Source organism: Furipterus horrens, unplaced genomic scaffold (genome assembly GCF_987537825.1).
Source record: "Furipterus horrens unplaced genomic scaffold, mFurHor1.1.pri manual_scaffold_8, whole genome shotgun sequence".
Lineage (NCBI taxonomy): Eukaryota > Metazoa > Chordata > Mammalia > Chiroptera > Furipteridae > Furipterus > Furipterus horrens.
In genome coordinates, this window is record NW_028327178.1 from 100917686 (window position 1) to 101037978 (window position 120293).

A 120293-nucleotide genomic window follows, 5' to 3' on the forward strand; every position below is an offset into this window, starting at 1 on the left:
ATCAAGAACACTAACAATCCTCGGCTTAATTGTTAAATGGGTACGTTTTAGCTCATTTGCTAAAGTGATGTAGCCAAACATCAGCGATACAAGCACAGTTCCCACTTAGTACTCTTCACTGCTGTAAGTTATGTGGTTCCTTACCATTTTTGGAAATGTTGGTAAACTTGTAGTGTTCTGAAAATTTGCACCTAATACTAACAGTATACGTGATCCTAGACAATCATTTCCTCTTTCTACCCTAATTTTATTGCTGTTTTAAGCAAGGAGTAGGACTTAGGTAACTTGCAAAGTTCTCTCCGGTACTACCTTTCAGTTCTTCCGTATGTAAGAGAAAGACTTTTCTTTACCTTGGCCAGAATGGAGGGAAAAATATCACTTCACCTCTATGAGCCTTCCTAGAGTTATTTATTAAAATAAGGATTTAAGCCCTAACCTTATGACTTGTGAAAGTTGAGATATCTAAGCAAAGAGGTTTGTAATAACAATGCTAATACTGATTGGCTGTCCATGTACCTTTTATACACTAGGAGATTTGCACAGAAGTACCTGGGGACCTTGTTAAAATGCAATGGGGGTGGGGCCAAGACTCTGCATTTCTAGCAATCTCTGGTGTTGCCCATGCCACTGGTCCCCCACCACATTCTGAGTAGCAAGGTTCTAAACTTTTCCTTCTTACCGTTTAATCCTCATAATGACGCCTTCATTGTTTGAGAGAGTAAAACAAGAATTACACAGATTAAATACCTGCAAGGTGAGATCGCATCTCTGTGGCAGATGTGGGACTTGGAGCCAAGCAAGTTTGTTTCCATAAACCACACGTGATCATCATTATCCTGGTCTTATCAGGAAAACTCAAAAAAAGTAAAGAAAGAAAGAATATTAATAGAGATAGAAGTTATGAAAACTGAAAATTCTGGAGTTGGAAAGTACCTTAACTGAAGTGCATATTTCACTAGAAGGGCTCAAGAGCAGATCTGAGCAGGCAGAATTTGGCAGAAAGCAAGTGTGAAGGTATATTAGTAGAAATGACCTAATTTGAAGGACAGAAAGAAAAGAGTGAAGAAAAATGAACAGAGCATCAAAAACCTGTGGAATACCATCAAGCACACTAATATAGGCATAATAGAAGTCTTAGAAGGAGAGGAGAGAAGGAAAAGAAAAATATTTGAAGGCATAATGGCCAGAAATATCACAAATGTGGTGAAAAACAATAACTGCATATACTAGAAGCTGAACAAACTCCACATTACAAAAAAATACAGAGAAGTCCACAAAAATATATATCATGATCAAAATGTTGAAAGCCAGAGAGAATCTTAAAATCAGCAAGAGAAAAATGACCTATCTCATAGAAAAACAACAATATAATTTGCAGCTGACTTTTCAAAAACAATGGAGTCCAGAAGCAATAAAATGATACTTAAAAAGTGCTGAAAGAAAAAAAAATCTGTCCACCAAGACTCATATGTTATTTCTGGGAAGTATTCAGGCATTCTAGATCATTTTACCCCCTGCATTTATTTTTTTTCTTTTATTCTGAGGTTTAGCAGTACTTTTACATTTGTCTTAATCTTAATATTCTTTTAAATCCAATCTGGATTTTTCAAAATTATTCACAGACTTCCCATTTTACTATTTGTCTTTGCCTGTATTATTCTTCTATTTATACCCTCTATTGTATTTATATTCAGTAGACCTATTTTATTTTTAAAGTTAGCTCCTGATCATGTTTTGTGTTAGCAATTTCTTATCCATCAGTTTGAGACTAGAGTGCACTGTCCGTGCATGGTTAGGATGCTGGCCAAGTAATAGGATACTATGCTAATTACGTTTTTTGGTAGTGGTGGAGAGTCTTACATTTACTTTTAATTTTTTTTGTAATTTGTTTTGTTTTATTTCATGAAGCAAAAACCAAACATATTTTTTAGCAACTAAGTAAATCTAAATAGAAAGACAAATGATACCAAACCGTGGCTATTGTAAATAATGCTACAATAAACAGAGGGATACATATATTCTCTCTCATTAGTATTTCGGGTTTCTCTGGATGTATTCCCAGAAGTGGAGTCAGAGGGGAAGGGGGTTGGGGGCTGGGTGGAAAAGGTGGAGGGATTAAACAAGGAAAAAGGAAAAGCTCAGAGACACAGACAACAGTGTGGTGATTACCAGAGGGCAAGGGGGTGGAGGAGGTAGGAGAGGGTAAAGGGAGGATAAGTGGTGATGGAAGGAGACTTGACTTGGGGTGGTGAGCACACAATACAACACACAGATGATGTATTATAGAATCGTACACCTGAAACCTATATAATTTTATTAATCAGTGTCACCCCAATAAATTCAACTTTAAAAAGTCTTTTGGGGGAAAAAAGATCAATGATAAAACTTAGTATCAAATTAACAAAAATATGAAATATCAGTAGAACCCAGGGGTTGTGGAAATTGTGATAGCAATGATATACCCATGTGCATATGAGAGTTTAGAATACAAATTGATAAAAAATTACTTGAGTTTTGTGCTTTAAAATGTGGCAAACATATAATTTGATACCTCTTTGAAAAAGCCTTATTCTAGGACTTTAAATATATTATATTGATTGTTAAATTCACAAAAATCTATACACAAGTTAGTGAATCACTCTTTCTATTAACAAATGGATGCAATTCTAATTTTATGTAATAAATCAATGGGTAAGTCTAGTATGGCACTCTAATTATTAATATTCAAGTAGCATTAAAGTCAATGTACTATATTTATATGTAACCACATATTAACTCATTAAAATCTGTGGCTAAAAGCAAAACTTGAAAGTAAACACCAATCAACACTTTATTGAGTGTAACATTGTTTTGAGTGGAAAGTTTTTAATAGATCATTCTTAGAGAAAATATTATTTTCAGTTCAGAGAAAAAATATGTCAGTGCCTTCTTATTATTTACAAAAACACTGATGTTGCTTTTAAATACCTTCAAAATGCCTATGCATTTAGCAGCCGCACCACACCCTCTCCTCCCCTATATACTGCCACTTTTCAATGACATACTGTCACTTCCTCAAACCTACAGCCACTGTATCCTTGTATCATCCATGTACACAAACAGTAAGTCATTGTGATTTATATTGTGGTGTGATAGTCTAGTTTTATTTTACTCTCTTACTGTCTCCCCATTAACATGCCAACCAACTTTGGATTTTTTCTTCCGAATTTTTAATGATTTTGTGAATGCCTTCAGACAGAGCTCACACTTGGAAGTACCGCAAAGATTTCACACTGTAACGCAATGCCATGTGATGGCTGTAGGATGGCAGTCAGTCCCATCTCACACTTTACTTGATGTGAGAAAATGCATGCAGCAGAGAAACCATACAGATATGATGAGTATGCAAAGGCCTGTAAGCATCCTTCATCATTCACTGCTCATCAAAACATTCATGCATTAGAACAACTCTTTGGCTGTAATGATGGTAGAAATACTTTTACCAGAGCTTCTAAGTTTATGCATCATCTGAAAAGCATACAGGACCAAAACTGCACAAATGTGATGCATGTGACAAGGCCTTTAAATTTCACTAATTCCTTATTGGACATCAGAGAGTTCACCTGCAGAGAAACCTTTTCAGTGAGATGAAGGTGGAAAGGCCTTTAGCCAACAGGCAACCCTGAAATGACATAATAGGATTCATACTCCAGGGAAATGGTACCTTTGATGATGTTTTGAAGCTTTTTGAACCCTGGAACACTCATACTGACCCAACATCACACATGTGTGATAAATGTGAAAAATGCTTTAAACTGTACTCACCATTTAGTGACCTTCAGAGAACTCATACTGAAGAGAAGTCCTTCAAATGTGATTCATGTGGAAAGAGGCCTTTTGCCCAGAAGTCCTGAAACAGCATTAGAAGTTAACACGGGAGACAAAGGTTTTCATTGTCACACGTGTGGACATGATTTTAGCAGCAACTATGATCTTATCCAGCATGGAAGAACTCCTTGGGGAGAAAAGCCATATGGATATAGCCAGTGTGACAAGACCTTCAGAAATGCACCTTATTTAGCTGTCGAAAAAGGACATAATCAGAAGCGAAACCCTTCATTTGTAATCAGTGTAAAACAGCTTTTAAAAGAAGGTCATATCTTGTTCAACAACAGAAAACTCAAAGAAATAGAATTTCTTTTTTAAAAAAATAATTAATTAATTTACTTGTTGTTTTGTTTATTTATTTATTTTTAGAGAGAGAGGAAAGGAGAAAGGGAGAGAAACATCACTGTGTGGTTGCCTCTCATTTGCACCCCCAACTGGGGACCTGACGTGCAACCTAGTCATGTGCCCTGCCTGGGAATTGAACCAGTGACACTTGGCTTGCAGGCCGACGCTAAATCCACTGAGCCACAGCAGCCAGGGCTTAAAATAGAATTTCTAAAGCTATGATAAATAGGTCTCTAGGAACCACATCTTCTTTACTGAACACCAAATAATTCATCCAGAGAGACCCTAACTATAGCTAAATATCTACCCATACTGATTATAGTATTCAATTGTTCTTCATGAAAATTCATGCTATATGAAAATTTAAAAATACAACCAGTGTATAAAATTTAAGAAATATGATTACAGGTGTACATTCTACCTTACTTTGTGTGTGCCTATGATTCTTGGAATGGTCCACCAGAAAAATGACTGAGAATATTCAGCCTAGAATCTGAAATAAGCCAAAGTATTGCCTTTATCATATTTCCTATACTGAGAGAAGAAAGCTAAGAAGAAGACTGAAATAAAAATACTTAACTTTATTTATTAAGATAATAAATTCAATCATGAATAAATTTCTTAAAAACAAAGGCAATATGTTAAATGATAAAAAGATTTTGTGTGGAAAACTGTATACCCAATACAAGCAGACATAAATAAGTGATGTGAACTCTATATTTCTGGGATTAAAATTATTGAAGAGGCCCTGGCCAGGTAGCTGAGTTGGTCAGAGCATCATCCCAACATGCCAAGGTTGCAGGTTTGATCCCCAGTCAGGGCACATACAAGAATCAACTAATAAATGCATAAAGAAGTGAAACAACAAATTGATGTACCCCCCCTTCCTTTCTCTGAAATTAATAAATAAAAAAAAATTTTATACTACTGAAGAAAATTTCTATATATGAGTACAGAGGTAAAAAAGGTAATTGATTTGCTCCTTAATTTTGAAACCAAAGCTTAAAGAGTGATTGGTGTAATACAAATGTAATACAAATGAAAATGTTGGGGGTGCTGAAATGCTTCTGCTTTTTTTCTGAATGGCTGTAACATCTGTGACATCTGGCCTCATGGAATTATTATTAATCTTCTTAGATATATTTAGGTATAGTTTCCCTGTCCAGTCTAAGGCAGAGAGTATAATTTAACAAGTCTCTTGGGCCTGATCCCGATGCATAGACAATTTTGGGACTGTGATTCTCAATTACTCTCTCTTGTCTGTCACTCTTCTCTCAAATGTTGCTAAGGCTTCTACAAAGAAAATTTGGTTTTGTATTTCCAGACAAGGCTCACATATGTAATCCACTAATATCCTAAAGAGTACATATATACTTCTCCAAGTTAAAGTTCATACAGATATTCAATACTACACCCATTCTACTTGGATTGAATTCAAGTTGGAGAGACTGAAACTATAACTGCACTTGGCTGAAAAATAACTGAAATACATTTGAGAAATAGCTGAGAAAATAGAAATGAGAGTATAAACACACTCATGAAAATAGAGACATTCCTGGCCTGTGGTAGCTCATACATTCCTAAGTTAATGAGACAAAGGAAAGACTTAAGACTCACTTGCATCAAGCCCCCTTCGCCATCTTACTTTGGTTCCTAAAACCCAGGGCTAAAGCAAATTAAATGTCATATATGTAATCATGGTCCAAGATGTCTCCCATCAGTCCATCATTTCAATATTCGAATCCAAATGACAGGAAAGAAAGTGGGGAAAAAACTGAATATAAGACTAAAGAAACTTGTTCTGAAAAGTTGGCATTCCAACAGGCCATCACTAGACTTGTTAGAGTAATAAGCCCCTTGTTTAAAAAAAAAAAAATCCCAAACTAATATTCTTCTCCTATCCCTACATATTTCCATGTTTACTTGAGGCTTTCACTAACTGTAAGCCAATTACAGCCTCTGAATTAACTTTTTCTCTTCACTGTTTCAGAAGAAACAAAAAGGCATCTATTATAAATTTTTGATCATTCAAAATATCTTGATCACAGAAGTCCAGGTAGAATCATTTTGTGTTGAATTTTTCCAATATATTATTTATAATATATTCCTTTATAAATAATTTGCTACATCTAATAGGACAGTGTTTTCAACACAATAAAAATGATAGTCATGAATGATTTGTTAATATTTATTTGGAACTTCTGAATATTACAGTATTAAACACGTGTTCAGTTTTCTTTCAATTTTCTTTCAACTTTTGTCATTAAATTCTTTATATAGATATCCACGGTCACCTTTTTGAGGAGCTATTAAGCTATTATCCAATAAAATTGCTCTAGTGGAAAAAATTGGTCCGAGATTTTGGAAGGATGGATTTCAGATTCTAGTTTCATTACAAAGCATTGGGGAGCTATACCACGTCACCTAACTGGTATGTTCCAACATTTCATCAAAAAGTACTATCACGGGACTTGCGGTCAAGATGGAGGCATAGACAGACACTCTGCATCTCCCTCCACAATTAAGAAGGAATACAACTACCTCAAAACTAGAAACAACCAGAAGTTTCAGAAAATCAAACTGCGTGGAAGTCCAGGAAACAAAGATATAAAGAAGAAACACTCATCCAGACAGGCAGGAGGGGCAGAGCCTGGGTGGAGAGGACGCGGTGCGGTGGCAGCAGCAGCAGTCCAGCAGAAAGCACAGTCACACATTTTAAAAAGTCAGAAGGGACACCTGGGGAGTGTCCCCAGCTCCTCTGGACCTCGCAGCTCATAGTCCCAGCACCGGGGAAAATCAAGCCTCATTGCTTCTGACTGTGCATTACTGGTGGGGGTTGTGGTGGGGGGAGAAACTGCCGGTCTCTCAGCAGAGTCTGCTTGTTTAAAGGGCCCCTACGGTCCTAGAATGTCCGCAGACCCACCCACTCTGGGAACGACGGCCAGGGCAGCAGCTAGAGGGGCGCCAGTCCGGTGCGGAAGTGGGAACGTACCTGGAAAAGGGGCGAGTGCTGGGCAGGCAGCATTGTTCCCTCTCAGGCCCCTCCCCCTGCATACAGCGCCATAACGTGGTGAAACAGGTCGCCCTGTACTGATGAATCCCTAAGGCTCTGCCCCTTACAACGTAACAGGAACGACAGCTCTACCTGGGACACGGAGGCAAACAAACACAGGAGCCTGTCAGAATGAGGAGACAGAGAAGTATGGCCCAAAAGGGGGAATGGATCAAGGTTCCAGTGGGACAACTAAGCGATGAGGAGATAGCCAACCTAACAGATGAAGAGATAGACAGCGTAACAGACACAGAATTCAAAACACTGGTGATAAAGATGCCCACAGGCTTGACAGATATGCTTGAGTATGTCAAACACATAAGAGAAGAAGTGAAGGCTATGCTTAGTGAAATGAAGGAAAATCTACACAAAACCAATGGTGAAGGGAAGGAAACCGGGGTTCAAATCAATGATTTGGAATGTAAGGAAGAGAAAAACAGTCAACCAGTACAGAATGAGGAAGCAAGAATTGAAAAAAATGAGGAAAACTTCCCAAATTTTGCGAAGGAGATGGACATACAGGTCCAGGAAGCACGGGGGGTCCTGGGTGAGCTGGACCCAGAGGGGGACCACACCAGGACGCATCATGATTGAGATGCCAAAAGTGAAAAATAGAGTCCTGGGGGCAGCAAGAGAGAGGCGGAGAGTTGCCTACAGGGGGGTGCCTATAAGACTATCAGCTGATTTCTCAGAGGACACTTTGCAGGCAGGAAGGGACTGGCAAGCAGTATTCAATGTGATGAAAAGCAACCTATAACCAGGATTACTCTATCCAGCAAAGCTATCATTTGGAATGGAAGGGCAGATGAAGTGCTTCCCAGACAAGGTGAAGCTAAAGGAGTTCATCATCACCAAGCCATTATTATATGAAATGTCAAAGGGACCTACCTAAGAAAACAAAAATCCAAACTATGAACACTAAAACGACAACAAACTCACAACTATCAACAACTGAATCTAAAAAATAAAAACAAAATCCAACTAAGCAAACCAGAACAGGAACAGAATCATAAGTATGGGGATCATTTGGAACAATTCCAGCCTCACTGAGAAAACCAGACTGCGCATCTACCAAGCCTGCGTACTCAGCACTCTCCTCTATGGCAGCGAGACGTGGACCACCTACGCAAGGCACGAAAGGAAACTCAACAGCTTCCACATGAGGTGCCTGCGACGCGTCCTGCATGTCGCCTGGCAGGATAAGGTCCCCAACACCGAGGTGCTGAAGCGAGCCAATATGAGCAGTTTGCATGCAGTTCTTAGCGAGAGACGCCTCAGGTGGCTCGGCCATGTCAAAAGAATGGATGCAGGCCGTATCCCCAAAGACCTCCTCTACGGCGAGCTAGCAGAAGGCAAGAGGATGACAGGGCGCCCAAAACTGCGGTTCAAAGACATCTGCAAAAAGGACATGACACAATGCTCCATCAATCTCAACACATGGGAAGTTCAAGCAGACGACCGCCTAGCCTGGAGGCTCGCGGTCAGGCAAGGTACGTCACGCGCGGAGGCTGCGCGCAACGAGGAGGCGGTCCAGAAAAGATCGAGGCGGAAGCAGCGTCAACAGCAGCAACAACGGCCATCTGCCTTCACCTGTACCAAGTGCGACAGGGATTGTCACTCTCGAATCGGACTGCACAGCCATTCTCGGCGGTGCAGATAGACTCTCAGGAAGCTACGCCATCGAGACGGACGGCTGCCGACGATGACGACGACATTTGGAGGGTTATCAGCTGGGAAGGGGGAGGGGGAGAAATGGGGAAATGGTGCAGGGATTAAGAAGCATAATTGGTTGGTACAAAATAGACAGGGGGGAGTTAAGAATAATATAGGAAAGGGTGAAGCCAAAGAACATATATGCACGACCCATGGACATGAACTAAGGGGGGTGAGACTGCTGGAGGGAAGGGGATACTGGGCAGAGGGGAGCAAAGGGAAAAAAATTGGGACTATTATAATTACATAATCAATAAAATATACTTTAAAAAAATTTTACAAAAAGAAAGTAGTATCACATAGTATTATCGTTCTTCCTTCCAAGCAATAGGACCAAGAGCATATATATTAGAAGACTGGGAAAACCTCAGGTTGGTGGACAGAATTCTGAGAATCAACCTCAGCTGTTCAGTGTTCTCTGTCTCCAGCGTCTGGTCCGTCACTGTAACTTTTTAAGGCAGAGTTTACAATATTTGTCTGATTATCTCCATTCCTGCTGCCCCTGTCCCAATGCCTGACCCCATCATCTATGGCTTGGACATTTGTAAGAATCACAGACTTCAAACTTTAATCAGTAGTTCCTTTATTTCATTCTCTCTAGTTCCCTTTTCCATTCTCTTTAGGAACTATGACCACATTTACCATATTTCACCCACTGCCTTCACCTGTGATGTTTGCTTTCACAGAAATTCAGATCGTAAACTCAGGCAGCCCCTCACGGTCAGACCTTCGATCCTCCATCTTCCACCTCATCTCCACCTTCAATGTCTCTTTATCTTTAACTTTTCCATCAGAGAAACAATTTTCCTCTTGTTTTCTATTGGAGTATGTAAAAATTCATACTGATAAATACAGAGACGAAGAACGTGGATTTATTTCCGGTAAATTTCTGATACAAGCTGTCGTGTTGCCTATGGTAATAAAATGCAATTTGATCACTTCCAGGACAATTCCATCCAATTCAGTAAATGCTTGTTGGAAACAGACTCCTGAAGGTGTCAGTTGGTGGAGAAATTAAATTCCCTGGTTTCAAATCCCACATGCGCTCTCAGGCACATTCTCTCCTCTCAAATGCTCTCTCCCTTTCCTCTTATTCTGCCTCGGAATTACGTGTTCCCTCCCAGAAGGCTAAAAAAGAAGTGAAAGAACAGGAGTAGGACTTGGCCTGGGTGCTGTCCCCTGGGTGCGGCTGGCCTCTGCGTGGGCCCCCTGCTTGGCTTTTTCCTGCTACAGCGTCTGGTCTCCCTGGCCAGCCCTGGCGCACAGCAAGCATCCGGACCTGCCGTCTCTCCTTCACGGCCTCTGGTCCAGACATCCACGCCCTGTCCGCCTCATCCGAGCCCAGCCCATTCTCAGTCCTCATGTTACAGAAGGGGGGGGGGGTCCAAAAACCCCCAGAGCCTGCAGGTTGGGGGATGGGGAAAAGGAAGCAGCTTTCAGAATGCCTTCACATGCCTGAGGCTAGTGGCTAGTGTCTTTGTTACACAAATAGCTTGAATGCTTCCAAGGCCTCAAGGAGATGGGAGGGGTCTTGGACCGTGGGATGGTATGGAAAGAGCTCGCAGAGCCTGCCTGAGGTTCTGTGAATGGTCAGAACTGGGTGCCATGCCCACTGTGTCACAGGATGCAGTCAGGGATTTAAAAATAAGCGGCAGACATTTTAACCACACACACCATGCTGCTTTGAAAAGAAGGGTTCTCCATGCGGTTTGGAGAGGGGAACGCCATGCGTCTTTGGGTTCTCCATATGGATTAGAAACAGGGAACGCCATGCCGCTTTGAGAACACCTTGCGGCTTGGAGAAGGGGGAATACCTTTGTGGTTTTGGAAAGGCAAGGCTGGGAACTCCACATGGTTCTGGATTGAAAGCTGGCGGGCACCATAACAGAGACAAAGCCTCCCCAATCAGAATCGAATGATTGGCAGCTACTGGTAAAGTTGAACTGTGTCTAGGAAGTAGGGAAACGGTATCTCTTAACTTTTCTAAAACTAGCCTGGTTTGGTAGGGGGAGGCAGAACTATGCGTTTGTGGGTGTTTTAAAGAAAATAAGACTTAACGGCAGAAATCTGCAAATAATCTAAACCTATATAACTATTAAGTAATCAATTCTTTTTCTTTTCACTAAACTCTGCTATTGGGAGTTATAATTCTGGCGGCGGGCAATCGGGCCCCTAACTAAACAGCCCGTGGGTTCTGTTTCAATCGGAGCAGCCCAGGGGTGCTGTGACACTCACGGCTGCCGTAACACAGTCCTGCAAGTGGGGTGGCTTCAAACAACACCGATTCATTCCTTATCTGACAGTTCTGGAGGTCGGAATTCAGAAATGGGTTTTATGGGACTAAAATCAATGGCAGGACCGTGTGCCTTCTGCAGGTTCTAGGGAGAACTGGTTTCCTTGCCTTCCTAAGCTTCCGTTCCTTGACTTGTGGCCCCTTTTCATCACCTGAAGTCCTTGCCTCTCACAGAAGGGCCCCCCCCTTTTGATGATATCAGGCCCACCCCAACCGATCCTTAATTTACACCTGCAAAGGGCCTTTTGTCATGTAAACATTAACAGGTTCTGGGAATTAGAAGACCTCTTTGAGGGGCCATTATTCTACCTACCACACACTTCTGCGCCTCATTTCAAAGACTTAAGTGCGAAGTATGCCAGAAGCCCCTCTGCAGTGTGTTTATGTGACCTCATGATTGGGGTATACAGTGGGCATGAATAAAGAGCACCAGGGCACTTTCAGCCTAATCCCTTTGACCAGATGACCCTGCATTCCCTGATCCTTCCTCTTCCCACCACGCTCCAGGGCTGAGTGCCTGCAGGCAGTGGCCGGCCCGGAAACGAGAAGATCCTGTTTGTGAGACGGTCTGGGCTCCACATAAGCAGGCTCAGCTGCTGCCAGGCTTGGCGGCGGTGTTGGGGCCGGCCTCATGGCAGGCTGAGCTCGCGCTCTGTTCCTCTGGGTAGCGGAGGGAAGGTTTTTCGGGGCAGATCTGGGAAGTAGAGTTGTACCCCTTGCCGTGTGGGGAGACGTCCCATCGACCTTAAACCCCAGCTTCTGCAACAGCATCACCTGTGGGCTCCTTGCGGGGCGAAGGAGAAGAAGGAGACCTGAACGCCAAAGGGGGGGGAGGCTGTTGCGTCTTCTTGGTTTCGCGCACGCACGCGTCGGCGTGTCTGTGTGCGTGCGCGCATGCGTGCGCGTGCTCGAGCTGCGATGCGATTTGGGGTGGGGGTGAGAGGTGGGGACGGTCGGTCTCACATACTTCTCTCCTGGATTTTAAGGTGCGATTTCTCGGAAGTCCGCTTTCTTCTGAGGACAGAAGCAGGAGGAGGAGAAAATGGCTTTTTCATTTCTAAGCGTAATATCGCAGGTGATTTGCTTACTTAAGATTTTCTTCCTAAAATTCCAATCTACGGGGTCTAAAAACGTTTCTCTCTTTTGGGCTGAAAGGGAGGGTTGGATCCCGGCCTCTACGCCAGCTTCCGGTGGTTGTCTGGCACTCTTTGGCGGTCCTTGGCTTGCGGGCGCATCACCCTCACCTCCACTTCATCTTCACATGGCTTCGCCCTCTGTCTCTTCACGGAGTTGTTCCTCTGCGCCTCTCTGTCTCTGTGTCCAGATTTCCCCTTCGTAAGTCATATGATTAGGGCCCACCCTAAAAATCTCACTTGAACTTGGTTACTTCTGTAACAAACAAACAAACAAAAACCCTTCCCCCTATTTTCAAGTAGGGTCATTTCTGAGATACTGGGGACTAGGACTTCAATGTACTTTTTTTGGGGGGGGGGGCTGTTATGAATCCATACAGACCGATCCAAATTTATCAAAACTTGTTATTTCTTCTGGAAGGGAGAAGCCACTCAGTTTTTTCCAAGTCTGAACTGATGTGTCTCTCTGCCTTTGTTTTTTGTTTTTTTTTTGTTTTCTTTTTTTCTGCTGCCTTTGTTTTTAAAGGATGTCTGTACTGGGTAGAACTCACCCCGTTCTCCCCTCTGGCTAGGCTGGAGTCCTGCTTTCTTACCAGCACTGTGTGCCCTCCAGAAACTTCTGTTTGACTCAGGATCCCAATAGCTGTCCTCCCAGGTAGGGCCCTGTGCAGACACAGTTCCAATGTCAGTCAAGGACCCACAGGAAATCTTCATGTGGGTGTTTAGGGCTCCTTCCTAGCACCCTGCCCTCCAAATCCCAGCTGTGTTGGAAGGAGGCTCCAAACTCTGATATCCTCTCCCTCCGTCCGGCAAGACCACTGCTCTCTGCCTGGGCTCCATGTCCCTGCTCTGTGTCCCTAGGAATGCCATGGAGGAGAATTCCAGGGTAATTTGTGCTTTATATGTTTGTGAGTGGTCACAGCCCTGGGCAGGTTGCTTTCCAGTGCATACAAACAGTGGTTCGTATGTTTATCTGGCCTTTTTAGCTTTTTCACTGTGAGAGGGTAACTCAGGACAGCTACTCCATTCTCACGGGAACCCGAAGTGGTACAGTTCAAGTTTACTTCATTTTTGAAGGCCTCTCTTGATGCCTCAGCCTATAGTCTTTATCAGTCTGCGCTGTATCGAAGTTAATAAGTGATTGCATTAATTGGGGTTCTCCGGAGAAACAACACCGACAGCATACATGCACGTGCGCGCACGCACACACATGATTTAGTGTAAGAAATGGACTCACATCATTATAGAGGCTGAGCAACCCCATGGCGGGTCTGAAGTCAACAAGCAGGAGACCCAGGCGAGACCGTGGTATAGCTCTAGGCCAAGTCTGAATGCCTGAGAGCCAACGGTGTGGGTTCCAGTCAAGTCCTGCAGGCTTGAGACTCGAGGGGAGAGATGTTTCATTTTAAGCAGCCAGGCTGGAGAAGGACCCTTAGTGTTCCTCCTGGGTGGGATTCCAACTTAGAGGCCTTCAGTCATACCCCAGAGATGGCAGCTTCACCCCATTAACTCCTCCGCTGACCAGATACCCCAAACGTGTGTTTCTTTACCTGTTAACTTTTCTTTTCTAAAAATGAGGACAGGAAATTTTGCCTTCCCAGACTTGACAAAAATAAAGTATAGTTTTTACAGTTTCCATTTACCATGAGAGCTTTTGGACACACGTTCTAACATATCCTTATACTCTGTTTTCCTCCCAATTCTGCCCAACTTGAAAGATACCTCCCGAGGCCCCCCGGAAGCAGGTGCCCGTGTACAGTATCAATTGTTGTTTCAGGAGGCAGTGAAATTGAGAGATGTGGCTGTGGTCTTTCCTCCAGACCAGTGGGCTCATCTGAGCCCCGAAGAGAGACAACTGTATGAGGACGTGATGCTGGATAACTGCGACTACCTCGTGTCTCTGGGTAAGGAGACCTTCCCTTGTTAGTTTAAAACGACCCACGGTGGGATTTTTCCTGCCATGTGAATAATCTGCAGAGTCCTTGCAAGTGCCTGGCTGAATTCCAACTCAATGCTCCTCAGGAAAGTCTTGGAGCTGTGTGACGCTGGCACAGGGTATTTTAATCTTGTGATGTCTCAAGTTTTATACTCTCCACTGTCTTCCAGCCCATGACACCCTCCTTCGAAACTGTACTTGTCAGGCCACTGTGTGCCCAGGAGACAGCTGCAGAGCTGTTCAAATGTGGAGCGTCTTTTTTAATTTCTTTTAAACAAAAACAGTGTTACAGGGGTTCCTGAGAGATTTTTGACGTGAGATTCATTATCATCAAAAGTGTGGGTCTAAGGTCTGTAATAACCACAGCATGGTCAAGATCACTTATTTTTCTTAGGGCACTGGACTTACAAGGCAGAAGTGGTATCCTCTTTGAAGCAAGGGAAGTCACCCAGCTTGCTGGAGAAGGAGGTGACAAGTCCTCCATGCCCAGGTAACTGACAAGCAACAAGCAGGTGGAAGCCATCACAGTTCACAGCCCCCGCTGGTCAGAGGAACCCGACCCCTGAGGTGACAGGAGAGGAGCTCCCCACCCCCATAGGCCTCCAAAGAAATGTTATTTTTACCCCTCATGCATCACTCTCCCTGTACCCTTTTGTTATACCTCCAGTCTTAGGACACTTAATAATTTTTGAAACTTATATTAGCACATGAAAGGACAGAAGTATGAACAGCTGAACCAGTCAAATAATTTATCAGTGATTAGATAAATGAGTGGGTTAGCTCAGAAAAGGGCACGGAGAGCCTTTAAAAAAAAACCACAAAGAGTTATGGAGAGGGATTTTTTTTCCTCTAGATTAGATAATAGATTAATTATACATAAAATAACAAACCAGAAAAGCAATAAAATTTACTAGCTAATTGGAGAGAGATGATATGCCCATCATTAACAAAGTAAAAAATTGCAATGATCGTGTAGGAATTTCATCACAGCGTGTTTACATTTCAGTGCACCATCCAGAAGGCAGCTCATTAAGACTCCTGAAGGTCAAGGGAGGAAAAGATAATGATTTTCGTTTAGGACATCATTAGATCCGAAGAGCAGAATAAAATGTAGGCGTTTTGGAAAGTGGTCCCGGAATCCAGGAAGAAATGCAAAGGTTTTATAAGAATTGTTCACAAGAACTCCAAGTCAATCCAAGTCTTCTTAATTCTTTAAAAACTTAATAACCCCCCACACTCCTCTTCCAGCCTGAAGCCAGTTCATCTATACAGATGAGTCATCTTTTGAACTTTCTTTGATTCCATTAATGTATTTGTCTCTCTTCCTTAGCCTTTCAATTCTTGGGGCACTTCTGCACGTTCTTCTATTAAGTTGTAATTACTTTTGTATTCACTACAGCATTTTCCTACTCTTTCCACTGCCTTGTGGTACTGTTAAAAATATTTTTTAAATTTAGTTTTAGAGAGAGGGGAAGGGAGGAGGAAAGAGAGGGAGAGAAACATCAATGTGTGGTTGCCTCTCCCACACCCCCAACTGGGGAACTGGCCTACAACCCAGGCATGTGCCCTGACTGGGAATCGAACAGGTGACCCTTTGGTTTGCAGGCCAGCACTCAATCCACTGAGCCACACCAGCCAGGACTGCATTTTAATTTAAATGGCACGCCATAAAAATCTCATTTCTTATCTTCCCATTTATCTCTAGTTCTGCGATCTTTTCATATTATGACATATGAACAGGTCTTACTTTTTAGTGCAATATAGTATTCTGTAGTATGTGTCCACCACATTTAACTTTGAAAACTTTTCCCTGAACAATGACTAAGTCTCCACAACTCTTTCTCACCAAATTCTCACCTGTTCCCTTGAGAATGTGTGTAATGATTTCTCTGGGTCACAGGACATATTATAAATTGTTTCACAAAACATTCCCATTGCCTTTGTACCTTTGTAAAAAAAAATCAGGCATCTCTATGTGTTCGTAACATTCCCTTACTATTTTCATGGCTATAGAATCTGTAATTACATAACCTGTTTCATTCCTAACATTGATAATTTGTGTCTTCTCTTTTTCCCCCCATCAGTCTGGCAAAGCTTATCAATTTTATGGATCTTTGTAAAGAACCAGCTTTTTTTTTTTCTGTATTGATTTGTTTTCTATTTTATTAATTTCTGCTTTGATATTTATTATTTCCTTTCTTTTGCTTACTTTGATTTAATTTGTTCTTCTCTTTACATCTTAAGGTAAGGTAGAAGCTGAGATCATTGATTTGAGACCTTCAGGCTTTTGAGTCCTAATATAGGCCTTTAGTGCTCTGAATTTCACCCAAGTACATCCCACAAGTTCTTATGTATTTTCATTTTCTTTCAGTTCAAGTACTTCCTGATTTCTCTCTTGATTTCTTGTTCAGTATGGTTAGTTAAAAGTATGTTATTTTCTAAAAGTATTTGGTGAGAGAATATACTCTATGTGAGTTGAATTCTTTTAACTTTGTTGTTTTATGGCAAGAATGGAGTTCATCTTGGAAAATGTCCCTTGTGCACTTGAGAAGAATGTGTATTCTGTTGTTGAGTGGAGCATTCTATAAATAGTAATTAGATCTACTTGGTTGATAGTGCTGTTCAAGCCTATCATATATTTGCTGATATTCTGCCTACTACTTTCATTGATTACTGAGGAACATTAAAATTTCCAACTATAATTGTGAATTTATCTATTTTCTTTCATATTTTTGTGCCCTGTTTTTTTTTTTTTTTTTATATTGTCACCTAAGGATATGTTTATTGATTTAGAAAGAGGGAGCGGGAGAGAGAGATCGATGTTAGAGAGAAACAAGTATCAGTTGCCTCCCAGACATGTCCTGATAAGGAATAGAAACCCACAACACAGGCATGTGCCCTGACTGGGAATCAAACCCACAACTTTTTGGTGCATGGAACAGCAGCTAGGGCTTGTGTCATGTATTTTGAAGCTCTCCAAACATTGATGGCTGCTATCCTCTTATCAACTGACCTCTTTATTATTATGAAATGAACTTCTTTATCCCTAGAAGTATGTATTGCTTTGAGATCTATTTTTGTCAGATATTAGCATGGCCATTCTCGCTTTCTTTTGGCTTGTGGCATGGTGTACATATTTTGCATCCTCTTACTTTTAACCTAGTTGTGCCTTTACATTTAAAGTGAGTTCCTTGAAGAGAATATACAATTTGGTTTTGCTTTCTTATCCAATCTTGATAACCTCTACCTTTTAATTGGGGTATTTATACTGGTGGTTCTTAATGGGTGGAGGGAAAGATTTTGTCCCCTTCTGGCAATGACTGGTGACATTTTTGGTGGTCACAGCTGGGAATGGGAATGTGCTACTGGCATCTAGAGGGTAGAGGCCAGGGATGCTATTAAACATCCTACATATACTAGGTCACCCCCACAACCAGGAAATTATCCAATACAAAATGTCAAGAAAGCCCCGATTGAGAAACCCTAGCTTATATCATTTACATTTAATGTGATTATTCACATGGTTAGATTTAAATCTTATCTTATTTCATCTGTCATATCTGTTCTTTGTTCTCTTTTTCCTCCCTTTACAGTCCTCTTTTCGACTAAGTGTATTTTTTTTTAGGATTCCATTTTGTGTCCTTTGGCCTATGAGCCACAGTCCCGTTATTTTGGTGGTTGCACTAAGGTTTGAGTTTACAGCATGCCTCTTTAATACTGTAGTTCTTACACTGTTCTTGCGTTTCTCTTCGCCCAGCCTTCGTGCTGTTGCCGTCGGGCATGTTACACGTTTTAAGCCCCACAATACATTGTTATTGCTTGTGTTTCATCATCCAATACTTTTGAAGAGAAAATACTTTTTAAAAACCTTTCACATTTACCGAGCAGTTACAACATCAGACGTTCCTTCTTACTTTGTGTAGCTCCAGATGTCATCCGGTACCCTTTACCTTCTGCCTCAGGGCACGTCTTTTAAAATTACTTGTAGTGCAAGTCTGCTGGTAATGAATTCTTTCAGCTTTTCTATGTCTAAAACTGTCTTCCTCTTCCCTTCATTTTTCAGAGGTTTTTGCTGTGTATAGAATTCTGGTTGATAGGTTTTTGTTGTTGCTGTTTTTTTTGTTTTTTGTTTTTTAGCACACTAAAGTTTTTGCTCTCTTTTTTTTTTTATTGCTTGCAGTGTTAAGTGAGGAATCTGATGTCACACTTGCTGTGTTCCACACATACAATGTCTTTTCTTCCTCTGGTTGATTTTAGTTTTCTCTTCATCACTGATTACAAGCAATTTGATTATGATGTGTCTCGGTGTAATTCTCTTTATGTTACTTATACTTGGGGTTCGTTGGGCTTCTGAATCTGTGAGTTTATAGTTTTCATTGTGTTGGGAAATTTTTGCGCTGTTATTTCTTTGAATGTTTTTTTTCTGGTCCTTCCTTCGCCCTTTTTCTCTCTTTCAGCAATCCCAGTTGCCCATAGCCATCTGAAGTTGGTAAATCTTCTTTTTTTTTCTTTATGGGACTTTTATTTAGCAGATGCTGATATTTTTAATCCTCTGACTGTTCTAACTTTTGAGTTATACATTTCATTTCTCTAGTCCCTTCCTCTTTGAGTTCTCCAAGTAGGTTTTCCATGTTATTGTTTTATCTTAGACTGTATACTTTTGCTATAAATGTGAACTCTTTAAGTTCGTTTAAACATATCTTCAAACCTGTTGTTTTCTCTTTGCTCTTGTTAAAAATTACCATTTGATTCTGTCTGATGCTGCAGTGCCCTATTTATCTTTTAGAAAATATTCATGTATATTTTAAACTATTTCTCTGTATTCATACATTTTTCAGTCATTTCAGTATCATTCCATGGTCTAGAATGATGAAACAGAAACCTATACTAGTTCTCTATCTTATCAATGATAGGTTAACACATACAAAAAACTATAATATTTTATAAGTTCTATATAAATGCTCAAAATTAATTTTTCCTAGCAGTTAACCAATTTTTATTTAGATTTTTTTTTTATTACCAAAAAATAAAAACTTACTTTTTGGTCAAGCTATAAGGTCATAAGTTTGATAGAGTCTGGCGTTATCAAGATATGCAATATAAGAACTTATCCATGTCTGCTGTGTGTATGTGAGTGTGTGTGTGTATGCTGGGACTCCCTTTCATTTCTAAGAATCTATGACTAGAATATATCTCCACAAATTAGCAAAGCTATGTATGATTATTCTTAGTGTTCTCAGCAATAACAAAACAAATATAATTCAAATATCCAAATATATCACTGGCCCAATCAATAATGACACTGTCAGTCATTGAAATATTAAATATCAGTGAAATTCCTAAATCAGATTTATATTTACTAATATAAATTTTCCTAATTTTGCTGTTTAAAGGAATATAGTTAAAGTATAATGACTTAAATTGTTATATCTACACAGAACTTTAAAAAAAATATTTATTTATTTAAATATTTTATTTATTTATTATTAGAGGGAAAGGGAGAGAAAAAGAGAGGGAGAGAAACACCAATGTGTGGTTGCCTCTCACATGCCCCCTAATGGGGACCTGGCCCGCAACCCAGGCATGGGCCCTGACTGGGAATCTAACGGGTGACCCCTTGATTCACAGGCCGGCACCCAATCCACTGAGTCACACTGGCCAGGGCTACACAGAGATATTTCAAAGGAACTTAATAAAAATAAAACTTTAATCCATGCTGGGGACTTGTATGTGATTCTTTTTAGATTCTTTACGCTTTTCTGTTTTGGTAATTAAAATTTCAATGAGTCAGATTTTTTATAGTTACAAATATAAGTATTTCAAATGTAAAGAAAAATTTTCATTGGCTACATGTTGATCACTTAAATTATCCTTGTACACTATTTGGAGAACACGCCTCTCTCATTCCTCACCCCTACAAACTCCTACTTCTCATATTACCCTTCTAAAGTCCCCAGTCCCTGACCCCTTCTCTCCCCTCACTCCACTTACTAATTATCTTGATGTTCGCTGTGACGTCCAGATTTAATTTTTTTCTCCTATTGTTTTCTTAATAGCATGTCAACCAGCATTGGTGAACTATCATGCCGCTAATGAAACTGTGAATACCTTCAAACCAAGCCCTCACCACACCAAGGATCAAAAACCTCATACTTCTGTCCAGCGTTATGAATGTGATGCCTGCGGCATAGTTTTCAGTCACATCTCACAACTTACTGGACATCAGAGAATTCACAAGGTAGCGAAAGCTCACAGGTACGGTGAAAATGCAGAGGCCTTTAGGCATCGCCCAGCATTCACACCGCTCCAAAGAATATATGGTCTAGATCAACACTTTGAATGTAGCCAGTGTGGCAAAACCTTTGACAGAGCTTCAAAGTTTATTCAACACCAGAACGTGCATGATGAACTGAAACCATACAAATGTGATGGATGTCAGAAAGCCTTTTGGTTTCTCTCGTCCTTCAAAACACATCAGAAGTTTCATGTTGGCAAGAAACCCAACCTGATGTGGCATCAAAAAGTTCATACTCAGAAGAGAGTCTTTGCCTGTAAATTTTGTGCTAGGGCCTTTCCAAGTTTCTCAGAAAGAAATCAACACGAAAAAACTCATGCTGGGAAGAAATACTACACATGTAATTACTGCAAAAAGAACTTCAATCCCTATACGAAATTCATCATACATCAAAGGGTTCATACTGAAGAGAGACCCTACAAATGTAACGGTTGTGAAAAATCCTTTAAAAGCACCTCAAATCTTAATAAACATCAAAAAATTCATACAGGCGAGAAGTCCTATTCATGTAATGAGTGTAAAAAAACCTTTCAGCAGCTCGCAGATCTGAATCTGCATCAACAACTTCACACTGGAGAGAAACTTTATATATGTACTAGTTGTAAAAAAACCTTTGTCCGCTTCTCAGATCTAACTCGACACCAAAGAACTCATACTGGAGAAAGACCCTACCAATGTAATGTTTGCGAAAAAGCCTTTAGACATCATTCCAACCTTATCAAACATCGAAAACTTCATTCTGAAGAGAAACCCTTTAAATGTAATGAATGTGAAAAGACCTTTCGCTCTTGTTCAGAGCTTAATCGGCATAAAAGAATTCATACTAATGAGAGACCATATAAATGTAATGAGTGTCAAAAGTGTTTTAAGAGTCATTCAAATCTTACTAGACACAAGAAAATCCACACTGGAGAGAAATCCTGTGTATGTAAGCAATGTGGAAAAGCTTTTAGTGCAAACTCAAAACTTGCTCGACATCAGAAAACTCATGATAAAAAGAAACCCTAAAAATACATAGGAGACATTAAGTCATCTATAGACCACTGCCTTTTTACTAGAAATTGGAAATTAAACGAAAGAGATCAATGTGGAAAGGTTTTTAGCCAAAGCCCAATTCTTCTACATGAATTCATCCTGTATGGGATATTTTAAGTACAGATATGTTGAAGAAACATGGATATGTGATCAGAAATGTACTTTCTTCATCGCATTGACTTGATTCTTTGAGCAAAAATGGCTCACCACATTCAACCAAAAATTGAAATAGGGTAGAGTAAGGCAGTTTTCTATCGTGAGAAGCTGGTTAATAGGGAGCAGTAAGGGTCTAGTGAAAAGAATATATTCATTTTACTGTCTGTTCATATTTTCGCTGGATGAATAAAATCATATTTTTAATGGAGGTAGCGCTCTAAACCTGCAAGCATTTGTAGGGGGATAATGCAGCCCTGCTCTAAGCATAGGTCAGGGAAACAAAAGCTATCTCTTTGGAATTAGGAATTGGAACTATTAGGGAAAAAGAATCTTTGCCAATGAATAATGATAATCGTGGCTGCAGAAAACTCAAGAATAAAGAATTAAGAGGGCAGACACGAGAAATCCAAGGTCACGGGCTGGTGAATGATCAGATGGTTCCTGCTGCCTTGTTTCAATGGGTATGATTCCGAGACGCCCTGCCTGCCCAAGCAGGTAGCACCATTCTGAGATGTACCTAGAAAAGCAAGAGATGGAGAAACGACAACAGTTCTAGGACTTAGATTCAGGGCATGGAGACTCTGTCACTTGGATTGTGGCCTTATTTGTGATAAGCTGGTTTCCTGTTTTAATAAGTGCTAAGTTTCGTAGTACATGATAACTGTGGTGTGTAACGTTGACTATGTTGAGGCCTTGTGTCAGGAATCTAATGACACTTTCCTGAATCTTTTCCCATCATCATTGGTGGCAACTTAGCCCTGTTCAGCCAGGTAGGATAGGTATGGTCTTACACATTTCTTTAGGACTGGCCTCAGTTCATAGAGGATGACAGAAGACAATATTCAGTTTCTTCTCTAAGGGTCATCCTTGCATCTTTCTGCTTTCACTGCTTTCCCAGATATTAATAGTGGCTACCACAGAGCTAAATTGTGTAAATCCCCAGATGTGGCCCCTCTTGTCTGCTTTCATCTTTAAAAATAGGTGTGTATTTGACTCACTTTTTATAAGTAACAGACACATTAGAGATTTCAATTCATATATAAGTTGAAATTGCAACTGATGTTTTAAAATGAGTACAAGAATTCGTTATCAGTACAACCAGGGGAATTGAAATTGTTATTGGGATAAAGAAAAAAATTGTGCACTAGACTTCTTATTTGTAATTTTGGTCCTTAAAATACTGGTTAGGAGAAAATTTAAAAGGAACTATTTTATGCTTTTCAAGTGTACTAAGACTTTCCACCATGGCTCCTATCAGGATCAAGCTGCTAATTCTAAAGTCTATATTATAAGAAAAAGAGAAAAGAAGGAAGCTTAATAGGACAGACTAGAATAGCTTGTTTTGAGCAATCTAGTATTCCAAAGTTGCCACCAGCAGATTCAATAGAACACTACATCCCAGTAAAAGATCCCTGACATATATTCTTTCTGTATCTGTTGCCTTTTTTCCTACGGGCTATCACTAGTTCTAAGCCGTAAGTCTCTAATTATATAAAAAAGAAAGGATAAAAGGATAGCCATTATGCAAAAGTTAGGCTATTCAGAACATTCTCACTGAAAAGTTTAGGCAGAAATGTTTAATATTAAAACCATGTAATGATTTGGTTGAAGTACAACTTTAAAAATTGGAACAATAAGTTGGGACAAGGTTTAAGAAAACACTTAAGATAATATTGTTTAAGAAAAAATTATATATATATGTGTGTGATTATTATTGGCTGAGCTATGTTCTCTTCTGTTTTTCCTTCACTTCCATTTTTTCAGTGAGGGTAAATCACAAAGGACACTATTGTGTGAAACATGGAGGGTAGAGGTACAAAAGCAGTTGTTCTAGTCCATTTGGGCTGCTATCATAAAATACCACAGGTTAGGTAGCTTATAAAACTGTATGTTTATTTCTAGCAGTTCTGGAGACTGGGAAGTCCAAGGTCAAGGCACTAACACAGAAACTGAGATAATAAATGTTTACTTAAGTCTTTTAAGTTGCTCGGTTTGGGAATGATTTGTTACACAGCAATAGATAATCAATACATTACTCTGTGTTATGTATTGACTTGTGTCTCCTCCAAAATTGATGTTAAAGTCCCAACCCCCAGTACCTCAGGATGGGACCTTACTTGGAAATAGGTTATTGCCAATGTCATTCGTTAAGATGAGGTCATATTGGAGTAGAATGGCCCCCCAATCCAATATGACTAGAATCCTTATAAAAAGAGGAAATTGGGAAAGACTTGCACACAATGAGAGTGCCACGCGAAGATCGGAGTTATGCTTCCACAAGCCACAAGAAGGCAAGAGACAGGACTGGAACAGGTTCCTCAGACTATCAGGAGGAAGCACAGCTCTGCCAACACCTTGTTCTCAGACGTCCAGCCTTTACAACCATGGTGTAATAGACGTCTGTTCTAAACTGCCCAGTTTGTGGTGCTCTGTAATGACAGCACTAGAAAACTAATACACTCCATATGTACTGTCATTTTTCTTTGGCAACTTTTAAGGTTTTCTCTTATTGAATTAGTTTTGATTTTAATGTATCTTGCAACTTGATTTTGATGTGCCTTGTGGTTTTTGTTTCTATCCTGCTTGGGGTTTATTGAACTTTTTGGATTTGTGGGGTCACATCTGGGGGGGGTGTGAGTAAAAATATTACCTATTCTTTGTTTTATATAATTGTAATAAAAATAAACATTAGATAAGACAATTATTAAATTTTTATAAACATAGATAAAAATGCCTTCAAAATTTTATGTGAGAAACTTGAGTTTGCTTCTATAAACATAACCTTTTTATATTAGGTTTTATGTTAGAAATGACTATATTTATTTTCCATCAGATTTCAAAAAACATTCTTCCGAACACATAGCTTTTCCATCTGTATAATATTAAAGAAAAATAATACAGTAATAAGCAGAATCCTGTTTTGCCGCATAACCGAAAGCAAGTAGGCAAACAGAAGACACAATTGAACAGATAGCCAGTATACAGGCCTTTAATGCACAAAAATATCAGAAAAATACAGAGCATTTTTATTAAAAAAATGAAGTTTACAAGAACAAGCAAAAATATTAAAACAGATAAATGTAGACAAATTTGGTACAAAAATTTTTTTAATTTCATCAATAGAGAACATAGTTATAAAGTGAAAAATAAAATTCCATTCACAATAGCAACCAAACCTTTGAAATACGTAACTATGAATAAGTTTTAAAGAGAAAAAGACTGGTATACACACATAACCACATACACATGTATACATACATGCGATACATGCACACACGTACACGTTTATATATGTAATACATGCACGCACATGTACACATATATGTACTAATATATACATAAATATTCATACATATGACAATTTTACCAATTAGATAAACCCACTTCACCCTCCCTTGGGAAGAATGCATAATGTGGCAGAAAGGCCAGGAATGGGTTTGTGGGAATTTCCACTCTTGGAACTCAAGATTTTAAGGGAAAACATTTCCTACTAACTTAATGGCAATCCTGCTTAACTACACATTTACATATAATATAATTCTAATTGGCATTAGAGGCCTTTTTCCTTAGAATTTGGTAAGTGAATTCTAAAGAACACTTCTGTGAACATGTTTATTAGAAAATCCAAAAAAATTTTTGAAAACCTATTGACACAATCAAACCACTGAGAATGTATTTGAGTGCTTTAAGCTATGTATTGGTGTCAATAAAGCTTAACTATTTTCTTATTCTTTTAGCCAAAGTGCCAGTGTGAATAGAAGCCCAGCACTCCCCTTGGGTGCTCCTTATCCCCCACTTTGGAGGCCAATGTTGTGAATAATGGAAACCCATAAAGAGATATCTGAAAGCAAAGACTGGAGTTTTGTGATCAAATGTGTATTCCAGTAGCGACACCGTAGAGCCTAAGGGCTGGCAAATGACAGCTGTGGGCTGAACCCAGCCGCTGACAGATACGTGTGGCCAGGTCCATTTACTGACACATTCTCCACAACTGCTTTCATGCTCTAATAGCTGTGTTGCGTAGATTTGAGACCACATGACCAGCAAAGCCAAAGACGTTATTATCTGGTCCTTAAAGTAAATGTTTGCTGTCTCCTACTTTAGAAAAATGGGAAACGGCTTCAAGGTCAAACAAAAGGGGAAGAAAACTAGGACACCATGGTGAGACATGGCTACAAGGGAGTTCTGGTGGTGTGGGAAGGAGGAAGTCAATCCTACATGACAAGAAGCAAGAAGAGTTGACCATAATAGGTTGTGCAGTGGGAGATGTAATACCCAGTCTATTTTGCAAGATTGGCTGTGGAGATGCTAACGTCATGCTGAGATTAAGGGAAAAAAAGGCTTGAGCACAGGAGGCCAATGCACTGCTGTTCAGGATGCTGTGCTTGAAGTGCCTGGGAGCACACAATTAAATGCAGTAGAGTGGGCAGCTGGGTATTTTGTTCTGGAGCTCAGAGGACAGGGACAAGAAAGTGGTGATCAAAAGCAATATCTGAAGGCATGAAAAATGAGAAAGACCTCTATGAACTGACAAAGCAGTTACAAATAAGGAAAAGGCTAGAATGAGCCCTAGAAAATAAGTGACTAGTAGTGTCAAGGTCATGAGAGACAAAGACTGTCCAATATTGCAGGAGGCTAAGGAGATAAGACCAAATGCAATGTGGGATCCTAGGTTGGATTCCCGCACAGAAGGACATTAGTGGGACAAGTGGCAAAATGTGAGTAAGACAGATAACAGTATCGTATTCATGTTAATTTCCCTGTTTTGATCACTGTACTGCTTTACCTACGTGTAAAAGTCACAGAAAACCCACTGCTTTTCTTTCACAGCTCGTTTTGGCAAGACTGGCCACTGTGTCACTTATTCAGAAGTCATCTGATAGTCACATATGAATGACAGAAAAACCATTCTAAGAGCCAGTTTAAGACCTAACTCATATTGTCTGGGCCTTTCTGGCACAACTTGAATAAATCTATAGAAACATTTCTGTATATTCATGTCAGCTTTTCCAGGGTTGATCTGATACTCTTTTCTCTAATGCTGAATTTTACATACTTCTATTTTATCTGAATGTACAAAATACTATAAGCCTCTTTGAAATCTGTAGAATGGGAGAAGTAAATTCCTAAACTCACCTAGGATTTGTTCATTTTCAGATACTCTTGAGAAAAGGGCCAAGAGCGGAGATACCAGAGCTGAGTAAGGAAGGATGGGAGATGAAATCATGAGATATCTAAGATAGCAACTCTTAGAATTACCTACCAAGAAAATGTCTCTTTGACCACCCTGACACTGGAACATGCAGGAAACAACATATGGAGGCAATAGCCATTTGTCCATTTATAATTCTGAAATGATCCCACAGAACTTTCCATCCTGAGTGTAAACAATTGTTTTCTACAAAATTACTGTCCATGTATGCCTTTAAAAAAGTTAAAAATAACCTAAGTCCAATAATAGGAGATTAGGTAAACAAAACTTAGTGTTATATACAAACACTATTCCATCATTAACATTAATTGTAGGATTAAAATATTTATTGGCACAGGACAATGTCAATGTCAATTTACCCATTTTCTGGTGTTTTTAGCCACTTGCAATCGGAGAATCCAGAAGCTCAGAAAACAAGGAATGCAAGGGCTTCAGGAGGTTTATCTTTTTGTTTGGTCTCCCTTAGGTGCAAGTTCCTCAAGAGGATCTTTTGCTAAGAAATGTGTTTAACTTCAATGTTGGTAGAGGACAGAGTCCTGGCACGGGAATCAAGAGACCTGAATCCAATTCCTGGCTTTCTCACTAGCAAACTGCATGATTAGATAAGCTATTTATCTTCTAAGTCCTAAGCTCAAAATAAGGCAAAAGTGATATATCTAAAAACCTTCTCTGTATCGCCACAGTGTGATTCTATAAGGGGGCAATTCAGTGAACCCCAGGTGTGACAATGAACAGGACTTGAGCACCTAAGAATAAAGAGAAAGACAGAGTGGAGCTTGTAGGGAATGACATGTTTAGAAAGTGGTGAGAGAAAATTCACTTAGTTACGGGTGGTACCCGTTCCCTACAGCACACCTCACAAATCCTCCAATGAAGCGTCTTTTCCTACCAGATCTGCACCCTCCCCACTTCCTTCAATTGAAGCTCATCTTCCGTCTGAAAGGTGAACTGCCGCTCCGCAGCGCCACAATCATCAATGATGTCTGAATATGGTGTCATCACCCAGACTTTGCTCACACTGGAGAAAATTCTGGCCCAGTTCACTCTTCAATATGTTCCTTCCAGGTTCCTTCTGCTTCCACGCTGAAATTCCAGGGCAAGGTTTCAGTTCTGAAATATGGCCTCTACGTGTGATTCCTGTTCTGGGGGCCTTCCACTTTTTACTTCTCAGGAGGTTTTGTTTCAGCCTGGGCCCGGGAGCCATGTTTCCATGAGCTGGAACCCACATCTGGAGTCCCAAGTTTCAAGCGCCTGGTGAGCTGGACTTTTTCTAAAGTCTAATCAGGGTCGCTTTGGAGTGAGACCACACGGCAGGAGTCAGGAAGAAATCAGAAGTCTCGATTATGCCTTGTGACCAAGGAAAATAGGCCAAATTGTTTTATTATCAAAATATACAACTACTTGCTTCCTAGGACACATGTAGGACAAGTCCTTGTGCCAGAGAAAAACCAACGGGTGTAGGTAGAGGAGAATGTGTCTTATAAAGATCATGAGACATAAAATAGACCCTGTTTTGAAACTCAACTTGTGCACCAGAGAGTAAATAACTTTAGCTCTCTGCAAGTGAGGTTTTTAAATGTGCTCCCAGGGTTGGGGGGGGGGGGGGGATGGTAACGCCAACCTCACTGCTGAGTTGGGAGAATGAGCGAGATATCTAAAAACATTAGTAACATTGACAGCAGGTGATACTAAACCAGGGCATATTACATTCTGGGCTTGAACACACATCTAATTTCTTCGTTTGTGACCACACAGAGAAAACTCTACTTTTAAAGGACTAATGTGATTAGGTCAGACCCACCTGGATAATCCCCCTAGCTTAAAGGTCACCTCTTTTGGGGCCTTAATTACACCTGCAGAATTCCTTCACAGCAGTACCTCGATTAGTGTTTGATTTCATAAGTGGAATCAGGTGTGGGTAACAAGGGCTGGGGCTCTTGAGGGGCTACCTGAGCAGTCTGCCTCCCACAGTGTTTCATTTCAGTGCTCATCCCAAAACATCAACCGCATGGGCAAAATTATTACTTTATGGATGTCTTTGTCCGCATCCAGTGCTTGTACAATAAACTCCTTCATGAAGTAGCCATTGTGACCGGGATAGAGGTTATGCATGAGCCTGAAGCCCAGTGTTGCCTCTTGTCAAGGCTGATTGATCTAGGTGCTGCTGCTGCTGCTGCTGCTGCTGCTACTGAATGCCTGAGTTGTCATCCCAGATATCAACAATGAGCCCTGGATAAGGGACCGTTCGTTGAGAAGAACAGCCAGATTCTTGGTGGAAAGTCAACTACTGCAGGCACCTTTAGCTCTGCTTGTAGCAGTGATTCACGCTTGCCAAAACTGACATGGACTTCGGATGTGGTTTTGCTTTCTTGACCACGATGTATCTATGTCACTGTTTGAGGACTTACAGAACACCTGATGTTCTGACATTGGACTCTGCATAATATTACCTCAGACAAGGAACCCATTTTACAATGCAGGAGGTGGGATAATGGGCACATGACCATGTGACCCATTCCCCTACCCTATACGACATCGGCCTGAACCAGCCAGCCTGAGAGAACCATGGATTATTAAAGGCTCGGGTAAGGCAGAACTTTTGGAAAAATTCCCTGAGAGTTTTGGGTGCCCTCCACCAGGATGTGGCTTATGCCTTGACCCGGTTGCTGATGTGTGATGTATACCCAGTATCGAGCTAATGAAGAGATGACAGCAGCATTGCCCTCTGTCACTGTCACTCCCATTTACAGAACTTGTGCTTTATTGTTCCACAACCTTAGACTCCGTTGAGATAGATCGTCGATTCAACACGGGAGGAGACAGATACCGTGTCACTCCCGAGTCGGACTGCACAACCATTCTCGGCGGTGCAGATAGACTCTTAAGAAGCTACACCATCGTCTCTCGAGACGGACGGCTGCCGACGACGGTGGACAGACAGTTCCACCAGGAAACAGTGATAAACAAATGTACTAGCCTCCAGCCCTTCAGAAGAACTATTCTGGGAACATTCCATATGCTTTTCACAGGTCCTGGCACAATCAGATCCCTGTCATTTATATCAGTGATGTTAATGACACTCCCTTAGGCTAACTTTCCTCCTTTATCTTATTCTTTCCACTTCTTCATTCCTACTTCCTGAAATCTCCTCCCAAATAAATTACCTGCACCCAAAACCTTGTTCCAGCTCTGCTCTTAGGCAAGATGTTTATATACATGCATGTGCATAGCACAAATATTCTATTACCCAGGAACTTAATGCATTTTTACATAACGTGATAGGATGACATTGTATATTGTGTCCTTCCCGCTCTTCCTGGCATTTCCTTTTCAGTCAGAAAGGGAAGAGAATGAAGACCTGAAGAGAAGATTATAGCACTGACATTATCATCATTCATTCACTTTGATTGAAGAGTATAGAGTTAAAATCAAGGTCTTTGAATTCTAATTACAAGTAGATTGTAGTAATTGATTGTTGTTCTGCCTATCACCTGAGAGTATTTTCCTTTTAAAAACTGTGGATTCTGCTGAGATTTTTATTTGGTGAAAGCTTCCTTTGAAAGAAATTTAAAGAGTAGTGGAAGACTACATTAAAAAAAATTATTTCTCAAGATGTGCTTTTCAGCATACCAGTTACATTTACATAGATACTTTTTATAAGGATGTTCATTAAAGCAGTTTATAATAGAAAAAAAGAAACCGCCTAAATGTACATTGGTCAGGAATAACTAGATAAATTATGGTGCGTGCACACAATGGGATGCCATGCTAGTACTAAGAATGAATAAGGTTATTTATATGCTGTAATAAAAAATACCCATGATATGATCCTAAGTGAAATAAAATGAAAGGCAAACAGCTATATAAAGCATAATTCTATCTTTTACATATACATGATTAGATAAAGATTGCACATTTAAATACATGTGAGTATATAAACTTAGATAAAATTTAGAAGCGTGTGCTACTAAATTATTTAGAAGGAAGAGAGGCTTCCACTTGTGCATCTAAATGATTTTTTTTTCTATAAAGAAGGAAAATGTACGGTTTTTCAATTTTGTGTAGGAAAGATATACAAAATGAAAGAGGGTTATAAAGGCATTCTACGTCCATTAATTGAATTTGAATTTCAAATGTGTGCCTGTAAAGACAGATTAGAATACACACACATAGGTCCTCAAGACAAATGAAAATATTAAATATTTATCACTTATAGGTAAGTTTTCTAGGTAAATTTTATTTTATTTCATTTTTTCCCCTCACCTGAGAACATGCTTACTGATTTTAGAGAGAGAGGAAGGGAGGGAGAGAGAGGGGGGCAAACATCGATTTGAGAGAGAAACATCAACTGGTCGCCTGTCGCATGCATCCCAACTTAGACTGAACCCGCAACCCAGGCATGTGCCCTAACCGGGGATTGAACAGGCAACCTTTGTGTTTATGGGATGATGCTCCAACCAACTGAGCCACACAGGCCAGGCCAGTGCATTCTATTTTTGATATTCTGTATATTCCTTTTAAAACATTTTCTTAGTGTTTGAATCATTTCTGTCCTCAAATCATTCCTTCTGCCATCTTGCCACCTGCATCCGTTCACTAGCGCTGCAGTAAAGCGGTACCACACTGAGTGGCCTAAACAACAGAAATGTAGGGTCTCACCGCTTTGGAGGCTAGAAGTCTGCAATCAAGGTGTCTGCGAGGCTGGTTCTTTCTGAGGGTTATTAAGGAAGTCTATTCCAAGTTTCTCTTCTAACTTCTTGGAGACTGAGGAGTTCCTTGGCTTGTAGATGGCTTTCTTCCTGTGTCTTCACAATGTCCTCCTTCTGTATGCGTCTGTCTCTGTGTCCAGATCCTTCCACCTCCTTTGCTTGTAAGGACACAGCTCTATTAGATTAAGGCCCACCCACATGACCTCATCTTAACACGGTCACCTGCAAAGACCCTAATTTCAAATAAGGTCACATTAAAACTTCAACATCTTATAGGAGGACATAACGCCATCCAACAATTTTCCTGATGGCTGTATTAGAATAAAATTAATTATAACCTCCTATTTACTTTGATATGTTTATGGACACCTCTCTTCAGAGTTATTTGGGAACATGGCATAAGTGGCATCTTGGAAGAGTAGAAATCCATGCACTGAGTCTGTGACAGAGTTAGTGATCTCAGGCTGATTCCAGCATATAGGTGGCGCTCCAATAAACAGTTGTTGAAAGGTAGTTTCTAAGCCCTGGTCGGTGTGGCTCTGTTGGTTGGAACATTGTCCTGTAAACCGAAAGGTCACGGGTTCAATTCATAGTCAGGGCACATACCTAGGTTGCGGGTTCAGTCCCAGTTGGGGCATGAATGAGGGGCGACAGATTGATATTTCTCTCTCACACTGTTGTTTCTCTCCTCTCTCCCTCCCTTCCCCTGTCTCTACAATCAATAAGCACGTTCTCAGGTGAGGAGTAAAATAAAGAAAAGAAGAGAGAGGAGGGAATACTGCAAGAATGAGGAGGAAAACAGAAAAAGTGACATAAAAGGATGTGGGGTCTGAGTTCTATAGCTTTCCAGGTCCCCACTTCCAGGGCTCAATACTGGCCAGCACAGAGCTCTGGGACTGCTCCCCAGATATGAAGAATTAGGATAGTCTAGGAGAGGCAGAGGGGGAAAGGCAGAGGAAAAGGGGAGGGGAGAAGAGAGGAGAAAATGTGGGATAGAGGAAGGTAGGCTCGGGAAGAGCAAAGCAGATATTGGATAATGTGTTTTCCTCTGTGGCCAATAGGTGGCAGTATTAGCAGCCTGGGGGATGCACTTAGTTTCCCGGGATGAACTCTGCTGTCCAGAGGGAAGGCGCCCGTTGCAGTTGACCTGGGTCAGCTCATCCGTGGTGGACCTCTGTGGTTGCTTTTGTTTTGTTGTGGTCCTCCTGACATCCAGAGTGTCTTCTTCTGATAACAAGGGCTCCAGTTTTCCTTTCGGGAACTACCCCACTCCCAGTAAGGTCTGCCATATATATTATACTTGCCTAGGCTGTGCCCTGCGCAATTGCAGAGTACCCACCCATTTAGAATGCCGAATGGTGCCCGGTGCACTGAGAAGTGCCCAGCCTGTACAACTGTCAGTGTCAGGATAATGGTCCAGTAAGTTGCCCATCCTACTCCTGGCCCAGGTGCCGCAGATTGTTCCTGATGTGGGTGCCGTGAAGCAACAGCCCATTCATTCCTGCTAATGGAACGTGACCTTTGCCCGATAACAGCCCAGAGGAACAAATATCCTGACCCCTTTCTCCTTTCCCACTTCGGACAGTCTTGTTAGTGCCTCCCATTGACTGGGTCCAGCCAGCAGTCAGAGGGCAAAGGAGCCAGGGTGTTCTACTCATAGACTCACAGAGGTCAGACCTCTGTGTAAGAGAGCAGGGGAAAAAAATGGCAGAGAATAATCTGGAGACAAAAACAGGAGGTACCAAACCCACAGTGGGGAATTGTGACTTATTATAACTTTGATGGGCATAGAATTGCCAGTTAAAGTACAGGTTAACCAGTACAATTTGAATTTCAGGTCAACAAGTTATATGGGCGTAGTCTGTTTAGTGTAAGGACAGTATGTCCCAAAGACACTAAACCCATATTTCTTGTTTATCTAAAATTCAAATTGAATCTGGTGGCTTGTATTTTCATGGGCTAAACCTGATATGGAAGCTCCTAGAGGAATTTGAAGCAAAGGAGCAACCCGGTTCTAATTTAGGATTTAATAAATATATTTATTTATAAAATCAAGACCATTTTAGATTACCATCAGTAAGTTCAAAGGATTCAGGGGCATACAAATAAGTTCCGGGACTGTTTAGACACATTCATGAGGCAAAGTCTCCACTGACCAGGTAAGGCAGTTGGTTCAGGTGAGAGCCTTGACTGACCCCTGCCTGGCCTGGGGGTTGGCGCTGAGCCATCTCTGCACTTCCTTGCCTTCCCTTTGGCATAGTCCTTTTCTGTTTATGGAGGCATTTGATGCCTCAAATTTCATTCTGTCCTTACCACATTCCCACGTGGAAAGTAGTTCACATCATTGTCATTATGCAGCTGCAGAGACTGAGGCTCAGAGAGATGCAGCAATGTACCCACCGTCACACAGGGAGGCAGCGGAAGGGCCAAGGTTACAGCTTAGGTTTGTGCGACTCCAAAGATCTTTCCTGGCACCTCCAGGCCTGTCTGTTCTTCCAAGTGTCCAGTATGCAGTAGGCCTGTAATAGGCTGAGTGCTCCCTGGCAGGTCCGGGTAGGGGATCATGATGGAGTCTGCAGCACCACCTGCTGGCCGCAGTTCCTGTCGTATCTCCGCTGGAGCCGGGCGTGAAGGTGGTGGACCCTCCGTGCCCCCTGGGCCTTGAAGAAGGATGCTGCAATGGTGTGCCGCAATCTACGGGCATAGGTCTCCAGGAGGACCGTGGAACAAGCCATGAGCTGCAGGACCCCCGCGGCCAGTGGGGCGGCCATGTGGGGGCGCTGGGCGGGCAGCAGAGGGCAGCCAGGGGAGGTGAAGCGGAGCTCCCACTGGAAGGAGTTGTGGGCCGAGAGGAAGGGGCTCTCCTGAGGCGGCTGGTTGAAAAGGAAGGGGATGAAGCCCAGGACAGTGTATGCAGCCTTTATAAAGGACAAAAAGGACAAGTCAACTGACACACTCCAGCCATTCCCTGTCCCCCCGACTTGCAGCTTGCAAGGCTGGGTCAACTTTCCCTGCCCTCGTCTGCAACATGGGTGCAGACGTAATCCTTGCCGTCTGGGGTTTGAGGAGGGCCATATGAGATCAGGAGTCTGAAACAGGCTTTTTGCCAAATAAAAAACACCATGCAAATGCTATTTTTATTATTACTCTCTTTGAAGAGTAATAGTTAATATTTGTCATCAAATAATTCACTCTTCAAAGAATAATTTTTATTATTACTCTCATTTAGGAAAAGAAAATGAATGTGTATAGGGCATTAACTCTTTGTTGAGTCCTTAGTGAATGAATACTTTAGATGTCTGTTCCATCAAACAAGCACGAGTCTATGAGGTCTGGCCCAGCATGAGCCTCATTTAAAAGATGGGGATCCTAAGCTCTAGCAGTGGGCTCGTGTCCCAGGGGACAGTGCCAGCCAGGGTGGGTCCTAATATCCTTATGCATAAGCATTAGGTTCTACAATTTCCATGAGTTATAATGGAGCAAAGAAGAATGGTGCCGACAGAGGCGGGGGGTCAGAGGTTAACCATTTGAACTTGGGAATCAAACTCCTTGGGTTGGATCCTGGCTTTGCCCAGAGCCAATTCCCCCATTTGGCACAGTGCTGGGTCCACAATACTTTTAGGGGGCCTATGAAAATGATTCACTTTCTTTTGAAATCAGAATTTAAAAGTAACTTTTAAGTTGAAGCATATGTTTCACTATCGTCGTCGGCAGCTGTCCGTCTCGAGAGACGATGGTGTAGCTTCTTAAGAGTCTATCTGCACTGCCGAGAATGGTTGTGCAGTCCGACTCAGAAGTGACACGGTATCTATCTCCTCCCGTGTTGAATCGACATCTTGCGATGACGCTGGAGTGTCCTCTCCAGTGGAGCTGAAGCTACAGAGCCTGGGCAGGGTGATATGGAGGGTCTGCTGTTGCCCATGCAGCAGACCCCCCCTCTCTTTGCAGCTGAAGGGTCCAAGGGAAAGACGGAGTCAATACAGCTTGGCTTCAGGTGCGCCGCAGGAGTTGCCGGTGTTGACTACAACGTCGAACCGCCTTAGGGACTCCGGCTCCGGATTTTCTGTCGGGGTTTACTCCCTTAGCCTTTCCCCTGAAGAGGTATGCCGCAAGCAGCGGAGGTTTTTTGGAATCAGAGTTTTCCTTCTCTGTGTTTCACTATATGCTGTTAATATATTTGTATTTACCTCAACGATGTCATTAATATTTTAAATGGGGGAAGGAGTTCCTGAAAGGGGAAGTGCTTAGGGCACAGAAGTCACAGCGCAACCCTGGTTCTGCCCCTCACGGGCTGGGTGAATTGGGGCGAGATTCCTAACTTCCCTGAGCCTCAGTGTCTTCAGCAGTAAAATGACGATGATAGTAATTCCTATCTGACAGGGCCACGGTGACCATTAAATGAGCTATCTTATTTAGTCAGTTCTGGGTTCATATTTTTTCCCACATTTGTACATCTTTGAGATGAAGAGGTGTCTTCCAATCAATAGGATTCAACTGCTTCCAGCAGCCATGCCGGCCCCTGCTGTCTAAGAGGATTGGGGGTGCCAGCATCAAAACTGCAGAGTGGGTGTCTGCAGCTGGGACCAAATGCTGGAAACAATGGCAGAGCCTCACCAATGCTTGCAGGGGCACGGAGAATGATGAAGTGGGGGATACTGATGACTCAGCCAGAGTCCCTCAGAAAAATCAGGCTTCAATGGGAGGATGTTTCAGGAAAACATAACCAAAATTACTTCACTGTTTTCCTTGCTTTCTATACAGAAAATGGTATGATAACTTAAATCTATGTTAAAAATAAGTGAACGATTTTATATGAATACAATTAAAATTCTAAATGGTAAGGAGGCATTGGGTCATGGCTCAATTGGAAGCATTTTCTTTTATGATGGTACCTGAAATGGTAGTGTGACTTGTAATCAATGGCCTCTTAGATACGATGAAATACAGTAAATCAGATAACATGCTTAGGACATTGCCTGACATTTCCTTATTGTGACCCACAGCATTTTATAGTACCTTCCAAGCATAAATTGTATTGTAGTTGAAGAAAAATTTCATAGAACAGTACATAACTTTATTACCTATAATAAACCCTAATACATTTTTAGTCTATTCTATTTCATTTAAAAAAGGTGACCATGACCCCCTAAATTGATTAAATTCATTTCATGCAGTTCGAAAAACACTTTCTTACATTAAATAAGTACTCAATAAATGTTAGCTATTAAGATTACTAGCTCAGGGTCTGAAACTTTGGGTGTTTCATGCAATGGACTTCTGTGTGCAATATCAGCATAAAAATAAAAAATAAAGATTTTATGGAGGAAGGAGTTAGTGACCGTGACCTTGCCGAGGGCCCACAAGTGTCGCAGTGTGGCCTTGGGCTGCCACACAGGTTGGATGAATTTGGGCAAGTTCCCTAACTTCTCTGAGCTTCGGTGTCTTCATCAGTAAAATGGTCAAAGAAAAGACTGAAAAACCACAAATCTTGATGAGATAGTAAATAAGAGTAAATAGATAGTAAATATTTTATATGTAACTATTAAAATAGTAAGTAATTTTGGCTTTGCAGGCCATGCAGTGTCTGTTGTCACTACTCAAATTTTCCTTTGGAGAGTTGTGTTCCAATAAAACTTAATTGACAAAAACAGGAAGCTGGCAAGATTTGGCCAGTGGGCCATAGTTGGTGGGCTCCTGATCTGGACCCTTCCTGAGCCCTCCTCCAGTCTGATATATACAGGTGTGAGCTATTAATAATGGCCAGTATGTATTAAACATCTCCTGTGGGTCATGGTGCTTACCAGGTGCTTCTAGAGATTATCACATTTTAAAGCTCACAGTAACTTTGTAGGGAAAGGGGAACTGACTAAATTTCTGCAAGTGAGGAAAAAGGGGGCTAGGACATGCTGCTACCTATGAAAAACAATGGTCTTGAGGGGAAAATTATTTTAATGTGTCTTGGGTATCAGTATTTTCACCTGAAGTAGGGGATCAAAACAGAACCCACTGTATTGGATTGTAGTGGGAATTAAGTAAGTTCTCCTGCGGGTGCCCCAGGGTCTCATAGCCCATCCCAGGGCTATGGCTTGAAGGTAAGTAAACTCTCATCGCAAGCCAAGGATTTAACCAATTTTACCCCTTCCCTCAAGGAAATGACTTGCTACCTGTCTTCCCATCACCACACTTACATCGTACTTGACCGTGAGCGTGATGGGCACAGCAGGCAGCTTCTGAGCCCAGTCTACGGCTGCGTGTGCCAGGAGGAAGGCCACGTGGTCTGTGGCCACTGCCACAGCAGTGGCCATCAGGAGCAGGGTGAGTGGCCCCAGCCTTAGCAGGCAGCTCAGCAGCTCCCCCGGGGACAGCCTCGGCCGGGCCGCCCGGAGCAGCCAGGCTGGTGGGGACGCCAGCAGGTGTGTGGCCTGGGCCTCCTGCAACTGCTGAGCCAGCTGCCGTGTAGCATAGATATTATCGAACCGCAGGTCAGTCAGGTAGCGATGGAGATAGTAAGCTGAGTCCACTAGGAGGCCGAGCATGAAGATCCCTGTGATCACCCACTGGGTCCCCAGTGCTGCTGCCCGGGCCAGGGACTCCAGGCCAGAGAAGTCCTCCAGGACCTGCTGAGTGACCTTGAGCATGTGAAGCCGGAAGATAGAGCCATTGCCCTGGGTCTGGAGTGTCAGGCCTCGGCCAGTGGGCCCCAGAGCCCTGGACGCTGTGTGTAGTTGGTGCGTGGTGTTGAGCAGACTCTCCAGGGAGCCCTCAGTGACACACCTCAGCACTTGTCCAGCTGCGCCCACATTGGCCAAGACGTTGGGCACCACAGTGGCAGCCAGGGTGGCAGTGCTCCAGGACAGGAGCAGGCGACGGCCCTGCTCTGTGCCCAGGGTAGGCAGACTGAGTGCGAAGAGGCAGCGAGCCGGAGGCACCAAGCCCAGGCCCAGGAAGACCAGGAGACCACAGACAGTGGCCACCATGGCTGAGGGCCCCAGAGGTGAAAACAGCGAGGACACCAGCCATTGGTGGGCCAGACCTGCAGCAGCGACAGCCAGGGAACCACACAGGAGGAGCTGGGTCAACAGCTGGCCACAGCTGGTTGGGACAGGCTGAGAGAAGGCAACCCACGCAGCCTGCAGGGGGGTGAGGGCCTTGTAGAGCCCCAAGTGCCAGAATCTGCACCTGCGCATAAGAAAATTAGGGAACCTCTATCAGGTGGGTGGGGAGTTTGGTGTCTGCTCAATGTCCCTGCCCCACAAACCCTTCATCTGCTAGCCGCTCCCTCCCCATTAGCCACAGGAGTGGTCAATCTTCCCAGGTGGGCCAATCAGAGTAACCCACCCCAAACCCACGTGACCCAAGCTGAACCAATCAGAGCCTTCCCTAGGATTATTCTCACTGGAATCGTCAGGGAAGATCCCAGGTTCCATGCAGTTCCCGGAGATGTGAGGATGAATGTCTGAGCTGCTTGTGTCCATAATTCCAATTTTGTGAGGGCAATTGGCTCAAGGGAATGAAAGCGTCGTGAAGACAGAAGCACAGATGAAAGAGAGAGAATGAGAGAGAGACGTAAAGACACCGGTTCACCGCTGACTCACTGTGTGGCACTGAGTGTTGCTCCTTTTGTGTGGACTTTAATGCCTCCTCTACAATGTGGGGGCAAAGGGAAGGGAAGAGTGGATCAGTGTACCTCTGAGAAACTTTTCTATTTTATTTTCCTTATATTTATTTATTCAACAAATATTTATTAAGCAACATTTATGTGCCAGCCATTGGAGAAACCGGAGTGAATGAGTAGACAAGAATCCTTGTCCTTCTAGAATTTACACTGAAGCATGACAGCAAAGGAATTATAAGAAGAGGCTGGCTTCTGGATATAGGTTGCTGGAAGAGCCAAAAGATTGACAGACTGATTGGCTGTGGGTGTGAGAGAAAGATGACCGGGAAGGTTTGTTGGCCTGAGCAATGGCAAGCATCGGAGTGTCATTTCCTGAGACAGAAAAATCTGTGGTTAAAGCAGGTTTGGGTGGAGTGGGGAGAGGAGGAATTCAGCTGCAAGTCTTAAATTTGAGTCGCCAGTTTAGCCATTGATCAGAGCTGTTGAGTATGTGGTTGGAAACACGAATCGGGAATTCAGAGGAGAGATCAGGCTAGAGATATAATGTTGGGTGGTGTTGATTTATTGATGGTATTTAAAGTTGTGGGGCAGGATGAGATTCCTCAAGACGTGTGTTGATGAGGAGGAGAGAGATCCAAGGCCTGAGCCCTCACATTCCTGGGTTAACAGTTTGAGAGATGAGAAGAAACCAGTCAAGGAGATCAAGAAACCAGGCCATGTGGTGTTTGAACAGCCACGTGCATAAAATGTTTCAAGAAGAAGGAAGTGATCCACTACATCAAATGCTGAGGATGGGTCAGGAAAGAGGCAGTAGCTGATGTGTGAAATGGGACCAAGAAGGCTCATTTAAGATGGAAGAAACTCTGGCAGGTTTGTAGATGGGAGATCCAGTCAAGAGGGGGCGTCTATGAAGCAATACCCCTGCCGTGACCTCCGTTATGGCTGGCAGAGGTGAGACCAAGAGCTAAAAAGGTGGGACTGGTCTTAGAGAGCAGCAGGGGCCGTTCATTCTTAGTAGCAGGTGGGAAGGCAGAGGAAATGGGTACAGATGATGGTGAATGGACAGGCAAAGTGTGGGCAATTACAGGTCAGTATCATCTGATACACACCGAACACAGCAATGCTTAAAGGCATGGCTCCAGAAGGCCTGGGTTCAAATCCCCACTTGACCACTCACCATCTGGGTGATCTTGGCCAGGTTTCGTAACCTCTCTCTGCCTCAGTTTTCTCATCTGTAAAATGGTGCAATGAAAGTAGTTTCTCCTCGGATCATTTTGTGTCTGGAAAATTGCATCATGTCACCTATTGTCTATTACTAAAGCATCCACCAGGCAGGGACTTGGTCTCTTTTGAGCACTGATATGTCCCAAGTGCCTAGAATAGTGTCTGGCATGTAGCGGGTGCTCCATACATATTTGTTGACTGTGGTGTGTTAGCTTCTGTCTGCTCAGGGTAGCAGGAAGTGAGGTCAGCACCGATGGTGAGGATGCTGGAAGAGGGATGAAAGCCTGAAGATAAAGGAGGAGATAAAATGTAGTTGTCCAGGGAAGTGGAAAAGGAAATGGATTAGGGAAATGTTTTACATGCCCCCGCAACGTGGAAGACCCACTTGAGGTTAAAGATCATGAATTAGGGCCTTCCCAGCCCCTGAAGTCATTTTCATTCGAGACTAGACCCCCTCCTACTGTGTAATTAGGGTTGGAACCCTGGCAACTGTGTAAACACCAGCCACGATAAACATACTGGAGAGGAGGACCGTGCTAAGCCGCATCAGGTGCCAAGGCCTGTGTCAGTGCCGGCAACAGGCTTTTAGCTGCTGTTTACTGAACCTTCGCCCCGAGCCAAGCACCGCAGGAAACCCTTCGTGTGCATATTCTCCTGCAATTCTCACAACAGTCTTATAGGTATTGCTATCACTCTCATGTCCCAGATGGGGAAACCGGGGCTCACAGAGGTGAGGGTTTGCCCAAACTCATGCTGCCAGCGAATGGCCGAGCTGAGATCAAGACTCATTCCCAGATGCCTGACTGCTAACTGTTCTCTTGTCTGTGGCCCCCATGTCCAAGGTCTGCAGACCTACCCGGTCCTGACGAGGTGCTCAGCTGTCCCCCAGAGGGTCCTCATGCCTCCTGAATAGCAGCGGAGCCAGCCAGGCAGCCTTAGGAAGCGAGGGCAGGTGGAGAGGAAGTGGAAGAAATCGTCCTCTAGCACTGGGGAAACCCTGTCACTTCTGCTTTTCTGTCCTAAATGAAGTCCTCCTTGTCCAGCCCGGCCGGGCCCACCTCCCCGGGGGTTGGGCAAGCCGCCTCATCGTCTTCGGTCAGGCAGGGGAGGGCAGACAGTGTGGGAGGAAAGAGAGAGCCTTTTCCAAGCTACATCTCTGGTCCTGATAACAGGAAGGTGGAATTGGTCCCATTTCACAGAGGAGGAGATTAAGGCTTGGGGAAGCCGTTCCGCTCATCAGTGGTAGTGCCAGGCCTAGCCCTCTGCTCAGTTTCCTCTTTCCTTCCCCATCCACAGTTAGGTGCCCCAACTCTTAGGGCGTGGGGACCTGCAGGAGAGCCCTGGACTTCTGCTAAGGCTCTTCTCCAACCATCAGTGGTTCTGGTCTTTCTCTCCAGCCCCTTTCCTGTCTTTAGCCCGATGGGGACCTGGCTTCAAAACACAGCTCTGTCCCTCTCTTGCTGTCTGACCTTGAGCAGGGCCTTATCTCTCTCAGTCTCACTTTCCTTCTCTTTAAAGAGACTAATGATGATAAACAGTTAACTTCTATTGAGCACTTGGTTTGCAGCAGACACACCCCTAAGCAGTTCCTATTCAAATTCACTGAATCCTTACATCCGGCAACCCTTTGTGGATTTATTATTTCCATTCTTCATTTCAGAAAACTGAGACCCAGAGAGTTAGGTCCCTTAACTAAGCCACTCAGCTAATGAGAGGTAGGACCATGATTTACATGCTACAGTCCTGCTCCAAAGTCAGCCGGTCAGCCACTGTGCACACAGGACTCATGAGGACCTTGTGGTGCTCCTGGCACTGCAAACAGTAGGCGCTCAATAAATGTGCATTCCCTGTATGCACTTGGCTACAGTTGTTACCTTGCAGGTACCCTTTCAGCTGTTCTCTCCCAGCATCTCCGTGCCCCGTGACTGCCTGCAGGAAGACCTCCAGGAGGCCTCTCCTAACCCCCCAGTTCCCCACTCTGCAGGATGGGCCAGTTAAGGTTGACACTTAGGTGACATTTCCGACTCCCTGTGATTTTCCCTTATAAGGATGTGTTGCCTGGGTCACTTGCTCAGGCCTGGAGGAGTATGTCCTGTGACCCAGATAGGAGAAGTGACACAGTTGAATAAGACACTTGTGGCCCTCAGAGAGCCTGACACTGTCCCCAGATCACAAGCCCCTCCAGGAAGGCGGGCTGGGCACCAAGTGTGCGGAGAACTGGGCACCCAGTGGAGCAGGAGCAGCAAACGCACGTGTCCGTGGAGCCAGCTAGCCAAGGTCAGGAGCGCGGCAGTCCAGAAGGAAAAAGCAGAGCCTGGCCACGTGCCAACGCCTTCACAAAGGGCAGCTTCTAACCTGCTCCCGCCGAGGGGTGAAGCTCCTTGAAAATGAGGCCCAACGTTACCAGATTTTCCATGTACCGTGTGTACTGTGTGATTTTGGGCAATACACTATCCCTCTCTGAACGTGCCTGGACTCTGCTATAATGAGAATATCAGTGCCTACTTCTTGGGGTTGCTTGAGGACCCCATGAAATAATGTACACAGAGTGCCTAGTAAACAACAGAGAGATGCTCCTGCCTGCTCCCTGTCACCTGGGCTGTGCCTGAGTGTGACGCAGGCTGCTCAGACCTGACTGTACGGGCCTCTGATGCCCACTGGGCACGACCCCCAACTAGGCTCCCACCACACAGGAAACTTCAGGGCACTGTGCTCATCAGAGAGGAGCAGTCCTGGAAGATGCCAACATTTGCCCAGTTTCTGCACTGGCACCAGGGTGCCCACGAGTTAAGGCCCACGGTAGGCATTTCCTGAAGCCTCTGGTGGGTGTGGCAGATTGGGAGAGATGGAGGCATAGGGAAGAAAGGGGCGGGAGATATTTTTGACTTTTCTCAGCACATGGAGGCCATCACTTCTGCCTGTATAAGGCTGGCTTGACTCTGAGGCCCACAACATCCGGGAGGGGCTTCTGAATCACCCAAACAGAATCAGCTTTGTTGAAGGGAATTTCTGGGTAGAGGATTCAGAGCCATAAGACAGGACAGGAAGAGGAAGTGGTAAACCCTCAGATCTACAATCAGAATCAGAGGTCCATATAGTATGAGAGTCATTGAATTTTACCACCTGTGGGTGTAGAATGTCACTGCCCTGCGGTTGGTTTGAGAAAATGAAGAGGTGGCTAAAATCTTATCAAACAGACAGCGCTGTTCAATAGAAACAGAATGGGAGCCATATATATAATTTAAATTTTTCTAGCAACCACCTAAAAAGTGAAATTAATTTTAATAAAATATTTTGCTCATCCTAATATGTCCAAAATAGTATCCTTTAAACATGTAATTCATATAAAAATTATTAATGGGATAGTTTACATTCACTTTTTTGTACTCAGTTATTAAAATCTGGTGTATGTTTTACACTTACAGCCCATCTGAATTCCGACTAGCCACAGTGCGGTTGCAAGTGGCTACTGTATTGTACAAGGCAGATACAGACAATTTCCATCGCCACAGAAAGTTCTGTGGTACGTGCTCTAGGTCATTAGAACCTGTGAGCACTAAAGCTAAAATGGACCTTCCAGATCATGTTGCTTAGGAGTCATAGATTCAATGCCTTCAGAAACCAGGAAGGTGACAGAATCAAACGAAGAGAGCCAGTGTAATACATTCAGGAGTGGTGGGGACTGTGGCAAACAGGTTCTCCCTCCAAACAATTGTTGCCAGACAGCAATGAGGTCCCATGTTGCCAGATCTTCTGGTATTTTCTTTTCCAAGAGAACCATAAATTCATGTTTTAATGTGAAATCTTCTGAATTTAAAGTATTAGCAATAAATGAATAGTTTAAAACTCATGGGAGGCAGGGGAAGGGGGAACCTGCCTGTGGGCTGGAGGTAGTCCTGGGGACCATTACTTTGCAAGCTCTGATATGGTCTCAACCTTCCATGCCACATTTTCTCAGCTTGCCCCTCCAGATTCACTCATCCCTCTCTCCTCCCTGCCTTGTGCCACCAGAGGTGGACCTGGAGGGGCTGCAGCAAAGGATTCCCTTGCATTTTGGCTTCTGTTGGTGTGATGGTTAATTTTATGTATCACCTTGGCCAGGCCCAGGTATTTGGTCCAACACGATTCTAGATGTTTTTATGAGAGTGCTTTTGGGTGAAATTTAAACTTCAATCAATGGAGTTTAAGTTAAGCCGATTGCTCTCCATAATGTGGCGGGCCTGATCTAATTAGTCGAAGGCCTGAATAGGACAAAAGACTGCCTTCCCCTGAGCGAGAGGGAGTTCTGCCAGCAGACTGCTTTTGGGCTACTTCCTGGTATACATGCATACACACACGTCCTGTTGGCTCTGTTTTTCTGGAGAACTCGGACCAATACAGTTAGGTTTGGCCAGTGGGGAGCCCCAGCAGAAAAGCTGAGTAAGGGAGGAGAGGGAGACCCAGGGCATCCCTTTCCCCATGGGATCATCAAGAGTGGATGTGCCCCAGGACTAAAGATGCCAGCTCCTGCTAGGCTTCTCTTTCTCCCAGACGTCAGGCTGGAGGTTTTTCAGGACCAGCCCTCTGGGGCCTGCGCCTTCCCTTGTGGTTTCTTTATCCTCTGCCACACTTTGTAACTAGACCTTTTGCTAACTGTCCTCAGAGTAGCTAGTTTATGTGCTTATATCTCCTTTTGAGACCCTGACTACACACTCTCCTCTCTCACATGCAGAAACCAAAGTCCACAATGGTCAAGGACGTGGTTAAGGTCCTAAGTGTGTTGGGGGTGGAGCCAAGAGTCCAACGTGGCTCATTCAACGCTTCATTCAATGGCTTTTATATTCAGTTTTGTTTTGTTTTTTTTTTCATTTACCATCAGTGCTTCCGTTCCTCTGCCCGCTGACTCTATATAAATTTTTGATATGGGGCAAAAGTAGATTTCCAGTTGTGAGCACGTGAAACACAGAGTTCATTCTTGCATTATGATTTACTAATTATTGTATCATTTTCTATACGAACAACTGTCAAGCTGCTGCTGCCCCGCCCTGCCGCACTGGGATAGGAGTCTGTCTCACCCCCTTCTGTACCTCTGGCTCATCACTTCCATGGCGCCATATTTTTCACAGTGCGCTTCCTCCATATTTCATTTAAACAGCCCCACCAGGGATGGTCACCCAGGTGGCCTCCAGCTCCTTGGTCCCTCAAACAACAATGGCATGAACATCCTCCCACATCATTCTCCTTAGGGACCCATTTTGCTGAGCGATAAACCCAGGAGCAGGAGAAAGGGGCGCAGAGACCGCAGATAACAAGCGCCCCCTGGCGCCTTGCCGGACTGCCCGCGACAGGTTAATGCCTCAGCAGCAGAGCACAGGGTCTCTGTTTCCTCCCATTTCACCACCACTTTTTGCCCACTTTTCTAGTTTTTGCCTATCTGATGGGTGTAACTTGCATTTATCTGATTACAAGTGGGTTTGAGCATTTTTCTACGGACCTGCTGGCCACTTAGATATTCATTTTCAGAACGGCATATTTATATCGTTCACTCAATTTACTCTTGGGTGTTATGGTAGAAGACTTCCAAAGACAGGGGCCAACCATCCTCTCCCCTGTATGTGGATGCTACTCCTCCCAACAAGAAGTGGAGTCTACTTCCTGCCCTTGAACCAGGACAACCTGTGATCTGCTTTGACCAACAGGATATGTAAGAACTAATGTTCTTGGAGTCCCAAGTCTAGGCCTGAAGGAGTCTTGTAGCTTCTGCTTTTGCCTTCCTAGAAGCTTACTGTCATGTACAGAGGTCCAGGCTAGACTCCTGGAGAAGCCACATGTGACCCTGGTGGGTCCACAGCCATGGTGGACATCCCAGCTCCAGCCAAATTCCCAGCGGAGTGGCCCCGGCCACAGTAAGTGCAGCCGGGATGAAACCAAGCCTGCAGAACTCTGTCCAAATGCAGAAACATGAGCCAATCCATTGTGTTTTAAAGCCCTGGTTTTGTGGGGTGATTTGTTGTGTAACCACAGGTAACTAAAACAGGGGTTTTGTTTTGTTTTTGTCTCTCCCGACTTCCTTGTATATTCCAGGCATGAGTCCCTGGTATATTTCCAATGACTCTGTACCACCCTTTCCATCCCTCATCTTCCCACACCACCATGAGCTCATGGCTGACTCCTTCCGGTCTCAGTCCAGTGCCACCTCCTCAGAGAAGTCCTCCCTACTTGCTCTGGCTAAAGTCACCTCTGAGCCAGTTTGTCACATTGGCCAGTTTCATTTTCTGCTTAGCCCACACCATGACCTAGAGTCACTTTATTTATTTATTTACCTGCCTGCTGCCTGACTCCTCAGCTAGAATGTAAATTTCATGTGGGTAGGGACAGTGAATGAGCACATGATAACGTTGTTCAATGAATAAATGGAAGAAGAGTGAGCAAGGAAATGAACCAAACAGACCCCATGTCAGAGGGGCAGATTGTTTTCTTATCAATTCTGGTACAGATTCATTTATCACATATTTACTATGCACTTACTATGTGTCAAAAACTGTTTGAGGCATTGGAGTTATAGCACTGAACAAAATAAAGTTTACATTCTCATAAGTTTATATTTTAGAAAGAGAAACATTTAACAAATAAGAAAATAAGTAACGCAATGTCCTGATTAAATGCTAAGAAAAATACAGCAGCAATAGAAGATGTGGAGTAATAGGATGATATTTTAGACCGGATGGTCAAGGGAGCTTCTCTGGAGAGGGGACATTTGAACAGAAACCCGAATAAAGGGAGGAAACCAGCACATATGTGGGAGCAAAGTGATCTACGCAGCGGGAATAGCCCATGCAAAGGCCCTGAGGCAGAAGAGTTTGTGCGGCTGGAGTAGAGCAGAGAGAACAGAAAGAAAGTGACATCAGGGAGGTCAATTCTGTGGAACACCTAGCTCAGGAATTTGGGACTTTGAAGCTCTTCTATGTCCAGGAAGGCAAAAAACCTCCAGGGCCGGTGTTAACATTCTTTATTTTATAGCATTTTCGATCAGAAGTATTTGAAATCATGCTTCATCTGGTTACAAGTCCTGTGGGTTTCCTCTGTGAATGAACTTCTCCCTTCCCCTGTCCCACAGGAGTGCGCCTCCCCCGCCCCCAGGGGCTGTAACTGTGACTAAATGCTGAAGGTCCACTCCTGTGGGAAGGAGGCGGGGCTCATTCTCCAACTCAGGGGCCCTCTCCTCCAGCCTCCCCGCTGCTTGCAGGGAAACATCCATGACTCATTCTTGCTGTACGAAGGATGAATTCAGTCTCTGGGAACTGCCCTCCCAGCCCACGCAGCTGCTCGGGGAGAGGTGAGGCGTGGGGACCCTTGGGGGGGTGCTGACGCTGGGCCGCTCATTCATTCCATGGACACTGCTGGAGCATCCGCTGGGCCCCATACTATGCTGCTCACTGGAGCCGCCCAGAGGTTTCTGCCGGAAACCAGGAGTGATCAAATCCTGGGGCCCCCACCAGCCACTGGCTCATGGGAAGTCTCAGGGTCCCCATCTGTAGAAGAGGATTATGATATTTGCCTTCCTGAGACATTTTACCCTGGCCCTTAGCAAGGCCCCGGTTTATCTTTTGACTTTTCTTTTGCCCCTGAAAATTGTGGCCTTTGCTAATCAAACAAGCTTAACCACTTGGGGTTGGTTGGGGAGGTAATGACCAGCTGATGAACATGTAGCAGCCAAGCAGGCTGCTGTGGGCCACATGCAGCAGGGTCCTGGCTGGAGGGACCATGAGGCACCTGCGGGAGGGCAGGGCCCAGACTTGGCCCAGCTCCAGAATTATGGCCAATCTGAATCAGATTAAACAGGAGAATCCTAAAAGCTTGGGGAGAGATGTCAGTGGGGTTTCTAGAACTCTCCCGATGCGCTTGGGAGCCCAGAGAGAGAGCAAGGAGGCTTTGCACAGTCCTCATGTCCCCTGTGCCCCCATCTGTCCCTCCCCCTGTCTCCACGAATGAAAATTACCCTGGCTGCTGGATATCAGCAGGAGAAATAGTGAAACAATTGGTGCAGAATGGGCACCAACTGAGCGGAACGTGCACCAGCTGTGAACAGCTGAAACGAGTGGACTGGAAGGAACACGGCAGCCCCAAAGCCTCTCCAAGGAAGGTGACCCCTAAGGACAAGATGGTCTCTTTAGAGGGCAACCACAGAAGCCAGTGGGGAATGTTGGCTGCGCCCATGGGGATGGAGAGCTTCTCATCCCAACTGTTCAGGACAAATGCTATTCTAGATTTGCTTGTTGTTGCTGACATTGGGCCCTCTTGCATCCTAACCATGTTCCAGCTCAGAGGTAAAGGAGCCTGTTTCTCAGGCAGCAGGTCTGGGAAGTATCTGGGCCCTGAACTGCACGAGAGAGGAGCAGGTGTCCTAGATAACAAACTTGTTGACCCAAGTGGACCACTGGAGGTCACTCTTGCGAGCTGCATTCTGGATCACAGAGAATTGCTTGACCATCCTGCCTGATCCTAACAGCAGGGGGTGGCAAAAGCCTTCTGGGAGGGCCCAGGCCAAGAAGAGTCTCCAAGGAGGACTCAGAGGGTCCGTAATGTGTCGTTGGCCACAAGTGTGCTTGGTGGTGCTGTGACTTTGGCCCAGTCCGGGAAGGTGCCCAGCTGGAAGATGGTCTGTGCCCAAGTATTGATGGCCATGTTGAGCAGCAGGACGCCTATCAGGTTCATCAGGAAGCCGGTGCGTACCTGGAACAGAGCGCAGGCTCAAGACCCAGCGTATAGATGGAAAAACCCCAAGGTCATTCACCCAAACCCAAGACCCTTCCATCGTCACACCACCCTGGGCTGTGGCTCAAAGACGGCCAACGTCCCCATTCAGTGAGTGGTTTCCAGGCGCCAGGCGCTGTGCTTTGCCGCTCTCATCGGGGTGTTTAAACCTGAAAGCAACCCTACCAGCGTGGTTCTTCTTCTTCTTCTTCCCATTTTAGAGAGGAGAAAAATGAGGCTCAGAGAAGTTGGCTGATCCACAGCCACACAACTTGAGAGGATCATGAAACGATTCCCACCCCAACACACACACACCACACACACACACACCACACACACACACACACACACACACAGTCCAGTTAGCGCTAGACTAGTTTACGGGGAAGATTTTTACTTCTGGAAAGTTTTACCTCTTCAACTAGCCAGAGAGCACTGCCCACCGGCTCCCTGCCCAGGCTGACCTCGCTCGAATTTGGGCTGAAACCCCTGTTTCCCAGCTGGGTTTTCTGATGGTTCCACCCTAGCCATTCAGACGCGGACCACACAGTGAGCAAGTTACTCCCTTTTCAATTCCTTTTCGCATCATGTCCTCCAAAAGCAAGTCTCCCTTAGGTGCTACCATGCCCTTAACGGGTCTCTCCTCCTCTCCAGTTGCCCCTTTAACACTCTGGGGTCAGAACCTTCTCCAGGAAACTGTTATTGGGGGCAGTTTCATTATTTTGCTTTGTTTTCCTTTGCATTTATTTTTAGACTTGTCTTTAATGGCATGCCTACTGGTTTCCATTTACATGTGAATTGCTAACTTTCCTTTCTAAATACTGTTGTTTTTTTTTAATGTAAGTTGGTTTGCAAAATTGTGAAAAGAATATTAGCCTGGGTGGTTCAACGGAAAGTGTATCACACACAGTGAAGGGAGGGCGCGTGGCAAGGCCAGGAAACTGCGCTGTACTGGCCTGCCTCTGACTCAGGGGGTCCTCATGCCCCTGGCAAGTTTGGAGGATTAGCAGCTTTGGGGGAACTGGGAGAAGGGTTGGCTCTTCCTTTCAAAATGCCTGCTTAGTTCCATTGTATTACTTAGTTACTTAAATTAACGCTTATATGTTACACCGTTTGCTCTGGGATCTCTTCCTGCCTCTGGCTGCCCCAGCTTGGGAAGGGTTGTTTACATTCTGAGCGGCCAGCGTACAAATGCGCCAGGCAGGGGTGGAAGGGGAAGAGGCAGCAGGATGGGGAAGAAAGGGAGGGGCGGACTTAGCAAGGAGCCTGGGGGAGAGGGAACCCAGGGTCCAATGGCTGAGCCCTGCTGGAAGCTGGGGGTTCCCCTCACGGCCACAACCCCGGGCTTCTCTCTCGTTCTCCAGCTGGCCGGGCACTGAGGGCCACCCCCATGTCCCAGGGTGGGGACTGCTGCTCCTCTCTCCTAAAGATTCTGGGCACAGAGCCATTAGCCAAACAGGCAAGAAGAGAGAGCAGTGCCCACAGAGAGGGGAAAGTCCCTTGTCCCTGAAGCAAACTTCCGCAAGTAGTCTCTTGAGCAGTGTTTCCAGCAGTTGTGTAAGCATCGAGCCTTTGCTAAAATGTATCTTCCTGGCCCCACTCAGAATGACCTATTGTCATTGACATTGGGAGGGTTCCAAGGGGACCAGGAGTCCTGCCCAGATGCCTTGCCCACCCGCCGGTGTCCACCCCCCAGTGTATCCCCACCTCTCCGGGCTCTGCTAGGAAATGCCCAGACTCACCATATCTTTGACCAGCAAATGTCCAGAGGCGAAGGCAATTGAGTTGGGGGGCGTCGAGACAGGGAGCATGAAGGCATAGGAGCAGCCCACCGTGGCCGGAATCATCAGGTACAGGGGGTGCACCCTCAGGCGGATGGCCTGGGCCCAGGAGCGGGTGGTGAGGCCAAGACGTAAAGAACCAGACAGAAACCACAGGAGGTGAAAACAGTTGGAAGGGGAAAGACATGGAGACAGACGCAGAGACAGAAAGAGAGAGAGAGGAAGGCAGAGTGAGAGCGAGACATAGAAAGACAGGCGAAGACCCATTTAGAGACAATGAGAAATGCAACCAGAAACAGGAACAGACAAGGAAGATGCATACGTGGAAATAGGTAAGAAGAGAACCAGACCAAGGGTGAGACGGAGAGAACATTCTCAAGGTTAGTGACATTCCAGGGCCACACTGTAGCATCCTCAGGGAGTCTGAGATGGGGAGACTGACCTAGAACGCTCCTTCTCCAACCTGAGTGAGCATGGGAGTCACTCGGAGGCTGGTTAGAACTCAGGAAGCTGGCCCCCACCTCCTCCAGAGCAGCTGATTCAGCAGGCCTGGGGTGACCCCAAGAATCTGCATTTCTAACAAGTTCCCAGGGGAGGCAGATGCTCTAAAATAACATGCCCCTTGCCCGGTCCTTCTCTCAGCCAAACAGTCCACACAGCCAGGCTCTGGGCCTCTTTTCTTGGGGCCTGACGGGACTTCAGGCATAAGGAGGGATCAAGATGGCACCTATCGGCTAACATTTCTAAGACTGTGTGGATCAAACATGCCTGTGGGTTGGCCTCAGTCAGTGGGCCCCTGGTTTGTCACGTCTCTCCAATGACATATGCATCTGCAATTCATATTGATTGTTTCTCCAGCATTTTATTTTAAGATAGGAGAGTCTGAGCCTCTCTAAGGGAATCCTCCCCTTGTGTGTAAAACGTTTTGGTTTTGATGATGAGCAGCATTTTGGAAGAATGTGTTGTTTGCTAGTGTCTTCTCCAGTCAAAGCAGCCCCCGCCGACCTGGCTGGCTCCAGCCCACCCGGGAGCCCCTCCTCCCCTCCCAGTTGCTGGGTCCCTCCGATCCTGGGGAAGGGTGTGATTAAACCCCATCGCGCTCAGCAAGGGGAGGGGCATCCCCATCCCGCATTGCAGGTGAGAGTGTAAAATGGCACGTTCACTTTGGAGGGCGATTTACCCACATCTAACAAAATTGTAAATGTACAGGCTCTTTCCTCCAGGAATCTCAATTCTCCCAATATATCTACATGGCATCAAAGGCGCACAGACAGGGAGAGTTTGAGGCATCATTGCTGGACCCTGGCAAAGCCTGGAGACAGATTAACAGATTGACAGCTATCAGTTTACAATGGAATATTCTCCAGTCACTGACAAAGAATAAAGTGCATCTTTGCGTATGCGAATACAGCGACTACAGTGTGATCGCTATTCTGATTGATGCCTAAGTGAGCAAACAAAACGAAGTGGTTCAGACAAGCGTGCCTGGTATATCACTGTTTGTATACAAAGCATATACTCGCAACGTTGATTTAATTTAATCAGTCTGGATTGTACTGAAGTAATAAGACGGTTTGGTCTTCTTTAATCCATTCAAATGTAAAACTTGTGCTGATCAGTGTTTAAATCTCTAATATAATCTCTTCTTGGTCGTGGCATGTTGTCCTTTGCCTATGACCCTGGGTTTGTGGGGCTTGTTGCATCTGTGTTTACCTGTGAGGTGGGCTTGTGATGTTTTCCACCTTCTCTCCCTTTGCTTATTTCTGGTGTTAGGGCTCGGCTAACCTTTTACCTGGATCACATGGCTTTCTGTACCTTTCCGTGCTCTGGAACGCTTTGGGGAAGTTGGCAACTATGTTTCTTGAAGGTTCCAGCTCTTACCCAGCCCACTTTCCAGGGCTGGTGACTTTTAGAACAGTGGTTCTCTACTGGGGATGATCTTGTCTCTCCTGGGGACACTTGGCCATGTCTGAACACATTTTTAATGGTCATGATTTAGAGGGGGTGCTACTGGTTTCCAGTGAGGAGAGGCCAGGGGTGCTGCTAAACACCCTATGGTGCACGGGACAGTCCCTACCGCTGACCCCAAATGTCAGCAGTGCCAAGAAGCCTGGCTTCACAGGGAAGCCAGAGCTTTGCCATCATCAGAATTTCTCCCATGGTTATTTGATGACTCAGATTTTCTACTTCCGCTTAACCCAAATCTGGTAGTTTATATTTTCCTAGAAAACTTTTCAAAGGAGAGAATTTGGTCACTTTGAAAATATTGACTCTGTTTATGCATTTTTTGAAGAAAATAAAAGAAGTATTTTTTTTTTTTTTAAATCAGGGTTCTGACACTTCTGTGCATTTTGGAAGAGAGCAGTGACCAGGGAGCCCCCTGGTGGAGTTCCCACCAGCAGGTGAGAGCTTTCTGACCTGTGTTGTTGGGGGCCCAGGGGCCCCTCCTCACCTCCCCCTCGTCCCCAGAAGGACTCTCACCAGCTCCGACAGGACGGGCAGGAAGATGATGATCGTGGCCGTGTTGCTGGCAAACTCGGTGAAGAAGATGATGACGGAAGTGATGATCAGGACGGCCAGCATGGGCGACACGTTCTCCAGCGGGTGCAGCTGGTCACTGATCCACAGAGACAGCCCCGACTGCTGCAGAGGAGGGAGGCAAGGGGCATCTCTTCATACCCCAGCCCACCTCAGCTGCCACTCTGGAGGGCAGGATCCAGGCTGGAGGGCTGGGGTCAGTCACAATGATGACAATGATGCCCCTTCCTAGATGCGGAGTCTGAGGTTAAGAAGGGGTAAGTGACATGTTCAAGGTCACACATTCGAGCCTGGACTTCAATCAGCTTCTCTGCTTCTTGACCTCTTCTCTATTCTCTACACTATAGGCTCAGGGCCCAAAGCCTTGGATCCTCAAACAACCCATTTGGTTCTCTAAATAATCCATTAGGGTCTAGCACCAGTAAGGTCTAACTCAACTAGGAGAGGGGAATTGGATTCTCCATGATAAATCTCCACATTCCTCCAATGACAATTATTAATTAAAACGATATTAACACAAGGGTTATATAAAATATGAATCTTTTAATTATTATATATTAATATGCACCTAACACATAATATATACAAGATATACTATATATCATATAGAATATAAAATATATATCAAGTATATATTAAATATAACACTATCAATATGATTATAAATATATTTATGATCAATACGGAAGTTTATTAAAATGATAACACAAATATTAACATTATTAACATTGTATTATTATTTATTATAACAATCAACATTATTGTGGCTTTATAGGGTGCCAGGCACCTGCATGCGTGACCTCCCTGAGCCCTCCCAACCATCCTATAAGGTAGACATTTGTCCCTGTGTAACAGAGTAACGATCTGAGCCTGGCAGAGCTTTTGTTATGCCCATGGTACTCAAAAGTAATGACTGAGATGTATTTCACACTTCGGGCCACGTACTTCTGTAAGCTAACATGCTCCTGCAAAACTCCCTGTCACCTGGGTACCCTCCTTTGGACACACCAGTCTGCCACTGTCCCTCTTAATATAAAGAGCAATGCCCAGAGCTGACCTGAGCCCAACAGGATAGAGAAGGACCTGCTAGGTTGTCCCCTCGCTGGCTCCAGACTCCACCCTGCCATCAATACAGCAGAATCATCTCCATGCTCTCTCCACTGACTTCTCCACGAGGTACTCTGTTTGCAAGTATATAATATGTATACTTTCTCCCAGCTCCACCCTCCTGCCATCAAATGTATCCTTAATTACCAGGAGTCCGACACACTTCCATTAGGACCACAAAGCACCAAGCGGAAGATGTAAACTTGTGCTCTCTTCTTCCCCCTAGTGGTGCTATGTAGCAATAGCGCAAAAACCCACAAGGTCTTGTCCTGCAGGTCGGGGTGTTTTTGTTTGTTTTGACAAAGATAACGAAACCATCGGCTTAGATGTTGACTGAAGGCAGAGCTGGGTTGGTCCCCTAACATTTACAATCAAGTGTGTGCCTACCACAGCCCTTTTATCAACCCCGTGTCATCTGGTGCCAATATGCTTTGGTTTACCAATGACACTTTGTGCATTTCTTTTATGTTTAATAGAAAATTTACTGAACCCTGGTTGCTGTGGCTCAGTGGATTGAGCGTCGGTCTGCGAACCAAGTGTCGTTGGTTCGATTCCCAGTCAGGGCACATGACTAGGTTGCACGTCAGGTCCCCAGTTGGGGGCGCAAGTGAGAGGCAACCACACAGTGATGTTTTTCTCCCCCTCTTTCTCCTTCCCCTTCTCTCTAAAAATAAATAAATAAACAAATAAATACATTATTTTAAAAAAAAAGAAAAGAAAAGAAAATTTACTGCTTATCTAGAACTTAAAATTTCATAATGGATTCTCAAACACAGCATGCTGTTTTTCAATAAATAAAATAATACACTTGTCCCTATTATCTGACTTTAAAATTACCTTCAATGAACGAATATGCTTCAAGTTATTTTCCCTTAGAAGAAACCTTGTAAAATTAAGGTGTTTCTTTTACACCTGCACTGTTGTCTGATAGCCTAGAAATTATGTCACATGGCAGAGTCAAGACCCCAGCCCGTTCCCTGGCCCAGGGAAACTTTCGAGGTGAAAAGGGGCCACTGATTTTTCCCAGAGGCCACAGCTTGGGCTGAGAGATGGACAGCAGGGTGTGCAATTAAATGGAGAGCCTGGAGAGAGGGAATGTTAATGATGTGGATGAATGAGGAGCCAAGAACTTCCCTGTAGCCAGACCTCTGGGCGATGGGCTTCCAGCCAACGTCCCAGTGGTCACTCATGCCCTTGGCTCAGTTTCCACAGCCATGGGGGGTCTGGCAGCTTTGTGAGAGAGGGGAGCCCCCAACTGCCTGGGGTTCTCTTGGGGACTCTCAGGGGTTTCACCTGCCCACTCCAATTCCTGTAGGAATCAGAAGCTCTGTTTCCTTGGAAACACATAGCCTCCTAGTGTGCCAGGACCTCTGGGATCAACAATAGGCAAGGTCAGAAGCAGTGTGACTAGAGGGCGAGGAGAAAGAGCCCTGGAGTCAGACTAAATTCTGTTCTCCACCTTAATCTTTTCCGGCTGGGACTTCTTGGTCAAGTAACTTAACCTCTCTGTGCCTCCACTTCCTTATCCGTAAATGGGGATATAATCGTACCTGTCTCAGACATTCATTACTGGGAGAAAAGGAGCTAATCTATAAAGCATTTTGGTAAACTGCTTGGGCACCTGGTATGTGCCCGTACATGTCAGCTGTCATTAGCAGCATCAAGTCATGAGATGCCAGAGGTGTCACAACACTCAGAAATCACCCAGTGCAGTGGTTGTCAAATTGTGTTCCTTATGACCCTTGAGGATGCCAAGAGGTGCCTGAGGTCATGTGGCAGATGGCAGAGGGAGGGCTGAACTGGCAGGACAATGCTCTCCTCTTCCTCCTCTTTTTCCACTTCAATCAAGTCCTCTTCTAGATCTCTTTTATAATAATAGGATCATACTTTACAAGGAGGATGTTATGGTAAAGTTAAATGTTTGAAGTTGGACTCTCAACAGGAAACACCCTTGAAAATCTCTTACAAGACTCATAAAACACAGTCGGCTCAGCTGTGTGTCTAAAACTCTGTGTCATAATTCTTAGGTAGAGAGATCCAGCAAATTTGATTAAAGAAAAGAAAAAAGAGAAGGCTGCATACATGAGGTGAATATTCAAACCAAGGACCTGCTCACAAGCTGTGTGATCTTGGGCAAATTAATGAACATCTCTGTTCCTTGGTTTCTTCAAGAGGTTGTGGTAAGGTAGTTAAACGAGTACTCGTAAAAACCGTTCCTGTACTGAATATGATTTAAGCCCTGAATATGATTTATTATTGTTTATTTAATTGAGTGATTAAATACACTGGGCAGTCTTATAAGTATTTTGCAAATATTAACCTATTTAGTTTTCATGACAACCCCACAAAGTAAGTGCTAGAACACTCTCCATTTTATGTTTGAAGAAACTGGGGCACCAAGAAGTTGTCATTTGCCCAATTAAGTGAGATGACTTGCCCTATTATTGGAACTTTGAGCTCACAATCTGGCTCTTAATCATTTCATGAAGCTACTTCTCCAATTAAAATAATAATAACAACAACGACAATAATAAATTAAAATAACAGCAACAAATCTCAGCTCTCCAGCAGGAAATGAAGGGCTGGGAAGAAGACCCGTGCTTCTACTTGCTCCACTCTGATTTAATATTGACCTTCAATCACCTCAATATATTTGTAGCCAAGCTTGCTGTGGTGGAGATTAAATGAGATATACATGACAGTGCCAGAATAAGGCCAGTTTTTCATCCGTGAGATGGTAAAATTATGACAATGGAAATATGTAGCATGGTGGAGGGAGACCCTGGTTTCAGCGCCCCCTGCTGGGCACCATCCATACACCCGTCATGTCATGGATCCTCAAACACAGCTGATCCTACAGGTCGGGTCCAGCTAGTATTTATTTACTCAGTGGGGATGGGACATGGTGCATGAGAGAGATACGAGGATGCCCTCACAGAGCTTACGTTCTAGTAAGAGAAACACCAGTAAACACACAAATGAACAGGACCATTCAACGGGTAGATATAGCAGGAGCAGAGTGATAAAGAGGGAAAGTGACTGTGTAGGCAGGGAGGCGACTTTACATATGCTGGCCGGGAGGTCCCTTCTGTGTTGGTGACCTTGGAGCTAAGACGTGAAGGGAAAGGACCCAAATATCCAAGGGAAGAGCGTTTGGCAGAGAGAAAGCAATTCAAAGGTCCTGGGGTGCAGATGAATCTAGTGGGGCTGAGGAATGCTAAGGGGCCGGGGGGACTGGAGTGGAGGCAATGCGAGGAGAGGGAGAGGAGCTGACGGGGTTTGTGTGGAGGCCAGACTGGACTAAATATTTGGGGAGCCATGGGCCATTTTGAAGCAGGAGAAACTTGTGAGAACATGCAGTGGGTGTAAGCGAGTTGCCCAAACCCAGAGTAAGCCCCGGGATCTGGTTCCAGCCCTTCGGAACCAGCATGTGGGAGTCCACACATCCGCACTCACCCTGGGCCCCATCTGAGGACCCCTAAGCTGCAGGAGGCCACTGTGGCCTGGCAAGGGCACTGGGCAGGGGCTAGGAAGCAGGATGTGCCAAGAGTATTCTGGTCCCTTCAGGACAGGCTGCGCTGCCTGGGGCGGGGATGACACCAGCAGGGCCTGGGAGAAGGGGGCAGCTGCCACACAAAGCTCTCATTGATCAGAAATCCCAGCCTGCTGCCTGGGGCTGGGCCAGGAGCCAGACTGGCCTCCCAGCATGCTCAGCGGTCCTGCAGCCCAGCCTCCTCTGGGAGTCAGGCTTTGCCCACCTCAATCTGAGCTCAGTGAAGCCTCTGGGGTGTGGCGTTACCTCTCTGCCTCCTGCCTCAGGGTGACTAGGTACATCTTCGTAAAGAGCACCATTTCCACAGAGCTGCTCAGGGCAAGAACCACTGTGTCATCCTTGATCCTGAATTCCCTCTTTCCCCAATCTCCAGTCGTAATAACCAGCTAAGTAGACTATGTTCTAAGTCCTCCCCATGTATGGACTCATTTAATAATTGTAATGACGCTATGAGATGGGGTGCATTAGTATTCCTATTTTGCAGATGAGCAAACCGAGGCACACACCTAAAGGGTAAAAGATCTGTGACTAACACTACGGTCTGGTTCCACACCCACGCTTTCCACCACTGCATTCCATGGTCCTCTGAAGACCTGAATAACATATCACTTCCTCTGGGAAGCCCTCCTTAATACGTCTCCAGTAGGAGGCAGTAGTGAGAAGAATCAGACAGGCACCACTTCAAATCCCAGCTCTGCTACCTATGAGCTGTGTTACCTAGAATCAGTCACTTAACCTCCCTGGTCTTTGGGATTCCTAACATGGAGATACCAAGAGTACTTTTGTGCATCCACCCTTTGGTTCTTTTTGAAACTATGTTATTTATTGGGGAAAAAATGTATAAAATAAAAATATAGTTCACAAAAAAGAGTGGCTGTGTAGAGAACCTAAATGTGCCACCCAGACTGCCTTCCATGAAGGCCTTGTTGCCCCAGAGTGGGGAGTGTGGGCAGCAGATGGTCTTCACTGTCAGCTCCAGACTCAAGGGGTGCTTTGCCCAAGGTCACCCCTACTCCTGGGGAGGCTCGTGTCCACAAATGATGGAGGGATGCGGGATATAAAGGCCTGGCCATCTTGAACCACCTGGGATGTCTCTGAAGGGCTATCTCAGCCTGGCGATCTTTAGGGGTTTGGTGGGGGCTTTGTGGGGTCTGCCTCACAGCTGTATTTCTCCCCTTGCCACAGGAGGTGACCTCAAGGTCACCAAATAACCTAATAAAACCCCCGGCTTGCTTCTCCACCTCAGAGTCTGCTTCCTGGAAGCAAAACCTGCACTCACCACGGCATGGCTAGTGCCCAGGGACTTCTCAGCACTTACTATGTGCTATGGATTGCACCAGCATTATCTTCTTCCATTGCTTCCAACAACCCTATGGAGTGAGAACTTTGAGCCAACTCATAAGTGAGAAAACAGGCACTCAGAGAGGTTAAGGAATTTGCCTGAAGTGCCCCAGTGGGGGGTGATGAGCTCAGATTTGAATCCAGGTACTCAGATCCCCAAGCCTGGGCTTCTGAATGGTATATACCTTAATAGATGTCTCACACTGTAACACTATTTGAATCTGAAATTTCAAATTGAACTTAAAAAGAGAGCAATCTGAGAAATAGTTGCAGGTTTCCTTTACCTTAATTTTAGACTGCTCCTTGACTGGTGTGCTTTTGAATGTGTGGGCTTACATGGAGCCATGTAGGGGTGGGGGGTAGGGGGGGCGGGGCTGGCACCATCACCTATGTGTTGAAATCCTGGCCCTGCCATCCCCTGTCTGCACAAACGTAGGCAAGCTATAGAGCTCCAAGTTGCCTCTGTTCCCTCATCTTTCAAATGGGGCAGTGACAGCATTAACTTCAGGTGCGTATATGAAGATCAATGAGGTCAGTATTTACAAAATGCTTCGAGCAGTGCCTGGCACTTGGGAAGTTCTTGAGACCACCCGAGCCATTGGAAGCCTGGACTCTGAAATGACATTGACAGGAGTTCAAACCCCAGCTCCTAGCAGAGTGGGATTTTATGAGGCTTGATGAGTTTTCCCATGACTCAGTTTTCCTACCTGTAAAGTGGGAGCCTAAAATATTACGGGGACCCTAGGATCCGTGTGAGGATTCAGTGAGATAATACGTTACGCCACATGCGAGACACTGAGGCTGCTCCCCTGAGAGTGAGCGTCTCCTGAAATCCCGCAACCTCAGTGCCTCCCTCGCCTCCCTCTAGTCCCTGAACTCACAGAACCCTCTAGAATAACACTGATAATTAATTAATAGTAAAAATATCTAACATTTATATTATAGTGGCTAAGAATGCACACTCTAGAGCCAGACGACCTGGATTCTAATCTTGAGTACACAGCTGTGTGACCTTGGGCGAGTTACTTTACCTCTCTGTGCCTCCGTTTCCTAATCTATAGGATGGAGATAATGATGGCATGCACCGCATAGGCTTGTTGGGAGGCTGAAATCAGTTAATCTATGTAAAGCACGTTGGAGAGGGTGAGCATGGTGTGGTGGTGTTGTTCCTCTGTGCTCACAGAACTCTGAGGGTCATGACGTCATTGGTACTAGTTATAGTGTTCTGTTCACTGTGCACTCCTTGAGGGTCCAGATCACACGTTATCGCTCTCTTTCTCCACAGCACCAGGCACTGAAATGGGAACTCTGATTATTCCAGTTGGCAAATGAGGTGGCGCCTGCTGGGCCCCTGGCGTCCCTGGCTCTTAGGCTGAGCCCGCAGCTGGGCCGGGACCTGCTCGTACCTCCCCAGGCCTGCAGCGCACCTGCCGTTCTTACCTCACAGCCTTTGGCCAAGGCGAAGCCCCCTCCCAGGAGAAGGATGACATTCCAGGGGATGGTGTCCTGGGCCTTCTTCCACGTCAGCAGGGGCTCTGTCTCTGTGTTGGGAGCTGGGCAGAGAGAAGACACTCGTTCTGAGGACCAGCCCCCAGGCCCTGCAGCCCTGTCTTTGTGGGGACACTCAGGGTTCTCCAGGAAGCCACAATGGGGCTCCAGCATCAGATTCTGGAGCTTTAGGGGAAAACCCGCGGCCTCGTGGTGGGGCCTCTGCTCTACTCAGAATGAAATCGCTCTCCCGGCTCCCCACGGCTTGAGAGACCGCCTTGAAGCCTCTCCGCAGCCCTTTTGGGTAAAAGTGACTTTCATTCTCACCCGGGACAAAGGGCTCTTTTTGTAACTGGATGTACAGAGAGGAAAGACAGAGGAAAGATATTCAGGAGAAAAAAACAAAACAAAACCCTACAAGAACCTTTGACCCATGGAATTATGGGATGATTTTTATGTTTTCAAAAGCGGCAGCATGTACAATGGTTAGAAGAGGGGTCAGCACATGTCTTTGGTAAAGGGGTAGGGAGCGGATCATTTAGGCTTTGCAGCCTCTAGGCTGCCATGGTGGCCTGACGCAGCCGTGGACAAAACGTAAGCGAACAGGCATCCCCCCAAATCCTGCTTTCCACCAGGTCTTGCCACTTACTCTCATCCCCTGTTGCGCTTTTCTTGGGATACAGAAACTGTTCTGTTTCAGAAATGGGAAAGGAACGATGAACAGGGAGGGCCACGGTCCCTGAAACACAGTGTCCTGTCTACGTAAACGTCACCTCCCTGTAGGCACCGGAGTGTGCAGCCCCCATTCTGTAGGCTAGGAAGGCCAGAGGAGTGGCTAAGGGGATCTGCTTATATTTAAGTGGGAAAGCAAGGCCCAGAGAATATAGGAACTCATTCGCGGTCACCTAGCAGATGAAGAACAGTGCTGGGCTATCAGACATTTAGGTCGGGGTGCCCCAGCTGAGAGGCAGCTCTGGGCCTCACGAGCCCACTCCCAGGTGACAGAAACACGGATGGGATCTGACCACGAGCAGCCAGGCCACAGGCCGGACTGGAATCAATGAGACTGCAAGGTAGCTGGGTCGGGGGAGATCTGCCCAAATAAGAAAAGAAGCACCAATTCATGGGACAGCATCGTTCAACCTTAAAAACATCTTGAAAGCAGCCAGTCACAAAGGGTCACATATATATAACTATGGCTGCAGGTATTAAAAAATTATCCAGAACAGGCAAATCTATAAAGAATAGACAGAGCGGGCGCAGGACATAGGAGGGGCGTAAGCGGCGGCAGTCCTGGGGGGAAACAAACCACGAGGAAGTAGATACGACCAGGAAGAGGGAATTGAGGAAGTGGAAACTGTGAGGAAGCAGAAATCATGAGAAAGCAGAAATGATAATGATGAGGAAAGATTAGGAGGAAGCCGAGGCTGCGAGGAAGGAGGTGGACGCAGAGGAGTAGGCACGGTACGACTAGGAGCCACGAGGGACGAAGCTGAGGGGCCAGGAAGCAGCAGGAGCCACGGAGCAGAGAGTATGCGGACGCTCCCAGGGAGGAGACACAGTAAGGAAACAGAAGTTATAAAAGTGCAAGAACTTGAAGGAAGCAGGCGCTAGAAAGACACAAAAGCTAGGGAACAGGAGAAACGCCGCAGAGACCAAGAAATGATACACAGATCAGAAGCTGAGGAAAGCAGTTTGGAAATGTGACAGAGAAGCAGACGTGGAGGGGACAAGGGAACCCCGTTCAGTTCTGCGGAGCCCAAAGCCCACGCCCCCCCCCCCCCCATCTCGGACCCAGCGCCACCTCCTGGAGGACTAGCTCTGCTCCAGGACAGTTGCTGGGCCCTGTCAAACCCTCCCCTCTCCATCCTTACGCTGTCCTCTCCATAGTCCAACCCCTATCCTCCCAAACTGAAACCATCCTTTGTAATACTCCGTTTTATTAACAATACACAACAGTTAGATTGTGACCCCCAGCCCCTGACTCCTGTCCAAGCCCAGCACGCTCCCCGGATAGAGCTGGGCCAGGCACAGCCTCTGTGCAGGTGGCCGGTGTGGGCACCTTCTCCTGGCAGACACCTGCTGGAAATCCAGCGGGGTCACGGGCTGGGGCTCTGAAGGCCAAGGCCAGCCTACAGACCATTTGGTTTGGAGGGCTCAGCGACTGTTTTAAGCTGCATCTGAATGCTTTTGGGCACTTTCACCTTGCTGCCCACCACTTCCTACTCATTTAAACCCAGCTTGGGGTTTTCATGTCTGGCCCCTTAGGCAACTGAGTTGCAAGTCCAGGGGCGGCAAAGTTTTTCTGAGAAGGACCAGAAAGTAAATATTTGGGGCTCTGCGGGCCAAGAGGTAAAATCGAGGCCATTGTGTAGGTAGTTATATAACTAAAGAAAATGTAAGTCCACAAATTTCTCATGGAAGAAATGAAAAACTTTATTTCTGGACACTGAAATTGGAATGTCATGTAGTGTTAGTGTATCACGACATCTTTTTCTCCTGATTTTTAAAAAACATTTAAACATGTGAAAGCCATTCTTAGCTCATGGACCGTACAAAAATAGACAGCTGGCTGGATCTGGCCTGTGGACTCTAGTTGCTGACTCTGCCTTGGGAAGTCACCTCTGGCAGCCCCAGTGCCCAGACAAGGTAGCTGCTCATTCAGGGAACAGGGGAGAAGCAGGGTGGCAGGTCCCTGTGTGGGCCCCACCTCCAGGCCACAGAACTCCCTGAGCTCATGGAGACCCCAGCCCTGACCATCTTACCTTTAAAGTCAAACCACCACTTGAGAGAGGGCCTTCGGGATGGGAAGAAGAACAGGATGGTGACAATGGCCACGCCGGTGACAGCATCAGAAGTAAACCTACAAGGACAGACAAGGCCCCCAAAGCATGTGACCCTGGGCATCTCAGCAGGCCAAGGTTTGGCATATTTACAAATGAGCCTCTGTGGGAGGGAATTAGGGCCGCTCTGAAGGGGCCTTGTCTGATGGCTCTGGATTCCATCCTGCACTGAACTCAGCATGGATGCAACTGCCCATGGATGCAAAAGCCCTTTATCCACAGCTCCCTGGGGCTTTTAGATCCTTCTTCAGCCAAACACATACTTTTCTTCCCAATCCAAGGACCTTAGGTAAGGGGATGTGATCTCTGAGAGTGACAGAGGTCTGTGGAACCCCCATGGATCACTGTAACCAGGGTTCTTGTAACAGTCCTGTATTGTTCAGTTTCTCTTTGCATTCCTCCTGGGATGGGCAGCTTACTCATTCACATCAGCAGAGCCCAGGTGCGGCCAGCCTCATAGCCCCTCCAAGCCTAACTGCCACCTTTCAAGGATCTACCAGGTGTCCTGTGGAGTTGTTAAGCAAGCTCACAGGAGCCTGGGGAAGGCATCTTCTGCGATGAGGAACCCAAGGCTCAGAGAGCAAACGTGACTAGCTCAAGGCCAGACCATGGTCTGTGGAGAAGACAGGCTCTGGAACCAGATTTTTCCAGCTCCAAGTTCAATGAAGCTCAGAGCCAACTACTAACAAAAGCTTTTTTAGTCCACACATTTGGGAAGAAGAGTATTCAACTGGCCGAGAAACTGGGAAAGATAGCCAGTAGCACTCTATTAGAGGAAAATACATCAAAACACGAATGGAGCCCCGTTCTGTTTTTAACACTGTGAACAGACAGGCAAGCTTGAAAAGGGTGATAATGATGAGGGAGGATGTTGGGAAAGAGGGGTGGTGGGAAAATAAACATTTAACCTTCTAGAGGGCAGCTGGCAACATGTTTCAATACTTTACATGTGAATCCCCCCTGATCCAGTTGTTGTACTTTGGGGAATTTATCAGGAAATAACTGGACTCTTGTACTTCGATTACATACAGGGATGCTCATTATTGGTAAGAGCAGAAAAAATAGATGTTTAAATAAATTGTGTTTAATAATGTATGTGTAATAAAATACCCTGCATGTTTTTTAAATATGTAAGATAATACCAATCTTTACATATTGACATAGACATACAACCAAGAAACCTTGTAAATTTTTAAAAAGTTTTTATTTGCAGTATTGGACACAATCCAAAAGGAATTGATAAAGTAAATACTCCCATTCCATAGACTACTATGCAGTGTTTAAAAAGAATAAAAGAGCAACTTGTCCATGACCATGTTATTATATTTTCCAATTTTTTGTTACATATCTGTGTGTATGAATACATGTGTGTGTGTGTGTGTGTGTGTGTATCTGAAACGTTACACATCAAACTTTAATTGTGAACATCTTTGGGGAGTGAGACAGAGAGGAGACGTTTTCAATTCAGCGTTGTTTAAATTTATCATGAAACAAAAAAAAAAGCAGATCACAAACCATATGCTCTCATTTCTGTAAAAGAAAAAGTCTTGTGTTTAGATAGGTTTCTTTTTAGTTTGCATGTGCTTTTAAAATGTTTCACTGAAATGTATAATTAACATGGAATAAAATGCATCCATTTTAAGGATGTGGTTAAGTGAGTTTTAACTAATGTACATAGTCTCATAACCAGTAAAAGCAAGGTGTAGGATAGGGATTTTTTTTAAGCCAGAGAGGATGTACATGAGATCTGGAGATGGAGATTCTAGGTGAGTTTCCCTTTCTTTGTATTGTTGGAATGTTGATAACCTCCAGTTTTCATCTGGAAAAAAACCCCCAAAACAAGTACTTATATTTGGGGAAAATAAAAGGATGGTAATAAGAGCCACTTCTCTAGGCTCCATGGAATTATGTTTTTTCTTCCTCATAACAGCCGTCATGAGATCAGGACTTGTATCAGCCACGGGAGCAGAGGGGAGTCCGAGGCCCCGCGGTGAAGTGTGTAGAGCGGCTCTATCCAATGTGGGAGCCAGCAGCCACGTGTGCTTCGCGGGCACTTGAAATGTGGCGAGACCAACCTGAAATGCGCAGCACTATAGCATGCACTCCAGATTTCGAAGATGTAGTATTAAAAAAAATAAAATCGCTCAAAAATATTTTTATATGGATTACATGTTGAAATAATATACAGGGTTACAAAAAAAAAAAAGGTTACTACCATTATTTTCATCTCTTTTGACTTTTTAAATGTGGCCATTAAAAAATTTTTAATTCCAAATGTGGCTCACATTAAACTCCTATTGGATGGTGCTGATGGACATCATCAGTTCTCACCAAATCCAGAGCACATATCTGCCAACGAATCGTGTTCTAACTCATGCCAGAATCTGACATAGTCGCCTGCTCACTCTTTAAAATTCTCGCTCTCTTGGCCTTTGCCAGTCCATGGCTCCTGGTTTTCTGTCCACCTCACTGTTTCTTCTCCGTTTCTCTAGTGGGATCATTCTCTACCCAGCTCTTAAATGTCAGGGTTCTTCAGAGTCTACTGCACTCTCCTTACACTCTTTCCCTAGTGAGTCCATCAGCTCCTGTGGATTTAAATTCCAAAATTCTTTGATGACTCCCAGCTTTATATCTGCACCCTGACACCTCTGAGCTCCAGGCTCACATAGCCAGGGGCCCACTGGCGTATCTGAGAGACATATTAGACTTGATAAGTCTAAACCAAGTTCAAAATAGAATTGTTGGTAAGGTACCCCAATCTCTCTAAAGGATGCTCTTCTCCAGCTAAGCGCCATCTGTGTGGGTCCTTCTTTCCCTCAGGCCCCCAAATTCAACCATAGCAAGTCCTGTCATTTCTGACTTTGAAAAGTATCTTGACTGTTCCATCTTCATTGCTATCGCTTTCATTCAAGCCTTGAAGCCTTCGCCCAGCCTGGGGTCAGTAAACGTCTCCTGTCAAGGGCCACACAATAAATATTTTTGATTTTGCAGGCCACGTGGTCTCTATCAGAGCTCAACTTTGATATCATAGCATGAAACAGCCACAGGCACTACATGAATGAACAGGTGTGGCTGTGATCCGACGGAACTTTATTTGTAGACACTGACATTTGAATTTCATATAATTTTCATGTGCCCATTATCAGGTCTAATATGTACAGTTGTTCATATGGAAAATAATACAATAATTAATAAGTAATAATATAACAATAAACTCTTGTGTTTTGCATACTCACAACTATAAACCTAGTTTTATCCTACCCTGTATGATTTTTGGATTTTCTCTAACATTTAAAAATGTAAAAACCATTCAAAAGAATGGGCCATGCATCTTAGTTTCCTGACCCCTGTCTTAGATGACAGGGTCGTCTAGATGGTGTTATAGCTCCTAATTGTTCTGTCCACCTGTATTTTCCCCCATATCCAGTCTCTAGGAAATGGAATTAATGTTTTATAGAGTTCTTCCTACGAGCAATCCTAATCACTGGACGTGTACTAACTCATTTCTGCTCAGGACAATCCGAAGAGAAGTGCACTATTGCAGAACCATTGACAGATAAGGACGCTGAGGCGGAGAGGTTAAGTCGCCTAAAAGCCTCCAATCGCTTCCTATTGCTCTCATTCAGAAAGACATCCTTAACGTGTCTAACAAGACCTATGCGATCTGGCCCTCGCCTTACCTCCAAGCCACGTCTTGCCCACTTTCCTCCCTTCCCACCGGGCCTTGGTCACACCGGGCTTCCGTCGGTTCTTCAGATGTCCTTCGTTGGTCCCTACCCCAGGCTCTCAGCAGGCAGGCCCAGTGTACTCCAGCTCTTACCTCCACTCTTCCTAACCTTTGGTCCTTCCCAGAATGCTCCAAAGTCAAGGCCCCCGCTCCATTCTTTGTCACCCTCTCACTCTTTCACTGCGCTCATTACAACAAGTTATTTTGTTGTCTAACTACTTGTTTTTGCCTGTGTCCCCAACAGCTAGCACAATGCTTAGCACATATTAGGCTCTGGATAAATGTTGATTTGAGTGTATGCATGCATGCACACATGAATGAATGAATGAATGATGTGCTTGGGCTGCACAATCTGTAAGTGGCAGAGCTGCCATTGGAACCACTTTTCTCTGGTTTCCAAGCCAAAGCTCTTAATACGCGAGAACCTGAATGTCTTATCATCCAAGCCTAAACCCTTCGGAGAGCAGAACAAGGAGCTGTTGATCATCACCAGGGACAAGAGGCATGAACTTAGCCCAGGTCACCCCTGCTGCACTGCCTCTCCAGCTCCACGCAGCCCATCCCAGAATCTGCCCTGTTGGACTCCGTTCTGGGGGTCCCCAGAGGCTCACCCAGCAGGGAAGAGACTGGCCCAGCCAGGGATGAACTTCGGGTCCCGGAAGAAGAGGAGAATGGCGAACATGCAGAAAAGGATGAAAACGGCCTGTTCAGCAAACCTGTAGCACAGATACGCAGGCACATGGTGACCGTGGGCTCCGGCGAACCACAGGGCGAGAAGGCCTCAGGCAGGTGCCCACGGCGTGACTGGGCCCAGCCCTCTGAGAAGCTGAAAGAAGTGATTCACCCCCCATGAAACCCCCCAAGTGAGGAGAGGGGTGTCCCGTGACATGAGCGGTTCCTGTCTGGGGCTACCACACTCACCCAGGATCCTCCCTAAGCATCAAGCACCCCCTGTGCCCAAACCATTTACAGTGATCCCTCACTTATTGCGGGTATTACATTCTAGACACCCCCCCGCGATAGGTGAAGATCCGCGAAGTAGGAACCTTACATTTATTTTAGTAGTTACTGTACAGTCCCGCAAAATCCCACAATATAGCGAAAAATCCGCAATAAATAATTAAATATAATATTTTTTAAAATCCCGCGATACAGTGAGGCCGCGGTAAGTGAACCATGATATAGAGAGGGATTACTTATATTGTTTCTACTGAGGATTTCCCAGAGTCCTAAGGAGAATCCAGAGACAGAGAAAAAGAGTGAAACAATCAGAAAAGCAGAGAGAAAGAAAACAGACAGAGGTCGGCAAAGGGAGAGGAAGAGTCACACACAGAGGCGGACAGATAAACATCAACACTGAGTGGGACCAATGCAGAAAGGGACAGACATGAAGAGAGAGGTATGCAGAGGTGGAAAGAGAGGAGCCTCAAATGTTGGGGCAAATATCTACCCAATGTGGCCTTCTCATAGATTGGGGAACAGGGCCCAGAGAGGGTTAGTGCCTTGTCCAAGGTCACACAGGAAGTTAGGGGCAGAGTCAGCCATTGGGACAAGCCTGCTGACTCCTAGTTATTTTTACCACATGAGACACATACATTAAACAAGGTTCTGGAAGTCATCCAAGGCAATGTCGAGAATCCCATGTACCAGGAGGGAAAGGGTGCATTTAGAAGGAAGGGGGCAGGTCCCTACCCCAAGTACACCCTGAGGGGCTTTCTGGTACCCCAGCACCAGGGCAAGAGGCTGACTGTCAAGCCACCTCCCTACCCATTTCAGGCCGTTGGTCCTGATATTCCCTTGGGACTCAGCCCCCAGGGACCTAGGAGTTCAGACCAGGAGGTAGCTCTCCTGAAAGTCTAATGCCCAGCTCTCTCCCCGCCCTACCCCTAAGGGCCCCAGGCCACGCACGTCATGGGCCCCAGATTCTGGAATTCCGCCTGAATCACAGCTCGAGCTCTATCTTCTGCATCAGCTCTGACCTCAGATTTCTTCTTCCTCCAGCCCCTGAAATGGAAAGTGGGGAAGTTAGGAGTAGGCACTGCAAGGGTGACTAACTTCTCCCCAGCCCACCACCACCTGGCCCGCCTCATTATCCCTGCTCTGCAGACTGCAATGGCCTGCTGTGTGGTCTCCCTCTGTCTTCCCTTTCTCAAATCTGTTCTCCCTATCTGCAGCCTGGATGGTCTTTTCAAAATGTGAATCTGATCCTATGACTCCCAGGAGGTCCCTTAGGGAATCAAACAGAAACATGAATAAACAGACAAATCAATGGAATAAAATAGAAAGTCCAGAAATATACCCAAACATAAATGGGGATTTAGTCTGTGATAAAGTCGGTATCACAGATTGGTGTGCAAAAGGGGGGCTGTTCAGTCAATGGTGTTAGGGATGGATCGATGGAACAGAACTGAGAGTTCAGAAATAAACCCATAGCTCCATAGTCATTTGATTTTCAACAAGGGTACCAAAACCCTCCAATGGGGCAAGAACAGTCTCTCAACAAACGGAGCCAGGACAACTGGAAAGTCACATGCAAAAGGATGTGGACCCCTCCCTCACACCACATACACAATTTAACTCCAACTGGATCAAAGACCTAAACATAAGAGCTAAACCTACAAAATTCTTAGAAAACACAGGGGTACATTTTCATGGCCTTGGACTTGTCAACTGTTTCTTAGGTGTATAACATCAAAAGCTCAAGCAATCAAAGATGAATTGGACTTCATCAACATCAATAACTTTGGGGTGTCAGCAAATGGTGTTGGGACAACTGGGTGGTCATCTGGGACAGAAAATAAAATTTGATTCAAACCTCACACAGCATCCTAAGGATAAACTTCAAATAGACTTAAAAAAGTTAAATGTAAAAAATTAAAGTATCAAAAGAAAACATGTGATTACTTTTTTATAACTCCTTTAAGGGGAAGACCCTTTAAACTATAATGGAAAATTCTGAAGCTACATGAGAAAAGATTAATAAGTTCATCTGTATAAAATTTTCTCAAAAATTCCAGATGAAAGAAAGCACTATATACAAAGTGAAAAACAAGTCAGGAAAAATATTTGTAACTCATCTTGCAGAATAATCACTAATCTTTCAATATATAAAGACTACTAGAAATCAATAAGACAAGCCCCAACAGTCCATCTGAAAAACGTACAAAGGATATAAACACACAGTTTAACAATTCACAGAAAAGGAAATGATCAATGAGCCCTATGAATATATAAAAACTTTTCATATTGTCCCTCAACATTAAAAGTTGCTCAAAATTACTCTCAATGAAATAAATGCAAGTTATTTTTCTCTTAGCAGATTGGCAAAAATCCACTTTTCTATATGGAAACAGACACTCTCAAATGTGGTAAATGGGAAAACAAATGAGTGCAGTTCTGTGGAGATTGACTTGACAATATCTATTAAAATAAAAATGTGTTTTTATTAGGGTATTAGCATTGATGATGGGTGAATTAACTGAGGGTCTGGGCAGAGCAGGCGGGCCACACACCCATAATCTTCACATCCCTAGGAAGTGACATCTACTCCAGTCACCATGCGAGAAGATAACATGAAATTATAAGGAAAATCCTCGGTTGACCTAGAAGACTGAGATGTAGGAAGGCCACTTCCCAGTGAGAAGGAACCTGGGTCAGACACAATTCAGGCTGGCTCAAAGCTCACGTGAAACAGAAGGGGTACCTCAAGGTCATTCCTGCATACAGGAAGGAGATCCAGAGCCAGCCCGCCAACAGGAACAGCAGCATGAGAGGGAAGGCGAAAATGAACCAGGAGCCGAAATTCACCACATCGCACTGCGGGAAGAAACTGGAGAAAAGAGGGCAGTGAGAGCCAGCCAGCGTCAGCCATGCGGGGGGGGGGGGGGGGGGGGGGGTTGGGGGTTGGGGGAAAGTGGGGGGGGGAGGGGTGTGTGTGTGTGTGTGTGTACACATGTGCATAGAAAAACTAGGAGGAGTATGTCAAATATTAACAGTAGGATGAAAAGTGTTTCAAAATTTTAATTTTTTCTATATTTTCTGAGAGTTCTATAATGTGCCTATTACATGTATAATCAGAATAAACTAATAAATAAAATGGATCTACGGAGAAAAGTCCAAGAACACTCGGGGCCGCTATTTCCCTGTCTGCCCAGGTTTCCAGCTGGAGAATCAGAACCCCATATTACTTAGTATTCTTTCTGAATCGCCTCTTCCCAGACCAGAAGGTCCAAGCCCATGCAATTAAATGTTGCATATCATTTGCATGTGATTTGCATACATTTACTCCAAGTCCTTCACATTTGCTATTTTTACTCACAGCTCTGCATTCCCCCCCCCCCCCGCCCCCCCGATTTCTTTTAAAGTTGGGGCAAAGTTCTGCTCATACCAGGGTGGGCAGACAGCCTGAAAACTTTCGGACAGCAACTGCCGCCCCATCCCCCACTCAGGCCTGGCCCAGACTGTCCCCACATCTGAAACGGGGCCATCTTGGCTTCTGGTGTTTTGGTTGCTAACCAAAGAACCCCAGGCACAGCCAGGTCTTGCTCAAAGAATGGAGAGGAAAAGACACCAGAGGTCTGCGGTGGGCTCAGATCAATTGGAAAGATACCGATGCCTGTCCACCAACCCACCTCTCCCGAATCCGAATCTCTGCAACTGAGACCCAGCTGTATTTTTCCCTCTCTCCCAGCCGCCCTAATACGCACCCATCAGCTTGAAAATCGCTCGTTTCTACCATCTAAAATTGAGGAACTTAAGAACCTTGAAAACATAGCGTAAGTTTAAGGTTTTAAAATCAGCTCATGAGGCCAAACAGGAGTGTACTTAAAATTTCTCATGAAAGTAATTTTGATTACCCACAAGTATAGCACAGATTTATGTATGACAAACCTGCTCTCAGTGGGACCTCCACCCTCCTAACAGGTCCTCGATTCCTTGGTTGAGGAGCAGGTAAAGAAATTGGCTAGCATTGGGGCCATGTTGAGTATTGAAGACTTCTTACTGTTATTTGTTTGCCAGATGCTTACCTTTGCATTCATGTGGATTAAATAAACATATTCCACATCGTCACTGCATAGGAATCTTGGAAACCCCGCCTCTCAGAATCCTAAATAATCTGAAAAATCTTAGAATCTTGAAATACAGGAATTCTAAAAATCTTTGAACTAAGAGGCTTGGAATGATGGAACAGACACGTCATGCTGTCTGAGAATCCTTCTCTTATTCTCATGCCTGCGTCTGAACAGTTTCAGTGATCAGGACACTTGACCTTCTGACAGAACGCACTCCACCACTGGCCTGGGTCCATGGTTGTAAAGCTTCTCAGTGGACAGGACAGCCACTGACCAGCGCCTCCCGTTGGGGTATTTTTAAAGCAGATGCCACATCATGTCACGCCTCTGCCCTCAGCTTTGCACTGACTCCATTATGACAGGTCCTTACAACAGGTGCCTTAGTCTGGCCCCTTCTTACCTCATCTCCTCCCACAATCCCCTTCACCTTCTACACTCCCACCTTGAGGGTCTTTATGCCATTCACCTTTGCATGGAAGGCTCTTCCCTCCTGTGTCCACATAGTTTACCCTCTCACTTCTGCTCAAATGTCACCTTATTAGAAAGGTTGTAGATCCATGACCGACCAATATAAAATACCGCTCATTCCTGTCCATCTACCCCCTTACCCTGCTTTGTTTTATTTCACAGCTTATCACACTGACACATCCCATATTCACTTGCTTTTTCTTTTACTGCTTGTCTCCCTACCAGAATAGAAGTCCCTTAGAGCAGAGATTTTGCTGGGTTTTGTGCCTGGCAGGATCCCCGGAGCCAATGGAAGGCACTCAAGACACACCTTCCCTGGATGTTAAATGAAGGAGGGGGAGGAGAAGAAGGAAACTCGGGGGCCAGGAGGGGGACACTTGCTTTTACCTCTTGAGCCCACCAAGCAGGATGAGGTTAGGGGCTGTGCCCGTGAGGGTGGCAGTACCCCCAATGCTGGCTGAGTAGGGGATGGAGATGAGGAAACCCTTCCAGATGTTTCTGCGGTATTCCTCCTCCTTCGTGGAGTTGGCTGGACGATCCAACGGAACCTCTGCCTCCTCTCGGCCATCTTTGCTTTAAACAAACCCAAAGAGAAGCCGTTCAGTACACACGCAGCGTTCCCGGCCTCACACGTTGCTTGGGCAGGAACAGCTGATGGTCTTTAAGAAGGTAATTTGGCACGGGCCTTCAACACCTCCGAAAACATGCACCCAGTCAGCTCAGCTGTTCTTCTCTAAGAGTTTATCCTAAAGAAATAATTGGGTAAATGCCTCAGGAGTGGGTACAAGCGTCCCCATGGTGTTAAATGTAAGTTAAGTTGAAAACAACCTACATCTCCATCGAAAAGGGATCAGCTAAATGAAGATGGTCCTCTTTCTGGGTTGCTTTCTTTGCACGGTTAAACGGTTTTGGGAAAGAATGAAATGAAGACTTGTTAATTATATAATTAAAAGATAATGGTGTTGACACAAATGTATTGAGGTGGAAAGATGTTCAATATGCTCCATTAAGTGAGATAATAGCATATATAGCATTATCGATATTTTTCTTTAAGAAAATGTGTTTATATATACAGAGAGGTAGCAAGAAATAATCTAGAATGGTATTCACTTAACTGTTTTAATGCTGACTATATTTTTTGTTTAAGAGTATTTTTTGACTTGTGCAATTATAAAATGTCTATAAGTGAGTAAAATTAAGAATTGCTCCTGTGCAACATATCAAAAAAGTTTTAAAGAATAAAAAACCCTCCAAATACCTTCTGGCCTTAATTGCCACCTGAGGCACCCCTTCTCCAGTGGGCAATGGGGACATGATCTGGGGTCTGAAAGGAACGCAAGGAAGCAGCTGGAGACCCTTCGTCCTGCCTGGCCTGACTGCTCAGGGGGAGTGGCCTGATCAGGAAGGGTGGCCTCCCTCAGGTCTGGCCAGGCTGAGTCTCACAGTGACAATGTGAGAGCAGATAGGGCCCTAGGACTCACCTAATACAGCCCCTTCTTTGTTCGATAGGGGAACTGAGGCCCAGAAAGGGGACGGGTTTGTATCCAATGGACATGGAGTCTCCATCCAATGGCCGGGGTTTGCACCCAATGGACATGGAGTTCCAGAGAAGGGCATCAGGTCTTTCCAATAAGCTCAGCACAAGCTCTGCATAGGCAGATGGTTCAAACGGATTCCCAGGTTGCGTGGCTGTGAGTGCTGGGCTATCATCGAACCCATAACTCAAAGCTGGACTCAAAGCTCCCAAAGGGTGCTGGGAAGGAGCACAGGTCTGGGGATAAGATGCCCAGATGTGAGGTCATGCTCCTTCTCTGCTGTCCCTCCATCAGCTCCCATCTCATTCAAAGTCAAGGCTGCATCCCTGGCCTGTGGGGGTCCCACGTGCTCTGTCCCTCCACCACCACCCTCTCACCACACGGCCCGTCTCTCCGACACCACCTCCTGCCATCCGCTCACCCAGCTCCAACCACAGAGGAAGCACACAGGCCTCCTGTCTGCACTGGACTCTCAGGGATTTTGCACCTGCTGGTCCCTCTGCTGAGAACACTAGACAGATCCCCATGACCCCTCGCCACCTCCCACAAGTGTCTGCTCACGCACGACCTTCTTAGATAGGCCTTCCCTGATCACCCATTTTAAAGCTGCCCTTGGTCACCTCCAGGCCCCCTCCCTAGCCCTCTTTCTTGCTTTGTGAGAGCCAGTCACTTTACATCCCACCGTTTCATCCCTTTAAATCAAGATAACGATGCCTTAAATGACAAGTGCTACCCCCGTGCATGGAGGACCTAGCAACCTGCTTTGTCAACATTATTCCATTTCATCTCAAAACAACCCTATAAGGTGGGTTTCAATATCATGTCTACTTGGTAGGTGAACCTAATCAAGGCCCAGAAAGGTTAAGTGACTTGTCTAAATGACAACAGGTAAATGGCAGAGCCAGAGCTCCAAGTCAGGTCTGTGTGGCTCCAGACCCCAAGATCTGAACCACATTGTCATATACAAAGGACACCAAAGACTGGACATGCCATGGATGTGAAGGTGCTTCCTGACTCATATCAGTGTGAGGAATTATTATTGCCTCGTATAATATTTTTGCCTTTTGAGCTGCTCAAGCTGGTCTGCACCCCTCTCTCCTTGACTATTATATGGCTTGTGTTCTCCTGCTCTTCTGGGCCCACCCTGGAGACCCTCCCCTGACCAGAACTCTAAGGATAAAATGGACTCCCCTTCTCGGACCACATTTTGCATTTTAAGGGGTCTCTGGCGGTCTATGCCTAAGCCAAAGGTTGGAAACTTGGGCAATTAGGTCATTTGGAGAAAATTTCAGAGATGGGAGGGAGGTTGTTTGCAGCACTGAGTTCTTGCTCATCATCTCCTTGGACCAAGCACTGGCTCCTCTATGATTTTCACCAGGAACTCACTCTTCTGTGCTGGCAAGAAACTGCATCTCCATGGGCACAGTATGCAGGTCTTTTGTCTGCACAGCAGCTAGGAGAAGAAAGCATGATGTCTTTAGTGTCAGGTGAAGGGGGCCGGAGTGCACGCATTCTTCTGGGGGCAGCCAAGAATGCTTCTTCAGGCTCCACTCTCTGCCAAGGGTCCCATACTATTCATTCAGTCAAATAAATAAAATACGTCACTCCACATTCCATCTTCCCGTCCCACCCATCTCTGTATGGAGATGACACCCGAGCTGTGGGCAGGGAGTTAGCTGCAAGACTGCTTGCCAGTCCATAACGCAAGCCTAGGCTTACCTGAGCAGCCACTGCCAAATGGATGTTTGGGAAGGGCTAGTTAAGAGTGGTGATGGATCAGCAATGGGATGGGTGACCCCAGTCTCCCATTCATTCATTCATTCAGTCAAGAAGTATTTATTGAGCATCTACTATGTGCTATTGACTATGTGCTTGGAGTACACAGTGAACAATATACAACAAGGTCCCTGTTGCCATGAAGTTTATGTTCTAGAATGGGAAATAGACAATAAACTCACAAAGAGAAATTCAGGTAGTGATGAAAGTGATGGGGGACATAAACTTGGGCCATGTGATAGAAAGTAATTGCAGAGTGGGGAGGGGGAGCAGGTGGCCTACTATCATCAGGTCAAGAGAAAGGCACCATGTGCTGATGGCATTTGATCTGAAACCTCAAGGATAAAATAGAGCCAATCACATGAACAGCCTTGAGAAGAGAGTTCCAGGCAACAGGAACAGCAAGTGCAAAGGCCCTGGGGTAAGAAGCTTAGCAGAATTGAGTAATCATGAGAAGGCCAGTGTGCTGAGAGGGCAGTAAGTAAGGAAAACTTAGGGGAGACAGGGAGTGGGAGTGGGGTAGGCAGCGGTCAATAGAAGTCAGACATCAACTCAAGGATGGTGAACCCCTGCAGGATTTAGAGCCCAAGATGGACATTGTGTGATTAACATTTTGCAAACATTTCTGGGTCTGGTAAGGAGAATGGGCTGTAGTGGGGCAAAAATGGAAGCTGGGAAACCAGTTCCAAATCCATGGTGTTTTCCAGATAAGATGATGATGACTGCCCTAGGCTAGTGGCCATAGAGATGCTGAGAATGAATAAGTTGTGAATGTGTTTCAGTTCTTCTTAGATAAGAGCTTGGTGCAACTAGGAGCCCAAGAGCAGAACAGAGTCATGTGATGGGAGCATGGAACAGACTGACAGCTGCAGGAGGGGCCAGGGGAGGAGAGGAATGAATGGTGGAAGGAAAGGGAAGGGATTAGTCAAAGGACATGTATGAATGACACATGGTCATGGACAACGGAGAGGGGATTAACTGTGGGATAGAGGTGTGGGCTGGGTGGAGGGGGGCAAAATGGAAAAAAATTGGGACAACTGTAATAGAATAAATGAAAAAAAAAAAAAAAAGAACTTAGTCATGTGAACCCTAGCTGATCATTCCATCAGTAATGTCACAAGTGACAAGACATGAAAATCCATGTCCTGGTGGAACTTACTTTCTGGTTAGGTAGACAGACCATAAACAAATAATATACAGTATGTCAGATGGTAATGAGCGTCATGGAGAAAAATAAAGCAGGAAAGGGGACCGGTATTCTGGGATGGGACAGCTTTATTAAAAGATGGTCAAGAAAAGACTGACTGAGAAGGTAGCGTCGAACAGAGACCTGAAGGTGAGGGGGGTGAGCCATGCAAACCTCTGAGGAAAAGAAGAGCAGGTGCAAAGGCCCTGGGGTGAGAGGGTAATGGTGTGTCCAGAAGCAGAAGGGAGAGCAGTGGGGCTGGAGAGGCCTGAGGCAGTGGGAGAGGAGCAGGAGGTGGGATGAGAGAAGAGACAAGGGGTGGGTGGCAGGAAGTGGGCTGGATCACACAAGGGATTGGAGATTATAGTAAAAATGTTGGCTTCTCCTGAGTCAGATGGGAGCAAAGGCAGGTGAGTGTTTGAGTAGAGGAATCAGGACAGGATCTGACTTTATTTTTAAAGTATCCCTTGCTTGATAGGTCAGCCTCCCTAAGAGCCTTTGATAGTGTTTTGAAGACAAAAAAAATTGAAAGAATTAAAAAGTTCCTGCACTGAAATCATCACCAAGGGCGAAAGAACCCATCCCTGGGTATTGGGTGTGTGACTGGTAACTGAACACATGGGTTCTGGGTTCAAATCATAGCTCCATCGTTTACTATGTGATCTTAGACCAGTGGATCCCAACCAGGGCCAGTTCTCCCTCCTACGGACACTGGATAATGTCAGGACACATTTTTGGCTGTCACAACTGGGATGCAGAGTGTGCTACTGGCATCTAGAAGCCAGGGATGCTGTTAAATATCTTACAGTGCACAGGTCAGCCCCCCCTCAAAAAAGAATTATCCCACCCAAAATGTCAATAGTTTAGAGAAACCCTGGTTTAGACAAATCTGTTAACCTTCTGTCCCTCAATTCTCTAATTCATAAAGTGGAAGTAATAATTTTCCTAGGGTTGTCAAGGGGGTTAAAGAATTGATCCATTTGCTATAGATTGAATGTTTACATCCTCCCAAAAATGCGTATGTTGAAACCTAATCCCTAATGCGATAGTATTAGGAAGTGGGGCTTTGAAAGGTAATTAGGTCATTAAGGATGGAGCCCTCATGAATGGGGGTGGTGTCCTTATAAAAGGGTCCCCACAGAGCCCTCCTGCTCCTCCAGCCATGTGAGGACACAGCGAGAAGACAGCCATCTACGAACCAGGGAGGGGGATCTCAGCAGGCACCAGATCTGCTGGCTTCTTGACCTTGGACTTCCAACCTCCAGAACTGTGAGAAATAAGTACCCAGTCTATGGGATTTTTGTTACAGCAACCTAAATGGAGTAAGATACCATTTAAATAAAGCAGGGACTGGCAAACTTCTGTAAAAGGCCAGATAGTAAATATTTTAGGTTTTGGAGGCCATATTGGTCTCTGTTGTTATCTATTCAACTCTGCCCTGATATCATGGAAGCAGCTAAAGACAAGTGTGGCTAAACGTTTATTTTGGGGCACTGAAATTTGAATTTTATATAATGTCACAAAATATTCTTCTTTTGATTTCGTTCAACCATTTAAAAATATATAAACTATCCTTAGCTCACACAAAACAGGTGGTGAGCTAGATTTGCTGGGCTGAAGTTTGCCAGACTATGATTGAAAGCATTTCACAGGACTCTGAGCATTAGCAAGGATTTAGTTAATGTGGGTTACTCTTGGGAAAGAACGTCCAAGTGGTCCCTGACATCTAGAAGTCGTCTGACCCAAATACGCTACGCTGCTCTCTTGTTGGATCTAAATAATCTTACACATCACTGACCTCAGACAAAGTCACTCTCAGACCAATAAAATGAGCCAAAGCAAGGAGGCTAAAGCTGTCTAAGCACAAAGCCAGTTGCCTCCCACAAAATTCCAAGCATGCCCGTTCTTGTGAAGTGAATGGCTGCTCCTTCCTTACCCAGTCAGCGAGTTGCCCCGATTTCTGACAGCAGCCAATCTAGAACAAGCCCTTCCTCCTTAGATCCCCCAACCACGTGACCCAGCAAGAGCCCAGGTCCTGCGAAAGGTCCTTTCTCACACCCTCTTGCTGAGATGATCGAGCTGGCCCCTGGAGTGTGCTCTCCCTCCCTGCAGCAATGGAAATAAACTCAACCTATTCAACCACAAACATGTTTCTGGGCTCCTCAGTCATGTGGACTGGGAAGGAGGGCCTGGGCTCCAGCTTCCGCTCTTCCCCCGTCTCACCCAGGGGCCTGGGGAAGTCAGTGCCTTCCTCTCTCCACGTGGGGCTGCTCCTTTCCTGGGCGTACCATGAGGGAGCAGGATTCCTTGCTGGCTGACTGTGCTATGTTTACTGTGTCCCAGCCTGGTCCTGCTGACCACCGGCCATGGTCTGAAGGCTAAATGCTGATCAGGTCACCTGGGGCCAAGGGGAGTACATGTCCACGCGCAAAGCACACAGCCAGAAGCCAGGGCACTGAAGCAGGAAGTGTTAATAGGACACTGATGATAGGAAGCAAAGGTTGCTCCCCAGGAGATGGCCAGACGGGAAGACCTCCGACCCAGTGACCCCGCTTAGCCCCCAGTCACCTCTAGCCCACTCTGTACCCTTCCCTCCACAGCCCTGGGTAAACGGTAGCATTTCCTGAGAGTGCCCACATCCCACCCTAGAAGTTCTGGTTTAGCAGTTCCAGAGCCTCAGTATTGTTGAAAAGCCCTGCAGGCAATTCTTTTGGAAAACCTGGGCTAAGAATGACTCCCCTGAAGTTACAGATCAGGAAACTGAAGCCCTCAAGGCTGCCCACACCCTCAGAGGGAGCACTGTTCACCAGTGGACCTCAGTTTCCCCCTGGCCCTTGTCACTCATTCATGGACCCCGGTTGCTGCCAGCATCTGAGCTGGGGACCCCCGACATAAGACTGTACCTGTTGTACATAGGCTGGTTAGGAGGTGGGGTTTATGTAAGATCTTATTCAAGTAATACCAATACCCAAGTTTGTACCAGGCGGGGGAATGAGAACTTTCCCATCTGTAATCTTACAGCAGGCTCAGAACAAACTGGGAGAGCTGGGCAGGGGTTATTAACGTCCTCTTTACACCTGGGGAAATCGAGGCCCAGAGGAGTGGCTTAAGGTTGGGATCAAGGTGACCCAAAGGGTTAGCGGCACAGTCAGGCTTGTTCCAGGACTATTGATTCTGTTCCCCCTTAAATCTTACTCCATCTCCAAAGACACCCACCTGGCCTTGGTGGGTCTGGCCTGGAACTGTTAACCCTAGTCTAACCTTGACGTTGGGCACACAGAAGCCCTGCAGGAAAGAATTCTTGCATCACATTAGGGAAAGAGAGCCCCAGGGAAAGCCAAAGGGCGCAGGTTAGGCAGGTTACATCCCCATCTTGCAACAGTGAAGTAACTGGTCTATTCAATCCTTAACTCAAAATATTTATTGAACACCTACTATGTGCCAAACAGTATTCTAGGGGAATGGGACCTCAGCAATGAAAGGGATTGACACAAACCCCTGTGCAGCTTGGAATAGACAAGGATAATAAACAGAACCCTCTCGACCAGGAGGCATAGGAGACTTCAGTGGTGCAGCACAGCGCGGGATTTATCATCGGTGTGGGGTTTACCATCGGCTCCTCTCAATTCCTGGACATCTTACCATGGTTTTTATACAACTGCCACATAGTAACTAACCCCTTCCTATGTTCCCGGTTCTCGTTTCTCACGTAAGTGTCACAACAATAGAGATGAAATGGGAGGTATTGTCCTCATTTTACAGTTGAGAAAAGAGCCCTGCTCCTGGCCGCATGAATGGAGAGCAAAGGAGGAGGGCAGGGCTTACCCCAGCCTCAAAAACGGCTTTCTGACTGATAGCCCCTTGGACATTCCTGAAGGAAAGACACAGGTGGCACGTGAGCCTTCTCTGAGCACAGGTGCAGGGCAGAGAATGGTAGTTCAGATGCAAAAGCCAGGTAGGCCCCTTACTGGTGGAGGGACATGGGGCAAGGGCTTCACCACTCTGAGCGTCAGGGTCCTCCTCTGTCCAAAGGGCACACTGAGAGGGCCACCGTGAAGGCCGTAGTGGAGGATCTGATGAGGACACGCAGGTGGAGGATGCTGGAGAAGCGCGCCCCCCTCCCCATGGCCCCTCAGTCCCTGAAGCGGGGCCGGGAGCAGAGCTCAGTAAAGGAACTGACAGGAGAAACAGCAGGACCCCTGGGTTTCGTCCAGCGAGCCCCACCCTGCCCCAGGCTCTGTCCCACTCTGGCATGGTGCTCAGGAGCACAGGGTCCAGAGTTGGACAGAGCTCGGCCACCAGCTCACCATGTTACTTTGGGCAAACCATTTTGCCTCTGCACCTCAGTCTCCCCATCTGTAACATGGGGATCACCTACCACCGAGGACTGTTGGGAAGACTAAACGAGCTAACTAACGGATATGAAAGACTTAGCACAGTGCCTTTAGAAAATGAGCGCGCACAGGATTGTTGTTCTTGCTGTGGCCATCCCTTGTGGACTTCGGGTCCTGGGGGCCTCCTTACCCCTGTTCTGGCCCCTCACAGAGCCTCTACTTCCCTCCACCCCTGTCCTCTCCTCACCTCGCCTCACACGGCACAGAAACTGGGTGAAAGGGAGCAGCTTTCTTTGCACTGGAATTAGCTTTGTTTTAGGCCTTAGGGCTGCTCATTAACTAATCTCAGCTGCCGGATTCCAATGTTCACAAAAGCAGGTGTCCACGCTGACCTTGCAGGGGCGCTACCTCTGGACGCCCTGCAGCATGCGAGAAGACTGAGTTTCACTTTGTGTCCAGCGTCGTGTGTGACCTTGGGCAAGTCCCTTTCCCTTCCTGGGTCTCAGATTTTTTATCTTTATAATAAGGGACTTGGCTTCCAAACTTTTTTTTTTTAATTATTTAATTTTTAAAAACTTTTTATATACTTTTATTTTTTATTTTATTTTTTGCCATTAGACTCTGAAAAAAAATCTGGTGTTGGAGGCAGAATAACAGAGGTTAAGAGCACAGGCTCTGAAGTCAGCTGGTGTGGATTCAAACCTTGGGGCTGCTTTATCCTTTTTTATTGATTTTAGGGAGAGAGAAGGAGAGAGAGAGAGAGACCCAGATTCAATTTCCACTCCTCTGCAGGGGCCCTGGCTCCACCTCATTCACGGGTAAGACCTTAAGAGGAGTCCTCGCATAAAGTCAGTACTCAGTAACCACCTGTGATTGGTACTTGGCAGCTCAGTGTAGAAAACAGATAAAGGAGGGGCAGCTGGAGTTGAACTGAGATAAGGGAGAAGTCTTCACTGTTTGTTGCCACCCCAGGAGAATTACGAGGCTGTTTTCTTGGAGATCCAAGACTCGGGGGAAACAGTTTGAGAACCAACGAAGCAGATACTACAAGGTCGGCCCTTGGCCGAATCCAGCCCACAGCCTGCCAGCTAAGAATGATTCCAACAGTTTTTAATGGCTGGAAAAAAAAATCATTAGAAGAACAAATATTTCGTGATGTGAAAATGGTATACACGTGTAATTTCAGCACCCATAAATAAAGTTTTATCGCAACACAGCCACACACATTCATTTATGTGTTGTCTATGGATGCTTTCTCTCTGCAAGGGCAGCGCTGATTGGCTGTGATGGAGTGGCCAGCAAAGCCTAACATAACTATCTGATCATTTACAGAAAAGATTTGCCCACCCCCGCCCTAGTGCATCTCTTTCCCTCCCCATGGGAAGCCTTGAACCTTGCCTAGATTCTGGCTCTGCTACTTTACCAACCATGCGGTTGATTCTGGACCGATCACTTCACCTCCCTGAAACTCGTCTATGAAGTACTTACAATCACTTCTAGATTTCAGGGCTGCTGTGGAAATAAAATAAGCAAGACCCCTTACTGCATGATGGGGAAATAGACTTATCACAGTACATGAGGTTAAAGTAGATGATACTTGGATCAATACTTATATTCTCAACAGATATATATTTATTATAATGCATATCTGAAAAGACATAACTAGCACACAGAACTCATAGTGTCCTGGGTAATGTTTGCTGTGTTAGTTGGGATAAATGATCCAGAGCTGCTGGGGTAGATCTGCCACCCATCTTTCAACAAGTAGCTTCCATCTTTGGGTGCCAGAGGGTCTCTGGGCCCCACCATCACATCCGTTCCCATTGGCTAAATTCAGTCACATGACCACATCTAAGTACCAGCCTTTTCTCTGCCCAGCTATGTGCCCAGGTGGGGGTTCTATTACTAAAAGAATAAAGGAAGAATCAGAACTGGGTATAAATTTGCAATCTCTGCCCACATATGTACCAGTGTACAAGCTTCCTGCTGAAAGATATTTGTGTACGTAAAAAGATATTTTAAAGCAGACGGGACAATGGCAGCTATTTTGCAACCATGTTGGAAAGACCGAGGGCATCACAGAGAAGTCAATGAACAGTCCTGACGTCTTTGTGCCTCTGAATTGATCCTGAAGCTGCCTTTCTCTGACTTCTTGATATTTGAGAAAAAGAAATTCTTTAAGCCACTTGCAGACAGGTATTCTTTTACTCGCAGCCAAAGGAATTGTCACTGATTGCAGCTGGTTTCATGGGTCAGAGCGTGGGCACTGGAGCCAGACTGCCGGGGTGCAAAGGCGGGCTCACCCATGTGCCTGCTGTGTGACTGGGGGAAGTCAGTTCCCCTCTCTGGGCCTTCATTTAATCATCTAAAGACATGGCAGCTACTTGTGTTTTGTTTTATTTGGAATACAGTTTCAGAGGTTTGAGGGGACCTAGCCCCTCAGTTCACGGCACATTCTCACTGTTCGCTGCACAAGGCCCCTCTTCTGCTGTATTTATTTATTGAGTCCCTTTTATCTCTATTTCTCATTCCCAGAGCGGCCACTCTGATGTGTGTGTACTCTGTCACTCTTCATTTGTTTATGTTCTTGCAAAACGTTTTGTCATTTGTGTGTATTTTAATTTACATAATGGTATTTACAGAATGGAGATATATTCTATATCTCCTTCTGGATTTTTGAAAATCGCAGCTATGTTTTACGAGATTCAGTTATAGAACCGTATTTGCTCCGAAAAGCACCCGCCCCACCTCGCCTTCCCCTTTACTCGTGATCCCCTCCATGTGGCTACCAGCGTGCCACCCGGAGAATGCTGCAGTGAGCATTGTCACATGTGTCCCCTCCGGGACCTGTGTCAGAATCCCATTAGCATTTGCATTCGGGAGCAAAACTGCTGAGTTACAGGGTATATGCACATTTAATCTGATTAAATATTTGTAGACTGCCCTGAAGAAGGGCAGACCCAGGCCCCCCTCCTTCTAGTAGTACACAGAGCTCCAATGGCTCCCATCCCTGCCAACACTTGGCATTATCCAGCTTTATCATTTTTTTGCCAGTCTCATTGAAGTCAATCTCATTGTTTCAATTTGCATGTCTCTGGGCATTAGTAATGTTGAGCATCTCTTCAAAAGCTTTAAAACAAGGCTTAATTATAGTACCTATTACCTAACACTGTTTTGAGAGGTAGAGATTGTATATGGAAAATGTTTAACTCTTTGCTTAATAACATAGTAAATGCTCAATAAATGCAATTTTTTAAAGTACCATGGTTCACTTAGTTAATTTTCAGTTATGATTATTATGAAAACACTTGGCACATACGAGGTGCTCAATAAGTGTATTCCCTTTGCCTTTCCTGACACCCTTCGGAAACCCCCACTCCCACTCCCACGCCCCCGCCTTGCCGGGGTTGGTCCCCAGTCCCTTTCCACTGCCTCACCTGCATTCTCTTCACTCTCCCAGTTGAGGTCCTTCCGAGTCTCCTTCTGGCCAAAGAGATTCTTCAGGGTGGCGCTAGCAATGGGCAGCATCATGGTGGTGGAGGCGGTGTTGCTCAGCCACATCGACATGAAGGAGGTGGTCACCATCATTCCAAGGATGAGCCTGGAGATGGAAGGAGTTACAGGCAGCTTTGGAACGGGGACCCAGAAGGCCCTCTGCTCTGAGTGCGCCACCCCTGAGGCATCCAGCCCACTGCAGGATCACGTTGCCTTGGTTTGGCACCAAGACCCTCCACCATCTCACCCCAAACAGCCTGCCCAGACTTCTCTTCCCCTCCCCCTCCCATTCTTACCAGGAGCCCCTGCTCGCGTTCTGCGGGACTCCTCACCAGCTCCCAAACAGGCCCTCATCCCCTGCCTTCCTTCCTTTGCTTGATCCCTCCCATCACCAGGAGTTTAAATTTCTTTACAGTTAACATTTAATCCACCTGGGATTTAGTTAGATTTGTAGTATGGAGCCAGCTCTAAGTAGATCTTTTTCCAAAGGCTCAACGAATTATTTCAACCCCCATCATTTGCTGAGTAATCTTTCCCGTCCCCACTGATTCAGACTTTTTTCTAGATTATTTATTCTGTGTTTTTAAGTCTATTTCTGAACCAGCGTCATCATGTTCATTGTGGAAACTTAAAATATATTTGTCAGCAGCCCCATCCACTCCTCAAGGTCAAATGTAAGCATCTGCATGAGCCCCCCCCCCCCCCAGGCTTCTCATGTGAGCTCCTATGGCAGGTGTGTCCTTCGGGAATCAAACTCTGCAATAGATGGAATCTCTCCCCAGCACTTACGGTTCCTCCATGAGGAAACACAACTTCAGAGCCTGGCGAAGTGCTTGGCCCAGAGCAGGTGCTAAAGAACCTGTAAGTCATCCAGAACTTTCTTCTCCCTCCTCCCTGCCCGAACCCTACCCCATCCCCATCGCAAAAAAGCTCTCAAATTCTGCCCATCTCCACTGCTGCCACCCTAGTCCAAGCTGTTAGCATCTCTAGCCTGGACACCTAGAACCATCTCCTAACTGGGTTGCATCCAGCTTCTCACTGCTCATCTGCTCGTCACATGGCAGCCAAAAGGAATTTCTTAAAAATGCAATTCCCATCCTGTCATTGCCCAGCTTACAACTCTTCAAAACAGAGTTTCCCACCCAGGGTGTGACCATGGATATCTTTCAGGATGGGAAGAAGGGAGAAAAATACATCCTTGTTTTACTAACATCTAATAGAAATGATTTCCTTCCATGATAAACATGGGCCACAAAGTTCAGTGGTATGAGAAGTGCCCAGGACTTGGTCACCAATTATTGTAAGATCACAGATACTTTCATATCGCATTGCCGTATCATAGGTGCAGACATCTTAGAATATCATTGACACTCAAAACTATCTCAGAACTGCAGTTGTCGTTAGGCCGCTTGCTAGACTTTATCATTTACTGGAAAGGGGCACCCGGGGTACTGCATCACAGAATTGTGTGTTTTAAAAAAGTATTTGGGTGAGTGCATTGTGCTATCATTGTTGTGGTTATTATTGTTTTAAAACCCATGTGCTGTGCTTTATGATTTAAGAACATTATTCCAGGCCCTGGCAGGTGGGGCTGAAATGGTTGGATGTCATCCCTTAAACTGAAAGGTCAGAGGTTCAATTTCTGATCAGGGTACATGCCTAGATTGTGGGTTTGGTCCCCGATTGGGGTGCATGCAGGAGACAACTGATCGATGTTTCTCTCTCACATCGATGCTTCTCTCCTGCTCTTTCCCCCTCCCTTCCCCTTTCTCTGGAATCAATAAAAGGGGAAACAAATTTAAAAACATTATTCGAGGAAGGAATGCTTAAAGATTGACCAAGTTGCAAAACAAGCAAGAAAGCAAAGAAAACAATGACCCTATTTTAAAGGCCATTCAATCCGCTTAGAATAGAAGTCCAAATCCTAGTCAGGGGCCTGGGGCCCTGCAGGAATGGACCCCGCCTCCTGCTTCTCTAAGGCCATCCCCACCCACTCCCCACCCACCCAGTTACTTCGCTGGTAAACAGCAAACTAAGAGGATGTGCAGGTCAGGGCTATTATATTGCCATTTTACAGACAGAGAAAGGGTAAGTCATTTCCCAGAGCAGGGAAGGTGGAATTTGGTCCTGAGCATCATATTGCTAAATGGCCCCTTCTAAAACTACTGGACACAAATCCCTAGGGGGCGGGGCCTGGGCATCAGCATTTCAACCGATGTCCCAGTGATTCTTACATCCTTTTGAGAATCCCTACCCCGAGAACCTAGCACTGTGTCTGGCACAGAGAGGGGCTGATTACATATTTGAGGAATAATTAAGTACGTCGATATGTTTGTTGGCCTGGGTGAGTACCAAGCAGGAGATGGATCCCTCTGCCTCCCCCCCTTCGGGCTGGACCTGTTACCTGGCCTTACCAGGTCGGTTGGACCCCAACAAGCATCAGGATCTTGAGGGCGATTCTCCGGTGCAGGTTCCACTCCTCGATGGCGCTGGCCATGATCAGACCGCTGAGGAAGAGGAAGTTGGTGTCCAGGAAGTACTGGGGGCAGACTACGTTGGATCGCAGGATACCCATGAGGGGGAAGAGGGTGATGGGCAGCAGGGCCGTCACCGAGAGGGGCAGGGCCTCTGTGCACCAGTATATCGCCATGAGCAGGATGACGAACAGACAGCGGCCTTCCTGCAGGAGGGGAGAAGCAGGCTCAGGAGGGTCAGCAGAGCACAGCGGGGCAGAGGGAGGGCAGGTCCTGCAGGAGGACCCACGAGGCACATCCCTCGGGGCGGCAGTGGAGAGGCAAAGTGCCCAAGGCTTTGACCGCAAGCAGGTGCCGTCACCAATCTGAGCCTCATTTTGGTCAATTATAAAACAGGGAAACTATATCTGCCTGGTTTCTAGGACGGTTTGGGGATTACATGAAATATACCATTGTCTTACAAATAGATCCCGAGATGAGCATGAGAGTGAAAACAGCTTACTTAACAGAGGACCCCAGAAAGTTCTAGAAGGATAGTGGGGGTCAATCCTGGTGTGGACCATGGGAGGCGGTGTGGATTATGCCTCAGAAGCAGGGCTATTTATCTGCAAAGTCCCTGGCCATCAGTGGTTGAGGGCTGCTCCCGGGAGTCGCCGCCCCGCCCTTCCAGCCCACCAGTGTGCAGCCAGAGGACCTCACGCTGAGCATCGGGGGCAGTAAGCCGCTACTGACACGTGTGGAACAGTGGGTGCCAGTGCGGATGCGGAGGGGACACCAGTAGCAGCTGCCATCACTACCCGGCAAGCGGCACGACGCCCGACACTTGGTGCACACTCTATAAAGAGTAGTAACGACAAGTACTTTATTGTGTCCTGTTGGTAGGAATAAACGCGGTATAGCACCTATGGAAAACAGTATGGTGGCTCCTCAAGAAATGAACTTGAATTACTATATGACCTAGCATTTCCCCTTCTGGGTATCTACCCCAAAGAATTGAAAGCAAGATCTCATAGTGTTTGTACACCCATGGTTTGTTTGTTTTTAATATGCTTTATTGATTATGCTGTTACAGTTGTCCCAATTTCTTTTCCCCTTGTTCCCCTCCACCCAGTGACCCCCCTCCCTCCAGCTGTACCCCCCCTTAGTCCATGCCCATTGGTTGCGCATATAGCTCTTCTCAGCATCTTCCTATCTACTCCATTCCCTCCTACTATGCTTCTTAATTCCTGTACCATCTCTCTCCCTTTCCCCCTTCCCCCTCCCCACTCACCTCCCCCCAAAATATTCCCCATACCTATAATTATTTTCCCATTCTCGTTGCCTACTTAGTTTGCCTTTGTTTCGGTTCCCTAGCTTCTGTTGTTGGTTGTTGTGATACAGTTTTCATTTTAATGTTCATAGTTTTGATCCTCTTTCTCCTAAACAAGTCTCTTTAACATTTCATATAACAGTGGTTTGGATCTGATGAACTTCAGTTATACTCTGTCCTGGAAGCACTTTCTCTGCCCTTCTATTCTGGATGACAGCTTCACTGGATAGAGTAATCGTGGCTGTAGGTTTTTACTTTTTATTACTTTGAATATTTCTTGCAAGTCCCTTCTTGCCTGCAGAGTTTCTTTTGAGAAATCAGCTGACAGTCTTATTGGGATCCCTTTGTATGTAATTCTCTTCTTCTCTCTTACTGCTTTTAAGATTCTTTCTTTATCCTTAACTGTTGACATTTTGATTATAATGTGTCTTGGCATGGTTCTCCCTGGGTCCAGTTTTTTTGGAACTCTCTGTGCTTCCTGGACCTGTAAGTCTATTTCCTTCCCCAGGTTAGGGAAGTGCTGCTTCATTATTTTTTCACATAATTTTTCCTTTTCTAGTTCTTCTTCTTAACCTTCTGGCAACCCTATGATTCGGACGTAGGCCTGCTTATAGCTGTGCAATAAGTTTCTGAGCTTCTCCTCATTTTTCTCATTTCTTGTTTCCTCTTTATGCACTGGTTGACTGTTTGTTCCTTCCCTATGTTCTGATTTGTTGATTTGATCCCTGGTTTTCTTGCCCTCACCGCTAGTTTCATATGTGCTTTTGTTCATTTCAGCAGGACTAGCCTTCATTCCTTCCCCGTCTTGTTTAAGATCTTCTGTTAGGTCTGTAAGCACTTTTATAAGCAAAGCTCTGAACTGAGCCTCAGAAAGATTTCCTATCTGCTGCTTCGTTAGATTAGAAATTTGGTGTCTGGTCAGCTGCTTCACTGGGATCTCTATCATGATCTGTGCCATCCTGACAGTTTTGTGTTTCCCTTTGCTTCCTGGGAAGGGCTGTCACACCTCCTATACTATAGCGGGCGGAGCCCTGTGCACTCGTCACAACTGGGCGTTTTCTGTGGGGGCGGGGGTCTAAGATGGATTCCTGCTGTTCAATCTCCGCTGAGAGACCAGAAGCCTCCTCCTCCACCTCCACCCCCTCCCGGCCTCACAGTCCAAGGCAATGGGGGTCTGCCTTCCCTGGCTTTGGAATCGGAAGCTGACGGGTCTGTTCTGCAACTGGGGGTGCTCCCCAGGTGCTTCTCACCTCCCCTTAAATACAGGTGTCTGTGCTTACCGCCATCCCGCTGCCATCACTGCTGCTGCCGCTGTCAGCACAGCTTGACCTCTCCTCCCCAGCTTTGCCCCTCCTACCTGTCCGGACGAGCACCACTTCTTTATAACTTCATATGTTGGACTTCCATTTATTTTCTGGAACTTCTGGTTATTGCTGGTTTTGTGGTAGTTGTATTCCTTCTTAGTTGTGGAGGGAGATGGAGCGTGTCAGTCTAGGCCTCCATCTTGGTCAGAAGTCTACACCCATGGTTTTAGCAGCATTATGCACAAAAGCTAAAATGTGGGCGCAAGCCAGTGTCCACTGACAGATGAATAAGAAAAAAAAAAAAAACATGTGAGCCCTGGCTGGTGTGGTTCAGTGGACTGAGTGTTGGCCTGCAAAACAGAAGGTTGCCGGTTCGATTCCCAGTCAGGGCACATGCCTGGGTTTCAGACTAGGTCCCCAGTTTGGGGCATGTGAGAGGCAACCACACATTGATGTTTCTCTCCCGCTCTTTTTCTCTCCCTTCCCCTCTCTCTGAAAATTAAAAAAAAAAAGTGATACATACACACATACACACATACACGCACACATGGGAATGTTATTCAGCCTTAAAAAGGAGGTAAGTTCTGACACATAGTACAAAGTGGATGAACCTTGAAGACAGTTTCAAAGTGAAGTAAGCCAGTCACAAAAAGATGAAGATTGTACAATTCCACTTAGATGTGGTACTCAGGGTAATCAAACTCCTGGAGACAGACAGTAGATGAGGGCAGAAGGTAGAGTCCCGAGATCTCTAGACCCTGTTCCTTTGAATTTTAACTTCTGGAGTTCAAAGGTTGGGGGCAGTGTCTGATCCTGCAGGCTCACTTTCTGGGTCATATCAGAGTCAGCACTTTGCTTCCTTCCTGGCCACTTTGTTCTGTCCAGAGGTTCCACTTCAAGAAGGTGGCCCAGGGCAGGGGGAGTCCTGGCTCCAAGTGAAATATCTCTGTACTCCCCACACTACCCCCTTGGCCATGAGAAGCTGGCATGACTCAGCGGAAACCTCCAGAGGTGGAGGATCCTGAAGCCTGGGCCTTAGTTTATTTTATTTCATTCTAGTTTTTATTTTTATTTTTTTTTTAATTAACTAATGTTTAATAACATTTTAAAAAAAATACTTGAGATTTCTTTCTTGGTGTTTATTTGTTTGTTTTTAGAGAGAGGGGAAAGGAGAAAGAGAGGGAGAGAAACATCACGGTGTGGTCGCCTCTCACTTCTGCCCCCTACTAGGGACCTGACGTGCAACCTGTGCCCTGACTGGGAATCGAACCAGTGACACTTGGCTCGCAGGTTGACGCTCAATCTACTGAGCCACAGCAGCCAGGGCTTTATTTTACTTTTTAAATACTCATCTGAGGACATGCTTATTGATTTTAGAGAGGGGGAAGGGAGGGAGAGAAACATCAATGTGAGACAGAAATATCAATTGGTTGCCTCTCATACGTGCCCTGACCAGGGACTGAACCTGCAGCCCAGGCTGTGCCCTGACCAGAGACCAAGCCCACGACCCTTCAGTTTAGGGACAACACCCCAACCAACTGAACCACACCGGCCAAGGCCTGGCCTCCATCTTAAAGGCCAACCCCAGAGGCCAGATTTGGGGAGAACTTGATGTGAGTGGGGCTCGGGGAGGGCTGAAATGGAAGGAAAAAGAGTGCCAAAGAAATTTTTAAAGCTGAGCTGTCTAAATGCAGCAGCGTCAGGCCACGTGGGGCTATTTGAGTTTAAATTCATTCCACGTAAATGAAATTTAGAATTCCCAGTTTCTCAGCCACGGGAGCCACAGTTCAAGTGCTCAGCAGCCACATGAGACTTGGGCCTACCACTCTGGACAGAGAATATAGGACATTTCCATCATCACAGAAAGTTCTGTTGGACAGAGCTGCTCTAGAGAATTCAGACCTCAGGGCCGGGAAGCCTGGGCAGAGTGGTTTTGCTATTGAATTTTTATGGCAAGTCACTGAACCTTCTGAGCCTGCATTTCTTCATCTGCAAATCAGGTATGATATTCCGGAGCAGGGGGTGGTCTACATCACAGGGGGAGCCCATTGAAATCCTTTCTTTAATTTTTTTGATATTTTGTGGAGAAATAACTGTTCAGTAGTTTCTCCAATATCATAACACAGCTGTTCAGTATTTAGTCTTTATTTTTTTATGTGATGTTCCCTTTCTTCTCGTTTCTCACACTGTCTTTTCGTGACTGTTCATCACAGGATTGGGGCCACTCTTTCAGGCCAGTTCTTTGTTAAGGGAAAGTGGGGGGGGGGGGGGCTGGGAGGAAGCTGGGCCAGCAGGTGTCTAAGCGTCTACGCTGTTGGTGACCTCAGAATCCTCGGTCACCAGCACTACCCTGAAATGTGTCTCCTAAACTGTTAGGCAAACTGTGGAGACTAAGTGCGAAGACCCAAGAATGTCACAGTTCTTCCGTGACTGAGCTTTTACCTCTCTTTGACTGAGAGAGAAAATTAGGGCCATTACAGCAATTTAGCTGATCATTATCCATCATCTGTCTCCCACCTGCCTTCCCACACCCTGCTTCTCGCCAAGGGTCTTGGAGCCTCCTCATCCAGTTCTCCTGAGCTCTGCACTGACACGTGGTGTCAGTGACTGTCCCTTCCCCCTGTGTATTCTCCAGGCTTTGCCAGGACTAGGAAGAGCTCATCGACCTGAAAAGTACTTCTGGGGAAGTTTGTATCTTGCCTGGGAGCTACAGAGGCTCTTGGTTTCCTTCTGCCATTTGGTCCAAATCCTATTGCCATTGTCACTTTCTCTTCACACACACGGCCGGGTGAGGGGTGGTCTGCCTTTCTTGTCGAAGATAACATCCGCTTTTCCCTTTGTGACTTTTGGTGGCTATCTTCTGACTGCTTCGGAAAGGCGGATGGTTTCTACCAACTTAGACCAGAAGTGCCTTCCACCGAGTAGTTTTATCCTCAGGAAGTACTATATTCCCTCTCGTTTCTCTGTATTTTCTAACCTTTCTATGATAAACATGCACAGTAGAAACGGCATGGGCTTTGAAATCAGATAAGCCTTCCACACACTAGCGGTGTGATCCTGGGCCAGGTACCTAATGCCCGCAGCCTCAGTTTCCCCACTTGCCGTAGGGACACAATAATAGTACGAACCTCGGAGAGTGATTTATTTAATATCAGAGAACCACTGACCCAGCCACGGACACACCCATGCTCAATAAATATGAGCTATTGGTGTGTTGGATAAATTATTAATAATTTATGTGAAGGTTACTATATTATTAATAATTCAAGTTCAATTTCTTAAAGTTGGGCTTCAAAAATACTCTTCTTAAATCTTAAAATATGACAACCAGAATGAATCTGAGATCATTTAATCATTCCCAGCAGGGAGTGATTTTGTCCCCCAGGGACAAAAATGTCTGGGGACATTTTTGGTTGTCCTGCTTAGAGTGGGGAATCTAGTGGGTAGAGCCCGGGAATGCTACTGAACTTGCCACAGTACCCAGGACAGCCCCACAGCAGGGAATTATTCGTTCCCAGTAACGTTAATGTCAATAGTGCTGACATTGAGAAATCGTGGTCTAATCTAGCCCTCCGTACAATGGTTGCTCAGAAAAGGAAAAGTGCCTGCCCTCGGTCACACAGCAAGGCAGAGGTAAGGACTTGTTTTACCTTATTTCCTTGAAAGACCACTGTGCCCTGAGCTTTCTCGGGAAGCAGGAGTCGATTGCAGGGCTGAGACTGGGGTAAGGCTGGTGCACAACCCAGACAGTGAGCCCAGTTTGGACTTTGCTGCCTGGGTGCCTCACCTGGTTTACCCTCATTCTGGCCCTGGTTGGGAGCAAGAAAGGGAGGTCCTCCTCACGGTCCCTGAGAAGCCCTATTCATGCTGACCCAACGCAGACATTTCTTACAGGAAGCCTTATAATCCCCCCACCCACCCCCTACCAAAGAAACCCCAGCTTCTCAGGCTTAGCCAGCCCATTGCCGCAGGGATTAAAGTCTGCAGGAAAAACACGCGAGGTGAGGGGGGGGACAGAGAATGCCATGTCAGGCGGTTAATTTTTGAGCTGGGGAATGGACTTCCAGGCAGACACAAGGTAGCTTCCTCCTCATTCCCCCAGTTTGCCCTCTTCACTCAGGACAGAAAGAGCACTGGTCTGTTCCCTGAGCCCTGATCTGGGAAACTTTACCCCCCTCCCCCACTCCCTGCCATTCTCCCTCCCCCCAGCTCCCTGATGGGTAGCGGCAGGCATTGGGGTCAGGGCACTGGGCTGTGCCCAGGCTCTCGGCAGGCACCAGTGACTCTGTGCCAGGCCCCTCGGGGAGCAGGACTGGGACCAGCTGCTCACTAGAGGCCTGTTTCCCAGTAGTGGCCAGGGGCTGGGCAGTGGGAAGCCCTGAACTTAGAACTCTAGCAAGGCAGAAGCCGTGCCTTAAACCTCAGTATCCCTTCCCCAGCCCCAGCCCAGGGCCTGAGCCTCCAGAGTCACCCAGGGCTTGATGCATCATGGCTCAGGCACCATGACTGGTGTTAGTGACCTTGGGCAGGTAGCTTCCCTGCTGGGAGCCTCAGTGTGCTCACAGGTCATCGGGGAATGATGGCATCACAGGGTCACCACGGTAGTACAGCGCCAGGAAGACGGCCAGCGCTGGAGAAGCAGGAACTGCTGTGATCAGTGGACAGGGAGCCAGGAGATGGGGGCTGAAACCTAGACCCGATGCTGAGAAGCAGAGGAGCCTGTGAGTTAACGCGCCTGGCAGCCAGAACCAGAGCGCCTGCGTTCAAATCCTGCCTCTCTTGCTTCCTAGGGCGAGTGACTTAATTCTGTGCCTCAGTTTCCTCATCTGTAAAATGGGGATGTTGATAAGAATTTCAACCCCATAGAGTTGTTGTGAGGATGAAATAACTAAATGCAGGTAAAGTGCTGGGAGCCAGGCACAGCAGAGTAAGTTATATATTTAGAATGTTACCTACCACGGATGGGCTCCATTACTTTGAGGCTGTCTTGCCCTCTTTACATGAGGAGTTTCACCCCAGTGATCCATAAGGCACTTCAGGTCTGCCATGTGGGACGAAGGTGATGAGTCCAAGGGCACACAAATGTGGACCCCAAAGGAGAAAGAGTCTGGAGCACACACACAGAAGACCCAGCAAAGGACTCGGCCTGGCAAAATGAGGCGACTTCAGAGAAACCCCTGTCTCTGCTGAGGCCATGAGGCAACTAGGCATTAGGCCTCTACTTGAACAAAGGGAGTTAAATGAGGCCAGCTGAGGATCAGGTGACAGGCCACTCGGAGTCACATAGTCCTGGGTGCCAACCCCAGTCCACTCCCAAGCCATAAGCTTTGAACGGACAGGTGCCCCTTCTGAGCCTCCGTGTTCTCATTGCTAAACTAGGATGCATATCACGCCATCCTGAGAGAGCTGGGAGCACTTACTATGTGCAGGTGCTGGGCTAAGCCTTTTAACACACAGTGTGACTTTTGCTCCTCACACAGTCTGGAAAGTTCTACTAAAGGAAATGAAAGGACAGACACTCAACAGAAAAGCACTTTACAGGCCCTTTCACACACCCCTGGGTCCTGAAGCTAAGCGGAGCTAACTTTAGGGTGTCCACTCTGGAGGAGGAGACTGGGGAATGGAGGGGTAAGCCAGAAACTAGCCCAGGGTGACTCGAGGAAAATCGAGGCCACTCCGAAATCCAGTCTCTGATTTCCAGCCAGGCTCCCCCCTACCCTCAAAACACTCTGTGAAAGCAGTTGGAGGCCACCTGTATCCATTCGGGCCCGAGACGCAAGAGGGGCAAGAGGAGAAAGTAGAGAATGTGATTTGTCCCAGGAGACCTCCAAGGCCAGCCTCCCCTATCCTCCCACCCCTCCTCTGGACTGGAGAGTGTTAGTTTCCTGGATTCATCAGCAGAGGATGTACAAGTTCAAGTACAACTTCAAATTCTCAGAGTCATCCATTAAAAGTGTTCCTGGGGTGGCTCACATGCTACAGCTCCCCAGGCCTCACTAATCATTCCTGAGCCAGATAGGCGGGGTGGGGGGATGAGGGGTGGGAGCCACACCGGACCCAGGAGCCCCCAGCAGCCTGGCTCAGCCCCAGGCAGACAGAACAAGTTGTTCAGAAAAAGAGGTCACTCACTGTGTGACCTTGGACAGCTCCTTCCCCTCTCTGGGCCATAGTTCCCAGCAGTGCAATTAAAGCCCCACTCAGGGCTTCTCCACCTCCCCAAGCTTCTGAGAGCCCCTCCCACCTCTGTGGAGGCTTTTCTCTGGTTGAAGTGGAATCCAGCCTCCAGGCACGGGGGTGGGATCCGCCTCTGAATCTATGAGCTCGCACTTAGCTGCCCCACAATCAGAGGGCCGGAGATGAGCTAGGAGCTCCTGGAGGGTTTACAATGCCCCAGGAAGAGCTCTGATGTTTCTGGAATACCTGTCCATTCCCACTTCTGGACCTTTGCACTTGTAAAGTGCTCTTCCCTTACGCATGCTTAGAGCTCCCTCAGTGACCTCTTCAGGTGAAATGTCATCTACTTCAGGTATCGGTTCAAAGGGTCCCTTCCCATGAAGCCTTCCTGACTCTAAAATTGCTTCACCCCATCCTTGCCGCCCCTCCCCCTTCTCTTTTATTCTCCACGGCACTTACCACCAACAGACAGACCATTAGATCTTATTTATCTGTGTGTTTGTTTTAAAGTCTCCTTCTGGAAGGCCAGCTCCATAAGTGTAAGGACTTGTGACTCTTCAGTTTACTGCCACGGCCCCCAAGAAGAGTAAACAGAGTGTCACAGAAGCTTAATTAATGCTTTTTGACTGAAGGTTTTAACACTTGTGGACAGTGCCTAGCGCAAACATGGAAGACATATCCATTTTGGTTCTGTATTCATTCTGGAAATATTTATTAAGCACCTGCTTTGTGCAAGGTGCTGGGGTCACTGGGGAGCATATGGACAAGATTCCTATTACTCCTCTGTTTGAAGGGCATGTCACTGTTCACAAAGCACTTGGGTTCCCTGGCTCCTCGCAACAGCCCCATGAGGTAGGCAGGCCCATGAGACAGATGAGAAAACCAAGGCTGGCAAGGGAAGTGCTTTGCTCCCATGCACAGAGCAAGTCCTTGGCCAAGCCAGGATCCATCCTGGGATGGCTGAGGCCACATCCTGGGTGCCCACCACTCTGTCTCACTTCTCTCAGGCACGGGGGGTCTGTCCTGCCTGACATTTTTAATTCTCTACTGTTTCCCAGCAACCCACTCCCACTCTGGTCCCGCTGGCCCTGCCTCTGGCATCCTGGGAGCTGATGAGGCCAGTGAGTGACAGGGATGCAGGCCCGTGCTCCTGAGGCCTCACCTGTGGAGTTTCCAAGTCCCTTGGCCTTCCAGTTCCCACATCCCTCACTTCTTAGGCCTCCGGGGCTCCAGGCTGCAGGCCAGGAATGACAATGGCAAGGGAACATGCATCGTGATTTTCCTCTGAACAAGCACTATCTCATTTAATCTTTCCAGCAGCTCTTAGGAATGATCTTTATTCCAATTCATAGGGGAGGAAAGGGAGGCTCCGAGAGTCCAAGAAACCACACAGTGAGCAAAGGGAGCAGGCCAAGAGGACTCAGAGACAAGTATCATCCCCTATAAAGCCCTTCCAGAGCCCTGGATTCATGGGTTTATTTGTATGCAGGCAACAATATTACTACTACTAATAATAATAACAGCAAATATTTACCTAGTACCTGTTATATATATACCAGGCATAGCCCAAAGTATTTTAGGTATATGAGCCAATCTTCACCACACCCCTACGAGGTAGGTCCTATCAGTGTCCTCATATTATAGGGGAGGAAATGGAGGCACAGAGAGGTTAAGTAACTTGCCCAAGGTCACACAGCCAGGAAGTGGAAGAGCAAGACTGGAATCCAGGAAGTCTGGTACTAGAGTTTATATGCTCACAATGCTGCCCTCTTCCCCTCACAAGGTTATTCTGGTCAGACCTCTCTTCCTGGACTTCAGCAGAAAAAGACCAGGAGCAGAAAATGAAGCCAGATCTCCCAGGTTGATGACCAGTTTAGTGGGGGTGAGAGAGTCCTCTCAGAACAGATCTCAGTCCCTATACCCCACGCCAACAGGAGGTCAGAGGTGGGAACTGGGCTGAGGGCAGGGTATGGCATTAGCCTCCTGCCAGGCTCCCCTCAGGCCTAGACACCCCCTGATCTAAGCAGGCCACATTCCCAGGACTCATTTCTCAGTAAAGTGCCTACACTTTGTTTTGGGGGGACTCCGCTGCAAAACGCTTTGCAGCACTTTCCCAGCCTTTCCCAGAGAAGTCCAAGGGGGCAACAGAAAGGGGCAGGGAATGGTTAAGAGGACCAGGAGGAATTTTTGGTCCCTCCCTCCCTCACCCGCAGACCTCCAGAGCCAGCTTGTCCTGAGAGAAAAGTGCTGGCGAGCCCATGTGAGAGCAAGGGGACAACCGGGCCATGGGTGGGTGGCAGTGAACAAGGGCTTCTCTTGTTTCTTCTCCTGAGCAAGGGACAGGCACTGCTCCTTCCCACTGAGAGCCCAGAGGGCAGAGGGGACGGTCAGCTCTGTCTGGCGGAGCCCAAAGTCAGTCTCTGAGTCGAGCCAGGAGGCTAGAGGCAGTTTGTCTTGCCTGGAACGCCCTCCCTTTCCAAATCATCTCCACTCTGTGAGGCCTTCTGCCCGGCTGTGTGCCCACAGGCAAGCATGACCCTCCCCCGGCCTGCAGTTCCTTGACAGAAAATGTCTGCCTCAAAGCCTTGTTGGGGGCTCAAAGCAACCTGGACCCCACTGACACCTGGGGCCTGAGAATTCTTCGTGGGGCCATCCTGTGCGTTGTAGGGTGTTTAGCAGCAGTCCCAACCTCTACCCATTAGATGCCAGTAGAACCTCCCTCAGCCAACTGTGACAATCAAAAATGTCTCCAGACATTGACACATGTCCCCTGGGGTGCAAAATGCTTCAGAACCGCCGATTTCAAGCATTTCCCACAGTAGGTGGCTTGTCCATGAAGGAAGGCAGCCAACATTTGTTCAGCCCTTTATAAGCATCATCAATTATTATCATACCCACTTACAGTTGAGGAAACGGAGGCACAGAGAGGTTCAGAGACTGGCCTAAGGTCACACAGCATATTAAAAAGCCAGGATTTGAACCCAAGCAGCCAAACTCAAACTCTCATCCATCATACTTAACAACCCACGTTAGTTCCTGTCTTCAGAGAGCTCTCTGAGACTTTCAAACAGTGTCAGAATGACATGTCTCTCCTCTGAGAAGCCTTCCTTGCTGTCCCCCACCCCATCCAGCCTCCACTGAACCATGGACTGCAGGCTTTCAGCAAGGCAGGCCCAGGCTCGAATGTGAGCCTCACTACTCATTCAATGGCTGTGAGGTGCTAGGCAAGTATGTGGCTTCGCCGCTCTGAGTCTCAGCCTCCTCACCTGTAAAATGGGTCCGTCACCCTTGTGTTGCACAGCATGGCTAAGAGCACAAACTCTGGAGCTCCGATGCCAGGGTTTGAATCCCGGCTCGGCCACATTTAATCTTGGGAGCTTGGGCAAGTCACTAAACCACTCTGTGCCTCAGTTTCCTCATCTGTGAATGTGGCTAATACTAGCACCTGCCCCACAGAGCTGCAGTGAGCGTAACTGAGCCAGCAAGCAAATCCTAAGTGGGTCGAACCATGCCTGACACTAAGTGCTAGCGCGGTATTAACTATAGCTCTTAGAAGGCCTCTTGGGGAACAGAGGAGAGGGCATGAATAAGGCACATGGCCTAGGACATCAACAAACTTAAATTCACTTCCTGCAGCTTCCCAGGGATGAACATGCTCCTGTAGGGGAGCTTAATACTGTTAAAATCAAATTCCTTTTTTAGCCCAGACTGCCAATGAGGATGCCCGTGGGAGAGCAGAACGAAAGGGACTGGGTGGGGGAAGCTGTGGGCTGGCAGGCAGGGGCATGCTGGCCTCCCCAGCCCTTTTCCAATGTCTTTTTCCAGCTGGGGCCACAGTTCTGTTCTGTGCATCAGTACCCCCACTCCCTCTGGCACAGGTTCATTCCCATTGGCTGCCCTTCCCTCTGTGACTTTCAGTGATAGGTAGACAGAGCCAAGAGCCTGGTAATCCTATGTTGCAGATGATAGCACAGCCACAATTTTTTAAATTGAGCACCTACTTTGCATCAGGCGCTTTCAAGTCTTCCCAGCACGTAGGTTTCATTATGCCCGCTTTGCAGGTAAGGACATCTAGGTTGGGGGAGGGCAGTGACTTGCCAGAAGGTAGTGTGGCTTTGTCTGTCTCGTCCCTGATGGATCTCAGCTGGAGCAAGTGATTCAGGCACACATGTGTGACTTGTTCCAGGCCCCAGCCAGGTCGAGCCTATCTAGGGTCTTATTTTGTGTCTTCAGTGTGTAGGGGGTGTCAGAAAATGCTACTCATCAGTCCAGAGGGCACTGTCCTGTTGAGTCGGGTCAGGAAACACAATCCTGGTCCCTGCCGCATCCCGGGAATCACGCTCGCTGGCCTGTTTACACACCTGGCAGGGACTCTGAGAAAGTGGAAAGTTGGCAGGGCCTCAGAGGAGCCATTCCGAAGCCAATGGGGCCTGTGGGGGTGGCAGGTCAAACTCAGAGGGGAGAGTGTGGTGGGAGGCACAGATGAAGGTTTGGGGACCACCTGGCTGCAGGGGGCTACGAAAGTCCCTCTTCACCCCCTCTGGGCCTCAGTCTTCCCAGCTGAAAAATGAAAGGGCTGGAAACACTGGTTCCAGCTCAAATCTTTCACAAATTGGCTGCAATCTGGTGTTCTAGAAAGTGCCTGTCTTCTGAAATCAGAGCTAGCTGGGTTCAAGTTCAAGTTCACTTACTTATTTACTGAATACCTACTATGTGTCAGATGTTGTCCTAGGTACCAGGGATGCTGCAGGGAACAAAGCAGACATGGGCCCTGCCCTTAAGTTGCTCACAGCCCAGTGGTGGGAGGCAGATGATGAACAAATAATGATCATTTTGGTTTGGGATGAATGCCATGAAGGAAATAAACACAGGATGCTGTTTTAAAGAGAGTTTTGTTGGGTAAGGAGGGCAAGCGTTCTTAAGAACGACCAGAAGGATCCAGCTGTGGAAAGTCAGAGATAATATGATCCCAGGCAGAGAGCACGCACCAAGGCCCTGAAGCAGGGACAAGCTTGGCAGGTTCGAAGAACCAAAAAACCTCAAAGCTATTCTCTTATAGCTACATAGGCCAGAAGCCTGAAATCATTCTCACAGGGCTAAAGCCAGCATGTTATTGGGGTTGGTTCCCTCTGGAGGCTCTAGAAGAGATCCTTTCCTTGCCTTCCTTGGCTATGGGCCCACATCACGTTCCCTTCTGACCCTGACCTTCATGCCTCGCTCTTGTACAGACCATGTGATTACGTTGAGTCCACCCAGATAATCAGAATAATCTCCACATCTCAAGATCCCTATCTTGATCATATGTGCGAAGTCCCCTTTTCCATGTAAGGTAACATACACACATCCAATAAGACATGGACATCTTTGGTGAGCCACTGTTCGATCAACCGCATGCCAGGGGATTTCCTTTACTTATCAGCCACCGAGTGGCATGGTGGAACAGTCACCTAAGTATCCCCCTCATTTTACAGACAAGAAACCAAGAAAGAGGCCTGACAGACAACCCCAAGAATCTCTAAACAAGGCATATATTTATGCAGGCCGCGAGTCCAATATTTCTTGTGGTGAAAGGGGCCAACTCCGGAAGGCTTTGGACCACTTACAGGACAGCAAAGACCATCAGGGTTATTTCCTTTCTGATTCCTTCCTCAATTTCCCTCCAAAAAAAGTCTTAGTTTGATACTAGCTTACCTCTAACACCTCTCTTGATCATTTCCCTCCCTTTATAACAAAGAAAGGGCAGGTCTCTGGCCCTCAGCTTCAAGCAGGCTGTAGGTAGCTGTATGGAGCCAGAATTAACCAACACTGGATGTTTATTTATGTATTGCTAGTTTCCTTCTGCCTGGAGCACCCCCAAACTCGTCCTCCTCAGAACATCCTTAGGAAGAGTCACCAAGAGGTACCCACTGTAAGAACTGGCCAGAGGGTTAGTCCGGCTAGATTTGCTTTCAGTTGGTGGCAGGTGGAAAAGGGGGCAATACTTCTCTGCAAACACATGCGGCTGGCACTGATTTGCAAGCCTGCTTTAGTTGCGTTGTCTGTCCCCACGAGCTGCCCAAGGCCAGTCCCCCCAGCAGCATCCTGACGTCCTAAGGCTCCAGCATTCTTTGTAGCAAGAGCTGGGTCCCCAGTAGCGCTGGAAATGGCAACCACTGCATTCCAGAAGTGCACCCCACTCCTTTTCATCCCGCTGCCTGACAGAGTTCCCAGCCAGGAAGACATAATGTAAGATTGTTCTTCCTGCCACCCATCTGCCCTTCGATTATCCCCTGCCTTCCCAAAGACCAGCTCACCTGTCACCAGGGGACAGGTGCGTGAGAACCAACCCATTCAACCAATCAGACACCTAGGACCCCAGAGCAGCAGTGACCTGGAAAACCAGAACCAAAGAGACCAAAGAGGAGCCAAGGGCAAATGCCCAAGCAGCCCAAACCTCTCTTCTGATCTGATATCTACAATTTTGCAAAAGTTTTGGGGAACCCATATGTACCATGCAATCTGGTGCTTCCAGAATTTCTTTGTGAGAGAGGCTTAGAAGTGGTGATCTGATGTCAGCGGTGAGGGCCAGCAGTGAGGACACTTGCCTTGAGGCTACATTTGCACAGCCAGCATAGTGTTGTCAAACCACCAGACTTTGTTTGGAAAAGTTATCACAGGGTTAAAAGAGATTAAGATTACACAGATTGCCTTGAAGCTGTGTTTGCCTAACAAACCCACTCTGTTTGTTTTAAATGTATGTCACAGATCAATAAAAACAGTAATGTGCTCTGTTCAGCCTTCTCTCAGGGCGCTTTCTTTTTTTTTTCTCTCAGGGCGCTTTCATTCACACTGTGCATTAGATTGAGAAATATATCATTTATTAATATCTAAATATATATGTATATATGGAGGAGGGGCTTCGAGTATGCTGATAGAGATTTTGAAGGAGGCTAAGATCTCCCAAGAAGCCAGACTTGACTCCCTATAGGTTTGTCAGTCACATAAAGAGGCAGTGACATCTGGGGCCACCAGAGGGTCTCTGCCAGGGATCTGTAGGGAACCAGGAGAAGTTTTCATTCATTTATAACTAAGGGAAGAGTATAAAGTGCAATGATTAGAAGTACAAACCCTGCGTCTGGTCTTATACAGGCTGTGTGACCTTGAGCAAGTCACCTAACCTTGCTGAGCTCCCATTTGCTCACCCGTTCAATAGGGATGCAAATGGCAGCTGCCTCCCTGGTTATGTGGACATTACACAGGACAATGCCTGCGAAGCTCTTAGCGTGGTGCCTGGCAGGAGTAAGAGTGAAGTATTCAATAAAACACCTTGCTCACCAGGCTTCCACCACCCCAGGGGGTTACAGGCACTCCCGCTACCTGTGCACGTGGGGGTTCACAAGGAAGCTTCACTGCACAGCTAATGAAGCTTAAGCTTCACACTCCCTTCCCAAACGCAATACTTGATTGTGCATTTGTAAATCTGCATGCTTTTTCTTAAACAGGGCCCCTCAAATACTATGGACTTCAGGCCCCATAATACCTGGATCTGCCCCTGGGTTTGCAGATTTCACTAGTGGGCAAAGCAGAGAGAGAAGCTTACAGAACCCTCTGCTGTGGAGAGAGACGCTGTGTGTTTCATCTCTTCTTCCCTGGAGCTCCCTCGACTCACTTATCCTTCCACCAGGGATGCTTCACAATGGGAAGTGACTTCCTCTCTCAATCAGTTCTCAAAACCAGCACGGTGACCACCCCATTTTACAGACAAGGAAAGTGAGAGTCTTAGAAGAAAGGAGGTTGGTCCAAGATCCAGAGATCAGCAAGAGGCTTAGGATGGAATGCTTTTTGAAAAAGTGACCTAATCTTATTCTAGCATTTTTCCATCTAAAGAAAGTATAATTGGAAAGTCTAGCTGGGTAATTCCACAGAAAAGGACTGGCTTGTGTATTAGCTCTGGATCTCCTCGGCACCAACTCATATCATCTCCCCACTCCCTAAGCCCAAGGAAGATCCCTTCTTCCAGGCAGTCCTCTCTGAACACCTGTCCCAGTTACCCTGGTCTCTACTGGCAAGTGCTGGGTAATGCACTAAATGACACCCTCTCGTTACTTTTACTTTTATGAACACTTAATAGCTCATTGCGGGATGGGGAAGCAACTTCCTGGAAATAGAAGCCTTGTCTTGTGAGCCTAGTGTCCTCCATGATGCCCCAGATGGACCGGGCACAGGTGAGGGACCCCACAGTGACCTGCGGTACCATCTCCTTCCAGCCCCCATTGGTGGTGATTTTCATCTGACACTCTTGACATCAGTCTGCAGTGTTTGATCTTCAAGACTTGTCTTTGAGAGTCTGGCAACAGCTCAGGTTCTGGATTCTGACAAGCTAAGGACCAAACCCCCACTCAGCTGCTTGCTGTGTGATTCTGAGCAAGTCACCGCACCTCTCTGAGCCTCGCTTTTCTTCTCTGAAAAATGGGGTAAATAATCCTCCCCCTGTCAGGGGCACTGAAAAGGTAAAGGGATGAAGAAGTATAAATTGGTAGTTACAGAATACTCATGGGCTATAGCTTAGGAAATATAGTCAATAATATTGCAATAACTATGTACCTTGTACGGTGTCAGATGGATACCAGATTTATCGGGGTGATCATTTTATAAGTTATATAAATATTTCATCACTGGGTTGTACACTCAAAACAAATATAATATTGTATGTCAACAATAATTGAAAAATAAAAAATTTTAATAAAAGAAAAGATCAAATGAGATGAAGCACATAAGGCAAAGCTTAGCCCTGTGCCTTGCTCCTAGTAAGCGTTTGTTAAGCTTGGCTGTCCCCGTCATGCAAGGCACCTGGATTAAGACCCACCAGTGCATTATTAGGCACGTACTCTATACCAGGCTCAGTTCTAAGAGATTTACATATACAGTCATGTGCCACTTAACGACGGGAGAAAATACACCTTCTGGCAATTTCATCATCCTGTGGACACCACAGAGTGCACTTACACAAACCGAGATGGTCTGTCCCAGGGGTCCCCAACCTCCGGGCCACAAACCAGTACCAGTCCATGCCTGTTAGGAATCGGGCCGCAGAGCAGGAGGTGAGCTTGAATGTAATGCTCTCAAATCATCCCAAAACCCCCACCTCCACCCTGGTCTGTGGAAAAATTGTCTTCCAAGAAACTGGCCCCTGGTGCCAAAAAGGTTGGGAACTGCTGGTCTGGCCTACTGCGCACCTAGGCGACACGGTCTGACCTATTGCTCCCAGGCTACAAACCTGCACAGTAGGCTTCTATACCGAACCACACAAGTTTAAATCAAGCACGTGAGAATATGATACAACCAAGAGATCATACGTACGGGAGGCATGAAGCTCCTGCTGGCGTAACACGGCTTACTGTTTATAGCAAAACTTGCTTTTATAAGTAGAAAGAGTATACCCTAAAATAACAATAAAAAGTATAGTACACTGTGGACAAAAAAGGGGCCACATCCTAAACCAGACAAACTCAGGGGAGGCCTGCGTGGTGGGCCTTACAAACTCGGAGACCAGAAGTAACCACATGGGACAATCTGAACATAAAATTTCCTAATTGAAAGAGAGTTGAGGCAGGGAGTCTTGTCCTGGGCCTGCAGCCCAGTGTTTGCCTCAAGTGAGTCTGTCTATTGTCTTTTTGCATCTACAATGACATGCCTTTGGGATGTCAGAGTGACTCCCTTTTCCCCAGACCCCACAGGGCACAATCTCCCACCAGAGCAGGAGACCACAGGACTCCTCAGGTTATCTTGTTCCTCGAATACCATCCCATGTGCCGTAATTTCACGTTAACTACCCCTTGCCCACCAATGCAGAAGTATCTGTCTCTCCATCTCCATCCAGTCTCAGAGATTTCCCTGCTTTGTTCTCTCCCACCTCCTTAATCTACCCATGAATTTCATGTAAACTTCTCGCCTTTTCGTATTGCCTTCACCTCACATCTCCTCCTCTGATTCTAATCTATAAAACAAACTTTAAAACTACCATTCTCCAGAGCACTACCTCAATCCATTGAGATTTTGCTTCCCGGCAATTGTCATCAGTTTGGCTCAAAGAAACTCACAAAAATTCTCTACAGGTTTGAATGTTTCCTACGCTGACAACAGTTAATGCATAAACCAGTACCAGAGTCGTTTACTGTCAAGTATTACAGACTCTATATCATCGCCCACTTTGAGCTTTTATAGGACCGGCAGCGCGGTAGGTTTGTTTATTACAGTGTCTCTACAAACGGACAGGGGCACCAGATTTATTGGGATGATCACCTCATAAGTTATATAAATGTCTCATCACTGGGTTGTACACCTGAAACTAACATAATATTGTGTGTCAACTGTAATTGAACAATAAAACATCTTTAATAAAAGGATGAAATGAGATGAAGCATGTAAGGCCAAGCTTAGCGCTGCACCTGGCTCCTAGTAAGTGTTAAAATTGGCCTGTGTTCTGTTGAGTCAGGATGGCTACCTGTCACGGAGGCGACAGGAATTTTTCAGCTCCATTATAATCTTATGGGACCGCCATTGTAGATGCCATTAAAACATCGTTATGCTTCTATTCTGTTCATCAGTTTATTTTGTTCATTAGATTCCACATCTAAGTGAGATCATATGGCATTTGTCTTTCTCTGACTGGCTTGTTTCACTTAGCGTGGAACAGACTGACCGCTGTGGGAGGTGAGATGGCAGAGGGGGTACTGGATGAAAGGAGGTGAAGGGATTAGCCAAAGGACATGTCTGCATAACCCATAGACACTTACAGAAGGCAGGTCGGGGGGGCTGGGTAGAGATGATCAAAGGGGGGAAATGGGGACATCTGTAATAGTGTCAACAATAAAAAGAAAGAAAGTGTAAAAAGATAGAGCACATCGTTATGCTTACTTGGGACATGACTCTTGTCTCATTTAATATTCACTAGGGATTGACGCTATCGTTTCCCCCAGAGAGGTTAAGTGACTTGCCCCAAGTCACACAGCTCGGCATTGAGTAAGTGTGTTCATTGTGATTCCCAAGGGAAATGCGCCACAAACCCAGCAGCCAAGCTATAAGTTAGAGAAATCATTCCTGTAAAAGCGAGAAGATCCAGAAAGCTGAGTGGGGCTCAGGCTCCAAGGAGCGGCTGGGAAAGGGGAGAAGCGGTTGGGGGCGTTCACAGTCGCAGATAAAGAGGAGCGGGTAGAGGGGGGACGGGTGAAACCTGTCTGGGTTAGGACCTCCTTGGTCCGCCGTCTCGGACTGAGGCTTAGGAAGAGAGCGTCTCACCGGCCGCCGGCGCTGCCCGGGAGGCGGGATTGGGGGCTCACTGGCAGAGGGGGCGTTACCTTGAGCGGGAGGGCGAAGACCACCGGCAGCAGCGCCAGCGGCGTGACCAGCAGTACCAGCAGCCGCCGCCTGCTCCACAGCTTCTTGGCCACCGCCGCCAACGCCGCCATCTGTGCGGTTGCGGGAGAGCGGGCCAGCCCGGGACTGCGGGCTCCTGGCCCACGCGCCCCCGTAATAAAGCCTGGGGGCGGGTCCGGGGAGGGGACTGCGTGTGGGGACCCGCCATCTCCCTACTACCTTCGGAGGAAAAGGGTGGTGCCTGCCCCCTCCGCCCCCCCGGCCCGGGGACTGGTTGAAAGAGGCCGGGAGAGGTTAAGAAAAGTTAGGCACAGTGACTAAGGGACCGGACTCCAGCCCTGAATGCAGCTTGGCCTCGGGTTGAAGTACTGACGACTTTCCAGTTATGCGACCTGGGGCAACTGGCTGCATCTTCCCTCGCCACTGTTTATTCGCCCGTGAAATGGGCGATAGTGACCGTGGGAGGACTAAAGCACTGAATAGTATTAACAGCGTTCAAATCCTGGCTCTGCCACACGCTAGCTGCGTGAGCTTGAGCGAAGCGTCTCTGAGCCTCATTTGACTCCTGCAGACGGTGAAAGTGATTATAATAATGGTCACTATCAGACAAAAGGTCAGTGGGGAAGTTTAATTGAGATAATGCACTCAATGGCCTTCGCACTGTGCCTGGCACCCAGCCAGCCCTCCGTGGGAATGATTGTGCATCAATATCTTTATTCTTATTCTCTCCCAGGGTGGGTGGGTCCTCTGCAGGTGGGAGCTTGGAGGAGTCCTTTCCTTCCTCTTGGATAAATGCACAGCAGTACAATTGCTGAGTTGTATGGTAGTTTTAAAAGGAACTACCAAAACTCTCCTTAGTTTTAAAAGAAACTGGCAAACTTTTCAAAGTGTGCGCACCATTGTACGGTTCTATTAGTGACCCAGGTTCTCCATATCCTTGTTGGCATTTGCTGTTGTCACTAGTTTTATTTTAGCCATTCTGATAGGGGTGTAGAGATACTGCATTGTGGTTTTAATTTGTATTTTCCTATTGGTGGATGATGTTTCACACCTTTCGGTGTCCCTATTTGCCATCTGCATATCCTCTTGGGTGAATTATCTCTGCCTGTTGTCGGCCCACGTTCTAACGGGACTGTCTTCTGCTGTTGCACTTGGAGTGACACTTTATATATTCTAGATAGCAGTCCTTTGCCAGATATGATGTTTGCAAGTATTTTCTCCCAGTCTTTTCATCCTCTTAACAGTCTTTCACAAAGCAAACATTTGTAATTTTAGTGAAATCAAATGTATCCATTTTTTCTTTTTCTTTCTTTTTTCCTTTTTTGGGGGTGGGGGTGGGGGTGGAAATCATGCTTTTGGTGTCATACTCTGCATAGCCCTGGGTCCTGAAGATTTTCTCACATTTTAAAAAGAAATTTGACAATGTATAATTGTTTTACATTTAAGTTCCGATGTTAATTTTGAAACTTAGGTTGAGGGTTTTTTTCTTATTTTTCTTTTTTCTTATCATTGACCAACTGCGGCAGTGTATTTGTTCAAAAAGGTTTTTTGACTCCAATGAATGGTTTTTGCACTTAGTTCAAAAATCAGTTAAGCATATGCGATAAGTCTATTTATGGATTCTTTATTCTGTTTCATTGATCTAATTGTCTATCCCTCTATCAATACTGTAAGTCTATAAATTGGGGAGACTGATTCCTCCCATTTTATTCTTTAAAAAAATTATTTTAGCTATTATAGTTTCTTTGAATTTTCATGTACATCTTTAGAATAATCTTGTCTACATCTACAAAAATTCTTGTTGGGATCTTGGTAAAATTACATTAAACTTGAATATCAATTTGGAGAGAATTTACATCTTTACTATGTTGACTCTTCTAATCCATGAGTATGATGTGTCTCTCAGTTTATTTAGATCTTCTTTAATTTCTTTGATTCACATTTTGCAGTTTTATCCTAAAATGAGTTACATTTTTTGAGCAATGTAAATGGTATTCTATTTTTTCAGTGTTCATATGTTCACTGCTAGTATACAGAAATAGAATTAAATTTTATATGTTTATCTTGTATTAATTTATTTATTACTTCTATGATGGTTGTTTGTTTTGTTTTTTGTCAAATCCTTGGGACTTTCTACACAGATAATCATGTCATTTACAATAAGGACAGTTTTGTTTCTTCCTTTTTATCTGTATGCCCTTTATTTACTTTTCTTGCCCTGTTGCGCCTTCTAGAACTTCAAGCACTATGGCTGAATAAGAGTGTGAGAATGGACATTGTTGTATGGTTCACAATCTTAGGGAGAAAGCATTCAGTCTTTCACCATTAAATATAATATTAGCCGTGTTTTGTAAATGCTCCTTATTATGGTTATTCTAGTGGATATACTTTTCATTTAAAAGATCCCTCGAGCTGAGATGATAATGGTTGAAACCACAGTAGTAGTGTCAGATATGGTAAAAAAAAAAAATGGTTCAATTCTTGATATAATTTGGCAGTAGAGCTGGCAGGTCTTACTGATAGTCTGATGAGGCTAGGAGGGAAAGAAGCTGGTGTTGTGATCTAATGAGATAGTGGAATATTTCTCACAGTGAGAAGCATACGAGTGAAGAAACACAGATGGTTTTCTGTTGTACTACACAGCATTTAAATAATAACATTTAACTCCATAGAGTGAAAATTACTCCCTGTGTCAATTTTCTTTAACTCTTTATTACTCTATGGAGAGAGTCTCAGTTGGGTGTTTGTATCCCTTTAACACCTCAGCGCTTGGTCAGCTCTCTTCACAACAGCCAGAGAAGGCTTTGGAGCCAGAGACTTTGGACAGTGTTGGACAGTAATGATAGATTTTTATTTTATTTTCTTTTTTATAATTACTTTTGATGTAGAGCAAGTGATTTTTGTTTTTTATTAAAGCCTGTGATTTATTTTTTTTAATACTCATTTTAAGTTAAGCCTACTTAAATTTACAGTGTGAAGCAACTCCGAGAAAAATAGTAAGTAACTCATAACGCAACAAGTGCATGGTCATAGCAAAATTCCAAAAATTGGATGCAAAGATCTGGAACTTGGGAAGCTAAGAAGTGGCAAGAGAAAGACCCAGAAGGGGATGCAGCGCTCACCTCCTAGCTGGATCCTGCTTCCACGATTCCTGGAACCCCTAGGGCAAGCTATTTCCCAATGGACCCAGCAGGCTGTGATGAAACTCTCTCCCATGTCCTTTCAGACTAGGGACCTGACCCTGAACCAGCCAAATAACCGGCTTCTTCAAAGGTTTTAGTCAGATTAGCATCAGACAGCACCGGATGGAGGGAGAGGTCCTGCAGGGAGTACTTTGGACATTGGAGGCCTGGGAGTGGGAGGATGGGATTCTCCAAAATGGAAAAACTATTCCTGGGGGTTTGGACCAGCTGCCATCATAGAAACACTGGTCTATTCCCTGAATGGAGACGTCTGGACTGGCTCTTTTGTTCTGGAACCAGGTAAGAGGTTAAGAGTATAATACTAATATTAGAGCAGAGATTTCAATCTGGTGTCTCAAAAGTAATAATAATAATATTGTTAACAATAGCAATAACATATACCGCACTGACTACGTGCCAGGCATGGTTTCCAGCACTGTACATGTATGATATCATTTAATCCTTCCAATAACCACCCTGCATTAGACAAATCTACGTTCAAGTTCTGGATGTACCACTTGCTTGTTGTGCACCCCAAGGCAAGAGGTTTGATTCCAATGGGTCTCAGTTTCCTATCTGAAACAGGAATGAGAATAGAATGTAACTGTCAGGTGCAGTTGCTGGAAGGAGAGTCTGGAGACCGGGAGTAAGGTATGAGCAGTTTATTGAGCAAGTGGGGACTGGGTGAGAGGGGATCTGCTGCCGGACCAGTTTGAGGACCCGCAAGAGTAGGAGTGATGGAGATTCCTGGACCTCCACGAGAGCCCCTAGGCATCACACGCGGCCTCTGCTGAGGTGCACTTTTAAGCGAGCAAACCGCAACAGCTGTGGGGTCAGATACCCCGCAGGGGTTCCTGTTTTGTGCCTGAATCGGGAACCGTAACCACCACGTTTCGTTATGCTGGCCATGGGGTCAGCAATTTTTCATTGTTCAAGCGGGGTCAGCAATTTTCCACCCCGGCTGCCTTTAGACTCTGACAGCAACTGATAGAGATGTTGGGAGAATTAATAGGGAAGGACGTAGCACAGTACGTGCACAAAGTGTTCAGCGATTGACAGCAATTATTATTCTGCTTGTGACAGATTGTACTTTTCAAGGAGAGCAAGGAGAGCACCAGTGTACGTATCCAATCCTAGCTGCGCATCGCGTATGCTCCTCTTACAGTGTGATTAACCCTCTTCCCACTCAGAGTTGGGGGCAAGCTCTCTGTCTCACCTCTTGAAAGTGGGTGGGGGCCTCTGATGAGCCAACCAATAGAACGTGGTAGATGGATGCTAGAGATTTCCAAGGCTGAGCTAGACAGAGGGTATAGCTTCTGCCTGGTTCCTTCACCCTTGGGACTCTTGCCCTTGAAACAACCACCATATTTGACATTCAAACCAAACCAGGAAGAAACTAAACCAGCGAGAAACCAAGGCTCCCGACAAGCAGCCAGCAATGATGAACTGATGTAGGAGTGAATCAGCCTTCAGGTGATTCCAGTCCCCACTCCCACCCCCACCCCCACCTTTGAGTCTTTCAGCTGAGGCCCCAGCAGTGACGGATCAGAGATAAGAGAAGCCTGTGCTGCCCTGTCCAAATTTCTGATCCACATAATCTGTGAGCATGATAAGTGGTTGTTCTGTGCCATGAAATTCCGGAGCAATTTGTTACACAGCAATAACTAACTATTACTTTTCTCACCTGGAGAAGAGCTTCTCCAAGGAAGGAGACACGAGTCCTTTAACTGGATGGCTTAGAACCCTACAGGAGGAAAGGTGGCCCCCAGACCGGACCCACTAACTTCCTTTCTTTGTTTCTTCTCCCTTTCCACTGAAAAGGAAGTAGGATGTGGGAGGGAATTCTTAGAGAACTTCCATAGTCAATGGATGATTTGATTACCACTTATTTTCTTTCCCTACTAGACATGGTCATTGAACAGATAGGGTAACTGAGGCTCAGAGAGATTAAGGCATCTGTCCAAGGTCACACAGCTAGTGCATGGTAGAGCTGAAATTCCAATGATACACACTGCTACTCCCCCACAGTCCATTTTTAAAAGCAAATAATAACGCATGTAAACTATGCATTGTATATCGATTGTAGCCATTGGCCCAGTTATTAAGGGCTTGCTTTGTGTCAAGCACTGTGCTGGGCACTTACATAAATAATCGGGTCCTGCCCGGTTCTTTGACCACACATCCTGCCTGCAGTCTTCTCAATGACTGTGTGTCACCCTCTCTGTGACCTTTTCTCTGCTTTTTGAATATGCCAAGTTCTCCGCATTGACTGCTTCCTCTGCCTGGGTCTCTCTTCCTGCCACCTTCCCCACCATCCTATCATAGTGGCTGATTCCTTCTCAGTCAGGTCTCAACTCAAATGTTACCTCCTCAGGGGGGCCTCTGGGATCACCTAATCTAATGAAACGTAGCCTTCCTCAATGCTACCTCACTTGTTCTGTATAAAAGCCTCCTGAGTTATTTCCTTCACAACATGATCCATCATTTACAATTATTCCCCACTGGATTAAAGCCTATGATAACAAGGAGTTCAAATTGTTTCTGGCCATATCCCCAGCGCCTGGAACAGAGCCTGGGACACAGTAGAGGTTCAAGAAATATTGAATAATTGAACCTGCTTTAAATCATTGTACTTTGTTATTATGAACACCCATCAAAATTCTGGATATCATTCATTCAACAAATATTAATTGAGCATCCACTATGTCCCAGGCATCATTTGGGATGCTGGCCTATAGCAGTGATCCAATAAGACAAAAAGCCTCTGCTCTTATAAAGGCTTCATTTTAGTAGCTTTCTAATAAGATAAATGAGTGAAACCTATAACATACCACATGGTGCTTGGTGTATGAAGAAAACTGAAGCAGGGAGAGCATGAGGGAAGAACTGGCACCAGTTTTCCCCTTCCCCTCCCCAGAAGGGATTCTGAGTACTCCTTCCCCACCCCCAACCCCCGCTCTCCTTGCTGAGCCCTGTACCACAGCCAGCATCTTGCCATGTGACATTTTGGTAAAGGCCTATGCAGCTCCAAGAGCAATATTGCTGTTGAAGCAAGTCCCTGCTGGTGGACCTCCGGCCACATTCGGGATAAGCCACCCCTTGAGATGCGCCGGGGGTGGTCAGGCAGCTTGGCGTTGCAGGGTCTTTCCTCACTCTGGGGAAGAGGGCAGGCAGGCCCTGGACTCGCCTGGCCTGGAGCTGCGACTGACTCTGGGTTCTGGGCCATCCTCTTACCCCCTCTATTCCGGGCACAGAGCAAAGGTTTACAAACATGAGGAGGCCTTTGATCAGAACCAAACCCCCAGGGTTCTGACTGTTTTTTGTTCCAAGTTGCAGGTCAGGACAGGCTCTGCTTTGAACTCCAGCAGAGTAGATGGAGGGTAGGTGAGGTGTGTGTGTGTGTGTGTGTGTGTGTGTGTGTGTGTGTGTGTTTGCGTGTTTGCAGTCGCGGGAGGAAGGGTCATGTGGCTCCTTGATTTTCATTCCAACAACCAGGTTGGGTTTGTATGAGAGAATTCATTTCAATTCCGTAAATGTTTGCAGAGCACCCACTATTACTCACTACTTTCCAGGCACCTAATTATGGAAATTAGGGCAGGGGCAGCGGCACGAACAAGGCTCCCTGCCCCTGGAGCAGACGCGAAGCAACTGAGCACAGAAATATAGAAGATAGTGAATGTGGGGGAGATGAAGCCGAGGAGGCAGATAGGGAGGGTGGGGGGTGGGGGTGTTACCTTTAACACAGGACACTCCTGGAAGACAAAGTGGGGTTTGCCAGAGACGGGGAGGAAGTAAGGGACGCAGCCACGTGAAGACCTGTGGGGAGAAGCGTTGCAGGCAAAGGGAACGGCAAGAGTGAGATGGTTGGCAGAACTGTGTGCCCGACTCAGAATGACCAGCAGGGGTCAGGAGGAGTGGGGCGGGCGTGGGAGGACCTATTGGCCTTGCGTGAGGAGGAGACGCTGGAGTGTTTGGAACAGAGCAATGGCCTGATCTGAAGCGAGACTGAGCAGGACGGCGCCGGCTGCTGTGCGGAAAGCGGGGTGCGGGGGATGAGGCAGAAGCAGGGCGTCCAGTGAGGAGACGGATGGGTCAGGAGAAAGATCACGTGGCCTCAGCCAGAGGGGTGGCTGTGAGGGGCTGCATAGCAGTAGGTTCTAATCCTGCCTTCGTAGACATTTTATTGAAACGTAACAGACATACAGAGAAGTCCACTTCTCACAAGTGTGAATTATGTTTGATGAAGTTTTACAAACAAATCCCCCCATGTAATGAGCACAGAACTCAGAAATAGAACCAAAACCTGCTCCAAGTCACTCCCCCTCCCCCAAGGGTAGCCAGTCTCCTAACATCGGGGTTATATTTTGAAAGTAAAACTAACAGTGTTTGCTGCTCTAAGGGTTGGGTGAGGGCGTGGGGTTGAGAGAGGGGAGTCAAGGGGGGGCTTTCAGGTTCGAAGCCCTCGATTTGTTGAGCTGTTACGATACATACGTATTTTCTATCATGGAAAGGCTGGATGCAGAGGCCAAGGGGTGGAGCTTGTTTTTGAACATAGTGCTTTGGAGAGGCCTGCGCCACCCCTGGAGAAGATACAGGGACTTGCAAATTCAAATGCCTATAGGGACCAGCTGCAGGAAGGTGAAGGGGTCTGGGAGCAAGAAATATTTTACTTTCCTCTTAACTCTATTATGAGAAGAACAGCAGGACAAACTTGATGATAAATGGTGACTGGCAGCTGGCCTCAGAGTTGAGGGGCAATAGGGAAAGATAAGGATTAGGGTGAATTGGTGAGTATTAAGCCCCCCTCTAAAAGGAGAGGTACTGGAATGGGGGCCCTGGGTGGCCAGATCTCCTGCAAACGTGTTGAAAGAAGTCAGATATATGGGTTCTTCTATGAGTATAAATATTGTTTAACACTGGCAACCAAGAAACCCTCTATGGACTAAACAAAAATGTCTGTGGGTATGGCAACCTCTCTGATCCAGATCAGATCCTTCACTTTACAAATGGGAGAAGTCTGGGATTTTCCCCAAACTCAAAGAGGAAGATGGTGGCAGAGATCGACCAGGCCTTGAACAGACTAAATTTCAGTCCAGTGTTCTTGCCTCGTGGTCGCTGGAGAGAAGGTGCTGGAGCCCTCCTGCCATTGCTCCTTCACTTTGATCTAAACAGAGGCCTTGCTGCCCAATATGCCCCAACCAGACCCAGAAAGGCACAGACGCCATGGAACAAATGCGGCTTTAGGGGACTGGAATCCATATATCTTGGTTCGCAACTTTTTTGGCTTCAAATGACAGCAAGCCTGATTAAAGCAGCATTAGCTTTAAAGATGTTTGCTTATGCACGCAGGAAGTCAAAGAAAAGAGGTTTGAGGTCTGACCTCAGTAAGGATGGAGTCATACTCTGCCCATCTCTCCACTCCATGGTCCGCTTCTCACTGACCCTTCACCTGCAGCAGCGGCCTCATGGTCTCAAGATGGCTGCCAAATCTCCAATTAGCACCATTGCATTTAAAGGAGGAATTGCTGATGGGCAGGTGTTGGAGTCTGGGCATGGAGAGAATTCTCACACACCTTTCATCTTCTACAAGAAGCAAAATCTTCCCCAGAAGCAACTGTGCAGATTCCCTCTTATGTCTTATTGGCCAGATAAAGGTCACATGCCCACCTATATCAAGGACCAATCGGAAATTCCCTGACATAAAGCCATCCGCCACTAATACCTGACCAAGTGAGGCTCTGTCCAAGAGGATGGGGGGGGGGGGGGCGGAGCTTTTGTTAGGCAACAGCATCTGGCACCATCTCTACCATTTACAGGATGATGACTCCAGGCAAGTTTCTCAGCACCTCCGGGCTCCAGCTTCCTCTTCCGTAAAAGGGGTAGAGTACATAACTATTGTTTCTGCTCTCCCAGCATCCGTTTCCTCCCCCCCACCCACCCCGGAAACACCCTGATTTTCCTTATGGCAGTGGTTGTCAGAACAGCAGCCTCAGCATCACCTGGGAACTTGTCTGAAGTGCAGATTCTCAGCCCAGACTCAGACCTCCTGATTCACTGGGGCTGGTGCCTGGCTATGTGGAGAGGTGCGCCTGTGTACCTCTGGCTTCTAAGTGGAGCATATAATGCCATATTAAAATTGTTTTGTTTGTTGGTCTCTAGAAAATAGTAGCAATAAAAATTATGTAACAATGACAACAATAGCTAGTTGTTACCTCGTGCCAGGCAATGTGGCAACACTCCACATGCGCTATTTCATTGGTGCTTGTGGTGGGTATGGAAGGAGGGACCGATTGCCTCAGAGCCAGGAGTGGTCGGCAGGCAGCTTCCAGCTAAGGCCCCTTCAGGGATCGAGTCGCAGGCAGAGAGTGGCCTCATATCCGAGCTCATACCCTCCCAGGATAGCCCGCCAATGACTGGGTGATAAAGGACTGGTCACCTGGGTCCAACCTGCAACATCTCTGCAGGCCCTTGTAGCTGCAAAGCTCCCCATGGGGTCGACTGAGGCTGTGTTCAGGTCTGCCTCTCAGGCCCACTTCTCCCTCTGCCTCCCAGCTGCCCCCACCTCCTTCCCTTCCCTTCTGCAGAGGGTGACCCCAAGGCCGCGCCTTAGTAAACCTTCCATTCTCTCAGCTCCATCTCAGTCTGTTTCCTGGGGATCCTGACCAATGACAGTGCTCACGGAAGCTCCACGAGGTAGGCTCTGTTGTGGTCCACTTGGCAGATGAGGACACCAAGGCTCAGAGAGGTGCAGCAGGGGAAGGATGGGGTGCCCAGCCATGGCGCTGGTAGCAGGAGACATGGGATGGGGTGCATCAAGCTTCTGAATAGAAAGGTGACATAATCCGGCTCTAAAAGGGTGCCTCTGGCTGCTGAGTGAGGACAAACATAGGGGGCTAGGGCAGAAGCGCTGATGGCAGCAGTGCACGGAGAGGCGAGGGAGCTCCCGGGCTACCGGGGGCAGCTAGACTTCCTTACCACTGTGGCTCCTTCAGGATCCAGCTCAGAGCCAGACACAACCAAGGTGCTCAGTAAGTGCCTGGCGGATGACTGAGTGAAGAAGCGAGAGCGTGGGTGACAAAACTAAGACAGGGTGGGAGTGGGTATCCCCACGTCTGTCTGGCTCACTACATCCTGATTAGCTTGGTGCGTGCCACATGTGGATGCTCAGCTAGTGTTGCGTGACTAAATGAACAAGTTCCAGAGTGGGAGATGGGAAGAAAAGAAGGAAGGAGGAGGACGAGGGAGGAGGAAAGGAAGAAAGAGGAGGGATGGAGGAAGAGAGAGAAGGAAGTGGAGGAGGAATGGGAGGGAAATTATTTACATCTTTGCCCTGGAAATGACAGTAACTTGCGACCTCTGGTGGCAAAGGAGAGCCACTCCTCTGGGCTCAGGAAAGGGGAATTGGGTGCTTTCTTTGGTTGCAGTGCCCTGAGTTCGGGGCCCGAGAGGGTATTCCCAGCTCCCAAAAAAGGTTTGGGACAAGCCATTGTGGGTTCCAGCAGTCAGTGACAGCTGGGGGAAGACGGGGACCAGGACAATGAGGCTCTTACCCGGGCACAGAGCAGCCCCACCAGCCTTGCTGTCCCCTGATGTTCCTCCTTCCCCAGCTTTGTCCATGATGGCCCTTCTTCCTGGAACTACATCCCCTTCTCCTGGTTCCCCTGCACACCTGAGCTCCCTGGTCACTTTATCAGAGGCTTTCCCTGAGCACTCTTCCCTCCTCCCCTAGAGTTCGCTCAGGACCTCAGCACCCCGTACAGCACACATGTCAGGGGTGCTCAGCTTATGCTTCCCAGGAGAGCAAGGACAGCCTTTGTGGTCCCTCTGTATCTCCAGTACCTGGCACACAGTGAGTGCTAGGTATTTGTTGACTTAACGCTTGCACGGGTAGGTCAACTAGTCATCCTGCCATAAGGTACACGTTAGCCTTAATCAACCTTGTAGTACACACGAGGACACCGGGGAATGAGCCCTTTATCTTGCTCAGAGTACTCATTGAAAAAAAATCGCCAGGTCCCGTCGCCCCTGGAGACCTTTGGAAATGTTACATACTCCCCATGTATATCGTAAGGTAAAGACCTGTCATACCCAGCATGTCCTTTCTTAAAGGATCAGTGGAAAGAATAAGAGCTTTGGAGGCAGGTAAAAGTGCCCTCGCTAGCTGTGACATCCTGGCCAAGCTCCCCGCAGTTTGAGCCCATTTTTCCATCAATAAAATGGGGACGATACCTCATGGAGAGCTGTTTTAGATCCAATATGAAAACTCCGGGCACGCCTGACACATCGTAACCAGGTGATGACATTAGTTCTCTGGGCTGGTTCCCACTCACTGCCCAGGAAGGGTCGTTTTCTTTCATTCCCGGCATCTGCCTCATGCAGGGTGCTGCGGTGACCGAAACAGACGCGTTTCGGTCTCGGTCCCACCCGAATGTCCCCTGCATGAGGGCAGATGCGTGTCCACCTTGCTCCCCACTGTGCCCAGTGCCCACTGCAGTGCCAGGCACCCAGAGGCACACAGAATGCTCATTTCCTAGTTGGAGCTTACGAGGAGGAAAGGGATTTTACTACACCTCCCATGCACTTTCTTTGGGGACAAGAAACCGAGGCTGCATAAGGCTAAGTGTGCGCTAATAAGGTGGCACTTAGCATCTTGATTCTTTTTCCTCTACCTTCCCTTGTATCAGGCTTTGTCAGTCTTCGGTCATTTCGCAGCCACTTCACTTGTCTTAATTAGAAGATAACCATAAAATTAGAGCTACAAATATAAATACTATGTCGTATAAAAGCTTTTTAAAGAGAAATTGGAGTTAAGCAGTATTTTTCATCCTTTGTTCCCACCATGACCCTCGAAAATATATTTTACATCAAAACCCAGTACATACCCTTGTCTGTATATACATATGTACAGTCTCATAAAGCAGTACTTACAATAC

The 120293-nt window shown here is 46.0% G+C and overlaps 2 protein-coding genes across 3 annotated transcripts; both read right to left on the reverse strand.

The window, feature by feature from the left end:
• Positions 1 to 34307: 34307 nt before the first annotated feature.
• On the reverse strand, positions 34308 to 41485 carry OCSTAMP (osteoclast stimulatory transmembrane protein). The gene is made up of 3 exons (XM_090285309.1): positions 41442 to 41485; positions 37935 to 38925; positions 34308 to 34664 (listed from the first exon to the last, which is right to left on the reverse strand). The coding sequence occupies exons 1-3, from the start codon at positions 41483 to 41485 to the stop codon at positions 34308 to 34310; spliced, it is 1392 nt and encodes a 463-aa protein (XP_090141435.1).
• Positions 41486 to 47694: 6209 nt separating this feature from the next.
• On the reverse strand, positions 47695 to 108295 carry SLC13A3 (solute carrier family 13 member 3). Of its 2 annotated transcripts, XM_090286508.1 has the most exons (13): positions 108160 to 108295; positions 87977 to 88242; positions 85505 to 85668; positions 76158 to 76224; positions 73624 to 73809; positions 71400 to 71525; positions 69605 to 69700; positions 68308 to 68412; positions 63892 to 63989; positions 61079 to 61191; positions 53581 to 53742; positions 51061 to 51198; positions 47695 to 49297 (listed from the first exon to the last, which is right to left on the reverse strand). In XM_090286508.1, exons 1-13 carry the CDS (start codon positions 108268 to 108270, stop codon positions 49133 to 49135), a joined length of 1797 nt encoding a protein of 598 aa, XP_090142634.1. In that variant the 5' UTR covers positions 108271 to 108295; the 3' UTR covers positions 47695 to 49132. The 2 variants fall into 2 exon arrangements, with proteins under 2 accessions (XP_090142634.1, XP_090142635.1); XM_090286509.1 differs by lacking the exon at positions 76158 to 76224 and having other exon boundaries at positions 71400 to 71444; positions 73626 to 73809.
• Positions 108296 to 120293: the final 11998 nt, after the last annotated feature.

Coding starts and splice junctions, on each gene's coding strand:
- OCSTAMP (XM_090285309.1), bottom strand. CDS start 41,485: ATGAGGACCCTCTGGGGGACAGCTGAGCACCTCGTCAGGACCGG. Junction 38,926..41,441: donor GAGCACCTCGTCAGGACCGG/GTAGGTCTGCAG, acceptor TCTTATGCGCAG/GTGCAGATTCTGGCACTTGG. Junction 34,665..37,934: donor CGCTCACGGTCAAGTACGAT/GTAAGTGTGGTG, acceptor TCCTTTATAAAG/GCTGCATACACTGTCCTGGG.
- SLC13A3 (XM_090286508.1), bottom strand. CDS start 108,270: ATGGCGGCGTTGGCGGCGGTGGCCAAGAAGCTGTGGAGCAGGCGGCGG. Junction 69,701..71,399: donor TATGCAGGAATGACCTTGAG/GTACCCCTTCTG, acceptor TTTCCATTTCAG/GGGCTGGAGGAAGAAGAAAT. Junction 63,990..68,307: donor GCCAGTCTCTTCCCTGCTGG/GTGAGCCTCTGG, acceptor CTGTCCTTGTAG/GTTTACTTCTGATGCTGTCA.